Source organism: Xenopus laevis, chromosome 1L (genome assembly GCF_017654675.1).
Source record: "Xenopus laevis strain J_2021 chromosome 1L, Xenopus_laevis_v10.1, whole genome shotgun sequence".
In the NCBI taxonomy this organism is placed as follows: domain Eukaryota; kingdom Metazoa; phylum Chordata; class Amphibia; order Anura; family Pipidae; genus Xenopus; species Xenopus laevis.
The window spans coordinates 120,663,155-120,792,651 of record NC_054371.1 but is presented as its reverse complement, the minus strand read 5'-3'; the positions used below and the strand labels follow the sequence as shown (position 1 = coordinate 120,792,651).

At 37.9% G+C, this 129,497-nt stretch overlaps 2 protein-coding genes across 3 annotated transcripts in view; one reads left to right on the top strand and one right to left on the bottom strand.

The window, feature by feature from the left end:
• Positions 1-11,239: 11,239 nt before the first annotated feature.
• dgkq.L (diacylglycerol kinase theta L homeolog) lies at positions 11,240-118,644 on the top strand. Its single transcript, XM_018256662.2, has 23 exons — positions 11,240-12,238; positions 45,297-45,376; positions 57,830-57,932; positions 69,840-69,925; positions 77,139-77,264; positions 79,741-79,894; positions 83,485-83,553; positions 88,709-88,809; positions 92,000-92,223; positions 95,621-95,711; positions 96,872-96,926; positions 97,459-97,520; positions 97,830-97,980; positions 99,050-99,088; positions 99,487-99,602; positions 106,793-106,944; positions 108,856-109,004; positions 109,137-109,318; positions 111,389-111,489; positions 112,532-112,678; positions 113,087-113,198; positions 114,736-114,888; positions 115,751-118,644. Exons 1-23 carry the CDS (start codon positions 11,923-11,925, stop codon positions 115,850-115,852), a joined length of 2,871 nt encoding a protein of 956 aa, XP_018112151.1. The 5' UTR covers positions 11,240-11,922; the 3' UTR covers positions 115,853-118,644.
• A 6,723-nt stretch (positions 118,645-125,367) lies between these two features.
• The window catches only part of slc49a3.L (solute carrier family 49 member 3 L homeolog), a 22,953-nt gene continuing 18,823 nt past the window's right edge, over positions 125,368-129,497 (bottom strand). For both annotated transcript variants that reach the window (XM_018256655.2, XM_041562814.1), the window contains 3 exons: positions 128,393-128,478; positions 127,480-127,699; positions 125,368-125,773 (listed from right to left, as the gene is read on the bottom strand). In XM_018256655.2, the coding sequence (XP_018112144.1) occupies positions 127,638-127,699; positions 128,393-128,478 (148 nt within the window). In that variant the 3' untranslated portion in view covers positions 125,368-125,773; positions 127,480-127,637. The remainder of the gene's footprint in view (positions 125,774-127,479; positions 127,700-128,392; positions 128,479-129,497) is intronic.

Here is a 129,497-nt window from a genome sequence, read left to right as displayed (position 1 = left end):
TAAGCAACTATTTAATATACAAGAGTAATTAAGAGTGTAAAATGAATTGCAATTAAACGCAATATCAATTGTTTACTTGTTCTGCATTCCTGGCTCTGACTCTTCTAACAATGTTGCAAGCTATCTGATTAAAAGACAGGAAGAGAGACCTGACCCCTGTTACAATGTTTTAAGAGTCAGACCCAGAGGGACAGAAAAATACTGCTTTTGGCTGCAATTAAATGTACAAATAATGTTAACAAACCAAAATAAAACCTTCATTAGCTTATATTGGAAAGTTGCTTAAAATTATATTTTTTCATTAGGTAAAAAATAATATTTGGGTGGGGGACCTATAATTGGCATACTCCAATATTCATGGTGATGATTTAGGGTGTATCTATATCATTACCACCTTAAAGGAACAGTAACACCAACAATAAAAGTGTTAAAGTAAACAAAATATCATGTAGTGTTGCCCTGCACTGGTAAAACAGATATGTTTGCTTCTGAAACTATGGAAATTGAAAAAAGACTATATGGCACAGGTTAAATAATGAATAAAAGATAACACCATTATGTTCTACAGAGCATATCTGCAAACTGCTGTGTAACCTGAGCATTTTCTCCTTTGAATGGCTGCCCCCCATTGCTACAAAGCATCTTATTTATATAAACTATTGTAGTGTTTCTGAAGCAAACACACCAGTTTTACCAGTGTAGGTCAACACTGCATTATATTTTTATTACTTTAAAACAATTAAATGTTTTGATTTTTCTGTTCCTTTAAGTGTCACCCTTTTTAATTCAAGAGAAAAAAATACAAGTCCAGTTGATTTGACTTATTACTATAGATATTCACACCTTAAATTTCATTGCACCAAGGTAATTGGGTTATGGTTATTATATTGATCTTGGGGCTATGGCACACAGGACCCTGTTGGGGTTTAAATGCTGTAGAACAATGCTCTCCAACTGGCCCTATGCAACCTGCCCTATGCTCGCTGTGTGTGCCGTTCAATAAGTGATTAGTTCAGATACCCACAGGAAAAATACTGAAACTAAAAATGTTGATTGCTTGCCATGGATTGCTGCACTAGGGCAAAGCATCTACTGTTAGTAAACATGCTCCAAAATGTTGGGGGTTCTGGACTTTATTTCCCAAACCACTAACTGGGTACCTAGTTGCAAGCAATTATCAGTATGGAATATTATACAAGTATCTTTTTTACAGTTTTAAAATGCAGTTAAATATTATATATGTTTGTGCACTAGGGGGCAGACTCTAGCCATGTCCCTTCCGTTTGTGTACTGCTTCAAGCTGCAGATGCCAGCACCTCTTGGCCAGGCTCATTTTTTTACAGCTCAATGCTTTTAAGTTGGCAACCTTTGAATATTTATTATCTTTTATTTTATATAGTACTTTGCAGTGATTCGGATATATACATCTGAAGGGACACTTTCCATGACATTTAAAGTCCTGTGGAGGGCACTTTTTAAAAAACTTTTGAAGCATTATATCAACTGAAAGTTCTAACTGCTGTACTAGTTTTTTGTGGTGGAAGGCAGGCAGCTTCCTGTGCTTATGGGGTGACAAATGTGCTTCAGGCAGGGCCGGATGTAGGGGTAGGCAAAAGAGGCACGTGCCTAGGGTTCAATGGTACAGGATGCCAGGCACGGATATCTTCTGGCTATCTACCTCCTAGTTTGCAGCTCCTGGGTGATCTTCTGCCTCTTTGCAATCCACTAAGGCTCTTCTAGCTCCAGTGTGACAAACCTAACCCCCCCCCACTATGTGTCAACACGGGAGCTGACAAACGCTCAAGTACGGGGGGAGTGGCGTGAATGAGCACACTCTGCCTAGGTCACGTACACTCTGCCTAGGTCAGTTGTGTAACTGTATGTTACTGTTCCCCACAGCAAATTCAATTCAGGGCCCAAAATATTGGTACGTTGACTTTTTCTACTATAATATATTGAAATTGATCATTAATTAGGGCCTCCTGAGACCCCCTACAAATACAGAATCTTCTGAAGGTATGCCACTGCTTACTAACCTAACTAACTTACTAAGAATGCAGTTTAAAAAAAAAAACCAATTGTTTATTTTTATCCCGACCCTGGAAATAGCTCGAATCTGAAAATACACTAAAACCTGTCAAGATCATGTAGAAGTCAATGGCAGAGGTCCCTTGAACCATGTGAAGATGTTAATAGCCTTCATGATGTTTGAGTTTTTTCGGTGGGTTTCACTCGAAACTCAATTCATTCGAGCAATTTTAGTTTTTTTTCCACAGAAAACTCGACGAATTCGAGTTTATGGGTTGTTCACCTCAAATTCACTGATTCAAGTTTTTTCCATTCGAGTTTTTTCTTAAATTAGAAACAATTTGAGTTGTAGCTCTAAAATTCGACCTATGATAAATAACCCTCTTAGTAATAGACCTGCCAACCCTATCAGCTTTTAAGGCAGTGACCTATATTTATACCCCTGGGAAATGTAAGGAACACGTTGTGTCTGGGGTATCTCTGGAAATCCAAAGCTTTATTTTTTTTTTTTAATATGACACCTCACATTATCCCAGTAGCACTGAAACAAGAAATCCTCTTTTTCAAAATATGGTGCTTAGCATCCACTTGGCTATAAGATAATTGTATTATTTTGGCACATGCATAACCACACAACTAACTAGTGTGTAGGTTGAAGAGACTGGCATGTTGTTTAAAGTTAGAGCAATCACAAGTGTGTGATTATTAAATTGTTGGGCAGCCTGAAAAAAAAATGTTGGTGAAAAATGTGGACATAAGTTAACACATAGGAAAACAGCAAAACAAAGTTTAGTGATTCTTTATTATTCTGTCCCACAATTTTATGATGACGTGGTATAGCATAACACTGTATTTTTACCTTGTTAGATGTAACATATGGAAGCTGCTGCTTTGAAATCGCATTGACATCTGCCTGTTTATGCAGCATGTACTGGAGATTTAACTGGCTAAACAATGCAGGTACTTGTTAGTATTACTGTGCTGACAAGAGCTGCCATATTGATAATATCACTATGTGACCAAAATCATGACACACAATGGGGCTGTTCTACGTACATAAATGCTAAAGTAGAGATATTGATAGTAATCTATCAGGCATTCATTTTGAACAGTTTACTACGCAGAAATCTAAGACCTGCAGGGTCTGCCTGGACCAGCGGGACACCAGGAAAAAACCTGGTCGGGACCCACCAACCCAGACCCAATCCTGTCCTCCCCCTTCACTCCCCTGCTGCCCTCTCTCTTTCGATCCAGATCCGATCCTGGCTTCTCCCATCACTCCCCCGCTGCCCTCCCTCCCTGGATCCAGACCTAATCCTGACCTCCCCCATCACTCCACGCTAGGGTTGCCACCCAGCCGGTATTTTACCAGCCGGTAAAACACCTGCCAAGACTGGGGCCAGTATTACAAATTTACCCGCAAATGTAGTTGCCGGTAATTTGTAATACCATTAAAAAAAAGCCCTTGGCCTGCCCCCAATTCACTCAGAACGTACCTTTTTTTTCAGCCTCCTGTCCATCGCGTGTGTTACTCCAACCTCTTTTGCGTCACACTGCATGACTCCCCCCCTTTTGCATCACAGACCGCCCCATTTTGTTCCAGCCCACCACCAGCCAGTAAAGTTTTTCAGAAAAGGTGGCAACCCTACTCCATGCTGCCCTCCCTTGATGCAGATCCGATCCTGGCTTCTCCCATCTCTCCCCTGCTGCCCTCCCTACCTCAATCCAGATTAAATCATGGCTTCTCCCATCGCTCCCCGCTGCCCTCCCTCCCTCGATCCAGACCTAATCCTGACCTCCCCCATCACTCCACGCTGCCCTCCCTCAATCCAGACCTGATCCTGGCCTCTCCTTCGATCCAGACACGATCATGACCTCCTCCATCGATCCCCGCTGTCACCCTGGTGGGGGTGAGTGAACAGGCAGTAGCTGCCCTAGAGGGTGTGTGAGGGCCCCTGGGGTAGCAGCCCCAGTGGGCATTGCACACCCCAGTCTGACCCTGAAGACCTGATTGGTTGCTATTGGTAACTGCACTTGTTCTAGTTAGCACCAATGTCTGGAACAAATCTTACATTTAGTACAATCTTACTTTAGTACATAATCCAAATTTTTAAAAATGATTTCCTTTTTCTCTGTAATAATAAAACAGTACCTTGTACTTGATCCAAACTAAGATATCATTAATGCTTATTGGATGCAAAATCAACTTATTGGGTTTAATTAATGTTTATATGATTTTCTATTAGACTTAAAGGGGAAGGAAACCTAGTTGGGCAAAAACCCTCCCGTGTGTTGCCCACCCTCCCTCCTCCCCCCTGGCCTACCCGTCCCACTGGGCAAATGCCCCTAACTTGTTACTTACCCTTCTGCGCAGGTCCAGTCCAGGGAGTTCACAGATGACATCTTCTTCCACGCAATCTTCTTCCTGCTTTGAACGGCGTTTTGGCGCATGCGCAGTAGGAGCATTTCGCCGGTACGGATCTACTGCGCATGCGCCAAAAGTCACAAAGTACTTTTCGTCTGTGAACTCCCTGGACTGGACCTGCGCAGAAGGGTAAGTAACAAGTTAGGAGCATTTGCCCAGCCGGACAGGTAGGCCAGGGGGTGGGAGGGAGGGTGGAGGGTTTTTGCGCCAACTAGGTTTCCTTCCCCTTTAAGATTCAAATTACAGAAATATCAGTTTTATGGTAAACCCAAGGTCGCGATAATGCCTTTTAACAGAGCTGATACATGTTCTGTTACATTGCTCACTGTTATTTCCTAAGCAGTGTTTCCTTTGTGCTGTTATTTGGCATTTAGCATTGGCATAACCCCAAGAATCATCATATCTACTGTACACTGCAATAATGCGTTTTTGTTGAATTCAGAAGATAACTGCTATTCTGAGGAGACAATATCAGCTTCAACAATTCCCACACTATGGCAAATGCATCAGCTTTACTACAGAGTGACATTGTCTGTTGAAAAATACTTTAGGGTAAATGAGTTAGAAGTAAGGGATAAACAGCAACACAAATGGGATAAATAAAAATAGCAACAAAAGAAAATAGATCTGCGTTTTACTGAATAAAGTAAAGGGAACCAGATAAATTATTTATGTATACATCAGCGAGTAGCAGGGGCAGACTGTGCCAGTTTATAATAATGCTTTTACTGAGAAGGACAAGAGGAAAACAGAACAAGCTGAGATAGGCAGCTGTCAAATACCAGCTGCAAGAAGGGAATGCCTAAAGGCTTGTGCTGTAAAAAGACAAGCAGATAGAGCCACTGGAAATGTTAAAGGGACAATAACAAAGAAACAAATAAGCAGTTCTTTATAACATATTATTATTACAAAAACAGATAGATTTGTTACACAAAATCTTTTCTAATTAATTACAACATATTATTACAGATACAGAGAGATTTGTTATACAAAATAATTTTCTAATTAAAAATAGAAGGGTAAAAGAAAACCAAAAAATAAATAGGTGCGTAATAATTTACTGATGAAGGTGCTTATACGCAGGGTGACAAAAGCTGCAAGGCTTTTGCCAGTGTTTTAATGGCCAAAATGGGTATAGCTATCTTAAAGGGGTAGTTCACCTTTACATTAACTTTTACTGTATTATAGAAAGGTCAGTTCTTAGCAACTTTCCAATTGGTTTTCATTTTTTTATAGTTTTTGAATGATTTGCCCTCTAACTTTCTAATGGGGGTCACTGATCCCAGCAACCAAAACATTATTTCTGTATGAGACATCAATTTTATTACTTATCTTTCTATTCAAGCTGTCTCATTCAAAACTATTATACAAACCACTGCTTGGATACTAGGGTGATTCGGACCCTAGCAACCAAATAATAAATTCAAAACCCATAAATAAAAAAAATAAGATTGTCTCATGATATCACTCTACATTATACTAAAAGATAATTTTAAGGTGAACCACCCTTTACAGGGGTGGTTCACCTTTAAATGAACTTTTAGTATATTATAGAATGGCCGATTCTAAGTAACTTTTTAAAAGTTAAATTTTTAAATTATTTATTTTTTATAGTTTTTGAATTATTTGCTGCCTTCTTCCAAGTATATCTGGCTTTCAAATTAGGGTCACTGACCACATGTAAAAAAATAAATGCTCTGTAAGGCAACAAGTGTATTGTTATTGCTACTTTTTATTACCCATCTTTCTTACCTATCTTACATTTCTTTCAGGCCCTCGCATATTCATATTCCAGTCATTTATTCAAATGGTTGCTCGGGTAATTTGGACCCTAGCAACCAGATTGCTAAAATTGCAAACTGGAGAACTACTGAATAAAAAGCTAAATAACTCAAAAACCACAGATAATAAAAAATTAAAACTAATTGCAAATTATCTCAGAATATCACTCTCTACATCATATTAAAGTTAATTCAAAGGTAAACAACACCTTTAAATAAAGAGTAAAACTTTCCCTGACCCAAACTAGTCCCCAAAAGGCAAAGCAAGAAGTTCTATTCAGTTCTGGACTGACAGACAGGTTGTTTCTATAGGGAAGTTTTCCTAGCATAAAATAGGCATATGTTCCAGTGGAACTGGAATAAGGCGGGTTCCAGCATGATGTAGGCATATGTTCTGACAATTGTGGATTGAAAACTATATAAGAATATGTCCTTTATGTATTTTAATCCTTCTTTATAGTTCCATGAATATGATAAATCTACACTATCACAAATTCTGAACCATCTAGGAGAAAATTCCAAAACATACAGTATCTCTGTATGGGCCCCAGCTCCTGAGCCACCATCAGGGATGGGCAGACAGGAGTCCTGTCAAGGGCCCAGTCAGAGGGTGTTCTGGATGGTTGTAAAAGGAGAAAGAAATTAGTGGTGTATGGTGAAATATGTGGTAGGCACTGCAGGTGAGGGGCATGTCATAGGGGATACCATGTATCACTACAAAAACCCTGGCCAGACCCATAGAAGGAGAACCTATAATTTAACAATATGCAGTTAACTATATGACACGTCAGCCATATACAGTAAATACAGTACATAGTAGAAAAGAAATGATGTTCCTCCAGAACCCCCTGGTGCTATACAACAACTCTAGTACATGGTCATGCTGGGCAAAGTGGACATTTCAGTTCCTTATGAATATATTCAGTTCAGTCCTTGGGAGTTGAGATACCTGATGGCTTGTGGAAATAGACTGTTCTGCATTCTGGAAGTCATCGATCGAATACTGCGGTATCTTTTACAGGATGGCAGAAGGGTAAAGAGATCATGTGCAGGGTGGGTGCTATCCCTGACAATGCTGGTAGCCTTCTGGAGACAGCGGGTGGGGTACATTTCCATGATTGCAGGAAGCGAGACCCCAATGATCTTTTCCACTGTCCTCTCCACCCGCTGCAGGATCTTGCGATCTGATACAGAGCAGTTTCCATACCAGGTAGCGATGCAGCTGCATAAAATGCTTTCAATAGATCCTCTGTAGAAGATAGTGAGAATGGGTGGTGGAAGGTGGGCTTTTTTCAGCTTCATGTGAAGAACAAACCACCTGCCCTGCCTCTGTTATATATGTGGACTATTAAGGACCCTCCTCTCCCCTTTACATGACAAGAGGGGTTTTCCATACAGAAAAAGTAAGTATTAATTATGTATCCTAGATTTCTAGAATAGTGAGTTTACATCTGCAGGAAAATCCAAGCTCTTACACTCCACATGTTGAAAAAATCCAACAAATTTACTAGCACTAGGAAGCTGAGAATTGTTGCGCTTTATGGTACAGGGGAGTGAAAAAAGTGAAAAAAATCCTGAAATCCACTAAAACCACAAAAAAATAAATATTTTATAATCTGCAAATGACAGCTCCCAGTAAAATATACATGACCTCGGCAACTTTAAGATGGTGTCGTTTTTAATTAGTTTGTTGTGCTTTATTCTTGTATTAAATGTCAAATAGTTGTGGTTTTCATGTCATTTTTTAAAGGCATGTAAAAAATGATATGAAAGTTGATAAATCATCCCCCTTGTATAGCATCTTTGGAATGAAGAGTTTATAGGCATTTTTGTGTTACTGAACCTGACAAACAAAATCATATTAATCCAGAAGCTATATTTTTATTAATCACCTCCTAGTCATCTTTCAATCTATCTTTACCTGGTTGCTATGCTAAATGGACCCTTGTAACCACATAGCACAGATACATATTGGCGGGGCCCACTAGGGCCTGGTCTAATTAACCATAAAATTAACAGAAATATGTTTTAAAAGGGGATATTATGAAAGGATGGTGACCCTTTAGGAACATATTGATGGCTTGTCAGAGCAATGATTGTAGTGGAATACGGCACATGGATATATAGGGTGTTAGAGGAAAATGTAGACTTAGGAGCACATTTACTAAGCTTGAGTGAAGGATTTGAAGTAAAAAAACTTTCAAAGTTTTTTTTTTGGGTACTTCGACCATCGAATAGGCTACTTAGACCTTCGACTACGACTTTGAAGCGATTCGAACTAAAAAATCATTCGACTATTCGACCATTCGATAGTCGAAGTAGTGTCTCTTTAAAAAAAACTTTGACTACCTACTTCGCCACTTAAAACCTACCGAGCACCAATGTTAGCCTATGGGGACCTTCCCCATAAGCTTTCTAAGCAATTTCTGATCGAAGGAAAATCGTTCGATCGATGGATTAAAATCCTTCGAATCGTTCGATTAGAAGGATTTAATCGTTCGATCAAGCGATTTTTCCTTCGATCGTTCGATCAAAGTAAAAACGGTATAGCCTTCAACTACGATATTCGAAGTCGAAGGATTTTACTTCGATGTTCAAATATCGAGGGTTAATTAACCCTCGATATTCGACCCTTAGTAAATATGCCCCAGTATGTAAAACAGAGTTAGAGTCTATGGGGCATTGATAACTGAGGGACATTTATCAACTATACAACAGTTGAAACTTCTGCAAACAATCACTCTTGAACATAGGCCTAGAGATGTCACATTGCAGCCTAGAGTGGACAGTTAGCACCACGACAAGAAGCTATTCCACCACAAATACTAATAATAACACATTGCTTCAGGCTGCTGTGTGATATCACTCTGAGTAACATATTTACAGACTTCCAAGGATAGATTACCACAGTGCTCAAGACTGGGCAAGAGAATGACTGTAGAAAAAGTCTGTGAACCAGGAAGTGTCTTTGAAACTGGAAACAGCATAACCAGTAATCAATGTTAAATAAGTGAACACTCAATCCAGGTTGCTACATGTGTGCTATTTTTATATCGTTTTTGCATCTAAGCGTTAACCTTTAAATGACTGTGGTATCAATCAATTTAGAAGGTGCTGCCTCTTTTCACTTGGCTTATATATCTATGCATGCTGAAAGGATGCACTTGTGGAACTGCTGGACATAATTCCTTTTTGCGCCAAGATGTAGTAAGGATTTATTTAGTTATTTAGTATGACAATAAAAGGGTTACACTCAAAGTAAAATTAGTTACATTAGTGATGCCTAACTGGTGGCCCATTCCATGTTGCTCTGTGGCCCTATGCTATGGGACCAACTAGAAAACCTTTTTGTAAACTTAGGCACAGCACTGAAAACAGCATTAATGTGAGGTTGAATAAGTACAAGTTTGTTTCTGTTCAGATGCAACATTCAGAGGTCATCCGTACACTGATACCATCTTGAGGTAGCTTTTCATTTCAGGGCTCTCTCAAAATGTCAATTATGTGAATTGTTTAGAAAAACTGTACTCAAGGTATATTTTGTATAGGTAAATCTAAAAACAAGTGGACTTGCTGAGTACTCAGCAAGTCCAGTTGTTTTTAGATTTACCTATACTAGATATACCATGACCTGTCCTGGAAGAATGAAAATCTTCATAGTCATATGTATTCAAGATGTATCTCTAGTCTAGTGTTTGCCTTCCTCTGACCTGGATGTCATTTGCAAAAGGTTGAATCTGAATTTAATGTTACTTTGTTATTACATGAATACAAGTCCTTCAGATCAAAATAAAGGAACTGTACATTTGTGGAAAACAAATCCAGGTGATTGCTTTAGGCACTGCTATTTTTCAGGGGCCATGAACGTACAAATCCCACATATAAGGTTGGATACAATGAAGTCTTGCCTTTCTTAGACCTACATAAATTATTATTGGAAAAAGTTTAGAAGACAGAGCTTGAGTTTATGTCAGAATAATGAAAGTGATGTCATCTATTACTAATAGGTTGTAAAGAGCTGGGACTTTTTTTTGCACCAGAATTCAGATGTGTTTACCAGGCAGCCCCAGCACATTGGTCACTTCTCTGTTGATTTGATAATCATGGGTATAGCATAAAGATAAATGGAGTATATAACGTCAGCTGATTGCAAACAAAATAGACCAAAATAATGCTTTAGCTTAAACCCGTATGCATAATGGTCATATTGATACACATGTATCAGGTGAACTGCTCCCATTATGGATGTTTGTGACTGTTTTGTCCAGCATGTGTGCATCCAAACAATAATAGTGCCATAATATTTTATTACATAGTGAGAAAGTAAGTCAGGGAGTGTCAGTGCGTTAAAGTTTAAAGGCTGAGTAATTCCAGTGAGGCAATGGGATATTTTTCCACTATCCCTACAGACGTGCCAAATCAGACTTAAGTTGGCCATAGATGTTAAGATTTTTAAAAGATCCGATCGCCATCGTGAGACCATGATTATCTCGATGTCCATCAACTGAATAGACCATTTCAGGCGATATTGGCAGGAAAACAAAGGGTAGCTGCCTGCTTGGCCCTACAAACATAGATAGATTGCACTGGGACCGATCAATTTTCTGACAGATGTCGGCTGAAAAATCGTAAGATGTACGATCGTTCGAATCCCACTAACCTCATGATAATTTCGAAGGATTGGTCGGACTTCGCTAAAAACGGTCGTTCAGCAAGAAAAATCTTTGCATCTATGGGGACCTTAACTTAAATGTTCAGTTCTAAAGACTATCACTAAATCTCATGATTTCTAGGTAAATGATGGTGACCATGGACTGCAGGACAGGACTTTCAGCCTGGTGTAATCAGCATTTGAAGCAGCCTGGTTTCAGGTATTGATTACAATTGTTTGTTTTGATTCCTGGCAACTGGCTGCTAATTCAGCAATGAAAGACCAAATTGGTGCCCAATATCTGCCTATGTAGAAGCACATTCAGGAGTAATACAGTAGATAATGTGAGGGAAAAGCAGCAAATAAGTGACTGAGGTAAAGCTTGGATGGTTACTGGGTCTGTACATTAGTCACACTCATTTGTGTCAGTTCTGAAAGAGAAGAGTCAGTGAATGGACGAAGAAAGTGTTGGTGTGGTGTTTGAATGAGAGCAGGCAGAGACAGAGCTGGGAGTCAGTGACTGTCAAAGTGAGAGGAAACTTGGAGATGTTATGAGACACTCATGGACAACAGAGACAGCCTGAGCATGTGTGTGTGAAAGGGAAGTAGCGAGAGTGGAGTAGAGAGAGTGAAAGGGAAGAGACTGTCAGTGAAAGAGAGTGTCAGTACTATCCGCCCCCTGCCCCTGCACACTGACGGGATGGGCGGACTCTCCAGTCACAGCTCAGCTGGGTCAGCCCTGAGCACAGTCTCGCCTTGCGCTCTCTCTTGAGTCTCAGAGCTCCGTGGCTGCCGCCGGTGAGGAAGGAGATGCCTTCCCCATATCATTATTCTCTTTCTCTCCCCGTCCATCCGACCGCCGTGGGAACCCCGTAGGGATTTGGAACCTGTAGCGTCTGGCAGACATAACATTGTTTGGCGAAATCTCCTTCTTCTTGCACGTTTCCTCTTCAGCCTGGACTTTCTTTTTCCTGATTTAAGAAAAAAAAAAGCAGTCAACCTTGGGCCCTCCCCTGCTCTCTGTGCAAGAGGGAACGATGGCTGCAGACGGAGCTAGATCTCGGTTTGGCAATCTCGGCTATCGCGGAGGGGGAGGCAGCAGTAACAGCAGCCCATCTTCCAGCCCCAAGCTCGGAAGGGGAAAGAACAGGACCCCGCCGCAACAGCATAAGCGAACGGCATCCCCCCACTTCGGCTCCCCGTCCTCCTCTTCACCAGGAGCCAAACACCAGCAGCTCAAACAGGCGCCCCTGTCCCCAGCTCACAGCTTCAGGAAAGTCACCCTCACCAAGCCCACCTTCTGTCACCACTGCACGGATTTTATATGGGGGCTCGCCGGCTTCCAGTGTGAAGGTAAAGGGAAAAAAACCCATGGTGTCAGTGTGGCTGTCTGGCTACTGCCTGTGTTTGGCTTTCCACTTGGCTGCTTACACCCACTCTAATGAGAAAACCTTTGGTTTGTGTATTGAAAATGCAGTGCCAATCAGGGATATCCCACCCTGTCAGCTGAGCTGCTGCTCTTGTTAAACTACAATTCTCACAATTCATGGCTGCACATTTAGCCTGGACACTGTGAAGGAACTCTGGGGTAGGAAGCATAGCAGGGCAAAATGGCAATGCTAACACTATGCTCAATCTGCAGCCATTCAGGTGTTATTAAGGTTCTACCACTGACAGCAGAGAGGCCTTATTTCTAACAGGCGCCCTGTGACGGGGTAGATGTAGGGAATAGTACAACAGGTTGGGCTTCCCTCACTGTGGGCTGTTTACTGCTGCCTCCATTCTGCTGACAACATCCCTGTTGCTCAAGGCAACAGCCATTCATTCTAGAGAGTGCGTTTGGCCTTTCTCTATTTGTCATGGAAAGCCAGATTTAATAGTGTGGGAAAGCATCTAAATAAAATGCAACGAAGGTGACATTGTCCGTTATACGCATAGAATTAGTTCTAATTATCCAAAGCTGACAGTGCAGTGACAACAGAAGTGACTTGTCCTTAACCCCCACTCATGATATAGACAGAGGGATGTTTAAAATACAGCTGAGGCTTGGCAGCAATGTCATTAGAGAGCAACAGGTATGGGACCTATTATCCAGAATGCTCGGGACCTGGGGTTTTCCCGGATAACGGATCTTTCCGTAATTTGGATCTCCATATCTTAAGTCTACTAGAAAATCATGGAAACACGAAATAAAACCAATAGGCTGGTTTTGCTTCCAATAAAGATTCATTATATCTTAGTTTGGATCAAGTACAAGGTACTGTTTTCTTATTACACTAAAAAGGGAAATCATTTCAAAAAATTTGGATTATAATGGAGTCTATGGGAGACAGCTATTCTGTAATGATTTCTGGATAACGGGTTTCCCGATAACAGATCCCACACCTGTACAGGTTTAGGATCTATTATCTTCAATGTTGGGGGTTTTTTTTTTCTGATCAGGGATTTTTCTGTAAATGAATCTTCATTTCTTAAGTAGCTAAAAATGATTTCAACATTAAATAAACCCAGTAGGATTGGTTTGCCGGAAATATGGATTCACGAAGCGTAGTTACCATCAAGTCCAAGGTACTGTTTTATTATTACAAAGAAGAAAAAAAAAGGAAATCATTTATTGACAATTATTTTGTTATAAGGGGAGATGGCATTCTGTTAATTTGGAGCTTTCTGTATAACTGGATATTTCTGGATAAGGGATCAAATACCTTGTATAGTGTGCCTTTTTTTTTGTTTGTTTTGTTTCATTATTAGAAGGTGGAAATGTCTAGCAGTTTATGTTGGCTAGATGCATATGTGTTTTAATAACTAGCTGTATATGTTGCCTAGATGCATATGTGATTTAATAAGGTTACAGATGCATCTGGCTTAATTAATGACAGAATGTCACTGTAGCGCTTGAGCCCTATTAAAGATAAATAGATATTATTGCTCCAGCCATGCTGGAAAAGGGCTAATGTAGGTGAGAATTGGGGTTATAATCAAGGCCAAAGGCTTTTGAATAAGGCAGAGCTGAGCTTCAAAACAGGCCCTGGCATTTCATGTATAGAAAGTCCCCTACCCTACCTTGTCAATATAAAGCACCAGCCTGTGGCAATTTACAACAGTTCCTGATGTTTGCCAGTGTACCAGATTGAATATAATTGGATTAAGATATTGTGCAAATTGAAGCCCTCTGGGTATAATGTGTGGTCCATGTGCAGATGACCACAGAATTTGGCAAGAGACATAACGAGCAAACTTGTGGTATCCCGTTGGTCGGGTGTAATAGAAAAATATTTATTTACATTATGGTATGGTACAAAGGCTTATACAATGTTGGCCTTCTGTTGGGCTTGATCATAGGCTAGTGCAATGCCTGAAGCATTCTTTTTTATATTATGCCTGACTACATGGGATTTCATGAGTGCCAGCTCAACTTGTTTTCATAATATCCAGATGCCAGTCTAGGCATGCTATGACATCACTGTAGGCTTCCCAGAATACTAATTGCTCACCCAGCATCCATCAAGAAATACATTTCAATAGAAAATCTTTACAAAAAGGGTGTCATGGCAGTTCCCCTATGTCTTGTATGGTTAATAAATACTGAATTTATCAACATGGACATGTAATACAGGTATGGAATACGTTATCTGGAAGCCTGTTATCCAAAAAGCTCTGAATTACGAAATGGTCTCCCATAGACCCCATTTTATCCAAATAATGTTAGGTTTTTAAAATGATTTCTTTTTTCTCTGTAATCATAAAATTGTACCTTGCACTTGATCCCAACTAAGATATAATTAATTCTTATTGGAAATAAAACCAAAAACGATTTATTTAATGTTTACATGATTTTCTAGTAGATTAAAGTTATGAAGATCCAAATTATGAAAATATCCATTATCCGGAAAATCACAGGTCCCAAGCATTCTGGATAATGGATCCTATACCTGTACTATAAAGCATCAACTTAACCATTTAAAACCCATGCTGTAGAGTCTCTGGAATTCAACCTATGTTATAATTTTTAGCATGTGAATTTAAATTTCCCTGTCTAAAATTACAGGATATACTATAAAGAATAAAAAATAAGTGTTTGCACAGTAACTAGTATAAGGCATTTCCTACAACTGCCTTTAGACTTTTAACTTATCTACTTGAGCATCTCTGCTGCAATAAGCTCTCCTGGTTCTCTCCGCTTAGGATTTGTTTACTCTGTGATCAATGGCAGTAAAACAATGTAGTAAAACATATGGTGTTAAATCTGTTGTATCTCTGATTTTCTTATCTGTTTGACACACTTCTCGATGAGTTTTGAATTGCTTGTTTTATTGACTTTTTTTCCCCAACCAATTATTATACTTGTTCAACGACAAGTAAATGAGATGCAAAATGAGGTGTCGTATAGCTTTGAGCGATTTAGGTCTGGTTTAACTAACTTTTTAGTGCTTTAGTTTTGTTGGATGCCTGTATTGAGATTTGTATTTTTTTATTCCAGCCTTTGTTCATGATTGATAGCAGAAGAAAACAAAACATCAGAATAATTAAAGTTTCAATCAGCCCCAGTAGGCATTGCTTTTAATTGTATATGTATATTGTAGATTTTAGTATCACTATAGCCTTGGATATTATGTCTGTCCAAGAAATCATCCAAGCCACTCTTTAACAGAATCAGCCATCACAACATCACCCAGCAGTGCAGCCCACAACCTCACTGTCCTATCTATGAAGAAGCCCCCAACACAATGCCATTAAAGTGGTTATTTATAAAAGGTCGAGTTTTAGAGGTCTGAGGTTTTTTTATATCTTGAATTAACTCACAACTCTAATGTTTTCTAATTTTAAGAAAAAACTTGAATGTAAAAAAAACTCAAATCAGTGAATTTGAAGTTAAAAACCCATAAACTTGAATTAATTGCGTTTCTGGTTGGAAAAAAAACCCAAATTGTTCAAATTAAGCGAAACCCGCCAAAAGAAACCCAAACATCATGCAGGCTTTTAAAATCTTCAACTGGTTCAAGAGACCCCTGCCATTGACTCCTACATGACACTGACAGGTTTTAGCTGGAGTATTTTCTGATTCAAGCTATTTCCAGCTTCGGGGTATAAAACATATCGGAAAATTTGTTTTGTTTTTTAAACCTACAAAATGGACACTAATGGACCAAGCATCACATTGTATTGTTATTTAAAACAAGAAAACACACTCCCTATTTCAGCTGTCTACTTTGTATTATTTTTGTAATATCTGACTTGTAAACCTGTGGCTGGGTGTGGGTCCTCATGTGTAGTACACACAGTTGGCTCTTATTTGTTTTTCTGTTTTGCAGTCGGACCTAATGTTGCAAACTGCACAAGTGCCTTAGTCTGTTAGACAAATTTCAAAGTGATAGATACATTTCTTCAAAAAGCCTTTACTTTTATGTGTGAAGTAGGAGTCTTTAAAAGGTATGTAGAAAAGGGGAGTCTTAATAACTGCCGAAAAGTTTGCTCCATCAGTGCAACAAGTCAGATGTTTGTTTTTAAAGGGGAACGATTGCTATTACAAGAGCATCCAATAAACTGTAGTAGATGTTTATAATCTATTTCATAACCGGACCTATACTTTGTACCTTAATTAGCCACATGGATTTGATGAGATATAAGAAAACAACCAAACTCAAGCATTTTCATAGCAATGAAAACACGTTTTGGTGGGTTGAAAAGGAGATTTCTAGTCGCATAATTTCCTCTATTTGTTTTACAAAACTAGCAATGGCTTCATTTCTGTTACCTTCTCTTTAAAAATGTTAGCTATTATAAGTAGGCATTACAAAAAATATACGTAAACAACCACATATAAATGTATTTTGTTTAGTGATATATTTCACTTTTAATGCAATGATTAATTAAGCATGGGATTAGAGAAACATTGATTATATGCTTAAAAGAAGACATTTTCTTATTACTTTTTTGTAAAGACTAATCAAACTGAATAGAAATTAAAGGGGTGGTTTACCTTTGAGAAAACTTTTAGTGTGATGAAAAGAATGATATTCTGAGACAATTTGCAGTTATTTTCGAGTTATTTAGCTTTTTATTCAGTAGCTCTCCATTTTGCAATTTCAGCAATCTGGTCGCTAAGGTCCAAATTACCCGGCAACCATTCAGATAAGAGACTGTAAAATGAATAGGATATGGCCTGAATAGAGAGATAAGTAATAAAAAGTAGCAACAACAATAAATGTGTAGTCTTACAGCACATTTGTTTTCTTTTTTTAGATGGGGTCAATGACCACCATGTGAAAGCTGGAAAGAGTCAGAAGAATTAAAAAAACTATATAAAAAAAAAAAAATTAAAACTTATTGAAAAGTTACTTAGATTTGGCCATTCCATAACATACTAAAAGTTAACGTAAAGGTGAATAACCCCTTGAAAGTATAGAATACACTTTACGTTTTCCTTTAGATTGCTACCTTCTGGTGCAGTCATTAGGAATTTGGTTTTGTATACAATTCTGGTACATTGCCTTGTGTTTTTATTTCAAGGCTTTGTTACCTTTTTCTTGTATTTGCAATACAATGCATCAGTTGTGAAGATTGTTGATTTTTTCCAATATTGATTCCAGTAATTTATGCAGGTGCCAGGCACCTTTAACCCTTTAAATGCCACAGATCGTAGAATCTACGTTCTGTGGCAAAGGTACTTGAAATGCCACAGAACGTAGATTCTACGTTCTGCAGCACTTCCGGGTTCAGAAGCGGAGGAGCGGCTGTTAGAGCCGCTCGCTCCGTTCCTGCTCGATCCCCTGCCCCTAGGCAACGAGCAGAGCAGGGGATCGAGTGGCCCCTGGGGCGCGATCGCCCAGGGGCCCAAAAACAGCAGCAGGCACGTGTTACTTACGTGTCCTGCTGCTGCAGCCTGCACCGGATCGACGATCTCCGCCCCCACAGCACACAGACAGGAACCACGAGGCAGATGTCTTCCAGGGAGTCTTCCTGATCGCCTGCAACAGTCTCCAGCGATTTTTTCAGGTTAGTGCAACAATTACACACACAAACACACCAACACACACTTATTACAGTAATACACACTTAGATTCACACTTACACACACTTACACATACATTTTTGGGGATTGGGGGGGTCACTTACACTCACTGCACTTACACACATGTGCACACGCACACACGCGCACATAACGTAATTTACCATTTGTACACACGCACACGCACATACATGGCATTGTGGCTTTTTTTTTTTTTTCTTATCGCATCGTCTCTTTTTTTGGCTGAAAAAAATGTTTTATTGCCATTACGAATAGCGTATTCGCTAACCGTACTGTGCAATATCTTTTTTATGTTATTTCGGTGATTATATTGCAATTTTGGGTATTTTGGTGCATTTTTAGCCATTTTATTGAATTTTTAGCCATTTTATTGCATTTTCAGCTCTGCGTATGTTGTGTTCACTTGTTTCTAGCCGTATAACCTGTTTGGCCCAGCTAAAATATTCAAACTGTGATTCTGACGGCCGATAACACTAGTCTGGAAAAAAAACATTGATTTTTGTGGTTTTATTGGATTTTTTTGCATTTCACTCTTTACTGCCTTATTTTGTTTTGCCTTGTAAATTTTATCTACTTTATATCCATTTGGGGGTCTCTGTGCGCCACATAGTTTGGTATATCTATGCATATTGGGCATCAAAGTGTTCAGTAGACCCCTGGCGTTCATATTTAGGATGTTTTATGCTGATACGTTACGAAATGTGGGGCATATAATGGGGTAAAATTTAAGCTTTGTGACGATTTTCAGAAATTTGATAAAAACCGTTATGTTCAGCATTGCTTTGCAGTTTGGCAGTTTGCAGTAGAAACACTTATTTACCCATATTGGATTCGTCAGAATGTGTACTTTCTGAAAATATATGGTTTTCTGGGGTCTCTGTACTGTTAGGGGGGTCTAATGTCGCATAATACACACACCAGGTGCTCATATTGCAGCAGCCAGCGCGTCAGCCGTGAAAATGTATATACACTATTGTCATTTGGGGGTCTCTGTACACCACATAGTTTGGTATATCTATGCATACTGGGCATCAAAGTGTTCAGTAGACCCCTGGCGTTCATATTTAGGATGTTTTATGCTGATACGTTAAGAAATGTGGGGCATATAATGGGGTAAAATTCAAGCTTTGTGACGATTTTCAGAAATTTGATAAAAACCGTTATGTTCAGCATTGCTTTGCAGTTTGGCAGTTTGCAGTAGAAACACTTATTTACCCATATTGGATTCTTCAGAATGTGTACTTTCTGAAAATATCTGGTTTTCTGGGGTCTCTGTACTGTTAGGGGGGTCTAATGTCGCATAATACACACACCAGGTGCTCATATTGCAGCAGCCAGCGCGTCAGCCGTGAAAATGTATATACACTATTGTCATTTGGGGGTCTCTGTGCGCCACATAGTTTGGTATATCTATGCATATTGGGCATCAAAGTGTTCAGTAGACCCCTGGCGTTCATATTTAGGATGTTTTATGCTGATACGTTACGAAATGTGGGGCATATAATGGGGTAAAATTCAAGCTTTGTGACGATTTTCAGAAATTTGATAAAAACCGTTATGTTCAGCATTGCTTTGCAGTTTGGCAGTTTGCAGTAGAAACACTTATTTACCCATATTGGATTCGTCAGAATGTGTACTTTCTGAAAATATCTGGTTTTCTGGGGTCTCTGTACTGTTAGGGGGGTCTAATGTCGCATAATACACACACCAGGTGCTCATATTGCAGCAGCCAGCGCGTCAGCCGTGAAAATGTATATACACTATTGTCATTTGGGGGTCTCTGTACACCACATAGTTTGGTATATCTATGCATACTGGGCATCAAAGTGTTCAGTAGACCCCTGGCGTTCATATTTAGGATGTTTTATGCTGATACGTTAAGAAATGTGGGGCATATAATGGGGTAAAATTCAAGCTTTGTGACGATTTTCAGAAATTTGATAAAAACCGTTATGTTCAGCATTGCTTTGCAGTTTGGCAGTTTGCAGTAGAAACACTTATTTACCCATATTGGATTCTTCAGAATGTGTACTTTCTGAAAATATCTGGTTTTCTGGGGTCTCTGTACTGTTAGGGGGGTCTAATGTCGCATAATACACACACCAGGTGCTCATATTGCAGCAGCCAGCGCGTCAGCCGTGAAAATGTATATACACTATTGTCATTTGGGGGTCTCTGTGCGCCACATAGTTTGGTATATCTATGCATATTGGGCATCAAAGTGTTCAGTAGACCCCTGGCGTTCATATTTAGGATGTTTTATGCTGATACGTTACGAAATGTGGGGCATATAATGGGGTAAAATTCAAGCTTTGTGACGATTTTCAGAAATTTGATAAAAACCGTTATTTTCAGCATTGCTTTGCAGTTTGGCAGTTTGCAGTAGAAACACTTATTTACCCATATTGGATTCGTCAGAATGTGTACTTTCTGAAAATATATGGTTTTCTGGGGTCTCTGTACTGTTAGGGGGGTCTAATGTCGCATAATACACACACCAGGTGCTCATATTGCAGCAGCCAGCGTCAGCCGTGAAAATGTATATACACTATTGTCATTTGGGGGTCTCTGTACACCACATAGTTTGGTATATCTATGCATACTGGGCATCAAAGTGTTCAGTAGACCCCTGGCGTTCATATTTAGGATGTTTTATGCTGATACGTTACGAAATGTGTGGCATATAATGGGGTAGAATTCAAGCTTTGTGACGATTTTCAGAAATTTGATAAAAACCGTTATGTTCAGCATTGCTTTGCAGTTTGGCAGTTTGCAGTAGAAACACTTATTTACCCATATTGGATTCGTCAGAATGTGTACTTTCTGAAAATATATGGTTTTCTGGGGTCTCTGTACTGTTAGGGGGGTCTAATGTCGCATAATACACACTCCAGGTGCTCATATTGCAGCAGCCAGAGCGTCAGCCGTGAAAATGTATATACACTATTGTCATTTGGGGGTCTCTGTGCGCCACATAGTTTGGTATATCTATGCATATTGGGCATCAAAGTGTTCAGTAGACCCCTGGCGTTCATATTTAGGATGTTTTATGCTGATAAGTTATGAAATGTGGGGCATATAATGGGGTAAAATTCAAGCTTTGTGACGATTTTCAGAAATTTGATAAAAACCGTTATGTTCAGCATTGCTTTGCTGTTTGCCAGTTTGCAGTAGAAACACTTATTTACCCATATTGGATTCGTCAGAATGTGTACTTTCTGAAAATATATGGTTTTCTGGGGTCTCTGTACTGTTAGGGGGGTCTAATGTCGCATAATACGCACACCAGGTGCTCATATTGCAGCAGCCAGCGCGTCAGCCATGAAAATGTATATACACTATTGTCATTTGGGGGTCTCTGTGCGCCACATAGTTTGGTATATCTATGCATACTGGGCATCAAAGTGTTCAGTAGACCCCTGGCGTTCATATTTAGGATGTTTTATGCTGATACGTTACGAAATGTGTGGCATATAATGGGGTAGAATTCAAGCTTTGTGACGATTTTCAGAAATTTGATAAAAACCGTTATGTTCAGCATTGCTTTGCAGTTTGGCAGTTTGCAGTAGAAACACTTATTTACCCATATTGGATTCGTCAGAATGTGTACTTTCTGAAAATATATGGTTTTCTGGGGTCTCTGTACTGTTAGGGGGGTCTAATGTCGCATAATACACACTCCAGGTGCTCATATTGCAACAGCCAGAGCGTCAGCCGTGAAAATGTCTATACATATTGTCATTTGGGGGTCTCTGTGCGCCACATAGTTTGGTATATCTATGCACATTGGGCATCAAACTGTTTAGTAGACCCATATGTTTATATTTAGGATGCTTTATGCTGGTAATGATACATGGACAATACGATGCTGGAAAGTTGAAGCTTTGAGGCAATTTCCAGATATTTCACCAAAACCGCCAAATTTGGCAAAGCCTTGCGACTCAGTAGTTTGGAGCAGAAAGGCATGGGTACCCATTTTAGATTCTGTAGAATGTGTACTTTCCAAAAATATATGGGGTTGGGGGGTAAACATCTATTTCTGTGTTTTTACCCCACAAAAATGCAGTGAATGTGTTAATTTTTCATTAGCTGAAGTTACCCACCGGACAATTTGTATGTGCTAACTTCATTTTGGGGCCTCTAAATGCCATATACTTTGGTAAACTTATGAACGATGGCCACCAAATGTTCTGAGGAACCCTGGCAATCATATTTAGGGTGCTTTTTCTTAGTACGTAATGACACATGGGTGATATGGTGCTGGGAAGTTGAAGCTTTGAGGCAATTTTCAGATATTTCACCAAAACCGACAACTTTGGGAAAGCCTTGCGACTCAGTAGTTTGGAGCAATAAGGCATGGGTACCCATTTTAGATTCGGTAGAATGTGTACTTTCCAAAAATGTATGGGTTTGGGGGGTAAACATATATTTCTGTGTTTTTACCCCACAAAAATGCAGTCAATGTGTTGATTTTTCATTAGCTGAAGTTACCCACGGGACTGTTTGTATGCGCTAACTTCATTTTGGGGCCTCTAAATGCCAGATACTTTGGTAAACCTATGAACAATGGCCACCAAACTGTTCGGAGTAACCCTGGCAATCATATTTAGGGTGCTTTTTCTTAGTACGTAATGACACATGGGTGATATGGTGCTGGGAAGTTGAAGCTTTGAGGCAATTTTCAGATATTTCACCAAAACCGACAACTTTGGGAAAGCCTTGCGACTCAGTAGTTTGGAGCAATAAGGCATGGGTACCCATTTTAGATTCGGTAGAATGTGTACTTTCCAAAAATGTATGGGTTTGGGGGGTAAACATATATTTCTGTGTTTTTACCCCACAAAAATGCAGTCAATGTGTTGATTTTTCATTAGCTGAAGTTACCCACGGGACTGTTTGTATGCGCTAACTTCATTTTGGGGCCTCTAAATGCCAGATACTTTGGTAAACCTATGAACAATGGCCACCAAACTGTTCGGAGGAACCCTGGCAATCATATTTAGGGTGCTTTTTCTTAGTACGTAATGACACATGGGTGATATGGTGCTGGGAAGTTGAAGCTTTGAGGCAATTTTCAGATATTTCACCAAAACCGACAACTTTGGGAAAGCCTTGCGACTCAGTAGTTTGGAGCAGAAAGGCATGGGTACCCATTTTAGATTCAGTAGAATGTGTACTTTCCAAAAATATATGGGTTTGGGGGGTAAACATATATTTCTGTGTTTTTACCCCACAAAAATGCAGTCAATGTGTTGATTTTTCATTAGCTGAAGTTACCCACGGGACTGTTTGTATGCGCTAACTTCATTTTGGGGCCTCTAAATGCCAGATACTTTGGTAAACCTATGAACAATGGCCACCAAACTGTTCGGAGTAACCCTGGCAATCATATTTAGGGTGCTTTTTCTTAGTACGTAATGACACATGGGTGATATGGTGCTGGGAAGTTGAAGCTTTGAGGCAATTTTCAGATATTTCACCAAAACCGACAACTTTGGGAAAGCCTTGCGACTCAGTAGTTTGGAGCAATAAGGCATGGGTACCCATTTTAGATTCGGTAGAATGTGTACTTTCCAAAAATGTATGGGTTTGGGGGGTAAACATATATTTCTGTGTTTTTACCCCACAAAAATGCAGTCAATGTGTTGATTTTTCATTAGCTGAAGTTACCCACGGGACTGTTTGTATGCGCTAACTTCATTTTGGGGACTCTAAATGCCAGATACTTTGGTAAACTTATGAACAATGGCCACCAAAATGTTCAGAGGAACCCTGGCAATCATATTTAGGGTGCTTTTTCTTAGTACGTAATGACACATGGGTGATATGGTGCTGGGAAGTTGAAGCTTTGAGGCAATTTTCAGATATTTCACCAAAACCGACAACTTTGGGAAAGCCTTGCGACTCAGTAGTTTGGAGCAGAAAGGCATGGGTACCCATTTTAGATTCGGTAGAATGTGTACTTTCCAAAAATATATGGGTTTTGGGGGGTAAACATATATTTCTGTGTTTTTACCCCACAAAAATGCAGTCAATGTGTTGATCTTTCATTAGCTGAAGTTACCCACGGGACTGTTTGTATGCGCTAACTTCATTTTGGGGCCTCTAAATGCCAGATACTTTGGTAAACTTATGAACAATGACCACCAAAATGTTCAGAGGAACCCTGGCAATCATATTTAGGGTGCTTTTTCTTAGTACGTAATGATACATGGGTGATATGGTGCTGGGAAGTTGAAGGTTTGAGGAAATTTTCAGATATTTCACCAAAACCGACAAATTTGGGAAAGCCTTGCGACTCAGTAGTTTGGAGCAGAAAGGCATGGGTACCCATTTTAGATTCAGTAGAATGTGTACTTTCCAAAAATATATGGGTTTGGGGGGTAAACATATAATTCTGTGTTTTTACCCCACAAAAAATGCAGTCAATGTGTTGATTTCTCAGTAGCTGAAGTAAAGTCCTGAACAATTTGGATGTGCTAACTACATATTGGTGTCTCTAAATGCCAGATACTTTGGTAAACCTATGCATAATGGGTATCAAATTGTTCAGTGGACCCCTGGCAATCATATTTCAGGTGCTTTTTCTTGGTACCTAATATAGTTTGGGATATGCGGAGCAGCAAAATAAAACCTTTGAAATGATTTTTCAGAATTTTGAATTTTTTGTTGAAAAACCGCTATGTTCAGACAAGCTTTTATGTTTGGTAGTTGTGAGTAGAGAGACATAGTTACCCATTTTGTAATCGGCAGAATGTGTACTTTTCAAAAATGTATGGTTTTCTGGGGTAAACCTACGGTTTCAGGATTTTTTGCCTTGGAATCTAAAGCATGCCGTTTTCTGCCTTAGTGCTTTCAAAATTTGGTAATAGACTGCCGGGAGTTTTTGCTGTACAGAAATCCTAAATCTCCCTAAAACTATACATATCTGGTATTGGCACGTTCGAGAGACATAAGGCTTTCCAAATCAGTTGGATTTTCATCCGTAAAATGAAATATTTTTCTGGTATAAATTGATATACGATGAAAAATGGTAATTTTTCATTTTTTTTTGGTATTTAGCACTATAAATTTTTTTGCACAGGTGTAAATACATGAAAACTCAGGCAGATTTAGAAAGCTCAGTTTCTACCGAAAAAAACAATGTATAGTTTTCCTAGGTAAACTATAGGTTTCCCCTCAGAAAATGCCCCTAAAGTGAGAGAGCACAAAATGTTTCAAAAACGGCTGGCATTTCGCGTAACCAAAATGTGAAATTCTGCTGGCACTTAAAAGGTTAAGATAAGATAACTTTTAGCATGTTGTAGAATGGCCTATACTATTTCTAGCCACTTTTCAATTGGCCTTTATTTTTTATATGCTTCAATTCTGGGATTATTTGCCACCTTTGACTCTTTCCATCTTTTAAATGGGGGTCACTGACCCCACCAGCTGGAGAACTACAGGTATTGCTCTGTGAAGCTACCTTTTTGATACTTACCTTTCTATTCAGGCCCTTTTTCATCTTTCAAGTCAAGTCGATATATTGTCATTTTTTTCTGCATGAAAAGAATGAAAAAGAAAAGATTGTCTCTCATTCAATCCACCCTGTTTGCTAGAGTAACTTGGATCCTTGCAAGCAGAAAGCTGCTAAAATTACAAATAACAAACTGGAGAACTGCTGAACAAAAAGCTAAATGATTAAAAAAACACCAATTGCAAATTTTCTCAGAATATCACTGTCTACATCATACTTAAAGTAAATGTTAAAGTGAACTACCCCCTTTAAGGGAATGTGATGCAGTACACGACTTATGTCATTAATTTAGATCCAAGTCTGCTACATTCATTGACCCATTTTGGAAACCCCTGGATTAACCATAAAACTCAGGGTGGCAGCAGTTTGCCTCTATTTTAGCAAACATAATTTTGCATAAATTTATATCCAAAATCTGAATTCTGAGCTTTCAGATCTATTTTTAAACAAAAAGATTCAGCTGAATTTAGATGAGCATTCAAAGAAACTCTTTGATTTCTTGTGTGTATATTTAAGTAAAGTCTTGCAAAAAATATATATAAATATATATGTATGCCAGAAGACTGAATTTAGACTTTGGGGGAAATGTAATAAAATTCGCAAAGAGCAAAACTTTGCGAATAAAAATGTGCATGTTGCAAAGTATTATTCTTCATTGGGCTTTTATTGAATTGTTAATCTTAATTGTGCATTTTGAACCTTTAACAACTGCTCTGGAGCTTCATTAAATATGTTGTCGCAAAACGCAATTTGCAAAATTTTATTACATACACTGTGCACAATATAAAACTATAAAAATTTGCATTCGCTATCCTACTGTTGCATGAGGGGCAAAGTGTTTGCAAACATTTATCCACACTGCGAAAGAATTGCGAACGGTGTTTGCGTTAGTGTCTGATATTACATTCCCCCATTTGTCTTTTATTTGGGTAGCCCTGGCCACAAATAAATATTCTTTGAGTACTCATTAATGTGATGCGTACATTGTAAGACAGTTCATTGTTGCTTCCAGCTGCTAGGCTCTGTTTATGTAATAAACTAAAATAGCATCAACAAAGTGTATCAACAAAAAAAAGCTTTTGCCATTAGGTTGCACTGCTGGTTAGCATCTTCTTGACGGTTGGATGCCTGTGGTGTTTAATAGTTCCACCCTTAAGTAGATGCTGTGTTTTTGTTGTATAATATCTAGTATCTATGGTATCATGGTCTTTTACTGCTGATTATTTATGCTGTTTTATAATGGCATGAAAAGTAGGGTATGTGAAGCATAAACTGCTATTGCTTACTAAGGAAATAAAAATATACCCTATATATGATTCTTCATATGTGTTAATTTCTGCCATACATAGGCCTTCTTTACTTTCTTCTGTATAGTTCTTCTTATTAAAGGGGACCTGTCACGCTAGGAAGTAATTCCAAATTTTATTTTATTATGTCAGTCAAGCAAAATAAACTTTACTTACATTATCGATTATTTAAATGTTGTTTCCCTTAGTCTTGGAATTCACAATCACATCTAGCAGGCAGAGCCACCATTTTGTGGATAATGTTATTACAGCAACCTTTGCATCATGCTAAAATCTTGTTTATAGCTGGACTCAGAAGCAAATATAATGGCATACGCATTTTCGTTTCATACAATTTTGGGACCGTGTTTTGATCATTCTGTCATTTTTGGTGCCATGGGGATCGGTTGTTTAGTCAATCGTACAGGTTAGAAGATTTATTTTGGCTAACAATATTATCTCTGCATGTATTGCATGTCTGATGATATCAATAGGTGGCTGTCACTACTATTGTCATAACTTTCCTATGATTGCTGTCTAGGAAGTAGAGAATGGAACGTAAATGTAATTGCTTGGCCTGCCTCTAATGCTGGCCATAGACGCAAAGATCTGATCGTACAAATTGAGGATTCGTACGATTTTCGGACCGTGTGTGGAGAGTCCCGACATTTTTCGTCTGGAGGAGATCGGTCGTTTGGTCGATAGGACAGGTTAAAAGATTTCTGTCGGCTGCCGATAATATCTCTGCATGTATTGCCGATCGTACGATTTTCAGAGGGAGAATGTCACTAGCTGTGGTTGAACATAACTTTCGTACGATTGCTGTCAGGGGCAGAACATCGGCTGATCTGTTCTTTTGTACTTTATTTGATCAGAATGGATAGTGGCTGGTCGGGAGATGGGGAAGTCTGACCGTTCGTTGATTCGTACGATCGTATCTTTGCGTCTGTGGCTGAAACTGCACCGGCCCTGGTGCGGGTGGCCATATTGTGCACTGAGAATAGTGCCAGACATGCCAGGCACGGATTTGCGGCAAGGCCGCATAGGCCCGGGCCTAGGGCGGCAAAAAAATAGGGGCGGCATGCTGCCCAGCCACCGTTCAACTACACCAGCTGCGCCGGCGTTTTTTCGCCGGCGCGCTGGGAAGGCGGCGCTAGGATTTCACTTCTGGGCGCCCCTAGGCCGCGCGGTCCGACCAGGCGGCCGCGCGGCCTAGGGGCGCCCAGAAGTGAAATCCGGCGCTGCAGACAGCCAGAGCTTTTGCTCGTTATGCTCTTGTGTGTGACATTACTCATTATGTGCATGCACACAGCCAAACATGGCTGCCCACACCAGAGCTCCCTCCCAATGCGGATGGCATAACATGCGCATAGGGCAATTCTATTTATTTAAAAAAAAAAAAAAGAACTATTGTTTCCCTCGAAGTGCAGGCTCTATTGACTTACACCTTTGGTGGGTAAATTTTTGAGTGACAGGTACCTTTTATGTACTTATTTTTTGGTACCCTAGATTTATAGGCCAAAGACAATAGAGACTGAAGACTTGCGGGGGAATGTAATTATTAAAGTCGCAAAGAGAAAAACAATTCGCACCATGTAATATAATATGCAATGTAATATTGTTCCTTAAATGGTTATTGCATTGCGAATTTTAATTGCGCATTGCAAATTTTAATTGCGCACTCTTAAGAAGTGCTTGAAGGTGTCGTAATTTTTTGGAGCAAACATAACGACTTTTTCAGTAAGAAATTTTATTACATTTACTGTGTGCATTGTGCAAACTATGAAATTCGCAAACGGTCTCCCACTGTCGGAATTGGTTGCTAAACAGTTTCCAGGTTCGCAAAAAGCTATAGTAAAATTGCGCAAAGTAAAACTTTTTGCATTTCGAATAGTTTTTCTGTTAGTGACTTTTAATACATTCCTCCGTAAGAGTTTTACCTCCTCTACATCCTCCTCCTTTGTGCAAATTACAGTGCAGATAGTAAATCTCTGTTTGAAATGTGTATAGCTTTCAGTTAAATATCTCTTATGACATCATAACTATGTCTTGTGTCTCAAATAATGTAGAGAGATGCCACAGCTGCAGGGCTACATGTTAAACATTATGAAATCCAAATGAAGGCCTAGGTGGCCTTTCCACAAATCCGGGCCTGGACACGCGCCAGTGTGGAGCCAAAATTGTTCCAGGTTTGTGAAGTCCGTTGTCACGCACATGTTTAGAGGCTCTCCTGAAGCCATAGAAACCGCGCTGCACATGCACACTTCGCTCCTCTAACGTCACTGAAAGGTTCTGCACATGCGTAAATCAGATTTTTTGCCTGGAAATCATTGAAAAATTGTCAGAAATCGGGGGAATGCGTAAGAATGATGGGAGACAGGGGACAAATTGAAAAATCTGATAACTCTCGGAAAATAGGGGGGGTTGACAGCACTGCACCAGTGTCTTCTATCATTTAATATTAGTGTGATTTTGTTGCTAATATTCAGCAATTTTACAATTTTAAAATATTATGTTTAACTGAAAAATTATTTTGTCGCTATCAAAGATACAAACTTGAATGCACTCAATTGTTTGCTCATATCAGGTGTCAAAAACTCATTTTCACTTTGAGACCTGAAAGATTTACTGCATCTACCAATCAATGTTCATGATCCTAATTAGCATTAAAATATACAAAATTATTTTTAAGCTATTGGCATGGATTTGTGCGAATATTACCGTATCTTAGTTAGCATCAAGCACAAGGTACAGGTATGGGGCCTGTTATCCAGAATGCTCGGGACCTGGGATTTTCCAGATAATGGATCTTTTCAGAATTTGGATCTTATACCTTAAGTCTACTGGAAAATCATGTAAATATTAAACAAGCCCATTAGTCTGTTTTTGCCTCTAATAAGAAATAATTATATCCTAGTTTGGATCAAGTACAAGGTACTGTTTTATTATTACATGTAAATTGGAAATCATTTTTAAAAAGGTAGATTATTTGGATAAAATGGTGTCTACAGGAGACAGCCTTTTTGTAATTCAGAGCTTTCTGGCTAATGGGTTTCTGGATAACAGATTCCTTACCTGTACCATTTGTACTATTGCAGATCATTAAAACGTAAGATTTTCAACTGACTTTCCTATATTTTGAAGCTTTTTAGATTATGGGATTTCAGAGAAATAGACCAATTTATATATATATATATATATATATATATATATATATATATATATATATATATATATATATATATATATATATATATATATATATTAGAGAGAGAGACTTAAAAAAGTAAGGCAGCGGTGAAGATTAAAGAAATACGATTTAGAATCAAAAGTGGAGAGATTGCTATTTTATATACACAAAATTCTGTGACGTGTCTGTGCCAAAATTCAATATGCCATGAGTTTCCTTGCCTACACTAAGTGGGGTATATTTTTAGGTATTGATGTCCCACTAAGGTTGGAAGATATAAAGGAATATGTAATATACTCCTTGGAATGTAAACTTTATTGTTTGTTTCGGTGTATTAAGCGTCGTTCTGTCTCTATAGATAAACTGTAAGCATTGGATTCCAGAGGTTACAAAATTAGCATAACCTAGAAACATCAATAACAAGTGGTGAGTATCCTTTCCGCCATCAATTTGAAAAGTAGGCACATACAGTATGTCATGCATCACATCTTGTCAAGTTGCTAGCTTTTAGTGAATGTTTCTCTTGGAAGTTTCCAGTCAATTACTCTGCCTTAAAGCAAGCAACTTTTGCTTTTAAACTGTTCCATTCACTATAAGGCTATATTCTGATTCAGCTGGGAAACGGAAATACTAAGGAATGTTTAAAGATGAGAGTCGTGCATCATTTATTTATACAGTATGTGGTTTTGTTGCAGTTTTCACCTATTGTCAAGGGGGAAAATAAAGCAGAATAAACACACGGGGAGATTTAGTCGCCTGCTATAATTCTTCGCTAATGCGGCCAACTAATCTCCCTGACATGCTGTGTGCCACCCCCCTAAGATTTTTGGAGATATTTTGGATATTTTGCAAAAAAGTCCTGCTGCTATTGGTAAAAGGTATCAGAATAATAAATAGCTGTTCCTCAATACTATAGTGCTCTTCATCTGAAGGAAAATGGAGAATTTCTTCTAATTCTTCTTTTGGACAATTGCACATGCAACAAAATTTGATTTCATAAGTAAGCGGAGTGATAAAAAGATTATCATTTGGGGACACAACAATAAGCCCATTGGTTTGAATAGATCTAGGCTGGGTTGCGCTTTTGTTTTTTTCAAACTGAAAACAAAAATTCTGTCTAGGAGGCAAAAAGTGTTTTTTTTCAAAAACTAAAAATAAAGTTATTTTCAATAAATCAGCTCTTTAGTAAAAAAAATGCATTAAAGATGATGAGGGCAGATGCTTTCAAGTATCAGCATGCCAAATGCTTGTTTTGCCTAATTATTTAGCATTTGTAAAACTGCTCAGTATGCATAGAAGGAATCCAGAAAGGTCAGATAATCCAGGAAGGTCAAATAAATTCTGGGTCATGCAATGTATGCTGTTTAGATCCATCCTCTTGTCACAACAAAGACACAAGTCACAACAAGAGACCTGTAGCTTAAGGGTAAAAAGACACATGGAGCTACTAGTAGCAGCTACTAGTTGTGGCTACAAAATGCTGTTGTTGATAATTGGCTTTGCTAAGACACACTATTTCTATTTTGTAGCTGTGACAAGTAGCTGCTACTAGTAGTTCTGTTCTCTGTCATTTTTTACCCTTTTTATCTGCTACTGTGCAGCTGTAAATGTTTTTTCATCAGAACAGTACATTGCATCATATATTTGTGGTGAGCATGATCTTGCCATTTTTTTCTTCCTTTCTTCCTTCCATAGTGAGGATTTTCTATGAAGAGTGTTTGATGTAAAAAAAAAAAAACGATTGTATGTATAAAACACAGACATACTGCTACATTTCGAGCAGATGTACATGTTACTGCATCTAGATACAATCATTTATGTCAAAACAGCAATTTTTTAAAACCATTCTATATTCTTACTTTGCAAAACCTGCTAAATGACATTGTTTCCTTCCCTTTTTTTCATGCATCTTGTAATGCAAATAGTGCACTCGCAATTGCTTAGCTCAGAGAGGCTCTTTCTCATGTCACGTATCTAGATCTGCTTAATGGCTAGCTTAGGTACTGGGGGCAGCTACTGGAAGTGAGCACACATACATTTTGTGACTCTCTGAGGATTGTCAGCAATAACAATGATTGGCATCAAATCATGGTCTGTTTTATGTCCAGCCTAGATCTGTGCAGGGCAGTTTCATGTGACACTTGCCTATGAAAATCTGGTCATGGTCTATACAGCTGAACTCTTCTGTAGACCTTCATGCAGAGCATGAATGTCACCCCAGACACTCGGCATCTTTTGCCATGAAATTATACAGTAGATCAGCTATTTTAAGTTTTTCAGGGGACCAGAAGAATGTGGCACTGAGGAGATTGTGAAAAACCATTTTATGATTAGCTGATATTTAAAAAAAAAAATCGTGCCCTTGGCCATAATTATTTATGTCAAATATGCAAGATTGTATAAATATTTTATATTTTCAGTAATTATGGTACATAAAATTGTTTCACTAGTAATACCCTTTATTAAATCAAGGATTGTGTTCGGTCCTGTTAAAGTAATGCCTATATTATAGTTTCAAGATTGGCTGTTTTGAAGTAGTTTCACCATAATAGTAATAGTAATACCCTTTCTTAAATTCAAAATATTCTACAAAAATGCTTCATCAGTTCTTGCCTTTTGTGAATTTTGTGAGTCAAATAGGCTATGACTAAGTGTTTGTAACACAAAAAGTGTAAGGCTTTGGACATAATTTTTCTACTTGCTTTTATTCGCCTGGTGGAAGAATTCCTTTATTTTCAGTGCCTGCTCTACAAATTTCCCGGTTTTATCCGCTCCCCTTGTTGAAGACTCAGGGCAGTGCACCTGGGCCTCTTCCTTTATGGTCTTTTTTGAGATCTTTTACTTATTTATCCTAAGCAAAAAATATTACCTGTTATAATAATATACATGTAAAGCCGACATTTTCCTACCATGTATATTTTCCTACCATGGGCATATCTTCTCCAACCAAGCCACATCATTTGTACTTCATTTGCCAGCCCCATCACATTTTTCTAAAACAAATATCAGCTTTCACCTGGAGACCATTTTCTCTCTGACACAGCATCAGTAACATTGACATCTGCAAACAGGACACGTATACTGTAAAGTTTGTGCCATGCAGAATGCAGCTTTACACAGACACAACATACTTAGATTAAAAGTTCTGCTGGGGTTGAGCACTGTAATGGTTAAGCTGAGGTCACGAGAGGTGGTTAGGAGAAAAAAATAGTATCAGACAGCTAGAGTTTCTATGGGAACCAGCAATGCTATCTCTTCATTGGTTGTTAGACTGGAGGGCGGGTTTAGTAATCTGAGCTGAGAAGAACTGAGTATGCTCATTAGCCAACGGCCAAATTAAATTCCTGAGGGAGGGGGCAGAGTGAGTTAGAGGGTGCAAAAACTAGGGGTAGGCAGAGTAGGCACGTGCCGAGGTGCAAAGCTTGGGGGCAGTTGCAGTTATCTAAAGATTTCAAAGAGGCTGTTCACTGATAACATTTTTGTGTGTATGACCTTTAGTGGAATGTCATTTGTAAGGAATTACTACATCATTTTAGTGACAATCTTTTTTTAATGCACTTAACATTATCACTATGAGTTATGATACTGTATATGCAGGGATAAATTGGATAAGAAAATGAATCTCAGGCCTTAAGTTCTTCTCAGACCCTTAGTTACTCTGCAACATATAAATGCAGGGCAGAATATTAATAGCCTTACAAATTATTACAGATTCAACTCCTGACTTCCAAGATTACTTTTATAGAATTCCAGCATAAAAAATAGATTTTCATTAAGTTGAAGGTTGTAAAGTAAACCGTTAAGTGCAGGTTGCATGCATATTTAAAAAGAATGGAACACTTACAAGCTGTGGTTACTAGCCATATATCCAATCCAGGCTCTGTTTTGTGTCTTACCTTAGAACAGCTTGTATCGGACTATGCAAAGATCATTTTATCTCAAGGAAGGAATATGAGTTTTTGAATCGCAAATAGACATTACAATGCTAATTTTGCTTCAAAGCAGTGGCGGAACTACCAGGGGAGCAGAGGGTGCGAGTGGGCCAGGGCCCGCACCCCCTCAGGGCCCCCCAGCAGTTCGCGAACCGCTTATTCCCGGCCAGTTCCGGGTTTACGGAGGGGGGCGGGGGGCCCGGCTGCGCGTCTTGCGCCAGGGCCCGCCCCCCTCTAGTTGAGTTTCTGCTTCAAAGCATCCAGTGCTTATAACTGCAACTTTAATGCTGTCAGAGAGAGCTAATATTGCATGCATTTATTACATTCTCTTAGTTCTACAGTTTTTTTTAACAGATAATGCAGTTGCTGTTTTGATTACTGCCCTCTGCAGTATTTGCAAAGTAGTTTTAAATTGATACAGAATATCCATTTACTCTGTAAGAAAGAGTCCAAAAAAACAATGGCACTGCGGAGCAAAACTGTATGAAGTGTAATGACCTTGGGATTACTTTATGGTTCATTAGCTGGACCCCTGGGAAATGTTTAGGAGCCTTATTGTCTGCTTCAGTAGCATGATCCTTTAAAATCCTTTCTTTAGTTTCAGAATTGGAGCACTGACATTTTTTACTAGGCATGCTTCTTAAAAGAGAATAATTTTACAATCTGATGTTAGCATCTTAATGTTACCTTTTTGACAACATTTGATATTTTCAACAGAATTGAGCCTGTAGAGCAGTAGGAGCAGCGGCAAGGATTGCTTGCAATTCTAAATGCATTTTTTTGCAGTTTGCCCAGTGTTTCATATTCATCTCCAGTGCATGATTGTATAGAGCTCCCTCTAATGCAGGGCTGTCCAACTGGCAGCCTGCGGGCTGCATGCGGCCCGTGACTCCCCCCCCCTTCTGTGGCCCCCCACATGCTGTGTCTGCTTACCATATGTAAAATTTAAAAGGTATCACTACAGAGATTAACTAGCCCCTGCATTGTCTAAACCTCAAATTCAGACTCTAATCCCCAGTATTGTTCACACCTGTGATCTCCATGTATTGTCCACACTTGTGATACCTTTATTGTTTATATCCTAAAGGCCTGTACTGTTCACACCTGAGACCCAGACTGATACTGCCCACATTGTTCACCTGTTCACACTTTATTCAAAATGCTAATGGGCAACCAGCACTGTGTCACTGTATGTCTCCTGCTCTGTTCTGCCTTCCCTCCCTGTGTGTGTGCCATTCTCTGCTTGCCCAGTGCTGCTTGTGTGTGCCATTCTCTGCTTGCTCAGTGCTGCTTGTGTGTGTCATTCTCTGCTTGCCCAGTGCTGCTTGTGTGTGCCATTCTCTGCTTGCCCAGTGCTGCTTGTGTGTGCCATTCTCTGCTTGCCCAGTGCTGCTTGTGTGTGCCATTCTCTGCTTGCTCAGTGTTGCTTGTGTGTGTGTGTGTCATTCTCTGCTTGCCCAGTGTTGCTTGTGTGTGCCATTCTCTGCTTGCCCAGTGCTGCTTGTGTGTGCCATTCTCTGCTTGCCCAGTGCTTCTTGTGTGTGTGTCATTCTCTGCTTGCCCAGTGCTGCTTGTGTGTGCCATTCTCTGCTTGCCCAGTGCTGCTTGTATGTGTCATTCTCTGCTTGCCCCGTGCTGCTTGTGTGTGCCATTCTCTGCTTGCCCAGTGCTGCTTGCATGTGCTATTATCTGCTTGCCCAGTGCTACTTGTGCGTGCCATTCTTTGTTTGCCCATTGTTGCTTGTGCGTGCCATTCTCTGCTTGCCCAGTGCTGCTTGTGTGTCATTCTCTGCTTGCCCCGTGCTGCTTGTGTGTGCCATTCTCTGCTTGCCCCGTGCTGCTTGTATGTGCCATTCTCTGCTTGCCCAGTGCTGCTTTTGTGTGCCATTCTTTGTTTGCCCATTGCTGCTTGTGCGTGCCATTCTCTGCTTGCCCAGTGCTGCTTGTGTGTGCCATTCTCTGCTTGCCCAGTGCTGCTTGTGTGTGCCATTCTTTGCTTTGCTACCACCGTTACTGTGGATATGATCTTAAAAGGTCTTGTGGCAATATGGGTGTGGTTTACAGTGGGTGTGGTTTAAAAGGGGGAGTGGCCAACACTGACTTCCATTATCGGCCCTCCACCACATAGTCCAGTAAAATTTTGGCCCTCGGTACCACAGAAGCTGGACAGCTCTGCTCTAATGTATTGCAGTGTGGGTGCCCATTATGTTATGCATGCAATCCATGTATGGAGGTGCCACGTCGGTCAGAGATTATACTGAGTTATTTGTATGAGCAAGCAATGTTTTGTTTCACTATTTGTTGAGCCCGGACTTCCTAACCTGTTTACTGAAAAAGGCAAGATTTTGAACATTGCAGGGCTGGAACTAGAAGTAGGCAGAAGAGGCACATGCCTAGGGGTAGCGGCAGGGGGGCGCCAGGCACATACCTCTTCTACTGACCAACCCTATTCTGAACCCTTGTCTCTTTACTGATTGGCTGTTTTAATCTACGTCCTGGGTTGCAAGTGTGCTCTCTGACTCATATGTGCATACGCAGTGAGCAGGTCAGGTGCAAGTTCGTATGGTGTGTGTGCACGAGGCGCGGCAGAGAGCTAGTCGGTTGGGTTGCCCAGGGTGCCTGGATGGCTTGGCCCGTCCCTGGTACATTGCATACATGCATATATTTTCTGCGTTCTGTTATTAAAGTGATTGTGCCTTGGAAAATAATGTGTTTTTTAATATAATGTGTTTTTGAATATTGTGCTGCTACAGAAGAATTCTGCACTGAAATCTATTTTTCAAAAGAGCAAACTGGTATTTTCATATTTAATTTTGAAATCTGATGTGTTCGATTCCCAGGTAATATCTTATGCAGGTTGAGGACTTCACTGCATACAGCAGCATTCAGTGACAAAACTAACAAGGAGCTGTGTTAATATACAAATCCTTTTTACATTGTATGCCATTCTGGCTATAGCTAAAATGCACATTGAGAACATACAGTTTGTCTATTAATCCGTGAGTAATCCTGAGGAAATATTACCTTCACAGAGTGCCGTCAGGTGACACTTGTAGATAAAATGTCACCAAAAAGGGAAGTATTTTAGGTTCTTTCTGCTGTATTAACCTGAACTAGGTTTATTTGGCACTGGCATATTAATCAGTGCTTTACAGAGATTATTACCCATCTTCGTCACATTCAGACACATTTAGGGTCCATTTCATCAAAACTAACTTTAAAGCTCAAGTCAACCCCAAAATAGAATTTTGCCTATTAAAAAAAACAAAAAAAAAAACAACTCTAAGCAACTTTCCATAATATATTTATTAAAAATTTTCAGTGCTCTTCAAATTATTTATAAAAACAATTGTTATTGAATACAGTATTTGCTGAACTCCTAGTTGTTACATTTTAAACAATGTTGTTTAAAAGTCTTGGTTCCCCAGCAAAGTCAGGTCTGTTAATCCGTTGCATAGTCTTACATTGTATAATCAGTCTGAGCCAACAGGGCCGAGACTAAAAAGGGTGAGACAAACATTGCTTTCAGTAGCAATACATATACAGTATAAGTGTGTATATTGCAAAGTTTCTTAGAAAAGTGCATATATGCAAACACCTGATTTAGTTCCCAAGATTTAGTTTTAAATTTAGGTTTTGGCCAGCCCAATTTAAACCACTTAATATGTGATATGTGTTGCCTTAATAAGTAAAATAAGAGCTACTGTTACAGAGGTATTGGTAGAAAGCATACCTCTTTACACACCAGATTCAAAATCACTGAATTTTTAGCCTATCCTAATTAATAACAGCCCACCCCTTTTGGGTCCCTGATCTTGTTCAAGGTTGCCACCTTTCCTAGCCTTTTACCAGCCAGATTTGACTAGAGGTTGGGCTGTCAAATCTTTGTAGACCCTAAAGTGATTTTGTTATGGGACCAAAGAGTGACTTATACCACTGTATATGTGTTCCCAGCTTTAACAATATACTACTATACAGAGAAAGTATGCACTTCAAAAATATAAACATTTTTGTTTTCAGGAAATTCATGAAGTAGGAGTATAAAGCTTTAAATCTGCCAGATCTGCCAGAAATGACGTTTAGCTTGGAGGCAACGCTTCTAAACCATTGTTATTGAATTGTGTGCTACTACTTTATTAGCTGAACTAATACGACTTTCCTGCCAACGTCTTTCTACTTCCTTGATCACAGAATCTGCTCATAACTAATTGGAATTTGTTCTAATTTTGGAACAGCAAAAAAAAACAAATGTCATGGCCACTTTGTCATTATGCTTTTGTAGAAAAATGCTGCAGCATAAAGAGAAAGTACATCAGTTTTATAATTTACAGCCACATTTATAGTAACACTAGAAGGGCAAAATGGGTTTAAATTGTCTTCTTTAAATACACATTAGTGTTTTCATCCAGAACATGTTTCATGAGTGTTTTCGTATGTGGCATTCACTACTCCGTTCCAAAGAACCATAATTATAGTGACACCAGTTGTTGGAAGAACAACAACTACTCAAAGAATTCTTCTGTCATTGGTATATCATTGATATGGATGAGACCCCACCTTCGACCAGAACCCAGACCAATAGTGAGTTATAGGTGAGACAGAATCTGTAGATATATGCAAGTTAAGATTGACTTTCATGGAGTAGCTAAGGAGGACAGGACATGACTTATGTTCCCACTTAAGTGCAATATATCTTAACCTGCTCCTGTTTGCTTTATTATGTGGGCATATTTTTTCATTACAGCCAAGAAGAGGATCAGGAACCAAATACTGTCCATTAGTAAGGCACAGAGAAGGTAATGCAGAGCAACTCTTACTAATGGCAAGACCTTATTTGCTGAAAGGACATTCCTTATTGACATATTTTTAAATGCATGCCCATTCTAGCTGCATCTCACAAGATGGATTTAACAGGGACCTTGTAATAGTATTATTGTGAATGGTGTTGACTTCATCCTTTGGTTAAAGTCTCACTATTATAAGTGACCTGTTCTGGTTGCATATTTCTGTGCTGATGCTCCTTTGGAACTTAAGTGCTCTACAAAATAATGCATAATGAAATAGGAATGTGGTAGAACAAACAGTAACACAACGCTAATGTAGGTGTGGTTTTATCGGCTGGAGTAATGCTTTTACCTCCATTTGCTTTTTAACTTGTTTGGCTTTTTAATTGCTGGATGTATTTTCTGAAATTTCAGAGGTGTTGTTATATAGAGGTACCCAGCCAGTTCTGTATTATAAAATACAGAAAATCAAAACGGAAAACAGGTAATCATTACAGAATAATTGTCATTATATAATATGACCTACACATATTAACTAACATATGGTCTTCATCAGGGGAACTAAAAAATAAATAAAAAACTGTGCCCCTGATGAAGAACATATGCTGGTCAAAATGAGTAGGGGAGTGGGGTGTATTATTTGATGGCATTTTTTCTGTAATTCTTTCTGTTTTGATTTTTTGATATAATTCCCCTGGAGACTCTTAATGGGCATCCTCCCCAGGAAAAACTGATACTTAGGTGTGCGCCTTCCACTCTTGTGTATCTATAATATATACAGGTCTGTGGTGAAAGATTCACTGATGCCACTTAAAGGGCTGGTTTTACCAACTGTGGGCCTAATCTGGACCATTTTTGTTGGGACCCTTAATGAGTTACTGTTAGTTGAAAAAGGAGCCCAGATGATATATAAAAAATAGAAAATGTTTATTAGGACATATTCAAGCCTGACGCATTTCGTGCCAAAGATGGGCACTTACTCAAAGGCTAATGGTTTCCCCACCACAGAATCCTTTTAAAGGGGGGAATAAATGATAATTTACAATTTGCATACATGACATCATACAATTGTGATAGCCAATCAGTGTATAATTTAGTACAAGCATGTGAAACAAACAGTCAATAAATTGACCAATCCAAAGAAAATGAAGAGGGGGAAAGGAAAAGGCGTGTTCACAATTTTTATATCAGGGGAAGAATATCCTTTAAAAGTCAAGAATAAACATTAAATATGCAAAAAATCACATAAAAACTTTATCAACAGCTAATATGGCGTCTGTGTGTATAGTAGAGTGTAACTCCCTAACACATCAAGATTAAACTAGGTGCTTTAAAACAAAATATGTTCTATTTTAAAGTGGAAATACTGTGGCAAAATAAAATAAATAAGGATGACAATCAAGAAATACTAAAGTGTAAGAAAGTGAAAAGAATTACTTGAGTGTCGGTAAGGAAATAATGAAACCATTATATGCAATATTAGGACCAAAGGGTAAGTGGAACAAAACAATTTCTCCATTGTATCTCATAAAAAGGGGAATAAAAACTTATGAAAAGGTACTAATTTATTCACCATAAAGAGAGGTTCAATAACAAGGCATTAATCAAGCTTATTCCAATATGCTACTTAATATTCAATTATAGATTTAAATACGTTGGCCCTTGGACTGGGGGTGTGTCTGGGATTAGGCTACTGTGAATGACTTTGACTTTATGGAATAGAATTTTTGGTTTCTACACTGATTTTTGGTCTATGCTTTATTAGTAGAGGTACACACCACAGCCATATAGTTTAGTCCCTTAATGAGTGTTGTCTGCTGACATAACAGTCCCCTACACCAAATATCTGACAGTATAGATAGTGTTTGTAGCATGGTTTTTGGTGAACAAGATACTGTTCATTCTCCTAACACTGTTTAAAGGGCAAAACAATCCCAAAATAAAAATTTCCCTAATACAAGAAAACATAGTTCTAATGTTCCAATATACATTTATTTAAAAATGTCATTGCCTTTAAAAGTTATTGGTCAAAACAATTGCTATTGAAAGCAACATTTCCCTAGTTCCTGGTTGTTACTTTTTAGACAATGTTGCAAAAGTCTTTGTTCCCAGCATGTTTGTCTTACATTGTATCAACAGTCTGAGCCACCAGGGCAGAGAATAGAAAGGGACAACCATTGCTTTCAATAACAATATATACAAATAACTTAAAAGCCATACAAATTGTAATGAATGTATATTGCAGTGCTGCTTAGAATTATGTTTTCTTGTATTAGCAAAACATGATTTGTGGGTTGACATTGCTTTTAAGACCGGCTTGAGGTGAGGGTTTACCACATTAATATGGAAGGAATATTTTAGCTCATTGTTGCTCAGGAGTAACTCATGGACTATAAACAGCAGAGCAGCAATCTTGCAGTATTATTCACAGATAATAATAATACCTGACACAAGATGGATCTGAATTCTTATTTTTATTTAGTCCAGTATGTAATGACAAACCTTTTTTGTTTTCTTTATTTTATCCTGATAGTGTCTGAAACTTTAGCATTTTGCCTTTCAATCCTTCAGTGAGTTATTCCTCTAATTATTCTTAGATTTACTACCAGCCAGCAGTTTTGGAGCCTTATGTTCATTTTGTTCCTGTAAATAGTCTCTAAGGGCCCTATTGATGCTGGAATGTGGTAGCATCCTTCTCCTAACTAATGTCAAGGGGCCGCAGTAGCCCTGGTTATATTTTTTATTTATTACCCTTTATTTATAATATTAAAAGGGTTTATTTGTCAGTAAATGCTTTAGTTGCTTGTTATATTAATTATTGTGAACTGTACAAAGCAGTTACAAAAACAAAAATTAAGCTTTAGAGCACCAAGCATATTATTTGTTGCTGTTTTCAGCTGGTGGAAAAATAGCCTGAGCCACCTATCACTGGCTTTTCTAAATAAAAATGCAAATTCAAGCATTCAAGCATTTTATGGCCGAAATGATGGGTGCACTGGTATGTTTGGGCATGTTTGCTTTGGCTAATAAAGGCTAGGAGACCCCCATATACCGGTACGATGTTCGCCTGTGTTCCAATGTGGTGGATCTGTTATGAGCAGGGGAACGCAGGAAGAAACAAAGCCCAGAATATTCAGTTAGCTTGTACTCACTGGGGCACAAGCAAGTGACACAGGGGAATGCAGGTAAAACATCCATGTGCCCTAAGAAATGTTTGAGTGAGACAAAATATCATATATTTACATAATTTAGTGTGCTTTGCCCTGATATCACAGTGCTGATCTATGATGTCAAGGGGCAGGGTTATAATGCAGCAATATGTGGGATATGATGTATTCATCCAGTGGTTACATAGTAGGATTTTTTTCCCTTTTACATTCACAGCTTTGGGATGCTGCCTCTTGTCTGCTTAAAATAACCTTTACTAACTGCATTTTTGCATAAGATGATGACGGGTCTGATTAGTCAAAATAGTTTTCCCTTGAACTTTTATCCTTTTGAAATGTATGAATGATTAAGACCCGATTGTGAAATACTTTTCCTGATTGAGAGGCCTGATAAAATGGGTAAGGCGTGTTTGATTACTCACTTTGTGTAATGCAGTGATTGCTGCTCGTCATCACAAAGGCAGTTTAGTAAGAATTGTAAATGGATTTCCCATTCTCTTACTGCGTAGATCAGATGAAGCCATGTTTCCAAGACATGAGGTAGTATAATTAAAGTTGAACTAGACTAGTTTTCTGGACCTCTGGGCTTGCTCACAAGTTTGGCAGGTTATTGCTTTAAAATGCTGTAGCTAGTCCATTGTCCAAAGAGACCTGAAATCAGCAACTGGGTATGGTGTAATAGCTGCAGAGAGCAAAATCTGTATCCAAAAAAAGTAGTATGTGCCTAGCTACCACATCCACTTTAAAAGTCTGCATTCACTGCCACACTACCTATCCCACATTCCTTTGATAACCGTGTTGTTAACCATAGGGCATTTTAACTGTTATAACTGTTCCTTAAAAACACAAAGCAAAGGGCAGAAAAAAACTCAAAATCTGCACTGGATCATTAGTGTGAGAGGAAAGCGTATATCCAAACAGCAACCTGTTGGCTACAGCATTATCATTTAGTCCCACAGTTAGAGGTCTACCACATGAGTTATTTGCTTTTTAGATTTCCCCCTTCTGAAATCTTAAAAAAAACAAAATGACTAAGTGCTGACACATTTTGCCCATACGCTACCCAGGCTTTATCAAGCCTCTGTAAACCCAGGTTAGGATACAGACAAAACGCTCTTACTACTTTTTCTTTTATTCTATAGCCAATGTTTACCCCTGTGAGGCCAGGCCCAGACTGACAATTTGTTGATTTTGGCAAATTCCAGAGGGGCTGCTTTAAGATGCCAAAGACAGTCACTGTTTGTGGGCCTTTCAGGGGCTGCTTGGGCCCCTGCATACTTTCAGTGCCAGGGCCTTTTTTTAATGTCAGTCAGGACCTGGTCCAGACCATTGCCATTAGAATGAATAAGGGTCAATTCTGGTTGTTTTGTCACCGACTAGGTGAACAAAGCCTGATCAAGTTGATCAAAGCTTCTCTTGTTCTCTACCATTTCAGATTTGGTGTTACTGGTCCTCTAGGAGCAGTGCCACATTAGGCATATTTTATTGCTATTGTTTGTATCAAAAAAATGCATATTACTTACAGCAAAGTTGCTCTCTATTAAGTTGGAAGGGCTGGTGCTCATCTTCAGCCGATCATGTGACTACCTGTGTTTCATGTTTAGATGGCAATGGAAAGTGGCCTCTGTCTCTGATTTCTTCTCGGCTGTGTTTGCAGAAATTGTGTTTCATATAAACTTTTTTAAACTCTGGGAGCAGAGAAGTGGATGGGTCAGAATAAATAAAAAAATATATTTTTATACAAAGTTCTTTAGGTGCACCACAATTTGCAAGTCCATACTTTATATTTTAGGTGTACTAGTGTGCTAGTAATATTGTTTAATAGTTTTATTTGCTATGTGTGTAGCCAATGCTAAGTAATGAATATAAATTGACTGATTACATTTGGGGTTAAAACACTGTTACCTGTTTACTTCATTGCAGCTCCTCATGGGTGAGATAAGATCTAAGTTACACAACAGCAGGGAGCATTCCTAACCTTCATTTCCAAGGCACTTAGTACAATTTGTTGTGAGCTTTAGGGCTATTCCACACGGGGAGATAGCCTTGCGTTTGCGGTCGCGGCGACAAAGCGCCGCGCCAGTCGCCGCGACCGGCGCAGGCGACAGTTTTGTATGGGCGCCTATGTAAAAACGCCTGTGCTAACCACACGAGACGATGCGCTTTTCAACAGTCGCCTGAAAATGCCTCGCCAGGCTTTTTCAGGCGACTGTTGAAAAGCGCATCGCCTCGTGTGGTTAGCACAGGCGTTTTTACATAGGCGCCCATACAAAACTGTCGCCTGCGCCGGTCGCGGCGACTGGCGCGGCGCTTTGTCGCCGCGACCGCAAACGCAGGGCTATCTCCCCGTGTGGACTAGCCCTTAGCCTGACACAGCTTTGCCCTCACACAAGGAAAGATGCACTGCAGTTCCTTGTCATGTCTGCCAAGCGGGTGTCTGCTGCCTTTAAGGGTGAAGATTCGGGGAGATTTAGTTGCCCGGCGACAAATTGCCTCTTCTTCGTGCCACGAATGCCACGCGGGATGGCACTCAAAGCGCATGGTTTTCCAAAGTCCTCCCGAAGTTTCTTCGTAGGCAGTTCAAGGAGATTAGTCACCCAAAGAAGAGGCGATTTGTCGCCGGGCGACTAATCTCCCTGAATCTTCGCGTATGTCGCTGCCCTAAAATGACGATTGTCATCCTGCAATTTAAAGTGTTGAGTGCGACTGGCTCTATTGTACAACACTGAAAATAAAAATAAAAAAATAAAAAAGTCAGTGGAGGTCTTATGGCTGTATCTTGCTAGTATTATTTATTACCTCCCAACATTATGGAAACAGAAAGTGGGACAAAAAGAATTGCTGCGCGGAGCCTAGCAAATTTTTTGACCATGCCCATTTTGTGTACACACCCCCTAATTACCATATTAATTTTCCAAAATTTGCCAGGTTATGAAAGTTTGAACACATTTCTGTGTTTTTTATGTGTTATTACAGTTTTGCAAGTTAAGGTGAATTGCCTTTAAGCTGTGAGTCCAAGTTCTCCCAAGAGACTTTCTTATCTTAAACTGTTACAAAAGTATCTAAGTATCTATTCTGGGCTCTCTGCCAAAAGCCAATTAAGTTAGAAACTTTGTATCTTTTTCTGGCTGTTCAGTGCAGAAGATCAGAGAGAAAGTCGGGATAGTAACATACCCAGGACTACGGGCTGAGCTGGTTTCCCAGTTTTTTGCCTGCCTTGTATTTCCCATTCTTGGTTTTTTCTTCTTGTCTCTGCTCTTGTATTCTTTCCCTTGTGTAGACATGTACACACTGACTAATTCTGACTCAGATCCCATAAAAAATGCTAGTTGAAGTCCCCTTCAGGCCCTACCCTTTTTTCTGATATTGCTGAAACTGTAGTATGTTCTGAAAAAAAAAAATTGTTTAATCGTGTAGGAACTCAAGAAATTTTAACAAATATATATATATATAGTGTTATTATTTATTATTAACCATTTGCTTATATGTGCTTTCCTTTTTTACAGTTTGCAACTTCATGTCTCATGAAAAGTGTCTGAAACACGTGAAGACTGTTTGTTCGTGCATGGCCCCAAGTCTGGTGAGGGTAAGTTCTTGCCAAATAACTTCTGCAATGGGTGCCCTCCAGAATCAACCCTTCCCCTTTCAATAGCTGAATCCAATCTTGTGTTTGTTATCAAGTTTATATAATTATATAGAATTTTCACAATAACAGAAAACAGACCTAAAGTCCTGTTTTTTTTTCTTGTTGAGCTACAGTTCCCAGTATTACCTGATAGATATTGGGGATCCTAGCTGACCCAACAACATTTCATTGAAAGAACTCATTTGACTTTCCCATGCCTCAATGCTAAAAACAATAATAGAATGTGGTGCATAAGCAGCATCCAGCTTCTTTGTGAAAGTATCTAATTTACTGTATGTGCCCTTAAGACCCTTTTTGGCCTGTGAAAAACAGGCCACATTAAAATTGGCTTGTCAACAACAGGCCACATTAAAAGTTAAATAAAAACTAAAAATAAGTTTGTTTAACATTGAGTGATAATTGGTTCTGGAAACATTTCATGTCCATTAAAGGCATGTGGTTTTTCCAAGGACAGTGTTTATTCATCCTCTGTGCATTTCAGTGCTAAAATGGCATGACAGACCAAAGAGGATCTGAAAAAACTGTGATATTTTCAAAATATCTAATTGTCTTACATGTAGTCATATTCTGTATATATGGTAAGAACCCACATGTTCAAACAGCTTGGCTTTTCTATCAGAGGAAAAACCCAAGATTTGATCCAGGACGCGCAGATTAAATAAAATATTACGTTGGCAGAAAGTCAAAAGGATAAAAAAAAAAGAGATCTCCATAAATAATTTAAAGCAAAGGTAATTAAACTGGTTGTGGGATTTTTTGGGGTGCTTGCCAACAATCATACCAGCCTCAGAACTTAGGAGAACTTCCTGTTTGGCCAGTATATGTGTCAATCTGTTTAAGAAAATGAAGCCCAAAAACAGAGATCTTTATTTTACGGATTTGGCTACTGCTCATGTTCAATGATATCAAATAGCTCTTTTGGCAGTTTAAAGTGATGTTGTAAGAACACTGTAACACAGGAAGCTAGTTCCTAAATGCTTCTTGGAACAGAGCTGGTAACGCTCTTCAAGTACATGCCTTGACTGGGTAAGGTATGAATATGAGTATAGAGAGTGTAGCCGCATGCTTGAAAGGGAAGTGGTTAATATGACAAACAAGGGAAAGTTGAGTGACCAGCTCCATGTTGTAAGCTCCCACCCCTCCCAGCTATAGTCAGGTGATCCCACTGGTGTCTAATAAAAGGGCAGCCAAGTTTGGGAGTTTTACTTTGAAAGCAGCTAGTAAGTTGCAGGTAAAACTTAGTCCCTTTGTAAAATGTATAATTAAGCAATTGAATTCTTAATGAATCAGATGAAAATTAAGCGTAGGACTGGCCAGATATGGGATGACTTTGACGTAGTTGGCCAGCTTAAATATATTGCAATATATGGACAAACAATCCCTGTGTTGTTTAAAGGTTAAGGCATTTTTTAGTAGCAGTATGCACAAAATGTCTCTGTCTTAAATATATTGATAATGGGTTGAGTGCAGAGGACCTCTTGTAGTTGACTATAAGTGGTTAATATGGCCATCAATAAGATTTACCTTGCACTTGTGAAAGCACACAGAATACAGGCAGTCCCTGGTTTACATACGAGATAGGGTCTGTAGGTTTTTTTTAAGTTGAATCTGTATGTAAATTGAAACATATACATTTACTTATAAAATGCAACAAGACAGATCTCTGTCTTAACATAGTATTTATTTTTACCTTTCTGTACATGTGTATTTTTACTTTTCTGTGCTCTGCAGTAGACCACACACACCAAAGGGGATTGGGCAGGTGATGTATTAAAGCTAAATGCTAATAAAGGCTAAGCAAATCATAGTACATTACTGTAATAGCCTCTGTTTGTAGGTATGAGTTGGATGTAAGTCTGGTGTAAAGGTGGCCATGGACGCACAGATAATATTGTACAAAACAAATTTTCTTACAATATTAGGTGCGTGTATGGTGGGAAAAGAGCTGACCAATATCGGCAGAAGGCCTGGCTATCGGTCGGCTCATCGATCGGGCTGGATGGAAAATTTTGATCGGGTGCCTTTGAAGGCACCCAAACATCAGCTATTGTTTAGTGCTGAATCGTCAGTTACAGGTAGAATTCTATTGTTCCTATGGGTATATCTACCTATATATCTGACAATTCAGCTCTACACGTGTGTATTGAAACAAACAATCTTTCTTGGAAAGATATTTTCCAAGAAAGATTGTAATTGTTACGTCTATGGTCACCTTAACTCGAGGACTCCCTGTATAGTGATTACAGAACAGTTTTATTTATTGGCTAGCGCTGTTCAAGACAAATGTACATTAATATACACAGAGCTTTTTAAAAAGCTCTTTCTTTTACTTTGACTCGTTCTTGTATATTTTTTTTAATTCCTAATCACACGGCAAAGCAATTGTACAGCTAACAAAGATCAGTTAAGAACTGTCAGACAATAGAAAGTTTAGTTTCTCTTTCCCAGAGACATTACTGAGGTCTACATTTAAACTGGTGAACAATTGTTGGAAATAAAAATGAAAGCTACATGGTCACAAGGCCTCATTTTTCACTGGAAGTTACCCACAATAAACAGCCACATAGTGCTGATATTTCTACCTAGAGCTGACTTAAAAAACAAATGCAATGCTCCTGAGTGCAAATTTGCCCAGTGTTGATTAGCCCCAGAGACTGTTGATAAGCCCCACTGATCGTTTTCTTTTATCAGTGACCTCCTAAGGGTCCATCGACAAATCTTCTCTATTGCTGGCTACTAATCTCCCCAAAATGCCTTCCCGCTGGCAATTTCCCGGATTCCGGATTTTTGGATTTCCAAGGTCACCCAAAGTTTCCTTGTGAGGCAACTTCAGGCGACTTTGGAAATCCCAAGCAATTGTATGCCATCCCGCCGATGATTCGACTTATCTCCCCGTCTGCCCACCACCCTTAGGCTGATTCCTTAGAAATAAATTAGATTGTCATTCCTATCAATAGATTGCTATCTATGAAGCGTTCCTTCAGAGCAGCAAGCAAAATGGAAAATTCCACTCATCCATAAATGCAAATGCACAGATTAATGTTCATTGCACACAAAAAACCCACACATTTCTATTTGAAAGGAAATTAAATTCAAGGATAAATGTGACCTGCTTAAAAATTTAATGGGCCCTATTTTAAAGAACTACTGACAACATAACATGAACTTTTTAAAATATATTTATAGTCTGTATCTGGAAATACGGCACCTGTAAGTAAACTGTTCCTTGTCAACAAATGTTCTTTTATATGAGAAAATGTTTAATTTTGTAGTTCCATCAATGGCATTTGACCTCTTTAGTAACCTATAACAGCCATTTACCAGGGAGCTTTTACTGGTCACCTGTTTGAAACATCTGATTAGTTAGTAGACAAATCTCTAAAGTAGAAAAATTAGTTAGTAGAAAAATCTTTCTTTATATCTCTAAAGCTTTATCCCCTGTATTTGGCACCTATGATCTATAATCTCCTATGTAACTATTTCGATGCCTTTGCGCAAACAACTGTGGAAACTGTTTAGAGACCACTTCCGACAGTGGAAGACCGTTTATAGTTTGCGCCAATGCACAGTCAATGTAATAAAACTTCTTTATGAAAAAGTCGTTATGTATGCTCCAAAAGATTACGACACCTTCAAGCACTTCTTAAGCGTGCCTAATTAAAATTCGCAGTTCGCAATGTAATAACAGTTTAAGGAACAATATTGCATTGCGAAATGTGGATTTTTTGTCTTATTTGTGCAAATTGTTTTGCTCTTTGTGACTTTAATTACATTCCCCCGTTAGTGTCCTATAGCCCAATTTCAAACTGCATGACTCCACCAAGGTTACAGCTAAATTACACTTGGCAACCCTTTTGTATGTATGTTATTGTTTTGATGTGTGCTTATTATACACAGAAAGGAATAATACAATCGTTAAAACCTTTTTTTCCAGATGCAGAAAGCTTAGCAGTTCTGATCACAATGGGACACACCTACACCCGGGGTTTGTGTGTTTGATTATAGTATGTGGCAGCAGAATAAAATTCCATCCCAAGCAAAGGCACATGATTTTGTTTACCATATATAGTTGTTTTGCTAACTGCATTAGGTGGTTTCATTGACTGGAGGGAGAAACACGCATAAGCTTGCATGATCTACTAGAAATGTGCTTGCTTGACAGTTACAGTTAACTTCCTTTTTGACAGACTGGAAAGCTTTCTAATTAGCCATATAAACTGTGAAAATGTTGGGCATTTTTAGTACGAAATTGGTAGAAATTGTATTATTTTATTGTCCTTTACATGAAACTTTATGTTGAACAATTATTTTTAGATTATTATCCGTAGGATATTTTATTCATAGATACCATCTTCTTGGTATTAACCTTTTTTGTGGATCTCACCTTGGCAGAGGTACTCCTGTTTTGTATTCATTTATCAATCCCGGGCATTTGTGTTTTTTTTTTACCCCCTTCCTCCACTTTTTAAATTTAATTATTTTTGTATTTTCAGTTAGTCAGTGGTTTCTGCAAATATTCTCTCAGGAAGCCTGTTTATTTGCAATAACTGTTGTAAACTGTAGTAACCAAGCTGTGCTGTGTTTTAGATTTCATTGGTTAAGTTCATTATAGCTTCTAGCTTCCTGCTATCGTATAGGGCAGTCTAGGGCAATTGCTCGGAAATTTGTTGCAAGAAAGCAAGATAAAAATGAATACAATCCCCTGGCAGGCCTAAAAGCCAAGACACCAGCCAGCGAGAAACCACAAGGAATGTAGCCGTTAAATAGTGGTGTCAACAGATAAAAAACGATTCACGTTGTTGTGCCAGCCCACACTGTTTGACAGCACTCACTAAATGAAGTTATTTCTTAATTGGACAACTACTATTGCTTGTATTAAATATGTGTTAATGTAATATATTAAAATAGTGTAATTTAGAACAGAATATTACAGTTTGGTTCAGAAAAAGGTATTGTGACTGTCCCCTTGTATGGCATCCCACCTCTGGCACTTGTGACTATGTCTATTTCACTTCTGTCAAACAGCTGTAGCCTTGTCTTGCTTTATGGCAGTTATTCTAAATATACTCTCCAGATTAGAGCGAGCTTTGTAGAAAATAACGCAGGATCTATTACCCTTCATGTAGAGGATTTAGCTAAGATTAATCATACTTTATTAGCCCTAACAGTTGAGATGAATCCTTATTAAAACAAGGTTTTCTGTATAACATTAATTATAAAGATTGAAAAGTTTAACCAAACTATAATATACACTTTTTTTCCTCCCACCTCTTTTCCTTGCTTTGTACTTCTTTATTTACTTTGTTCACAGCAGAAACATTTTCTAATATAAATTCTTACTTTCATCAGAAGAAATCTCAAGATGGTTATATGAATCATTCTTGTTGCCTGAAGTGTTTTAATAAAAAAACTGCTGTTATATCTCGGGATTCCTTGGGTGTTTTAAAGGGGTTCACCTTTGAGTTAATGTATATCATGTTGTATGATGTAGAGTGTGATATTCTAAAGCAATTTGGGATTGGATTGTTCTTTTTTCATTATTTGTGGTTTTTGAATTTGTATTTAGCTTTTTATTCGTCAGCTTTCCAATTTTTGTTGCTAGGGTTGAAATTACCCTAGCAACTATGCATTAATTTAAAGAAGAGACTAGAATATGAATAGGAGAGGGCCTGAATAGAAAGATGTGTAATAAAATGTATCAATAGCAATAAATTTGCAGCTTTACAGAGCATTTGTTTCTTTTTAGATGGGTCATTGACCCCGATTTGAAATAGTCAAAAGAAAAAGGCATATCAAAAATTTAAAAAAAAAATGTAAAGATCGATTTAAAGTTACTGAGAATAGGCCATTCTATAACATACTAAAAGTTAACTTAAAGGAAACACCCCTTTAAGAAACACGGGTCTCCTCAAAGGCATTACTCTTTCAGTACCAAACTGACTTCAGTCATAAGATTTGCTGCTACATGCATACAAAGTTTTGTAGAAATTCTTGCCTTTTCCATAGGTACATCCCAATTTTCATACTCCGTATTTTTATATTATGGATGGAGTTAAAAGTAAGCTGGAAACTGTACTTTCAGCAGCTGTAGTACCTGTATTTTAGGTTTGACATATGTCTGACTGTCACCGTTAGTGATGCTAATGAGTGAAAAATGCCATTTTGGAACAATGAGGAACGGACCTTGAAAAAGTGTGCTTAATTATTTTTTCCTTGAGGTCCACTGTGGGCAGGGGGTGTATTGCTGGATGCAGTTTTCAAGAAGATGACAGTGATATATAGATGGCCTGTAAATTAAATGGAATGTGGTGTGTAAGGGATTCAAATAAATTACCAGAGAAGCCATTAGTGAAATGAGCTGGTCTATCGTAAAGCCTAAGAAAGGCTGCAGCTGTGGAATTGAGGAGTACAGCAGGGGGTATGCTGCCCCTTTAATCTATCCCTGGGGTAAGCTGTATGTTTGGTAGAATGCCAAACTAGGCATTTAGTTACTAGGCTTTTAGAGCATTTTATGAATGTTATTGTCTCATGTCTATATCATGGCCATGATCCTTCTGAATGAAAAGTTGTAGCTACTGACACTATAAGGGCATAGATTATACAAAAAAGGAAAGAGGAATTTACTTAATGTACCAACTGGAAACCATGGAGCCAAAAGTTATGAATAGAGAGCTTGATTTATGTATTTAAAGTGGTATTGACAGTGCTATAGCAGGTTACAATATTACCAACATAGATCATATATTGCTACAATTAAAGGGATACTGTCATCGGAAAACATGTTTTTTTCAAAACGCATCAGTTAATAGTACTACTCCAGCAGAATTCTGCACTGAAATCCATTTCTCAAAAGAGCAAACAGATTTTTTTATATTCAATTTTGAAATCTGACATAGGGCTAGACATTTTGTCAATTTCCCAGCTGCCCCTGGTCATGTGACTTGTGCCTGCACTTTAGGAGAGAAATGCTTTCTGGCAGGCTGCTGTTTTTCCTTCTCAATGTAACTGAATGTGTCTCAGTGGGACATGGGTTTTTACTATTGAGTGCTGTTCTTAGATCTACCAGGCAGCTGTTATCTTGTGTTAGGGAGCTGCTATCTGGTTACCTTCCCATTGTTCTTTTGTTTGGCTGCTGGGGGGGGGGGGAAGGGTGGGGGGTGATATCACTCTAACTTGCAGTACAGCAGTAAAGAGTGATTGAAGTTTATCAGAGCACAAGTCACATGACTTGGGGCAGCTGGGAAATTGACAATATGTCTAGCCTCATGTCAGATTTCAAAATTGAATATAAAACTGTTTGCTATTTTGAAAAATGGATTTCAGTGCAGAATTCTGCTGGAGCAGCACTATAAACTGATTCATTTTGAAAAAATTTTTTTTTCCCATGACCGTATCCCTTTAAGTGATAACACTTCTGATAGTGCCAACACAAATTTCTTAGAGAATGTAGCTTATTTCAGTGGCTTATAAGTTGGGGGACAAGATCCAGGGGCCTGGGCTAGGCAAGTTGAACTATACAGCTGTAGTCCACCCACACAGATATATATGGAGGGGGAGTGAATGGATGTCACGTGTAAGGTGGCCAGCAGACCCATAAATATTTTATGTTAAAGGAACAGTTCAGTGTGAAAACAAAAATGAGGTAAATGGATAGGCTGTGCAAAATAAAAAATATTTCTAATATAGTTAGTTAGCCAAAAATGTAATGTATAAAGGCTGGAGTGTCTGGATGTGTAACATAAAAGCCAGAACACTACTTCCTATAACTCTGAGTGAGTCAGCGGCTTGAAGGGAGGCCACATGGTACATTTCTGTTCAGTGAGTTTGTAATTGATCCTCAGCATTCAGCTCAGATTCAAAAGCAACAGATATGACCCATGTGCCCCCCCCTCAAGTCTCTGATTGGTTACTGCCTGGTAACCAGTCAGTGTAAACCAAGAGAGCTGAAAAGCAGGAAGTAGTGTTTTGGCTATTATGTTAGACATCCAGTCACTCCAGCCTTTATACATTACATTTTTGGCTAACTAACTATACTATCTAACTATATTAGAAACATTTTTTATTTTGAACAGCCTATCCATTTACCCAGTTTTTATTTTTATACTGAACAATTCCTTTAAGCCGTGCCTTATCTAATACTGTTACTGCTTCTTTTTCAATGAAAGGGCCTCTCATTTCTGATCATCATCACTGCTACTCAGTACCATTAAAGGGAATCTAAAACTTACACAAAATGTGCTGTTATTATTAAAGCGCTTTTTAAATTGCTTTATTTTTTCTTTACATTTTTAAAAATAATTCATTAGAATTTATAAAAATAAATTACAATCCTCGTTCCAGCTCAGTAAGTGTTGGTGTTAGGTATTCTCTCTGACTAGCCTGGAGCCAATGAGAATGCTGTACAGAGCAATAGTGCGCTTGTCACACCTATTATTTCACTAGAAAGTGCAGGCAATATCCATAATGACTGCATACAGTCAGGTTTATTATTTTTCATCAAAGTATATTGGAGATAGATTGCTTTTTCATTAAAGAAAGTAAAAATAGGATTTTATTTTTTTGCCTTTACATCCCCTTTAAGGTTCATTGCATAAAATAGTTAATGTGGGGCCTGAAGGAGATGACCGATCAAGTTTACTTATTTAATGAGGCACATTGGAGCTCTTATTTGGGTGCATGTGTGCCACATGTTATGAATTAAGTGTCTAACATTTCGTACTGTGGCAAACTTCCATCCCCCATAGACAAACACTATATAACCATAGGATTAATTTGCTTTGATCTACATCTGTTACAGTTTTGTAGTCCTGATGATCGTTGTTTATTTTTGGTATTTTTATCCTATTTTTTGCTATTTTTGTTTAATCCTTTATGTACTTGTACATTTAAGCTGCCATTTTTGCTGCATTTTGCTGATTTTGAATCTTTTATGGGTTCATGCAACAAAGGATGATGGCCATTAAGACTATGTAACAGCATTTAATTTTTCTGTAGCTCAACAGAGGCTATAAGAAATGTGTAATATGCAAGGCGTTAAGAAAAGAGTATTAGCATAGAGTAATTAGCAAGTTCGTCAGCCTTTTCCAGTACACTACAGTATTTTTTGAAGTTGTATTAGCATTTTTATCTCATTTGCATTTTAAAGGGGACCTGTCATCCTAAAAATAATTCTAAATACTGTTTTATGATGTTAGTCAAGCAAAATAAACTTCATTTATACTATATATATTATTGAAATCTTGTTTCTTTTTAGTCTTGGAATTCACAATCACGTGAAACAGGCAGCAGCCATTTTGTGGACACTGTTATTAAGGCAAGATTTAAATCATGCCAAAATCTTGTTTATGCACCAAAATGCTGTACCTGATGCCCATACACATCACCAGTATGGTTGTCTGAATAAAAAAAAAGTATTTGGGTTTCATGATTAATTTTAAAATTACTTTTCAGATTTTCAGGTATGGGTGACAGGTCCCCTTTAATATTAGAATTCTTTTAATGTATATTTGCATTTCTTGTGTCCAGATATTGTGAACTACTGTTTGAGTGTAAAGGTGGCCATACACGGGCCGATAAAAGCTGCCGACAGACCGTGTTGGCAGCTTATTGGCCCGTGTATGGGGCCCCCCGACGGGCTTCACCGCCGAGATCTGGCCGAAAGTCGGCCAGATCTCGATCGGATGGGATGAAAATCCCGTCGGATCGCGGCCGCATCTGTTCGTTGATGCAGGCCCGCGATCCGACCCCCGTTTCCCTTGCGTTAGGATCCGATCATTGGGCCCTAGGGCCCACGATCGGATCAGCCCGATATTGCCCACCTCAAGGTGGGCATATCGGGGAGAGATCCGCTCGTTTGGCGACATCACCAAACGAGCCGATCTCTCAGTGTATGGCCACCTTAAGAGTGTTGAGGTAACTACCCCTTTAATTTTACACAAAAAAGAGCAGAATTTTGTGTAAAGGTAAAAAAACGTTCATAAATATGTGAAGACTTATTTGTTAACTCAGACAAGGCATACAAAATACAAAAAAAGGCTGAAATAGACCATATTTTTTTTTTGCATGCTGCGTTTGGGTGTGCACAGCTGTATTTGTGAAAAGAGGATGGTTCAGGCATGTAGGGGTCCCCACTCCTGCTTCCTACCCATCAGTGCAGGCCACATAAATGACAAATAATGGCAAGGATTCCTTTTGGTGTAAATGCCACATTTAAATATTTTATTATTTACAGCAGAGTTACAGTGAAATTTATGCTTACATTTTACTTGCAGGTATTTCTGAGTTACATCTTAATTCCTGTGTTACATCTTAAAATTATTTTCAGAATCGTATACCCTTTAAGGAATAAAAGAATCACTGAAATGGCTGCATAAAGCCCACATGTGGGTTGCATTTAGGGATATATGGCCATTCAACTTGTGGGTCAGTTAGTTGCCATCTTTAAAATAATCAAGAGTGGGGTTGTAGACCCATGTGATTGGGGGTGTGTTCGATGACAATGCTATTGAGTTTATTTACTGTTTAACTAAAGTTTAAATAGATTTAATGTATGGAGATCCATATTATGAAAAGATCTGAATAATAGGTCCCATACCTGTAGGAGTGTTTGGAGATGAATAGGTAGCTAGTAAGACTTAAATACTGCAACATTGTGCTGTTAAGAATGGCGAACACCTAAGGAAAAGTTCTTTGCGTTGTAATATACTTACTAAAATGTTTTCATTTATTGTCTTTATGTATATCCTTGCTGATGGGGTTTAAAGGGGTTTTTCACCTCTGAGTTCAATTTTAGTATGATGTAGAGAGTGCGATTCTGATATTATTTGTGGATTTTGAGTTATTTAGCTTTTTATTCAGCAGCTCTACAATTTCAACAGTCTTATTGCTATGGTCCAAATTAACCTAGTAACCATGCATTAATATGAAGAAGAGACTAGTATTTGAATAGGTGAGTGCCTGAATAAAAAATTAGTTTAAAAAAAGTTGCATTAACAATAAATTTGTTGCCTTACAAAGTATTTGTTTGTTAGATGGGGTGAAAGAAAGCCAGAAAGAGTCAGATGAACATGGCAAATAATTATTAAACTATAAAAAATAAATAATAGCGACCAGTTGAAAAGTTGCATAGAATTGGCCACTCTGTAACATGCTAAAAGCTCATTTAAAAGTGAACCACCCGTTTAAAACAAACTGCTAATTAGTCAAGAATAGCGTGACCAAGGCCTGCACAACAGGGGGAGATAGATTAAAGTATTAAAACAAAAGTAGTGAAAAGTAAAAAGTGTCAACAAAGTATGTTACTTAATGCATGCCATGCCAAAGTGCACTCATGTCAATAAACTTTTATTCAATCATTAATGCATCCTTCCTGTAAACGTAAGAATGTGGGTATGTAGATGACAATTTCCCAAAGATCATTCACTTACAATATTCTTCCGGAGTATCATTTTAATCATTCAGCAGCACCGAATGACTTATTCATTTACCACTGCTACATTAGGGTTTCCCTTGTATTCAGAAGGGAAGCACTCTTGTTTTTCTGGGCAGCAGTGCTTTTTATCCTATTTATTTAACCATAGAGAGAGCATTTTTATATTCAGATATTGAAGAACTTTTTTCTTTTTTTTTTTATCCTATGCTCTCATGTCATCATGCTGGTGTTTTTTATTAACTCTTAAACCCAGATCTTTTATAGCGTTGATTTATTTTTCTTAAGCTTTGTATTTGTGACCAGATTATGGGACATATCAATGAAGCCATATAAAACATTTTTTTTAATACTTCTTTTACTAAAGAAATTATTATTGGCCCCCATTAACCTTTGGCAAATGTTACCAGCCCTGAAATGTGCAGCATTATAAAAACAAAAACCACATTTATTTATTTTTTGACTAGAGGTTAAGAACATAAACTGATCAAAATGTTTATTTTCTAGAGCCTTTTTTTTTGCACATGCTGTTACTAGGCAATACTTTTATTAAAAGCTATGAGTGATTTCTAATTTTAGCTTAACAGAGCATTACAGGAAAACTATACCCCCCAAACAACAGTCTCTATAAAAAGATATTGCATAAAACAGCTTATAAGTAAAACCCTGCTTCATCTAAATAAACCATTTTGATAATAATATACTTTTTAGTAGTATGTACTATTGGGTAAACTTAAATAGAAAATTGCCATTTTAATAAATAAGGGCCGTCCCCTAGCATCGTAGGATTCACGGTGCACACAAACAAACTATGCATGTTAGGTCACATGAGTCAATTAATCTATTGCTTAAGTATTAATTTTGGGGGTATAGTTTTCCTTTAACTGTAAATCGTGTAAATTTTTACTTGAAATATATATATATATAAATATATTTTGGCTTTCTTTTTTTCCTTTTTCTGGTAGGTTCCAGTAGCCCATTGCTTCCGACCACCTGGACATTATAAGAAAAAGTTCTGTACAGTGTGCCGAAAACATTTAGAAGATGCGTTGACATTAAGATGCGAAGGTAAATGTTAATTCTTAGTGCATGCTGATTATAATTTAGATTTTTAAGATTTGTCACATTTCTTAAAGTAGATCAAGGGAGCATTCATTGTAATTTTAATTTCATAAAGAACAGTTTTGGATTGTTTTTAACAACTATTCTACGGCTATATGCCAGGTTCAATTAATATATAAGTTGTTTTAGGTTTTCCAGTTGTTTTTGGTTTATGTAGTTTAACTTTGATTGTGGTTTAGAATCACCAAAGGATGTGGTTTATATTTTTGAGCTTTGGCAATGATAAAATGCTTATTCTTGAACTTTTTTAAATCAACATGGAAATGTTTGCCTCAGAAAGACTACTATAGCTTATATAAACAAGCTGCTGTTTAGTTATGGGGGAAGCCATAAAAGCTGCTAGAAAAAAGGAGAAAAGGCACAGGTTACATAGCACATAACTGATAAGTAAGAATGGGCGAATTTGACTCGGCGAAATTTCGCAGACGCACATTAAAGCCTATGGGCGTCAATGAAATGAAATTGTTTTGACGCGCGTCTTTTTTTTTTTTTGCCGCACGCCGACATACAAGTCTATGGGCGCCATTTTTTCGGCGAAACGAGGCGAAAAAATTCGCCCATCCCTACTGATAAGCCCTGTCCAATACAATGTTTTTTTATCTGTTATGTGCTAAGTAACCTGTGCTTTATCTCCTTTTCTTATGCAGCTTGAATGGCTCTGAGCCTATAATTAAGGGGTTTTCCCGAAATGCGTAATGGCTTTAGCATACCGGCAGATTCGCCTGGCGACTAATCGCCTCTTCTTCGGGGTCGTCAATCTCCCCCCCGAACTGCCTTCTACCTACCTTCCGCCTGGTAAAAAGAAAAATCGCCTGTGGCAATGCACTCCCGGCGCTTCAATCTCTGAAATTGCCCAAAGTTTCCTAGTGAGGCAACTTCGGAATTCGAAGCCCGCGAGTGCATTGCCGCAGGCGATTTTTCATTTTAGCAGGAGGAAGGCAGGGAGCAGGACCGTGCGACCAGGCGCTGGCAGGGAGAAGACAGTTTGGGGATATTGTCGCCCCGAAGAAGAGGTGATTAGTTGCCAGGCGACTAAATATTCCTGAATGTGCCCGTCTGCTAAAGCCCTTAGGTGTCCATTTAACAGCCGCCACCTATTTTTTAATGCTACGATAAACAGTGGTTTTTACTTTGAGGCAGTGTGCCCTCAATTTCTTTTTTGGTTTTAAGGTGGCCATAGACGTAACAATTACGATCTTTCTTGGAAAAGATCTTTCCAAGAAAGATCGTTTGTTTCAATACACACGTGTAGAGCTGAATCGGCAGATATACAGGTAGATCACAGGTACAAACAATAGAATTCTACCTGTATCTGCCGATTCAGCACTAACAATAGGCGATGTTTGGGTGCCTTCAAAGGCGCCCAATCAAAATTTTCCGTCCAGCCCGATCGACGAGCCAACAGATATCCAAGTCTTCTGCCGATACCGGTCGGCTCTTTTTCCACCATACACACAGTGAATATCGGACGAAAATTCGTTTTGGAAGGTAATATCTGTGCGTCTATGGTCACCTTTAGTTGCATCTGAAGCCAAATGAACTGCATGAGCAGTTGCTTAAAATTGTAAAAAATAGTGGGGATGGTATCACTTAATTGTTGATGTAGTCTTTGTGAGAAACCTGAAATTACCGCCATTTTCAGGGTGGCAGTAGCTCCAAGGTTCCTTTGCAGCAATTTACTCACTTGCACACTGTTCTTTGTCATATGAAATGGATGTGCAGTACAGGTATCTGGATCCATTATCCAGAAACCCATTATCTAGAAAGCTCCAAATTGCAGAAAGCCCATCAGCCAGACTCCATTTTATTCAAATAATTTTTGAAAAAGCTTTCCTTTTACACTGTATTAATAGAGCAGTATCTTGTACTTGATCCCAACTAAGATATTATCAATCCTTATTGGAGACAAAACCAGCCTATTGGGTTCATTTAATATTTACATGATTTTCTAGTAGAAGTAGGAAGTTATTTATCAGAGGTGGAGTTTTAGAGTTTTATATATACCTCGAATCAACTCACAACTCGAATGGTATCTAATTTAAAAAAAAAAACACTTGAAAGTGAAAAACTCAAATCAACGAGTTCAGGTTAACAAAGAATTTGTATTTTTTAACCCAAAAATGTGAATTTTGATTAAAAAAACAACTCGAATTTTCATGGAAAACACAGCTCAAACTTAATAAAACTGCCCCTTAAAGTATGAAGATCCAGATTATGGGAAGATCCATAATCCGGAAAACACCAGGTCCTGAGCATTCTCGATAACAGGTCCCGGGCATTCTTGATAACAGGTCTCGAGCATTGCATTCTTGATAAGAGGTCTTGTGCATTGTTGATCACAGGTTCCGAGCATTCCTGATAACAGGTCCCATATCTGTACAACATTGCAGAAGTACTTGGGCCCAAGTACCTTTAATTAGTAGCATCAATTTGTGCAACATTTGCATTTGTTTTAGTGTGATTGCACTTTGTGAATGAGCCCTGTTGTGAATGAGGTGCTAGATACAATACCCATGCAGTAAAGCTCATACCAGATGAAGAGGCTTCTTGCTACTTATCGTAGTTACAGAAAAAAGTGGTTGATTTGTGACTTTCAGTACAGAGGCAGATAAGATTATTATGGATACAAGTTTTATGGCCTTGCAGGATGTTGCAGTTACTGATTTCATTTGATTTATGGACTGAAGGTTGCAGAGAATTGATTATCCAGGAGAACTGGAATTAAAGAAGACAGAATCAAGTGGAGATGAAAAGAAATGTGTAGGAAACAACAAACGGGAAAAAGGAGAAACATTGAGAGAGAATTAAAGTTGAAGAGAATATTCTAAACTGTTCATATTTACCTAAATGTGTTGGCTTAATGTATTTATGTCGTTGAATATACAAAGCTTTTCTTGTGTTGCTTATTGCTCATTAAGGGTAAGATTTGAAAAGGAAAATTGTGTCTTAAATTGCTAATTTAAGTCTTTCATGCTTGATAATCCAGAAATCTTTAGTATGGAATCCATTATCTGGAAACCCGTTATCCAGAAAGCTTCAAAATACAGAATAGCAGCATCCCATAGACCCCATTTTATCCAAATAATCCAATTTTTAAAAAATGTGATTATTTCTCTGTAATAATAAAACAGTACCTTGTACTTGATCCGAACTTAGATATAATTAATCCTTATTGGAAGCAAAACCAGCCTATTGGGTTTATTTAATGTTTATATTCTACTATATTTAAGGTATGAAGAGCCAAATTATGGAAAGATATGTTATCCTGAAAAACCACAGGTCCCAAGCATTCTGGTTAATGGATCCTATACCTGTATTAACTTAATTCTCTTTTGAGAATTATTCCTATAGATGTTCTATGTGGCCTCCATATTGTGTTTTGATTTTAATCAAACTTTAAAATCACAAGTGAAAAGGTCTTAAAGGGGGTAGTTAACCTTCAAATTAACTTTTAGTATGTGATAGAATTGCCAATTCTTAGCAACGTTTCACTTGATCTTTTATTTGTTTATAGTTTTTGACTTATTTGCCTTCTTCTTATGACTCTTTCAACTTCCAAATGGGGGTCACTGACCCCAGCAGCCCATAAACTATTGTTCGATGAGGCTACTATTGTATTGTTATTGTAATTATTTGATTACTTCTCTTTATATTCAAGTGCTCTCCTATTCATATTCTAGTTCTCATTGATACCTAGGGTAATTTGGACCCTAGCAACTAGATAGCTACTGAAAATCCAAACTGGAGGCTGCTGATCAAAAAGCTAAATAATTCAAAAACTACAGATAATAAAAAATGAAGACCAATTGCAAACTGTCTCGGAATATCACCCTATACATCATACAAAAAGTTAATTCGAAACAACCCCTTTAATATCGATTTAAATATAATTCTCTCCACGTTTATAAAATCTGCCAGTTTAGATGTGGTTTTCTCCTGTCTACTACCCCATAGCAATCAGTAAGCAATTTACTTTGATCCATCTGAATTGGTTAGAATACACCCTTGCTAGACTTAGTAAAATATGTGATGTTTGAATGATCACAGCTGGTTGCTCTCTCTGGCCAATATCCACTTCTACCATAGTTCAAGTGTTTGCGATTGGCAAACACTTGAACAGCAGAATACAAAATGTTTTTAGAGGAGTTCCGGCAGCAGTGTTTCCAAGAGAATATCTCAGATGACGTTGGCTCAGCTCTCTGGAGCACAAGGGAGATACTCATGCATTTTTAAAGATTATTGAATGCAAATAGAAATCCACCCATTTATCCTTGAAGTTAGTAGGTTAATAAGAAGAGGGGTGAAAAGCAATTTCTCCCGTTTTTGACAGGTGTACTAGTTTTGGGGTAATTGACACCATCCTTTATGGAGAAAGTATGACACAATGCTGTGTGTTTTTCTAGCTATGTAGGGAAAAATGAGCAGCACAAAAAAGGTAGAGGAAGCAGCCAAGTCTCCTGGTGGAATATTAAGCCATGTAGTATAAACTCACTCTTGGCTAAACATGAAATAAACTGCTTTTGAATGCAGATGCGTTTTTTTTTTTTTTTTCATGGTTGGTGTTTTATATTACTGCATTTATAGATATAACTCGACCTCAAGTTTCCTAATAATTTGTCTTCTGCAAACTCCTGTTCATCACTCCAAGCCTCTCGAACTGTCTCCAAATCTCAAGTAGTTGTTGCATTGTTTTGACCCTGTGACTATGTTGTTGAAGAATCAAACATTTAATTGCAGTCATCTATCTGAAAGAGCACATTTGCCTGATGCATATTGATTTTGTTGTATTAACCCTCTTGTACAGTACTTTATAAATCATTTAGACACTTTAAGATCAATAGTATGTTCCCCCCCCCTGTTATTTATATGCAGTCTTTACAGGCAGAAGGGTAAATATCACCTAGGTATTCTGTTTGTGCTAGAAATTTATTTTATCTCTGGGCCCATGAGGACTGACTGAATTAAGGGGGTTATTTATTAAACCTCGATTTTTTTCTGGCCGAGGTTTTTCAGGCAAAAACTCTTTTTAGAGGAAAAAACTTTCAAGATTTTCAAGATTTATTAAACCTCAAAGCTGTAAAAAATCAGAATACAAAAATCTGCCGTATCAGACCTGTCGAGTTCATGTATATGTAGAAAATTCAGGATTTACGGTTGATAACCCAAAAGAATCGAGTGATTTGGGCGTCAAATCTGTAAAATTCATACAATTCGAGTTTTCTCCATTTTATTTTTTCCAGACCCAACTTTTTTGAGTTTTTTTTATTGATAAATAAAAGAAAATTGTGGATGGGAGTCTGGTGAGCTTGGTTTAATGAAAATATGAGATAAATTAGAGTTTCAGTAAATAACCCCTAAGTGTGTAGATCTTATAGTCCACTGAGTATAATAAAACATACAGAGTAAGCCTTTACAGTAAGAATGATTTAATAGGAGGTCTTTTTTGCAGTACAATACTTAAAAAAAAAATATCATAGACCCAAACATTTTGAGCATTGAAAAAAATTGCAGTTGCCACAAAGGGAAAGAGGCATAAAGTATAATCTTTCAAATTTTAGTTATTTATAATGTTTACCATTATCTAGTTCAGGGCTGTCCTATTAGAGTACTATGGGCTTGATGTGGCCCCTCAAGGGTTGTGTATAAGAAACATTCAGACCACTAACACAAAAAAAGTTAAACACTAGCCCAAGTACAGCGTGAACACATCACCATATTGATAATAGGTTTTGCTTTTCTTCCAAGCTAATCTAGATTTCTGGATTTTCACATTATGAATGAAACCACTAAAATATATAGTAGTTTATCATAAAAATGGCATCTTATATCAAAAGCAATATAACGAGTGCAGTAAAGAATTAACATAAACATGCTAGTTTTGAAAGTATAAATGTTTTGTATGGAATGTGTAAACCATGAGTAAGTGATGTAGTGTTTCATATACGTATTCCTTCAGATTTAAATGTGTAATTTACTAGAAATTTGTGTTTTTCTAGAAATTTGTACTGTGTACCTTCAGAATTTTTCATTATTAAAACAGGAAAGATAAAAAGTGCCAGAACCAGAGGAAGGACTTGTAAAACCGATGAACTAATATCAAATTTCTTCAATTCTGATCGCTTAAGAAAGATCTAGAATCAAGTTCAGTTTAAGAAATTATACTTGAATATTGATGATAATTTTCTCAAATCCATGCTAACCCCAGCCATTTTATGAGTAATATTACAAAAAAAAACTCAAAAAATTCAAATTTCAAGAAACAAAAATATTGTATGTCCAAATCCCAAAATTAATAATTACTGAGTCAATCGAACAGTATTTAGGTTGATCTGGCGAGAAAGTTGGTTAAATCACAAATTATCATCTCAAAAACTTGAATCACATGACATGATTGATATGATTGATAAGTCATTCATCAATCAAAGTCGGCTGGTTTGCATTCAATTTAAAAACACAAATCCAAGACCTGGATCTTTGATAAATATGCTCCTTTTAGCAGACGGGTGGCAGGAAAACAGACTGTGAGGAATAAAAAGAGAGTCAAGGGAAATAAGATGATAGGGAGAATAATGTGGCAAGAAAAGGGAGTTCAAGGGAAAAGGCAGCAAACAGATGTGGAAGTTTGAAATGGGGTGAGTATGGGGTAAGGAGTTGAATAAAAATGTATTAAGTGCTGTATGTGAGAAGCTTATAGCATGTAAGGCTAAAAAGCAAACTAGAGATTAAAGATAAACTGTACATATAAATTGTGTGTATATACATCATAACTATTAAGGTGTTAATTTGAAAATGTAATTTGTTCAATTTAGTTCACTAGAAGTAACATTTCACTTTGTGATAAAAGCTGTTGCTGTATTTTAAGTTTCTACATATTAACATCACAATTTTAGCATCTAGTGGTTTTAGCAGTTTTCTGGATCTTAACATCTCACATGTTGACACATTTTACAGCACTTCATGCCCTCAGACATTTTTCATTGACATGCCAGATTTACCACAGGTTTTTAATCAATGTTCCAAGCTATTCTCATCTTGTGAAAGCAATGCTATTGTTCATTGTGTCTAGAAAAAAATAAAATAAAGATGCCATTTTAAAGGGAAACAAGACCTTAAAAATAAACCATGCCATCTTCTGTCCTTTACTACTTGTGTAGATGCCTTGTATCCTCCTCTTATCTAATGTGTAAAACGCCCCTTTTGAATGTCACCTATGTTTTGTAGGGCTTTCATAATATAATTGGTGTTCTTGTGTTAGTGTATCAGCCGAGTTTCTTCATTATTGACATCTCGCATGTCATACAGATACAGATTTTTACACATCTGCAGTATTTACTTTTAGTATGTTCTAGAATGTCCCATTTTTAGCAACTTTTCCATTGGTTTCCATTTTTTAACTTAGATTTTGAATTATTTGCCTTTCTTTTATAACTTCAGCTTTCAGATGGGAGGTCGCTGACCCTTTTAACCAAAAAGCTATTGCAATATGTTTTTTTATTATTAAAACATATTGCTTATCTCTATTCAGGCCCTCTCCTTTTGATTTTCCAGTCTCTTATTTAATTTAGTACCTGGTTCCTAGGTTAACTTGATCCCTAGCAACCAGTTAGCTAAAAAATTTTATTGAGGTACACCTTTCCCTGCACTCTATTTTCCTTTTTTGTCATTTATTTGTTTCAGAACCCCAGGGGTGCTCTGCCAATGAGGCGAGTTGATTAACTCGCGTTAAGAGGCAGTGCCAGATAGGTTTCCAGGGGCGGCAAAAAGCCGCTCCTGGTGCCTTTAAGAGCTGAATTTCGGCTTTACTGGTTGCGCTCTCCGGACTAGCGTTGCTACCTCCCCCCAGAAAGGTAAGGGGGACGGCATTATAGGAGCCGCCTCAGACGGCTCTTTCCAAAGAAACAGCTCTGCAGACCCCAATCACACCTATAAATTAACATTACTTGCACAAACTAGGGATGCACTGAATCCAGTTTTTGGGATTTGGCCAAATCCCTGAATCCTTTGAGAAAGATTTGGCCAAATACCGAACCAAATCCTAATCCTAATTTGCAAATGTAAATTTCCCAGGAAAAGGTGGGAAACATGTTTTTAACTTCGTTGTTTTGTGACAAAAAGTCACGTAATTTCCCTTCCCATATGTAAATTAGGATTCGGATTCGGTTCTGCTATGCAGAAGGATTTGGGCGAATCCGAATCCAGCTTAAAAAGGCCAAATCATGGGCGAATCCTGGAATCGGTGCATCCCTAGCACAAACAGAACACTGGGAGGTGCATTTCAACCTTGTATAGTATCTTTGGTTAAATTGCACTGTAAAATGTAGTTTTTAGAAAACAGGGTGCTTCTGATTCAGGTCACTGTTGCTGTATTCTTTGTGGCTGTGGATTCAGGTGTCTGTGTTACACCCTTAGTAATCAATAAAGCATAAAAGTGAATCAATCACAGCTCCAAGCAGTAGTTTTAAACTGCTGCTTGGAGCTGTGATTGATTCACTTTTATGCTTTATTAAAATGTAGTTTTTATTTTGGTTTTAAAAATGATGCTGGATTTGTGTTCGTATTTACCTAATCAGAAGTAAAGAGAAGTGGATTGCTTTACATGTCTTAATATGTCTTAATATAGTAGAAATTGTCAGTCTCACATGTGATTATTTACTTTGTTATTGTCTTGTTCCAGTGTAAAATTGGTGTTGCGTGAAAATGCTATATATTTTGCTCTCATGGGCAGTTAATGACACATCAATCCACTGCTTAAATACAGACTGTGGCGGTAATGTGAGCAGCCTCCATTCTCTTAATTGCAGGTTTTCTCTTTTATGTGTAGTTAAAGATAATTATATGGAAGACATAAATACTGTGAGCAGATTTTCTGATGTATTTTGCTTAGTTAGCCTTTTTCATGAAGTCGTGATCTGAAATAACAGTACTATGTTGGGTTTTCATAAATCAGAAAAAAATGCAATTAATTTATTGTTAAAAATGGCCTTAAATATTGAATAGATGTCTTCAGATTAATATAGGCTTCAACTGTAAATCCAAGTAGATTATGAGCTGTTCTTTGTATTTAGGTGTGTTGTAGCCATTGCTATTTTTTTATATTAAAGGGATCCTGTCACCGGAAAGCATCAGTTAATAATGCTACTCCAGCAGACTTCTGCACTGAAATCCATTTTTCAAAAGAGCAAACAGATGTTTTTATATTCAATTTTGAAATCTGACATGGGGCTAGACATTTTGTCAATTTCCCAGCTGCCACTGGTCATGTGACTTGTGCCTGCACTTTAGGAGAGAAATGCTTTCTGGCAGGCTGCTGTTTTTCCTTCTCAATGTAACTGAATGTGTCTCAGTGAGACATGGGTTTTACTATTGAGTGTTGTTCTTAGATCTACCAGGCAGCTGTTATATTGTGTTAGGGAGCTGCTATCTGGTTACCTTCCCATTGTTCTGTTGTTAGGCTGCTGGGGGGGGGGAAGGGAGGGGGGAGATATCACTCCAACTTGCAGGACAGCAGTAAAGAGTGATTGAAGTTTATCAGAGCACAAGTCACATGACTTGGGGCAGCTGGGAAATTGACAATATGTCTAGCCCCATGTCAGATTTCAAAATTGAATATAAAAAAATCTGTTTGCTCTTTTGAGAAATGGATTTCAGTGCAGAATTCTGCTGGAGCAGCACTATTATCTGATTAATTTAAAAAAATAAAAAATAAATTCCCATGACAGTATCCCTTTAAAAATTGCTTTTAAAATGTTGTAATGGGAATGGGCGGAGTTTATCTGTTAATGAATACACAGGGGCTTATTTATCTTGTCATAGCAACCAATCAGATCTTCCAGAGGTATTTCTAGCTGTTAAATAATTTTCCACTAGTTAAAAAAAAAATTTTGTCAGGAAAATGTTAAATAAATTGGCACGTTTGTCAAAGCTTTTAATGCATTGATCTATGTCTGTATATTCAACTGTTTAAAGGAAACCTAAAGCTTAACAAATGAAGTAGGGCAGAAATGTTGTACATTATGTGTTGGGCTTCTGTACCAGCCCAAGGCAAACATAGCCCTTTTGCAGGGAAGAGCTGTGTCTCTGAAGGTGCCCCAGAATTTCCCCACCTTCTTTTCTGCTGATCCACTGCACATGCTCTGTGCTGCTGTCTCTTACCGAGTTTAGGAACTGACAATATACAGTAAATATATACAGTAAACTTCAGGGTCGGACTGGGCTGGTGGGACACCGGAATAAAACCTGGTCGGCCCCACCAGCCCAGATCCACACCCTGCTGTTCTTCCTGCCAATTGGTCACGGCAAAAAAAATGTGCATGACCGCATGCATGCACCCCCGCGGGGGGTTTGCTGGACTGGGCGCTTTGAGGCAGAAACCTCGGTGGGCCCTGGGCCCCAGTCCAACCCTGGTAAACATAGAATATAAATGTCACAATATAAGGATGGTTAGTAATTAGGACTGATAATTACTACATTAGCATCAGAATTTAATAATCAGCCTTGTAGCATCAGCTTTTATTACAGGTCAACCTTATTTTCTGCTTGATAATTTGCAACAACCCCTAATCTTAGCTTCTCAACAGCTGCTCGGAGCTCACTGAGCATGTGAGTATTGCAGACACTTTCCAAGATGGTTGACCCCCTGGGACAAGTTTAAAGTCCTGAATTATTATTGCTATTGAGAAGCTGAAACTTAAGGCTAGTGCAATAAGTTCAGTATATAAAATATGGCATTTTGTAGCCATATTCATCTTTAGGATTTAGTTCTCCTTTAAAACTCTGACAGTCAAAACTGTGAAATGGGGTACTGATCTCCAAACATACCGCCTAAATGGTAATCCACAGGAATTTAACAACTTGGTAGAATCCCTCTCCTTTGATACTACAAATCCACTACAAGTAGACAAGGTGGTCAAGTGAGGTATTGTATCTCTTAGTATAAGGCATGATGAGTTTGTACCATATGGAGAAAACACTACATTTAGTACACCTTCCAAAACACCATTTATTTTTTTCAGATATATATACTCCGGACTCAATGTAACATTGCAAAGGGAACAAATGTGGCACTTGTGAAAACTTTGTATTTAGAAACTAAAGTTGCCCAGGTGCAGTAATATATAGCAACCAACCAGCAGGTAGTATTTACTGGTCACCTGTTAAAAAGCAAATGGTATTTATTTCTATGGATTACTGCACTGGTGCCTTTTATTAATTGCATTTATATTGGTGTATTTTGATTAAGAAATTTTCAGTAGATGTTGTTTAGAGGAAATTAAACTGGATAACAATAGATGAAATTTGACTAGCCAACCACTTGACAGACATAATATATTCTATGAAATCCAGCCATGGATCCTTTACAGGCATCTTTGGGATGGGAGGGGATGAAGGAAAATTTGGAGTTAATTCTAGAATTTTCTTTTACATTATCCATACCTTATTATTCCATATGGTCAGCATGGGTTCATATCATTTTAAACAATTGTTTATGTAGTAAAAAGCATGAAAGTATTGAGACCTAAGTACATTACATTTTTTTTGTGAACCGAGAATGGACTTTATATGCACTCACAAACTCAGATCAGTCTCATCCGCACTTATAATAAACAGTTTTTTGACTCTGCATTGTTAGCTTTATAAGGCTTGAAAAATTGGTGCTATGCATGTCAATGTTTCATCTTTTAAGAATTAGACACGAGACTGCACTTATAAACGGGATGGCCTTATTTGAAGCAACTATGTAAAGTTTACTTGATGCATGTCTAACTTGGGATTTTAATTGATATAAACCAGTCATATTTATTATTAAACAAATAACAGAGTATTACATCTGCTATCAATCCTTTTGTCTTGCAGTTTGTGAACTTCATGTGCACACAGACTGTGCCCAGTTTGCATGCAGCGATTGTCGTCAGTGCCACCATGATGGACAACAGAATCACGTAAGTGTATCTGGTACAGATTTTAATTGAAACATTTATCCAACTTGGTGTCTTACGTGTACTATTAACTGTTCACCAATGAGCAACAGTTCTTGGAGATTTTAGAAAGGTCCCTCATAACAATACTTCATCCTTTTTTTCTCAAGCTACCATGATGGTTTGGGAAGAATTGAGCAGAATTAAAATAGTTGATTATTGTTCAGCATTGCTTTATTTATTGAGACATTTTCTCAAAGGGGTTCTCGTTTAAGTTAACTTTAGTATGTTATAGAATGGCTAATTCTAAGCGACTTTTAAATTAGTCTTCACTTTTTCATATTTATAGTTTTTGAATTATTTGCCTTTCTCTTCTTAAGGTTTCCAGTTTTCAAATGGCAGGCACTGACCCCATTTAAACTATAAATGTAAAGCTACAAATGTATTGTTATTGCTTTTTATTACTCATCTTACTCATCTTTCTATTCTGGCCTCTCTTTTTCATATTCAAGTCTCTCATTTAAATGAATGCATGGTGGCTAGGGTAATTTGGACCCTAGCAACCAGATTGCTGAAATTGCAAAGTTGCAAACTGTAGAGCTGCTGAATAAAAAAGCGAAATCACTCAAAAACCACAAATAAAAAAATTAAAACCAATTTTAAATAGGGATGCACCGAATCCACTATTTTGCATATGCAAATTAGGGGTGGGAAGGGGAAATTTTTTTTACTTCCTTATTTTGTGACAAAAAGTCACGCGATTTCCCTCCCCACCGCTAATTTACATATGCAAATTAGGGTTCAGCCGAATCCTGTTGAAAAAGGCAGAATCCTGGTCGAATCCCGAACCGATTCCTGGATTCCGTGCATCCCTAATTTCAAATTGTTTTAAGTATCACTTTCTACATCATACTAAAAGTTAATGTAAAGGTGAGCAACCCCTTTAAAAATAGTTTGAACTGTACTTTTCAGTATCGGATTTATTCATCAATCATTTGTTACTTTTCTAATCTCAAGATCTAAGGTTACTACTTTACTTACTATTACCTGTTCTGCAACTATTTGCAAGTTAGTGAAACAAATATACCATACATAGACGGAGGGGAATGTTATATTTGGAGAGGCTACGGTTTATGTCACACGCAACAATTTCTCCACGTGCATTTTTTTAAATCATTGCCGAAATAGCTGCTTTGGCCCCCCTACCTTTCTGATTCTGTGGCAGACACTTGAGAAAAGTGTAATTCCCTTGTCAATTTCCCTCTGTATAAGGGGTGGACATTGCACATACCAGTAAGATCACTGTTTAAGATGGTTAATCAGCAGTACATTAACCCCAGACATGACAGTAAGATCATGGGCAAAATTATTTCAGAGCACTGAATTAACCCCATATATGCCAATAAGTTTTTTTGCAGAAAATGGATAATGAACATTGTATTAAGCCCAGATAAACCTAGAAATTAGGCGCAGTTAGTAAAACACTCCTAAGATCACCATTTCTGTATGAAATTACTGTATAAATTGGCTAAATTTATAATTTTTTAGTTTTGCCATTTTTTTTCAAAGCAAAAGCGTTACTGTCAAAGCACATATAGTGCTATATGTTTGGTTCACTGCAGCTTTCTGGCCTCGTAAATATGCAGTAAGCCATTCAACAACTTGAAGGTCTCTTGTTATCATTTAAAGGAGAATGAAAGGCATGTTATACTTGAGGGTACCAAAAGTTAGGCACCCCTAAATGATTGTATCTACTTACCTGACACCCCAGGCCAATGCTCCTCTCAGCAGAAAACTGCACCAGCCTGGGGTTATACTAGCGAGCACCACGGAGTGATCGGATTCAGGCTTCTCCTTTCTTCTCGCACACGGAGTAGGCTATTTCATTCTACTGCGCATGCGTCTGCACATGCGTACGCCCAAGGATACCAATTGAGCAGCAACAAATTTAAAGGTTTTGATCTTTAAATTTCTTTACATGCAAAATACCGCAAACTTAATGGCTTGATAAGGATCAACATTTAGCTGAATAATATAATTTAACATTAAATAACAAAGCCAGTAGATACTGTTTATCCATGCTGTATTTTGTTTTTCGTGCACCAGTGTAATTGCCTGTGTGTATTTCTGTACAGACTAAAGAAAACCTAGCAACACACACGAGTTTGAAAAATATTGTGCCCTGTCCATGGAAAAGTTGACTGCATTATGTTTACACAGAAGCTGAAAGACAATGAACAGATATCCATGTAATATAAATCAACTGCGGATTAAGACAAAAGATTGTTTAATCTCAAGAATTTGCCTTACTATTAGAGTGACAAATTATTGCAATGGCTCAGAGACATCAAACAACCACCTTAAAAATCCTTTATTCCAAGCCAGATACATTCTCTGGTCGCTTGATACCCTTACAGTACCTTGATTTATTATCATATTTGCAAACATTTAAAATGGCATAGCCGGATTAAAAAGCAGGCTTCCTTCTTGCAATTATTATTTCTTGCTGACAATTTGTACAAGTCTTGGGGTTCATTACCTAAGTTATATTGTTGGTCACAATCAGAGATTTTTTTTTTTATAAATGTAACTGTGAAATTACATAGGTGTTTGGTTTAAACCATGCCATCCATGCCCTAGCAGTAATGTACAAGTATGGGACCTGTAATCCAGAATGCTTGGAACCTGGGGATCATTCTGTAATTTATATCTCTATACCTTAAAGGAATTGTTCAGTGTAAAAATAAACTGGGTAAATAGATTGGCTGTGCAAAATAAAACATGCTTCTAATATCGTTAGTTAGCCAAAAATGTAATGTAGAAAGGCTGGCGTGAGTGGATGCCTAACATAATAACCAGAACCCTGATTTACATCTTTTTGATTTTTTTTTCATTTTGCACAGCCAAATTACCCAGTTTTTATTTTAACACTGAACTCTTCCTTTAAGTCTTCTTAAAAATAATAAGGAGAAGGAAAGTCAAAACAGTAATAGCCTTCTAAACAAAGTCTTGTGGACATAGAAATCACTGACCGTTTTTTGTGTTTTGCTAATGAAGGTGCCCTTTAAACCTAAGTCTCAGTTCTCCCAAGAGACTTGCTTATCTTAAATAGTTACAGTGTATCTAAAGGCAGACGACGAGTATTCTGGGCTTTCTGCCAGAAAGCCTCTTCTTTAATTAAGTTTTAGAAGCTTTGAATCTTTTTCTAGTGTCAGTGCAGGGGATCAAACAGAAACTCAGGACATTTCAGTAACAATCCGGGACTGCGGGCTGACCTATTAAAATTGGGACTGTCCTGTAAAAAACTGGACAGTTGAAAGGTATGTCCTGACCTTGCTTGCTTAGACTTCCTCTGGTTTTCTTCCACACTCCAAAAACATATAGGGTGGTCAACTGGCTCATCATAATTTTTTACTGTAATATGTATGTAATAGGGACCTTTTGTTCTAAGTTCTCCTGGGGCATGGACTGATGCAAATGATGTATAATAGCTGTAAAGCATTACAAAATATGTTGGCACTATATGTATAACTGGTGGTGATAATACTGGCATAAATGTTTACTTAGCCTAGAAACTGAAGAAGCATTACAAAAGCCATAGAAAGCAATAATATTTGCTTTCTATGGCAATAGAGCCAGCATGAAGGCCTCCTGCTTTTCAGTCAAAATGCCAATAGAACTATACAAAATACATAAAGGAAGAGAAATCTTCATATTAAACTGTCAATCTGGCTTAATCAAGCAGAAACACATGGCATGTTTAGAGCTTTAAGCAGTTTTAAGACATGAAGGATATATTTGGTTCATGTCTGTTTGCCAGTAATATCTTTTAAATACCCTGTAGTTATTTATATATAATTATTTTGGCTTAACCATTTGACTGTTGCCTATGCATATTAGCAAAAGCTCGTTTTGGTTTACCGTGTATTTTTAGGAAATAAGGAGACATCTGCAAAGTTATTTATGCTCTTCTGCATTTAGTTTCTGTCTATGGCAGGGCTTTCAAATTGGAGGCCCTTCAACATAGTTCACAGCAAAATTATTGTTCTGCTCCTAACCTGTGACGTAGCAGCTTTGCCAGAGGCTAATGGCAGTCATATAGAGGTCTGGTGTCACAGCTGATACACAACATTCTGCTAATCTATGAATGCTCATTATCAGTAATGAAATGTATGATATTGATCACTATCCACTGTCCCAAATTTGGTCCATTGACCTGCTTCTCTCTGGGGGGTGGACTATATACAGAGGACTGTGTCATTTGCTTATATGTTTCCTCTGTCTGTTAGTAGCCATATAGTGGAGGCCCATATATACTGTGTTTGTAAATTCATCAGATACTTGTTTGTGTTTTTTTCTGGCTGGTTACTTCTCTAATATAATGACCCACCCTGTGCTTACACCACAAAGCACATTTAATGTTTGGCTGAGACCAGCCTTGATTTGTTTCGGAATTTAGTGTTCCTTGGCTGTGATGTACCCCATATTTTAGATGTATGATCTTCATATGTTCCTGGTTTGTATTGATATTATGTCTATTAATTATCTGCTTCATATTACAGCTAAACACATAATTTGGCCAGTGGTCATGGTCAATACAGGTACTCTGCAACTAACCTCTCACCAGTGATTAACCCATGACTATTCTATGCAGCTACATTGTTATTGATCTCACACATAACAGATGCATCAGGGCTCTTATATGCAGCAGTCGCTTCCTGACTCTCAGGACTGATTAAAGCCTCCAAACACACTAATTGCTTTAAGACTAAGGGCATTTTAGGCAGGAAGTCTGCACTACTTTGAGGGTTTACTGGTATATTAAGGTGGACCTTTCTGATAAGGCTTTCTTAGTTTTAACCTTTCCTTCTCCTTTAAACGACACTACTGTTGGTACTTGAATTACAAGTCCCAATTACAAAGAAAGGGCGTTAATATTATTTATAGCACTACTTCTTTCAGATAGTTTGCTTCTTTCTCATTGCAAACCCTACATATAATGTTATACTGCTGGGATAATATTTATTCATACAGCTTAGCAACCACTCTTCCTCTGCCATGCCATTCTGCCAGTCTCTGCACTTGCTTCTGCTATCTTTCAGAAAAGCATTTAAACTAATGACCCCGACATTCTAAGCCGTTAATAACTCCTCCACCCTCCATGCCTCCACCCTCCATGCCTCCACCCTCATCTCTTACTAACCTATATCTAGAAACTACTCACCTAACAACTTGTTATGCTCCTCTACTCACCTGCTTCTCAGCTCCTCACTCGTGACCTTCTCACATACCTGCATTCAAGACTTTGCAAAAACTGCACCCTTCTTTGGAATTCACTCCCAACCCTAACCCTATATTTTTGCCTTCAAAAGATCTTTTAATACACTTTACTTTAGAGAAGCTTACCCTCATCTAGTATAGCATAACCAGTATGCTGCTAAATGCAATGCCCAGTGCCACATTTTTCACTTTGCCAACTTCTGACCTTCCCCATTGTCAGGGAGCCGGGAGGTCCCTCCAGGGAGGTAGTCAGGATCGAGGAGGAAGCCCTCTTGAGGGAGCAAGGTCGCGGTGTCCAAAGGGTTAATCAAAAGAGTAGTCAGAATCCAGGCAAGAGTTCACGGGCAGGCAGATAACAGCAAAGTCCAAAGTCCAGGCAAAGGGTCAGGATAATAATCAGGAACAGATTTAACAATAGTAGCTCACAAGGAACCCAGGATACACACAGGAAATGTTTCCTATACTTGGGCGCCATTCTGGCGTCTAGGTAGCGTTTTTATATTCGAATTTGGCACCATAGTGACGTCATTGGCGTCCTTGCGCCGACGACGCGCTGACGTCATCGCGCCAGCGCCTCTACCCACGTGGCGGCCATGGGCGCCGCCATTTTGGGAGCGACGCCGGCAGGGAAGGACGCGCCGCCCGGAGCTCCTGGACCTGCTCCGGGCGGCGATCGTGACACCCATGTCCACACCTTGGGGTATATTTATTATGTAGTGTAAAAAAACAGATATACCACACCACAGGCTTCTCAGTGTAAAAAACGGTGTAAATTTTTTCAGTTTTTTTTCTTAGTGACTTCCGCCGAAAGCAATGTAACATAACAGAGGTAAATCTGGCTTTCGCATGGCGTAAAATAAAATACACCTTGATAAATTCGCTGTTTGTTGTCAGTGAATTTCATTTTACAAAACATAATAAACATTCCCCTTGTGTCTCGACCTCTTTTTCTTTTAGATTATAAACTATTTTGGGCAGGGCCCCCTTTGCCTCTTGTATTATTTATTGTTTGCTTTTTCTATACACCCATTTTTTGTGCAACATTACAATAAATGTTAGCACTTTATAAATACAGGTATGGGATCTGTTATCCAGAATGCTCAGGACCTGGGGTTTTCCCAGATAACATATCTTTCTGTAATTTGGATGTTCATACCTTAAGTCTGCTAGAAAATCACTTAAACATGAAACCAAATAAACCAAATTGGCTGTTTTTACCCCCAATAAGGATTAATTATATCTTAGTTTGGGTCAAGTACAAGGTACTGTTTTATTATTACAGCGAAAAAGGAAATCATGTTGAAAAGTTTGGATTATTTGGATAAAATGGAGTCTATGGGAGACAGCCATTCCGTAATTTGGAGCTTTCTGGATAACAGGTTTCCGGATTACGAATCCCATACCTATACACATTAATAATAATTATTATTATAACATAATACATCATTTTTAAGGTTTTTATGTTCTGTTTTCCTTTTTCATTTGGGACATTTATTTTATTATTGTACATTATTGGTTGAGCGTTGTCTCTGTTCGCTGATGCCACACATATGCTTTCTTGACATTTTTCGACCATACACTGTTATTAGCAGTTTGTGTGTTGAGTTTTGTGCATGTTGAAAAAGGCCAGGGACTCAAATGAAACGTCATTTTTCACTTCAGTAAACGTAACTGTTTTTCCTTCACTGTTCTTCCCCTGGTGCCAAAAATAGTGCCAATACAAGAGTCCACTTGTTACTATAGTAACCAGAAGTGAGTATATGGTAAATGTTATCACTTCCAAAAAGTGAGTGCTAAGCTGAAGAAGAAGTGGTGCTAGCATAGCGACACACATGAAACCTAGACTCCCCTAGGAAACTTGACAGAAGTGCTGTCTTAGTGATAAGGTATAATGACATAGCCACTGATATTAATTTTATGCATTAGTGTTCTAATGTACACTTGTCTTTTATTTCAGGACACATACCATCATCACTGGCGAGAAGGAAATATGTCTTCCAGTGCTCGTTGCGAAGTCTGCAAAAAAACCTGTGGTTCTTCAGAAGTTCTCTCTGGCATGAAATGCGAATGGTGTGGGATTCAGGTACATAAATTAAAATAATAAATCTGAGATATTAGGGTCTCAGAGTCTGAAGTGATAACTCGTCACGAGAAGGAAGAGGCCCAGGTGCACCGCCCTGAGCCCTCAGCACGGGGAGCGGACAAACCGAAAAAGCTTTTTGGAGCAGGCACTTAATGAAGGCAAACTTCCACCAGGCAAATAATTCTAAGTGAACAAAGTTTAGTGTGTCCACAGCCGTACACGTTTCGTGTCATAAACACTTAATCACAGTGTTTATGACACCAAAAAAAGGTTTTTACAGAAATTGAAATGTCTATTCATGGGACCTATCCTAACACCTTTACTCCCCTAGTGTAATGTACAGACTGTATTTGGATGGAAAGGTTGGACAAGCAGTACTTGACAGTCATTTACAGTAACCTTATAGGCCAATTTACTTGACAATTACTTGGCCAATCACTGGTTACTAGCAGAAATCAGGAAATAGATTTTCTGCTGTCTCAATATGAAGTAAGTGTGAGTGTGAATATCAGAGCCTGTGTGTCCTGAATATAAATTACTATTCTACATAACTTGTTTGTATAGTGATCAAAGCTATTATCACAACATGGACAAGTAAAGTCAAATTCACTGTGGGGAAGGCAAATTTTTAGATCTCTCCTAGTAAATCTAATTGCTAATCTGGGACAACCCAGGGCGCTTTCCATCTCATTGCTGCATGGCCCTATTTTTTCTTATATCGAGTTCAAAAATGAACAATTGTTTAAATAAGGCACTATTGTATCAAATACTCCTAAGAGATCTTTTTAATAAAATACAGGTATCTTTAGTGGAGATATTTTGTTATAGGTTTATTGCTCCAGTTTTAGAAGTTTTAACCAAGTGGAAAATGATTTTGGGTTTATGGTGCTGTGTTTGTAGTAAAGCAAAAAAGCAACAGGCAAAATGCCAGTATTGCCTGCCCTGAGTGCCCATCATTGGTTATAATAGTAATTAAAAATGTTTTCAGATACCTTTAATAAGAAAGTATGAGGACATTTTTAAATTATGTGGTTCATGCAACATGTGTATGTATTACCCTTAAGGTAGTCCCTGTCTTAAGGTGGCCATAGATGTAACAATTACGATATTTCTTGGAAAAGATTTTTTCAAGAAAGATCGTTCTTTTCAATACACACGTGTAGAGCTGAATCGTCAGATATACAGGTAGATATACGGGAAGAAACAATAGAATTCTACCTGTATCTGACGATTCAGCACTAAAGGTGGCCATACACGGGCAGATAAAGCTTCGGTCGTTTGGACCGATTTGACAGCTTATCTGCCCGTGTATGGGGGCTTCCGTCGGGTCTTCCCGATCAATATCTGGCTACGATATCGATCGGGAAGGTTGGATTTTTACCCGACCGACCCGTCGGAGCCGCTTAGCGCATCGTAATTCGATCGTTCGGCCATACGGCCGAACGTTCGAATTACCCCCGATATAGCCATGCCGTTAGTGGCATAGCGGGGAAAGATCCGCTCGTGTGGCGATGTCGCCAAACAAGCGGATCTTGGAGTCTATGGCCAGCTTAACAATGGCCGATGTTTGGGTCCCTTCAAAGGCACCCGATGAAAATTTTCCGTCCAGCCCGATCGATGAGCCGACCGATATCCAAGTCTTCTGCCGACATCGGTCGGCTCTTTTCCACCATACACGCAACGAATATCGGACGAAAATTCGTTTCGTACGATATTATCTGTGCGTTTATGGCCACCTTAAGGCTGGCTCTCAACAACATTCTTAATGATCTCACTTTTTGCATTAAAATATCCATACAAAGCTAAAAAGCAGCCAAGCGTATTGGCTTAAAGGAGAACTAAAGTAACTAAAGAAGTAGGCTAGAAATGTTGTCCATTAAGTTTTGGGCTACTGTGCCAGCCCAAGGCAACCACATATTTTTAGCAGGGAAGATCGGTGCTTCTTAAGATCCCCCAGTAGATCCCCATCTTCTTTTCTGCTAATTCACTGTACATGCTCTGTGCTGCTGTCAGCTACTGAGCTTAGGGATTGTCTCAAAATATACAGTACACATAGAATATAAATGTCACAATATAAGGCTGATTAGTAATTAGGACAGATAATTACTACATGGCAGCACAGAAACCAGTGCAACTAGCATCAGAATTTCATAATCTGCCTTGTAGCATCAGTTTATATTACAGACCAGTCTCATTTTCTGCTTGATAATTTGCGACAACCCCTAAACTGCTTAGAGCCCACTGAGCATGTGAGTGTCACAGACACTTTCCAAGATGGTGACCCCCTGTGACAAGTTTGAAGTCCTGGATTATTGCTGACATTGACAAGCTGAAACTTTAGGCTGGTGCAAAAAGTTCAGTATATAAAATATTAGTTTTACTTTAAAAGGGTATAGTGGCTCTTGATTAAAGAACAATATTTTCACTAGCAATAATTGTAATTAGAAGTAACATGAATGCTAAATTATTTTTTCAGGCTCATGCTGCTTGTTACATAATCCTAAATCATGAATGTACTTTTGGAAGACTTAGAAGTATGGTGCTCCCGCCAAACTGTGTTCATTTGCAAGCTCGTAATTTCAGCAAAATGCACTGCTTTCGAATATCAGAGAGCATTCAAGCTGAGCAAGGTTTGTACTGTCTTTATCATCTATTATAAGCACTTTGTATATTTCTATACCTAAAGTAACTGTAAATGAAGTAGTGCAGGCATATTTTTGCCTGTACATTGATATTTTACTTGTGATTTTGTTAGAACTACTCATCCCTTGTTGACAAACTGAATGCCAGCTGTTTAGAACCCTTACACATTGACGTTTATTAAAAATGCATGCATGCTGCATAAAGCACAGTGTGCTGCTTTTAGAAAACTAATTTAAATGCATCTGTCCTAAAACACAAATGTGAATGAGGGTGCGTACCAGGCAGAATAAAGTTGAATCAGTTTGCTGATGTGTTAATGTGGGTCTCAAATGCATGTCAAATTAATGTAAAAATAGCATAACCTTTATTTAGAAATGCATTGGCCTTTTAGTTGTTTATAATAATTATTGATAATATCTGTTTAGGAGATGCTACAAGCTTGAATACCTTAATATGTAACAAGAATATTACCCATTTATGAAATCAGTTAAAGGGGACCCGTCACCCAAAAAAATTATTCAAAATCCTATTTTATCACATTAGTCAAGAAAAATAAACTTTAATTACACTATATAAAATTATTTGAATCTTGTTTCCTTCGGTCTGGTAATTCATAATTATAGCAAGCAGGCAGGAGCCATTTTGTGGACACTGTTATTAAGACAAGCCTTTCTATCATTTCAGAATCTTGTTTGTTCACCAGAATAGGGGAACCAATGTCCATCCCCATGCCCTACACAATTAAACGGTGAAAAGAACTGGGGGAATGTGTGGAGGGCAGTGACATCTAGGAAGTGGTGAATGGAAAGTGAAAGCAATTGTCTGCCCCGCCTCTATGCCTAGGCATAGAGGAGGGGCAGACAATATTTGATTGACAGCTGAGATTTTTAAATGAGTTTACAACAGCTATGAATGCTTTAATAAAAAATAGAAATTGGATTTTATGTTTAATTTGAAAAGGACTTTTATTATACAGAGTTTTGCGTCTGGGTGACAGGTCCACTTTAATGAAAGTAGAATGTAAAAAATGTATATATTTGCACCTATTTTAACCTAAAATAACTAAAGATTATGTCATTCATGCTTAGAAATACAAAGAAAAAAAACTATAATTTTCACACATTTTGCCTTGCAAAAAGTCAATTACAGGTATGGGATCTATTATCTAGAATGCTTGGAACATTGTTTTCCAGATAAGGGGTATTTCCAAAATTTTGATCACCATACCTTAAGTCTGCTAAAATCACTTAAATATAAAATAAACCAAAAAGGATTGTTTTCCCACGTATATGGATTTAGTTGTGGTCAAGTTCACGGTACTGTTTTATTATTACAGAAAAAAGAAAAAATTATTATTTCCTTAGAATGGGCTTTATGGGAGATAGCCTTTCTGTTATTCAGAGCTTTCTGGAAAACAGACTTCCAAATAAGGGTTCCCAAACCTGTGTACGTGGTACATTTCAAGGAATAAAGTCTATATTGTGAAAAATAGTCATATGCATCAGTTTGGACCCCAAAAGGATCTTTTGTACTTCTAGGCCCCCTTTTCAGCCACTGGGCCTGCTATGTGTATTGTTTTTACTTGCATATTAATCCTGGTCTTCAGCCAACAGGAACAATTGTGCTCAGTCTGAGGGACCCATGTGCAAGGGACCCTTAAAGGGGTGGTTCACCTTTAAAGGAACAGTTCAGTGTAAAAATAAAAACTGTGCAAATAGGCTGTGCAAAATAAAAAAATGTTTCTAATATAATGTATAAAGGCTGGAGTGACTGGATGTCTAATATAATAGCCAGCATCCTACTTCCTGCTTTTCAGCTCTCTAACTCTAAGTTAGTCAGTGACTTGAAGGGGGGGCACATGGGACATAACTGTTAAGTCAGTTTGCAATTGATCCTCAGATTGCTCAGATTCTAAAGCAACAGTTTTGACCTATGTGCCCCCCTTTAAGTCACTGATTGGTTACTGCTTGGTCACCAGGGTAACCAGTCAATGGAAACCAAGAAAGAGCTGAAAAGCAGGAAGTAGTGTTCTGTTCTGTTCTGTTAGACATCCAGTCACTCCAGCCTTTATACATTTCATTTTTGGCTAACTAACTATATTAGAAACATTTTTTATTTTGCACTGCCTATCTATTTACCCAGTTTTTATTTTTATACTGAACAATTCCTTTAATTTAACTTTTAGTATTTATAGAATGGCAAATTCTAAGCAACTTTTCAATTGGTCTTCATTATTAATTGCTTCCATCTGACCCTCTCCAGGTTTCAAATGGAGGTTGCTGACCCCATTTAAACAACAAATGCTCTGAAAGGCTACACATATATTGTTACGGCAGCTTTTTATTACTCATATTTCTATTCGGGCCCTTCCTATTTATATTCCAGTTTCTCATTTAAGTCAGTGCAAGGTTGCTAGAATTATTTGGATCCTAGCAACCAACTATATGAAATTGAAAATTGGAGAGCTGCTGAATAAAAAGCTAAATAACTCAAAAGCCACAAATAAAAAATGAAAACTAATTGCAAATTGTCTCTGAATATCATTCTGCATCACATTAAAAGATAATTTAAAGGTGAACAACCCATTTTAAGACCTTAGGCGTCAGTCTTAAAGCCACTGGATGCAAAAGCATTAAGGAGTGCCGGATCAAAAATCTGGCACTCCATGTTAAGAGCGGAGCTAAAGGTGCAAAGGACATGGCATTGGTGCACCTGCTTCTCCTGCTGGATGGGTCAGTAGAATGCCTATGTGCCTCCTCCTGGCCATCCCTTTTGAATCTAACACAGTCTAATGCAGACCACAGTAAATTCAATAAGCAGTATGCCAATTACAGACTTTTTTTTTCATTTTGCACACTGTGGGGCACATTTACCTAGGGTCGAATATCGAGGGTTAATTAACCCTCGATATTCGACCGTCGAAGTAAAATCTTTCGACTTCGAATATCGAAGTCAAAGGATTTACCGATATTCCTACGATCGAGCGGTTCGAAGGATTTTAATACATCAATCGAAGGATATTCCTTCGATCAGGAAATTGTTAGGAAGCCTATGGGGACCTTCCCCATAGGCTAACATTGGCCTCGGTAGGTTTTAGGTGCGAACTAGGGGGTCGAAGAATTTTTTAAAGAGACAGTACTTAGACTATTGAATGGTCGAATAGTCGAACAATTTTTAGTTTGAATCGTTCGATTCGAAGGTCGTAGTTGAAAAGAGTATTTCTAAACTGCATTTTGCGTGCAGGACCCTATTTAATTGAGAAAGGTAGCACTGCTACTAACAGACCATTGCTTGTGTTTTTCAATACACCTACTTGAAAGTCTACCCTTTTTCATTTGGCATCTATATGCATCCATCAGACACCTTCAGCCCTTAACGTTTCCATTTTCCTGGCATACTGCTGAGATGAACGGGAAGAGTCTTAAACTCATTGCTTTTGTAATCCTGGGGGTATAAGGGAGAATGAACACACAGTGGATGGCAGATGACTTGAATGGTCAGAGAATGAGAAATGATTTTGCTGCAGGGCCCAGTGCATGGTTGTCCTATGCTCACATCTACACTTTTTTTTCTGCAGATGAAGATAACGAAAATGATGGAATAACTCAAGGATCTGTAAAAGAAACACCCACATCTGCTGATTCAAGTATGTGTTATTTTGAATGCTGGCTGTTGCCTACATTTTTGCTATATGAGCAAATGTTTTCCCACCTCTGCAGTGTTACTCCTCATAACTAGCTGATTAGTTTAGGTGTCCAGAAGAGTGATAGTGACCCTTTAAAGCTTAGCTTCATACTGTCACAGTTTTTCGTTTTTTAATATCGAGGCAAATCTCGGCTTATTCAACAAAGTTTGTAGTCCTCACTAAGCAGATCGGTATTGTCTTTGAGAACATAAAATTGGTCATATCTGCTCAAAGCCATCAGACGGGTGGACATTTGTTTTTAAACAGCTATTAGATATTTGCATTTTATGTTATGCCCAATACATTTGCGGCACTTGGGCATTCATCGGATTTGTGCATCTCAGCCTAATATAAAAACAAAAATGTATATTATTATTAGAATGTTTGGAAATGTAAAACCATGCATTTTCACACCATTTCTAACTAGATCCCAGAATTAACATGCCTTTCATTATTGTTTGGGTGGAGTAATTTTCCTAGTGTACGTCCTTTAAATATAGCAACGGTCACATTGATTGTTTGTTCTTGTTTATGTGGCAATGACATTCAGGATTTTATTTTTTCATAGACACACACTAATTTGTTTTCAGAAAGTATCTATATCTAGTATCTATATTTAGATCATACCTTAATCCCTAGGTCTTTGAAACAATGTACTATAAACCATGTTCTTTAGGAATCTAACTTGTGTTAGCTTTGTTCTCACCTAACCAGTTTTGTGCTATTCATTTCCTTAAGCAATTGAGCAAGGAAGCATTCTCACCTTTTAAATGCAACCAGTAATTATATTCACACTCCTAAACTGTGCACTATTATAATCAAAATAACAGATTTTGCTGAATTCCTAGAATACCTCTGTGTTATTATTGAAACATCATATAGAGATATGCTAATATTTTTTGGGTGCAATAAAAATGAATCTTTTTAAGAGAGTGACTAATATAAAGTACACATTTGTGACTTACTCTAACACTGCTTACCTTACCCCATGTTGCTTTTTAACCATGCCCACACATAAAGATTCAGATTAAAGGAGAAGTAAAGCTACTGAAGCAGTTTATTGTTAATAGATTAGGCACAATAGTGCAAGCTATAACAATATATTTATTATGTTGAATGCTTTACCATACCTAAGTAAACAGCTCTAGAAGCTATCTCTGTTTGTTCAAGAAACAGCTGCCATGTTAGCTTGGTGTGACATCACTTTCCCTGCTCAGTCATAGTTCTGGGCTCAGATTACAGCAGGGATGGGAGGAGGGAGGGAGAGAGGAGCAAACTGAGCATGCTCAAGCCCTAGCCCAGAAGGTTTATGCTGAAAACGGGAAGTCTGATACAGAAGCCCATGTGTACACAATAGAAGGAAAGAAATGCAATGTTTTTTTTTTACTTAGAGCAGCATTACTTTGAGGGTATACTGGTGTATTTATATAGACCTTTCTCATAAAGCTTAATATTAGCTTTTCTTACAGATGTGAAATGTACTTGTCCCATCTTTTTCCATCTCTTTTCCATTTCCTTTAGATTGCTGTATTTTTTTATTTTTTTTCCCAATTTAGAGGTATCCAGACAACCCTTCTGCAGACAGCTAGCATGTGCTAGGCAGCCAATCCCTGTCCAGAGAAGAGGGAGATCCTGATATAAGAAATAAAGGGTGTGAAACTCAACACACAGAACCATAACTAGAGTGCTTTGTAACTAATATGAGTTGTTAGTGTTATATAATATGTTGTTACAGATCTAGTTATTTTTCTTACTGAAAGAAACTTATCCATCACTCAAGCACAAACAAATTCTCTGAAACGATTAACAACACATAACTAATGCTGCAAAAGTGGAACTGTTTTTATTTGAATTCACAATGTGTTTATTATGAAAAATAATGCACTGTCTCTTCCAAAATTTAAGAATAGTCATTGATAATTTCTATGACCAGTATAAAAACTATTAGCCTATAGTCTTAAAATCTAAAATGCCCATTCTTTACTTAATTTATAATCTCCTGGCCTGTGTGTGGGATCAAATCAATAACCTTTGCAACAATAGTTCCAAAAGAAAAAAACACTTGGTCCAGGACTGTGTAAGACTCTATATGAAGTCTTTGGTTAGCTGCATTTTACTGACTCCAGTGGAGATTCAACAAAATGTGATGCCCGTGGGCTTTGGGTTCACCCACTGTTCATGGTTTAAGGGGAGTACAATATAAGGTATTTTGATCACCACAGCGGGGGTCATTTATAAACAGTGGACAAATTTGCTCCTGGTATGTAACTTATGGCAACCAATCAGATTGCTTTCAGTGCTTAACCTGCAGCTGGCTGAAAAAAATTACTGATTGGTTGCTATGGGTTACTGCCCAGGAGCAAAATTGCATAAATAAACCCCAGTATGGCTTACACCTGTTTTAAAGAGTTGTGAAGTAATGTCACATCTACTGTAGTGTATGCAGAGTCTCAATGGGCCTGCGGAACACCGGGAAAAAACCCGGTGGGCCGCGCCAGCCCAGACCCACTCCAAGCACCACCCCCTGACCTCCCCTCCTGGCCCTGATCGCTTTGCATCTTCAAGGAAAAAAGGTACATGCAGGGTGGGGGGCCAAGGCTACACGTGTTTTGTGCCCCTTAATCTATCCAGTGATGATTATGATTTGCATTTGGCATGGGGGACTCTCTCCATTTTGTGGCAGTACATAAGTGTAATGTATTTAAATGTAAGCGATACAGACCAAGTAAGTGTTTGCATTAATTCATCTGCATAAATTTGGAATTTGTAAAAGACGATATAGTCTTGGTGGTCCATACTACTTTGAAGTAGGAACTTGGCACCTGCCAAAATGCATTCACAAAGGAGCAGAAGATGTGGAGGCTTGACTTTGGTTACCCTTTGGCTTCCCAATTAAAATGCCCTATATCAGCTGAAATATGGAGTGCAGGCTTGAACTGTATTAAAGAGAAAACTACACAGCAAATAATTTTGTTCCTTTCTTGTAATTATTTTTGTTAATTGATTTATTTCTTAAAACAAAATCAAATGTACATTGGGAGGTGGCCTATAGTTTTATATTCCACAGTAAAGATGAAGTGTTATAGCAGAGCTTTTGCTGGCTGCAGATCTTTATTTGAGCATTGTCTCTTTCCAAATTTTACTGGAAAAAAGATGTTCATAACTACTATAGGTCTTGCAAGTTCAGGTTCAGAAATAGAGCAGGATATCCTACAGTTACACTGACATCAGTTTCAAGAAAAGGGAACACATAAAACAATATTTATGGATTTGTGTATCTATTAATGTAGACAGTACGGGAAGGAAGCTTTGTAATTTGGAAATAGTTTAACACAGGAAAGCCAATAACAACAATATGTGTAGTCTATGGAATTAATTTCCTAGGACACACCTCCTCATTTGTGTGCCCGGAAATCCTTTTAAGCAGGGTAAATGGTCTTGGGAGAAATCGTATCTATTTATATCCATGGAGCAAGTAAGACAATGTGTGCTTTCATTTCACCTAAATTCATTCATTATATTGTTTAGGATTCAAACTGGGTTAGTGATCTCTATTGCCACAGTAAAAAGTATTTTTTGGTGTACATGCACAACAGTAGGGACTCTGTCATAAAGGTAGATACTGTACTAATGTCAGAGAATGCAGTTTATACAGACATAATTTACAGGATGGGGCGTGGGAAAATCACCATATTGTAGGTTATATGCCAGTTAAATAGTATAGAACATTTGCAGTATAAACTTTGTTGTAAACATACATTATAAAGGGTAAAACACCCTTTAAATGGCTTTCTAAGGATGTGCATTTATTACTTAGGATGACCCACAATAAACTGCTTTAATAGCTGAATGCTTTTCTAATAACTGTGGCAATAGCAATTCTAGCAAGCAAACTTTATACGTTGATTTTATTTCCTTTGGGACCCTCTCCTTCATTTGCTAAATTCTCTCCCTGTCAAAATGCAGTCTTTTTCCTTCAGGCAGCATCACGAGAATATGACATTGTGGAATTCTAAATGAGGCACTCATTTACTTCTGTATCCCATCTTTATTATTTCAACCCACAGATTTCAAGAAAGATATGTCTGTAGTGAAGGCTGCTGTCAGGCTTATCCACCTCATCAGATTTTCTTTATTCTTTTTTTTAATTCACCACCCCCACTTTGTAATAAAAAATCCATAACCAAATCCATAACTCCAGCTGTGGCACCCTCTGCTGAAATAAGCAAATGTAATCTGGTACTATTGCTGCTTCTTCTTCTTCTTCTTCTTATAAACTCAGACAAACGCTTGCATTCCCCCATCTGTGTATCTGTGCAGCCTGTGTATTTGGATTACAGATAGAGGTTATTTTACAGGGGTTTATATACGGACTGGGTATTGCATTATCTACCTACTCCAACTCCCTCAATTACTCTAAAAACAGTACTTTCAATTTCAGCTTTTCCCCCTGTCAATTACAAGAAACAACACCATATATATTCCTAATTAAGACAATGGGTATATATTAGATATTATTTTTCTCACAGACCCTATTAACTGCCACTTTAAAGTGGTAGTGACACATTTCACATTTATCAGGAATGTGTCACTAAACATTAATAAGCTCTTTAGTGAGAAAATTAATAAGTTATTGAAATTTGTGAGCTACATTTTCCCCCTTCTTCTCCACAGACCTCCATTAGTGCTCCTCTTTCTGCGCCTTTGAAGTTGATGTCAGGCTTGGGGAGGTGGGCGAAATTTCAGATAGGCTATGGAAAAATATAACCAATACTTAAGACCATTGGGAGTTTGGTTTAGTCCGCCCTCGAAATGTAAAGGTGATTGCCGGGGAAAAGAGCTGAGTCAGACTCAGGCATTAACAGGGGTCTGCGGGGAGACAGAGGGGCACAGAGGTCGGTCATGAGGCAGTTGAGAGTTTTTTACAGTAGTAGTGACACATTTCTGATAAGTGTTCCTGTCCCTTTAAGTCCTGTAAAACACAATGCTGTCACATATGGGGTTGGGTTTTTATTGTTATTTTAAGGTGGGTTTATGCCAACACTAAGATCTTAACTTTTTATTTTTTTATTGGTTTGAATTTATTTGTATGTTATTGTATTTCCTTTCATTTTAGGCAAACAAAGTTTAAAGATTTATGATGGTCATGATGCTGTGAAGCGCAACCAGCCCAGAATAATCTCAGTACCAAGGATTTCAAAGAGTGAAGAAGTAGTGGTAATGTGACTTTTTTCAATTAGCATGAGCTTCCAACTCTGTCATGATTTTTATGATGTCGTTTTTATTTCTAAATTACACTGTTTACACTGCAAATAATTCACTCTACAATATAAAATTGCATTCCTGAACCAGCAAGTGTATTTTTTTTAGTTGTAATATTGGTGTGTAGGCAGCCATCTCAGGTCATTTTGCCTGGTCACGTGCTTTCAGAAAGTGCCAGCACTTTAGGATGGAACTGCTCTCTGGCAGTCTGTAGTTTCTCAATGTAATTGAATGTGTCGCAGTGGGACCTGGATTTTACTATTGAGTGTTGTTCTTAGATTAACCAGGCAACTGTTATCTTGTGTTAGGGAGCTGTTATCTGGTTACCTTCCAATTGTTCTGTTGTTAGGCTGTTGGGGGGGGGGGGTGATATCACTCCAACTTGCAGTACAGCAGTAAAGAGTGACTCCAGTTTACCAGAGCACAAATCACATGAATGGGGGCAGCTGGGAAACGGTCAATATATCAAGCCCCATGTCAGATTTCAAAATTAAATATAAAAAAAATCTGTTTGCTCTTTTGAGAAACGGATTTCAGTGCAGAATTCTGCTGGAGCATCACTATTAACTGATGCATTCTAAAAATGTTTTTGTTCCCATGACAGTATCCCTTTAAAGCCAGCTAAAATGCTAAAAAAGGTAAGCACTGTTACGGGATCTGTTATCCAGAATGTTTTGTACCTGGACCTTTGGGGATAAGAATTTCTTAAGACCATTAAAACACAATTAAACATTAAATAAACGAAACAGAATTATGTTGCCACCAATTATGATTGTTACCATCAAATACAAGGTCTTCCTGTAATTGAGAGCTTTCTGCATATTGGGTTTCTAGATAAGCGATCCCATACATATACAACTTTACCCACGTGATATTCAGGGTGCTGTCAGAAGAGTGGTTATTAAAGGGATACTGTCATGGGAAAAAATTTTTTTATCAAAATGAATCAGTTAATAGTGCTGCTCCAGCAGAATTCTGCACTGAAATTTCTCAAAAGAACAAACAGATTTTTTTATATTCAATTTAAAAATCTGACATGGGGCTAGACATTTTGTCAATTTCCCAGCTGCCCCCAGTCATGTGATTTGTGCCTGCACTTCAGGAGAGAAATGCTTTCTGTCAGGCTGCTGTTTTTCCTTCTCAATGTAACTGAATGTGTCTCAGTGGGACATGGGTCTTTACTATTGAGTGCTGCTCTTAGATCTACCAGGCAGCTGTTATCTTGTGTTAGGCTAGGGGCACACGGCGCGATTTCGCCGCGATTCTGCGCTGGGCGAGTTGTCGCTGCGTTTTTTAAGCCGAAATAGCTTTGCTAACTTTGGCGCTGGCGTCAATGCAAATCGGGACGAAATCGCTGCGCTAATTCACACGCGGCGATTCTTTTTCTACTGTCGCCCGGAAACGCCCAGCGAGGCAACTTCGGACGACAATAGAAAACGAATCGCCGCGTGTGAATTAGCGCAGCGATTTCGCCGCGATTTGCATTGACGCCAGCGCCAAAGTTAGCAAAGCTATTTCGGCTTAAAAAACGCAGCGACAACTCGCTTAGCGCAGAATCGCGGCGAAATCGCGCCGTGTGCCCCTACCCTTAGGGAGCTGTTATCTGGTTACCTTACATTGTTCCTTTGTTTGGCTGCTGGGGGGAAAAAGGGAGGGGGTGAAATCACTCTAACTTGCAGTACAGCAGTAAAGAGTGATTGAAGTGTATCAGAGCACAAGTCACATGACTTGGGGCAGCTGGGAAATTGATATGTCTAGCCCCATGTCAGATTTCAAAATTGAATATAAAAAAATCTGTTTGCTCTTTTGAGAAACGGATTTCAGTGCAGAATTCTGCTTGAGCATCACTTTTAACTGATGCATTCTAAAAATGTTTTTGTTCCCATGACAGTATCCCTATAAAGCCAGCTAAAACGCATTCTGTTTGTCAAAGGTAAGCACTGTTATGGGATCTGTTATCCAGAATGTTTTGTACCTGGACCTTTGGGGATAAGAATTTCTTAAGACCATTAAAACACAATTAAACATTAAATAAACGAAACAGAATTATTTTGCCACCAATTATGATTGTTACCATCAAGTACAAGGTCTTCCTGTAATTCAGAGCTTTCTGCATATTGGGTTTCTAGATAAGCAATCCCATACATATACAACTTTACCCACGTGATATTCAAGGTGCTGTCAGAAGAGTGGTTATTAAAGGGATACTGTCATGGGAAAAAAATTTTTTATCAAAATGAATCAGTTAATAGTGCTGCTCCAGCAGAATTCTGCACTGAAATCCATTTCTCAAAAGAACAAACAGATTTTTTTTTATATTCAATTTTAAAATCTGACATGGGGCTAGACATTTTGTCAATTTCCCAGCTGCCCCCAGTCATGTGACTTGTGCCTGCACTTTAGGAGAGAAATGCTTTCTGGCAGGCTGCTGTTTTTCCTTCTCAATGTAACTGAATGTGTCTCAGTGGGACATGGGTCTTTACTATTGAGTGCTGCTCTTAGATCTACCAGGCAGCTGTTATCTTGTGTTAGGGAGCTGTTATCTGGTTACTTTCCCATTGTTCCTTTGTTTGGCTGCTGGGGGGAAAAAGGGAGGGGGTGAAATCACTCTAACTTGCAGTACAGCAGTAAAGAGTGATTGAAGTGTATCAGAGCACAAGTCACATGACTTGGGGCAGCTGGGAAATTGACAATATGTCTAGCCCCATGTCAGATTTCAAAATTGAATATAAAAAAAATCTGTTTGCTCTTTTGAGAAATGGATTTAAGTGCAGAATTCTTCTGGAGCAGCACTATTAACTGATTCATTTTGAAAAAAAATTTTTTTCCCATGACAGTATCCCTTTAAGTACATTATGTGCACTCATGGTGCCCAGAGCCACATCAATGTATACTGTAGGTAAGAAACAGGCCAATAATATATTGGATTTTAATATGAGGGGTTTACATGTCCTTTAACCGCATAATTGTGGCTTGAAATACAAATAAATTGGTCAGTCTCTCTGAAACCCTTGCAACCTTTTCTCTTACCTTTTTTAACTATACATATGCCATCAGGGGTCTAGTCAGAAGTGTAACACAAGGCTTTAATGTAAACAGAAGAAATTAAACATTGCCTCTTCCACCCTATTCTCCCTGTTTACAGGAAGCTGCCCTGAGAGCTTACTACATTCCAGATGACCCCCAGGAATATGAACTTCAGACATTGACACAGCAGTCTTTAGTCAGTGATGACATTATAAACAGAAATGGTGCAATGGAGGATGGCAAAGTTGGATCTGTGTTCAAGGAGGCCACCCCTGAAGCTTGGATCATAAGAGAGAAACCAAAGGAGCGTGAAATTCTAAAAATATACCCTGGATGGATGAAGTACGTGAAATGTATTGCTATCAGTACACAATTTGAGAGTAGTAGATGATCTCATTTAGTTATAAAGTTGTGTACCTTTCCTGAAATAATGAAGTCACTATTCACAATCTTTAAGCAGTCTCTCTCTCTCTCTCTCTCTCTCTCCTCACACACTCACACTCTCACACACACATATACATTTGGACAGCAATTTACCTGCCTAGCTGGAAATGTGTTGCCCGTGAGACAAACTATAGATGACAAATCTCCCACAAAAGTTTTCCCCACCAGCATCAATTGGTTTTAAAATCTAAGTGCTGCAAAGCCTCCCAGTTTCCTTGTACGGCAACTTAGGGAGACTTGGGTAGAACGAAGCAGCACATAGGTTTTACCACAGGTGATTTCAGTTATTGCCTGTGGAGAAGCATTTGCCCTTACATTATCACGCAGAACCACTTCAAGAGTTGGTTATTTTAAAGGATAGTTAGCTTTAATTCATAAAGGGAATATACATCAATGGACTCCTGTTTGAAGAGATCATTATTTCTGAGAGGGGGATACTTAAGAGTAACAGAACAGAATTCTTAATTGATTATATTGAGATGACTGACTCAATATAATATACAATCAATATAAGACTGACTTCAATTTTCATGGTTTGTAGTTAACCTTTAAAGAGGATGTTTACTGTATATTATGTGAAATTCAATACCAACTGCAAATTGCCTTGATACTACTGTCTACATCATGCTAAAAGTAAATTTTAATCTGAATAACCCCATCCTTTTAATCTGTAGAAGTACAATAACTTCCTGTTGAAATCACTTTTTCAGATATAGTCCAATGCTTTTATGCAATTATGCATCTGTGTTTGCTCTTTACTTTTTACATTGAAAAACAGGAAGATGCTGGTAGTTTGACATTATGGTATTTAACCATTTGAATGAGGATGTGGTGATGGCAGATAAGTATTCTTGTGGTTTAAAAAAAAGAGTTAACGCAGCTTTGTTTTCAGAATAGTGAATGGGGTGTATAAGCATTATAAAGAAATACCATAGTAAAAGGGCCTAATTCATAACTGGCACGAATGTTTAAGAAGTTTTCATACAGGTACGGCACCTGTTATAGAGAATGTTTGGGTGCTGGGGTTTTCATTTGGATTTAAAGGGCTTGTTCGCCTTAATTAACGAACTTTTAGTATGATGTAGAGAGTGATACTCTGAGACAATTTGCAATTGGATTGTTGGTTGTTGTCTTAACCCTTTAAGTGCCAGCAGAACTTCCCAGCTGTTTTCTTTTAACATTTTGTGCTTACTCTCAATTTAGGGGCATTTCCTGCGGTGGGGGGGGGGGGTTAGGAGAACTATGCATCGTTTCTTTTCAGGAGAGACTAAGATTTATAGATCTTCCTGAGATTTTATGTATCCACTTCTTTACCAAGATTTAGAGCTCTAAATACCAAAAAATAAACAAAAAACAGTTTTTCATGATTCAGGGGTTAATACCATAAAAATATTTGATTTTATGCACAAAAATTGAACTGATTTGGAAAGCCTCAAGTGTCTTGAATGTGCCAATACTGGGTATGTATAGTTTTAAGGAGATTTCTGACTTCAAGAGAGCAGTAATTCCCAGCAGTAAATAACCGAATTTTCAAAGCAGAATATGGCATACTTTTACATTACAAAGCCAAAAAATCCTGGAACAGTAGGTTTACCCCAGGAAACCATGTATTTTTGAAAAGTACATATTCTTACGAATCTATGGGTAATAGGGTCTTTCTACCCTGAAGTACCAAACATCAAAGCTTTTCTGAACTTAGCGATTGCTATGAAAATTCTAAAAAATCACCTCAAAATTTTCACTTTGCAAGTGTGTATTTCCCACATAGCATTAGATACCAAGAAAAACACCCTAAATATGAATCCCAGAGGTCCACTGAACAGTTTGATTCCCATTGTGCATAGGATCACGAAAGTATCTGGCATATAGACACACCAAAATGAAGTTAGTTCATACAAATTAAATTCAGCCACATTTACTGCATTTTTTTGTGGGATAAAAACACAAAAAGATCAGTTGACCCCACAAAACCATATATTTTTGGAAAGTACACATCCAAAATTGGTAACCATGTCTTTCTATTCCAAACTACCAGGGCTGTGGAGTCAGTACATAAATGCTTCGACTGATTCCTCAGTTTATGGTACCTCCAACTTTTTACTCCTCAAACTGTTCATTGGACCTCTGCCATTCATATTTAGGATGGTTTCACTTGGTTCCTTATGCTTTGTGGGACACAAGATGCCATAACTCCAGCATAACAACAACAAAAACAGAAAAGAGGAACAAAATTTTTTTTTGACCATGCGGATTTTATGGCCACACCCCCTAATGAAGGTGAATTGCCTGTGAGTTTCAGTTCTCCCAAGAGACCTGCTTATCTTAAATTGTTACAAAGTATCCATGTACACTCGCTTGAGCTCTGCCAAAAAGTCTCTTATTTTAATTAAGTTTCAGAAACTTTGTACCTATTTCGGGCATCAGTGCAGGTGATCAAAGCCAAACTTGGGACGTTTCAGTAAGAAACCCGGGACTGTGAGCTGAGCTGTCAAAATCTGGACTGTCCTGAATAAAACGGGACAGTTGGGAGGTATGAGATGCTGGAAAGTGAAAGCTTTAAGGCGAGTTTTAGGTATTTCATCAAAACCAACAATTTTGGAAAAGCATTGCAACTCGTTTGGATTAGTAAGGAATTGTTGCCCATTTTGGATTCGGCTGATTGTGTACTTTGCAAAAATATATGGTTTTGGGGGGTCAATTTATCTTTTTGTGTTTTATCCCACAAAAAAATGCAGTAAATGTGTTGATTATTCACTAGCTGAGTGACCTCCAGGACATTTTGTATGCGCTAACTTCATTTTGGGGTCTCTTAAGTGTTAGGTACTTTGGTAATCCTATGCACAATGGGTGTCAAACAGTTCAGTGCACCCCTGGCATTCATATTTAGGATGTTTTTAAAGGAACAGTAACACCAAAAACTGAAAGTGTATCAAAGTAATTAAAATATCATGTACTGTTGCTCTCCACTGGTAAAAGCTGTGTGTTTGATTCAGAAAGACTACTATAGTTTATTTATACAAGGTGCTGTGTAGCCATGGGGGGCAGCCATTCAAGCTGGAAAAAGGAGAAAAGGCACAGGTTACATAGCAGATAGATAAAAAACACATTGTATTGTTATGTGCTATGTAACTTGTGCCTTTTCTCTTTTTTTCCAGCAGCTTGAATGGCTGCTCCCATGGCTACACAGCAGCTTATTTATATAAACTATAGTAGTATATATACACTCACACACAATTTTACATATATGTGTATATTGTATTGACAAATGTTTTGACTTGTCAACATTGCATCATAGGGTCGGTGTGGCATACATTTCTATTCCAGTAAATAAAGAACATACAGTTCAAGCAGTAATTCAGGAGGTTCTCATACAGCTTGGACGTCAGGTAAATCTTCAAATCATTTTGTATTTAGCTAGCTATATGGTTGGCTTAGTAAGTAGAATATACTTATTCACATTTGTATTTACTTTTCCAGTATATATTTTATCGGTTTATAATTTTATGGAAATAAACCTTAAAAAGGGTCTTACTGGTCAAGAGGTTTTTTTGACTACCGCCTACTTTCGTTTTGTTTTCATTAAACTCTTAACAACTAAAAATATGCTCAAGCTGAGCCCTGGATTTAACATGGCAAATTATAAACAATCATCTTTGTTAACACAACCCCTAAGCAAGAACATATACCAACCATGGCTTTGATCATGAATTAATAGCATCCATGTACCCAGGAGCCTTTTGAAGCTGGAGCTAAGCCATACAATGAAAGAAAATACCAGCTTATCATAACAACATACTATATATAAAAATCAATACCTTTGAAGCGGGAGGCATTGCAATTTGGAGAGGGAGTGCAATTTGGCTACTGACAGTAAATGCATTGTTACCTAGCAACTAGCTATAACAGTAGCAAATCTTGCCTTTAACATGATGGTTAAAGCATAAAACCCAACAGACAAGCCCCTTGACTTACTGGCTCAGGTAGCCATGGCCCATCTCCTTCTCTTTCCATGGGGCTGCAGGATTGCTTTAATTTACCTTATTTGCCCTATAGACTTGTGTACCATAGTGACCGTTGTAAAGTGTTTCCTAATAATGACTGTAAGCTTGTTTCTTTTTCCATGATGTGTAACTTTCATGTGGCTATATATCTTGCCCTCTTTTTACCAGGTTGCTATTGGTAAACTTGATGTAAGCGTATTGCAGCATTTATAATTTAATTAGCATTAACTCTGCCTGTAGGGAGCTGTGTTTAGTTCTGCCATCCCCATCAATTTTCAGGGGCTGAAAAGCCAAATGTGATGTCGTGCTTGTGTTTTATCTCACATGTTACTTCTATGTTCATTATTTTAAGTAAATACGTCATATCATAAAATTGCAGTTACTAATTGCTGCAAAACTGATACAATGTATTTCTCTTCATCTTTTTTATTTTTATCTTTTTTAATCTCTCTGGTTGCTTACTTATAAAGCAGGAAAAGATGGCAAGAATTTTTTTATGCAATGCACCATGCTTATTTAGAAAATGTTTGCTTTTGTTTTTCTAGAAAGAAAATCTGGAAAATTTCAGGCTGGTGGAAGTCCTTATGAGTAGCAAGCAAGGTAAGAAAATTATATCTAAAGCATGTATAACAATGAAGTTACTTCCCTGTTCCCTTTGTAAAATGAAAAGGTAAGGTATGACTTGTCATTGCTTCCTTCCACATCAAACTTTAATATGGAATACACAGTTTCATTGATCTGCTGGGAAAGCATTAAATCCATAAATATTAGTATAGGAATTGGGGAAAAAACTAGCATGGGATTTGACATCCCAGTCCAGTCTCTGGCTATTTTGTGATAACAAGCCCCGATGGATTCCTTATAGTTCCTGTCAATCGCGGATCTCTTGGGAAAAAAGCTGCAGCATTACCAGATCAAAATTTGATCAGTCTGCCCCATGTAAAGTAATATAACCCTCTCTACATATATTTAGTAATTTTTTTCATTGGGTTTGGTATGCTTGGCTGCTAACATTATCAGCATGAAGGTAAAGCTATTTTAAAACAAATGTTTCACTTTAAGCTACATCTCTGAAGGGTCTCCTTCTTCAGCATAATTTTAGAAATGTTCCTTTTTCTTCCCAATGTTCTAGTACAGAGGATGGTTTTGCCATTTGAACAAATCATTTTTGACAGACTTAATGAAGTACAAAAGGTTAGTATTAAGACTTTGAAATAAGTGTGCTTTATTTAATCCTGTTTAGAATTCTTATGCCTAACTCTCCTTTTCATCTTAGGTGACTCTTGCAAGTTGGATTCTCCTATCTTGATTTGTTTTGTAGTGTGTGTGTGTGTCTGAATTGATATAATGTACTAGTTCTTACAGTGTTGTGCACCCCTTACTCCTCACAGTGCTACAGGATGTGGTGGAACTACATAAATAAATTCTGTAGTTAAAATACTGTCGTCTGTCTAAATAAAGTAAAATGTTAATGTAAATAGTTTCTTTCTTTTTTTTCTTCAGACTTCCATTCGCCAGATGAACCAAACAAGATTTTATATTGAAGAAAATGAGAAACCTGAAATAAAAATACATATATTAGTCAGTGGTTTACCTCCTTTGCTTTCTAGCAAAGAGTATACTGATATCTTAAAAGAACATCTAGCTATAAAAGGTGAATGTCCATTAACTGATTGAGTTGAACACTGAAAAGCTTTTCAGCATGTGCACTGATGTTATTGATCATATTTGATGACATGATTCATCATGCTCAATGGACTAAGCTAGAGTGACATTACCGAAATACAAGAGATCACTTGACTCTATAGTACTACTGAAAATTGCAGTCTGCTTCAGCTTGACTGATTACTATTGCACTTAAAGACAGGTTGTTGTCATATTACACATTAGGATTAACCAAAGTAACAGAAATGTAACCAATTTTCTGGCCACTATGTTACTGTAGTTAAAGATATAGATATTCCGATTTACAACTTATACTTTCACCCAGCATTTATCGATATATGAATTAATATAAGACTCTCCATATTTTATCATAATGTTTTTGACCTGTCACATGTGCACACAGCACTGACCTTGTGTGTGTTCAGCAACATTCCCAGGAGTGAAATGAGTCCATTTTTCACCCTCCGTGTGGCACAAATCCTTTAGCAAATAAAAGAATGCGAAGACCAGGAAGATAGTGTTGTATAAAATATGAAACTAAAGATATAGAATGGAAGTATATAACTATAAATGAAATACTAGAGATTGCAAGACTGCCAATTTAAAATACAGTTACAAAAACTGTTGTGTTCTAATTGCTACTTCCTTTCCTGTATATTTATTTTTATACATATTCACAAAATCTAACATATGGCTTGCCCCATGTAGAGTGGTCTTTCAAACCTCTGTGGTTGTAGCCCCTCACATATAACTGATGTAGTTTCTGTTGGTATTTTAAGCTGTTACCCAGACAGCTATCCCTCCTATGTGTAATTTGTACAGTAGATACTGAGAGTAAATGCTGTTGCAGATGGCTTAACTCATGTTACCTTGAAAGAACAGACCCATGGATTGGATTTTTGAAGAAGCAATAGTGCCTCTATGGGAGATACTCAGGTTCTACACACGGAAGCTCAGGAAGATGACTAGTCTTGCACTAGATTAGAAAAGCATAACATGGCATTTCTGAACCAGCCAAGTGTAACCATTTTTTTTGTTTTGTGTTTTTTTTTTTACAGATAAATTGGTTTCAGTGATACCAGCTTACTCTCCACAAGGTACACATTTATTAAAAACAAGAACAAATATATGACATCTATATCATATAAGCATGTCAGATCAGGCCCAGATAAGGATGTCAGATCAGGCCCAGGGCCGGTACTGACAGAGTAGATTATGTGGGGAAATGTTTGATTGTTCAGCCGTTGGTTGTTTAAACACAGAAATGCCTATCATCTGCCAAACAGGGATACCAGCATGTCATATTTAAACCTGCTTGTCTCTAAGCATATGCAGATAAGAAATGACTTATTTTGAAAGTAGGGGTAGTTGTCGGTCAGGTGGAAAATGGGCCAGACTGGCTGACATTCTATCTGCTAATGTGTAGTGGTAGTGTGTAGTGGTAGTACTGAAATCTGTGCTTTGTTTTATTTGTTTGTTTTTTTCCCTCTTTTAGGTGCTGTTGTCCTGGAAATTGTATGTTTTTCTGAAGCAGAAAGAATATTTATGCTAGTAAAAGACACATCTATTAACAACAAGCAGCTTCATGGTGTTGTTATCCCTCATATTATGGTAAATTCAAATGTATTTATTCTATTTTGATATTCTAATCCCTGACAAATCTTACATTGAGCAATCCTAAAATGAAGGTGTTAATTACGTATTATAAATATCTGCAAATTTTGGGTCAGTTAGTAGTATTGTAACAAATCTTATTTCTGTATATTTCATGTTGCTTGGAGCTACTAAACAAAATAGTCTACGCTAGTGTTACGACTGTACTATTTCCTGACATTATTTTTAATTTTAAATATCCCTTGATTTTAATGTGACTTTTGTTGTACACGTTAATGGTGCATGATCTGTTCTATATTGTAAGCATTGTTAAAAGTGCAAAAAACTCAAATTCTATTTAAAATAGACATAAAATGTGTACTTCTCTGTTTTTCTGCAGCTGTTGGATTTTCCCAACCCTGACTGTGTAGCTTGCCTATATTTGCTTGCATCCCTTGTAAAGAGCTCTTGTTTGTATTTGCATCTTACATTGATACACTTTTTTACATGTTAAAGCAAATGGTACAAAAGGGTAGTGCATATCATTTCAAGCCCAGAGAAATTGCTGAATACAAACATCTAAGGTTCATGGCACACAGAAGGGTTTGTCGTCCATGGGGAAATCTGCTCTACCTGTGGCAAATGGCCAGAAAATAGCTTTGCATCAGAAAAACGAAAATTGCAGCCGGTAAAATACATACTTTGGGTGATCAATCTAAGGTACAGTATGTGTCTTACTGGAAGCGATTTTCTTTACTCCAGGTGTGTTTAGGGCGATTTGCTGCTCGTGGGTAGCATGTGCCACCATCACCCTAACCAGCATATTTATAAAGCTGTGGAATTGGATTAAGAATACAGTTTACATTGTCATGGTATGCTTTGTGAAGCCATGACTATTTATAAAGCTGTAAAATACAGTTGTGGGTCTGTTATATGGATGTTGTTATGCCATTTGCCATAGTGTCCTATTTAAACAAATAATTGTTCATCTTCGACTGATTTACTTTTTCTCTGTAATACGAAGACAATGCCTACTACTTGACGTTCTCTAAGTGAGCATATATTTATGTTGACGGCAAAACAATTCTTTTGTCTTTTTTTAAATGTTGAAACATTTTAAGTATCCTTAAGTCATTATCTTAAACCTCCAGATCCCAACTATTCTGTATAACAGAACCCATACCTGGTACACTGATGAGCTATTTCTGTGATTACACTGCATGCTGTTAATTCACCTATGAGGACAGCAATAGAGCTTTATAAATACACCATATATTTGGCATAAAATATATATTATCTTGTAAGTATGGCCATAATATTTGCTCTTTCAGTACTGCATCATGTTTGCTTGCATCCAAAAATGCTGCATATAGTGGATTACATGGGCCGGCTATTGAGTAATTTGTGTGATTTATTTGTTCTGATGTGTAACATTAATCTAGTGGTTCCCAAGCTATGTGGGCCTGCTACCCTCAAAACACTGGAAGGTGTGGGGGGTCACAGGAGGACCAGTAACAGGAAACTAGGAGGTGAATTTATATTTATCACCTTGGGCTATCTTTTTTTTCTATATTTGTGTAACTATTTTTTAGCTTGAGAGGGCTCAACCAAAATGTGGTTTGTGAATGATAGTGTTTCTCCTTGTAGGAACAAAACAGACTCTTTTGTTAAAATAATAAAAAAAAATATATATATATTAATTTACATATATAATTATATAATAATTTACTCCACTTTCAACAAAAAAGATAACAGTGGTATGTCTTTCATTTCCCAGGAACATCCGAGTACTCGGGTGTTTTCTGAACAAAGATTTTTAGTGTAGCAGTATTCACTTGTATGAAATAAAATCAAATGTGAAAAACTGGCTGTGCAAAAATGTGGATACCCTTGTAATTTTGCTAATTTGAATGCATGTAACTGCTCAGTACTGATTACTGGCAACACCAAATTGGTTGGATTAGCTCATTAATCCTTGAACTTCATAGGCAAGTTTGTCCAATTATGAGAAAAGGTATTTAAGGCCAATTGCAAGTTGTGCTTCTGCTTGACTCTCCTCTGAAGAGTGACAGCTTGGCATCCTCAAAGCAACTCTAAAAAGATCTGAAAACAAAGATTGATCAGTATCATGGTTTAGGGGAAGGCTACAAAAAGCTATCTCAGAGGTTTAAACTGTCAGTTTCAATTGTAAGGAATGTAATCAGGAAATGGAAGGCCACAGGCACAGTTGCTGTAAAACCCATGTCTGGCAGGCCAAGAAAAATACAGGAGCCGCATATGCAGAGGATTGTGAGAATGGTTACAGACAACCCAAAGATCACCTCCAAAGACCTGCAAGAACATCTTGCTGCAGATGGTGTATCTGTACATTGTTGTGCAATTCAGCGCAATTTGCACAAAGAATATCTGAATGGCAGGGTGATAAGAAAGAAGCCTTGTTGTATACAAAAGCTCATTTAGACAAGCCACAGTCATTTTGGAACAAAGTGCTTTGGACTGATGAGACAAAAATGTAGTTATATGGTCATAACAAAAAAGCGCTTTGCATGGCAGAAGAAGAACACCGCATTCCAAGAAAAACACCTGCTACCGACTGTCAAATTTGATGGAGGTTTCATCATGCTGTGGGGCTGTGTGGCTAGTTCAGAGACTGGGGCCCTTGTTAAAGTTGAGGGTCGGATGAATTCAAACTAATATCAACAATTTCTTCAGGATAATGTTCAAGCATCAGTCACATAGTTGAAGTTACGCAGGGGTTGGATATTCCAACAAGACAATGACCCTAAACACACTTCAAAATCTACAAAGGCATTTATGCAGAGAGAGAAGTGCAATATTCTGGAATGGCCGTCACAGTCCCCCGACTTGAATATAATGGAAAATCTATGGGATGATTTGAAGCAGGATGTCCATGCTCGGCAGCCATCAAATTTAACTGAACTGGAGAGATTCTGTATGGACGAATGGTCAAAAATACCGGAATCCACAATCCAGACACTCATCAAAGGCTATAGGAGGTGTCTAGAGGCTGTTACATTTGCAAAAGGAGGGTCAACTAAGTATTGATGTAATATCTCTGTTGAGGTGCCCAAATGTATGCACCTGTCTAGTTTTGTTATGATGCATATTGCATCTTTTTTGTTAATCCAGTAAACTTTATGTCACTGTTGAAATACTACTGTTTCCATAAGGCATGTTCTATATTAAAAGGAAGTTGCTATTTTGAAAGCTCAGCCAATGATAAACAAAACTCCAAAGAATGTAGAGGGGCTCCCAAACTTTTTCATATGACTATATATATATATATATATATATATATATATATATATATATATATATATATATATATATATATATATATATATATATATATATATATATATAAACAACATGGGGTCGGTGCACCCAGAGCACAAAATGGATGCCTCGGTGCTGGAACAAAGAAAACAATCATATACAGCTATCAAAAAAGGTCCGCACACACAGGACTTAGATGAAAAAGAAAAATGTAGTTTATACATTTTTCTTTTTCATCTAAGTCCTGTGTGTGCGGACCTTTTTTGATAGCTATATATATATATATATATAAACGTTTTGGTTCCGTTCTGGGCCTTTCTCAAGACATTACTTGAGAAAGGCCCAGAACGGGACCGAAACTTTGACAATAAATTTTCTTTTCTAAACTGCATTATGAAGCCCTGGAATGCGTCAATCTTGGGGAACTGCTATCTACAATATATTTGTCAGCACCCAGGCATGAAGAGAACGCTTGACTGAAGTGCACCACAGCTGTAACTATATATATATATATATATATATATATATATATATATATATATATATATATATATATATATATATATATATATATATTCGATCTAATAGCTGTTTATTTGCATTTATTAGTCTAGTAACATAACAAGCGCCTTACAACAGCTCTTCCCCCCCTTGCAGCATAGAAATATGCTGGTATTACTGTCACTGTTCTGTAACATTATCCTTTTTCAACATTTCAAGTACATATTGATATATTCTTCATAATTAAAGACCTGAAACAGCCCCAAAATGTAATTTATATTGACCTGTTTATGCTGAAAGCTCAGTTACTGTAAACTTATTATAGGAGTTTCTTTATGAAACTCCTTCCTTCTTGACCAATAGCTGTTTTTATCCTTTAGCACAGAGTGAAGATTAGTTTAGAAATAAATATTAATATAAACATGGAAATAATTTTTTATAGAAAATATTATGCCAAAAATTGTAAAAGGTACTTCTAGTGCAAATAGGTTCAGTAATATGCGTCATTGCTTTATTGGGCTTCTTGTGGTGCTGCACAAAGAGGCTAACTGATCTTTAAATTGGATTAATTCGTTAATTGGTTTTAAATCTTATCTGTTTAAAAGATCCACAGCCTGTGGTGAATTGATTTGCATGATATCCTTTATAGGCCATACATTGTTAGCTCTAAATGGTTTTATGATTTTAGGGAGGTACTTTATGGATAAGGAATGGGGTATCAAGTGGGAGTCTCAAGTAGGATTTGTGAAGCTGAAACTAAAAGGCCAGGGACCAAATATTTAGAGAAACAGTTTTCTTTATGATGTCTAAAGAAGGCTAGCTTCCCTAACCCATAAGCATGTTTCCTTTTACATTTTAGTTAAAGTTATATGTAACAAAAGTTTCACCAATCTTGGTGATGTAAGCTAACTGAAGACCTGTAAAATATATAGCATGGAGTATTATACAGGTGTCCTATTTTCTTGGGAAAACTGTGGCCTATATCACATTTTGCTGTGGCTTCTGTGTCATAAAACCATGGGGTCATTGTGTCCTATTGCTGGGCAGCTGTGTTATAAAAAATTACTGCAAGATGCTAAAAAGTTTTGGAATTGTTCACATCACTTTAAAAGAGGGTGTGGCTAAAAAAATTGCGGTGGTGCAATTTGCACATTGCATACCAATTCTCCAAAAAGAAAGAAAAGAATGTATGAAAACGGACCTAGCACAATGACATTCCTATATACACATATAATACACAAGATCCATGAATATCCTCTAAATTATATCTTTATAAACGGTGCGTAGTGATGTCATCAGTTATAATCCGAGCTTAGTGATGTCACATGACTGAGGATATTAGAAGTCACCTCGCAGTTCCATGACCTTTTTTATAAAAACACTCAGCCTAGAAACTCCTCTGTAACTTATAATATCCTTATATATTACAAGAGGGGGTTATTTGTTCACTATATACATTTCTTTTCAGACCATTACTGTACAAGGTTTAGCTCTTCCTGGCAGTGGTACAATACCCATTTGCTACAGAAACAAAGAGCGTGTTGTGACATTGACTATGGGCGACGTTTCCTTTGTGGGAAGATATAAACGTAGATAAAATGTGCCCCACCCCCAACATAACCTATTGTAAAGCATGACAGACTGGTAGTCATTTTAACAATTGTGAAACTAGAGCAAGCCCGTACTTATGCACTTTTACACATATATAGATACAAATTGTGATCTATAAAAAAAACACATGCATAAATAATGTCTGAAGTACATTCTATAATGAGTTACACTCCACTACATGATCAATACGTGTTAATGTCACAAGAATGCTTGCAAAGGCATTTAAAGCTGATTCATTTCCTGTTTGCATTTGCACATATGAGATCTGTATATGCATCATGCGCATTGCAAAGAAATTCCAATGCCTATCCATTTTTTGTTTGTTCTAGTTATCTGCTTCAGAGCCAGCGGGGTAAGACATTCACTGCATATGGTCTCACCATGCAGATAAAAGTGATAGTTTGTCCCCTTAGTTGTGTAATAGAAATGCTGTGTATTAATAACCCTTGTGTTATAGTTAGGCATCTTCCTTTTTTGTTTGTGATATCTGTATCATAAGTAACAAAACAAGTGTGAATGGTTAATTGTTTAACCCTCCGCTGTATTAATTAAACAGTACTGGACTCAACCTGTAGGTAAGTCATTTGTCCGTACCCTTTACATACCCCAGTCTCTTCCTTACTCTTAAAATAAGTGTGGATGCATAACTTTTAAGTATATTCATACCCACCTTTTTGGTATAATTATGTTTTGTTGCATTTATAGCAATGGGGTTTCCAGTATATAATTGATTGCTGGTTCCATATAAACATCACATTTAGGTGGCCATACACCACAAGCCTCACCAAATGAGTGCTCAATAGACATTTACAAGTTACACCAAATTGGGGTGATTTGGTTGTTGGTCCTGGGACCAAAGATCAGATCATCCAGTGTGGCCTAGGGCACTACATCAACAACCGATGTGCTCCTTGTCCAATAGGATTTACAAATCTGTTTGATGTTTGACTAGATATCGATTTGGCAGGTCTGTCAGTGGGCTTCATACTGTAGATGGGCCAATGAGTTGTCAACTCGGTCTGGATGGACCAAGTCAGCTGCTTTTATTTTCCTATACAGTGTATATGGCCACATTTCCAAAAACATGAAATCTTGGTAGACCCAAGCAGTTTAGAATGTAATGAAACCCCGTAATGTAAATTCCCTAACCACAACAGCTTAAAGGAGTAATATTCTGTAACTGTTTCTGGGAAAACGTGAAACTGAAAGGGTGATGTACACTTACTTTCTGCATTAGTGCACAGTACATAATAATGTTAAGTAAGTATGTAACTTTAGTTAGTTACCAGAAGCAACTTTTTAATTGGTCTTCAGTACTTCTTTTCCAGGTTTTTTTTTTTTTTTTTTAACTCTTCTGCCTCGTTTCAGTCTATAACTGAAAATGCTTTCTGGCTGTCATTCTGGCAACCTCCCCAGCTACATTAAATGGCACATACAGCTGATGTTGTGTATAATTTACAGATAACCCAATGGATTTTAATGAAAAACATAGGAATTAGAAAGACATATAAGAGAGACACATAAGATTTGAGTGCTGTAGACTTCTAAATCATACATTTTTATAAACTGTGATATGTAGGATTGAGTATGTGGAAATCCACTGCAACAAATTTAAAAGTGAGAAGTGAGGAGAACCATTTCTCTCATACACCTGACTAATGTGGCAAATTATACATCAGTCACACGTTCTCTCTTCCTCAAAACTTTATTTTGTATGAGGATATTCTGTGGCATGTATTTTAAAAAAAAAAAAAAAAAAAAGAAAAAATCTCACCTTGTTTTGTTGATCTAATTTGCAGCATGAAAAACTGCCTCAAGAAACCTGCCCCTTGCTTGTATTTGTGAATCCCAAGAGTGGAGGCCTTAAAGGTCGCGAACTTCTCTACAGTTTACGTAAACTGTTGAACCCACATCAAGTTTTTGAGCTAACCAATGGAGGTCCACTCCCTGGGTATGTTATCTTTTTATCTGAATGATCACAGATGAAATCTATTACAAAAAAAATTATTTTAAGGATAAAACACAAAGGATAATCATAAGGTATTATATTTGTCCCTCAGCAAGAAAATGACTGATTGTGGTGAAAATTTAAATTATTTTTGTTTTTATAGCTTTCTTTATATAGCGCTGACATATTCCACAGAGTTTAACACAGTTTCTACATCATTTACATCATCATCCTGTCCATGTGGAGCTTACAATCTAAGATCCCCATCACATTCATACAAACTATAGCTAATTTTATTAGGATCCAATTAAACTGCCTGTATGTTTTACAGTGTGGGGGGAAATCACAGAAGGAAAAAAAAATACATACACAGGGAGAACATAACAGTAGATTAGTTTTGCTGAAAGATTACTTTTGATCAGAGCACCTCACATTTTGCCTTTAAGGGGTCCTCCACCCAAAAAGTGTTTTCTGTAATTCTAAGCAACTTTCCAAAATACAATAATTCAGGCCCACAAGCAGAAATTAACATACAACAAGTTTTCTTGGCCTCGCCCACCCCAGGCCCCACTCTAGACCCCACTCACCCAGGTCTGGACTGAGAGTCAAAATAGGCCCTGGCATGTCAAGTACACAGAGGCCCAAAGAGCCCCCACCAGCTCACTAAATATTGAGTGTCTATGGCAACTTACAGCAGCTCCTCTGGCATTTGCCAGAACCCACAAATTGCCAGTCCAGGCCTGCACTCCCCACACCATAGTAAAAAGTGCACACAGACATGAGCGCTAAAACAGTTAAAACACTTTTAACAAAAGATTATTATGCCTCCTGCTTCAATGTGACCCTTTAAGCAGGTACCTACTGTAATCTAAATTGCATGTATTTGTCTCTATTTCTAATGTACAAATAAGATACATTTGGTTTATCCCTTAGTAAAAAAAACAGTACTAGTGGCAAGGACCCCCTATACAAGTTACAAAAAAAACACGCCCCCCCCCACGAATTCAAAAAACATTGGTGGCCAGGGCTGTGGAGTCTATACATAAATCCTTCAACTCTGACTCCTCAGTTTATTGTACCTCTGACTTATCTGGTTTTAAAGAAACAGTAACACCAAAAACTGAAAGTGTATTAAAGTAATTAACATATAAAATACTGTTAGCATGCAATGGTAAAAGCTGTGTGTTTGCTTCAGAAAGACTACTATAGTTATATAAACAAGCTGCTGTGTAGCCATGGGGGCAGTCATTCAAGCTGGAAAAGAGGAGAAAATGCACAGGTTACATAGTACATATCAGATAAAACACCATTGGACAGAGCTTATCGGTTATGTGCTATATAACCTGTGCCTTTTCTCCTTTTTACCAGCTTGAATGGCTTGCTGTATTTTCTTTTTCCTTGAAGACAATTCGCTAGTCATATGACTGGCTTTCTCAACTTAAGGTGGCCATAGATGTAACAATTACGATCTTTCCAAGAAAGATCTTTAGTTTTAATACACATGTGTAGAGCTGAATCGTCAGATATACAGGTAGATATACAGGTAGAAACAATAGAATTTTACATGTATCTGACGATTCAGCATTAACAATGGACGATGCATTTGATCAAAATTTTCCATCCAGCCCGATCTACGAGCCGACCAAGATCCAAGTCTTCTGGCAATATCGGTCGGATTTTTTCCCACCATACACACACTGAATATCGTACAAAAATTAGTTTTGTACATTATCTGTGCGTCTATGGCCACCTTTAGTCAGATGACTAGCAAAACGTCTTCAAAGAAAAAGAAAATACAGCAAGTCCAGTTGATTTGACTTAATACTATAAATTTACCATGACCTGGTGAATGAGAACCTTCACAGACATTATTAGTTTTGACATCCCATCAAGGCCTAATTTCTTTTTTTCCAGGTTTCATACTTTTTCGCAGGTTCCCTATTTTCGTGTACTTGTTTGCGGTGGTGATGGTACTGTTGGCTGGGTGCTCGGAGCCCTTGAAGAAATACGATACAAGTTGGCTTGTACAGAGCCTTCTATAGCTGTTCTGCCACTGGGAACTGGTAAGGGCAAGAGCAAACATCACGATCCTATGCAGTAACAAATGATTAGCATGTGTGCGTACATGGCTTTTCTGTGAATGTTCAATATTGTAAGTGTGTAACAGTCTATGAACAGTATTCCTATTGTTTCAGGCAATGATTTGGGAAGAGTGCTACGATGGGGAGCTGGCTATAGCGGGGAAGACCCTTATTCTGTTCTGATCTCTGTGAATGAAGCTGAAAATGTTCTAATGGACCGCTGGACAATACTGCTGGATGCTCAGGAGGCAGTCGACTCAATGGAAAATGGCATTTCAGAACCTGACCCACCAAAGGTAATTATATTTACAGATTAACATCAATACAGTTATAATTCTAATTTACATGATTTGTATTCTTTTATATACATTTATAACAAATGTGATATTAAAGGAAACCTATACCCCCAAAATGAATACTTGAGCAACAGATAGTTAAATCAAATTAAGGGCATATTAAAGAATGTTATCATACCGATATATATTTAAGTAAATATTGACCTTTTACATCTCTTGCCTTGAACCACCATTTTGTGATGGTCTGTGTGCTGCCTCAGATATCAGCTGACCAGAAATACTACAACTCTAACTGTAACGGGAAGAAGTGTGGAAAACAGGGCTTTTCCGGCAATAAAAAATGATATGACTCATTAGTAGGTATCTGGGCAGCTTAGAGAGTAGCATGGTCCCCTAACCAAGCGTAGAACATAAAGTAGCGCAAAGGGTTGGCCTCCATGTCTGACATTGTCATGTCAGATGTGCAGTCTTCCGGCATGGATCATAGACATTGAACATGTGCACAAGAAACTATGGGCTGTTTGGCTACCAGTGCATATGCACCTTCTAAAGATCATCTCCTCATATAGAATGAGACACTCAGCATGGCATGGTTTTCACACACACATACACCAGCACAGAATTTATCACTTACAGAAAAGAATCTTGTGTGGTGTTCAGCATGATCTATATCTTGGTAGATTAGCACAACTTTAATTTTTTTTGGGGATGATTAATAGTTCTTTGCAATGCCTGTGCTTCAGTGAAACAGAAAATGGATTAAATAATTTGCAGACTCGCGTTTAAAGATCTCAACTAATTAGGCAAAAAATCCTTTTCATATCTGTCATACCAGAAGAGTATCAAAAATGCCGTTTAAAGGCAACCTTTTAGTAGTAATTCAAAGAGAAAATCATTTTGCAATTGGATTCTGCTGCCCTTTATTATAGATCAATGCCCATGTTTAATGTAATTGTCATAAATTACAAGCCTTCATCTCTCCATCTTGTATCATGCTGTCCTATTCATAATTCCAGAATCATTAGTAGTATGACACTGATTCTTGCTTGTTTTTCTCAGGTACTGACATTCTGCATTTGTCTATGCCAAACTAGATATGTGACCAGGGAAAAAAAACTTTTTTTAAATAGTTATTTTTAATCTATTTTTAAAGGAGAAGCAAAGGCTAAAGTTAAATAAGCTTTATCAGAAAGGTCTATATAAATACACCAGAAAACCCTCAAAGTAATGTTGCTCTGAGTCCTCTGTTAAAGGGAACACAGCATTTCTTTTCTTCTATTGTGTACACATCTGTATCACACTTTTGTTGTCTCTATAAAGTACAAATAGTTACTGTACACTGGTGGCATCTTGTGGCCCAAGTTATTATTCTGTTTTATCCTATTGTCAGATTTTAAATACTTTTTGATGTTCTTAATATAAAGGAGTTGTTCACTTTTGAGTTAACTAGTAGTATGATGTAGAGAGTGATATTCTGAGACAACTTGCAATTGGTCTTTATTTTTTGTATTATTATTTGTAACTTTTGAGTTATTTAGCTTTGTAGTCAGCAGTTTGCAATGTCAGTCTGGTTGCTAGGATCCAAATTACCCTAGCAACTGATTTGACAAAGAGACTGGAATGTGAATAGGAGAGGGACTGAATAGAAAGATGAGTAATAAAAAGTAGCAAAAATATCTAATTTTTTTCTTTACAGAGCATTTGTTTTTCAGATGGGTCTGTGACACCGATCTGAAAGCTGGAAAGAGCCAGAAGAAAAAACAATAATTACAAAAACTATAAATAAATAATGAATACCAAAAGTTGCTTAGAATTGGCCATTCCATAACATTCTAAAAGTTAAAGGTGAACCACCCCCTTTAAAGGGACACTAATCTCAACTTACACCTCCTCCCCAACTTAATTTTACATTGTCCCCTGCACTTTAGCCATTCCACTCTTGTGAATGTTTTTTGTACATGTTGAAGACTGCAGTATACGTTTGTTGTCCTTCACCTTGAACTTTTGGAAATATTATACTATATACTCACACAAATAACTGCTCCCCCATAAACATATTTTTATCCTCAGATTGTACAGATGAACAACTATTGTGGAATTGGTATTGATGCAGAGCTGAGTTTGGACTTTCACCATGCCAGAGAGATTGAGCCGGGAAAATTTAATAGCAGGTAAATCAACTTCTGCCTTTTTCATGTCTTTTTAAAATGTTGTTATATCAGAAAACCCAGGTAAAGATCTTCTGCCTGTTGCTGTAAGTGACCCAGTAAGTGAACATTGTAACTGTATTACAGAGCTCAATAGTTACAGGTCACTGGGATTCTGAACTCCAGAGTAGCATAAACACAAGTTGGTTCTGCTCTGGAGCGGTGGTGGGAACAATGCGTTTTTTTGTATAATGGGATAGGGGGGCTGCAATCCCACACTGGTACTAGTATATGAAGTTTGTGCATGGTAAAATAATTGTTGAGCAAATATTACATGACATTAGGTTGGATCAGGCAAGCAGTGCAAAAGCAGGGATGGTAGCAGTGCTTAAAATTTACTGGCAATAGTCATAATGAATTTATCGTGCATTGTTGGTTTATTATTATTACAGATTATTATTTTTATGTACCTTAGCTAAAAGTACTAGACAAGAAGCACTATAGCTGCAGGGCCACAGGCTGGATATCACTTATACTGTAAAAGAACTTGTTTCTGAATCTAATAATCATGATCACACAGGCCAGCTAGTTCTTTAATCACATACTGATTAAACTGAGCAAACTGCTCCCTCGAATGCATCATGTGCTCATTTGCTCACATGACTTGTATGTATTTTCCAAAGTCATATGTACCCTTTATCTGAATGGCCCTTTATCTCTCTTTATTTCAATTGGCCATCACGGGGGTACCTAATTGACAACCCATGTGACAAAATACTGGCAAATATTTTTCTTTCTTTCTTTCTTTCTTTCTTTCTTTCTTTCTTTCTTTCTTTCTTTCTTTCTTTCTTTCTTTCTTTCTTTCTTTCTTTCTTTCTTTCTTTCTTTCTTTCTTTCTTTCTCTCTCTCTCTCTCTCTCTCTCTCTCTCTCTCTCTCTCTCTCTTTCTTTCTTTCTCTCTTTCTCTCTTTCTTTCTTTCTTTCTTTCTTTCTTTCTTTCTTTCTCTCTTTCTTTCTTTTTCTTCATCAAAGACATATCCATATGTCTAATCTTTTGTCTCTGGAAGGTTCCACAATAAAGGAGTGTATGTAAAAGCTGGTCTGCAGAAGTTAAGCCATAACAAAAATTTACACAGAATCCTGAAACTCCAGGTTGACCAACAGGAAGTGGAATTACCAAACATTGAAGGTCTTATTTTTCTCAACATACCCAGGTACTTGCTGTGTAGTCAAATAAGTATCCTTCAACTTTTCTATGCTATTTATTACTTCAATTCCAGTGAATGATTTATATTTTTATACATTAATAAGGAGTATTTGAGCATTTTTCATACTCTCCATGCATAAATCTCCATTGCTCTCTATGTTTGTGTGCCATCTTGTGGTTTCTTTTTGCAATGTGATAGTGCCTGGTGCAATAGAGTTGCTTCTCCAGTTTGAATAAGGACAATGCACGTTCTTTTCCCATTAAAAAAAATAAAAAAATCTTTGTTTGTATAAGCCACTAGCTTTTCTGAGAAATAATAATACATATGATTTAATGTCTTAAGTGGTTACAAAGGTAACTGTAAGGCAAACTGTAAGTAGTGATTTGTATGTGAAGAAAATGTTGCTTCTTCTAGCTGGGGCTCAGGAGCTGATCTTTGGGGCTCTGATAATGATAACCGATATGGAAAGCCAAGAATCGATGACGGATTGCTTGAAGTTGTTGGTGTAACTGGCGTTGTTCACATGGTGAGTAGAAATTTAGTGGAGCTCTTTGACAAACACCGTGCAAATTTGCACCTGGCCAGTAACTTATAGCAACCAGTCAGTGATTAGCTTTTTTTCAGGCAGCTGCAGGTTGAACAGTGAAAGCAATCATCTGATTGAGTGCTATGCATTACTCCCCAGGTGCACATTTGCTCAGTGTTTATAAATGACCATCCCATCCTCAAAAAGACTTACTACCACATTTAAGTCACTTGACATGCCACTGCTTCAGCTTTGTATTAGGCATTTTACAGTAAGTGGCTATCCTTCCCAACCACTGAAACATTTCAGTTGTGTATCTCAACTAGACATTGTCATGATTGTGCCAAATCCTTAAAGGGGATGTATTGTCTAAAACTTAAATCAACCTTTGCCTTTGGGGAACGGATATAAGCCTTTTCTAATTGCAATCCATTATTTTTTAAAAAAATTCTAAGTTTAATTTTAGACAATACATCCCCTTTAAAGTTGAGCACAATCTGTTCCCCCATATACCTGATCTTTCAGCTGCGAGCAAAACCTTCACGGCCCGTGGCCGTCTCTGCTGTTCGACCCGCCCATCTCTTCTGCTGTTCACGCCCACCTACCAATGAAAAACGAGTAAGTGGTCTTGTTTGCAGACCGTCACTCCTACCGTTGCTTAACTGCCTACTCGTTTTTCATTGGAACAGCAGAACAGATGGGCGGGTCGAACAGCAGAGACAGCCATGGGCCGTGAAGGTTTTGCTCGCAGCTTAAAAAACAGGTATGTGGGGGAACGGATTGCGCTCAACTTTAAACTGAAGCGCAATGAAAAATTGCAATTAGAAAAAGGCTTATATCAGTTCCCCAAAAGCAAAGGGGGATTTTAGTTCTAGACAATACATCCCCTTTAATGGCTATAGCTGTGGTTTTACATGTTTTGCTGTTTCCAGATGGTCACACTCTCTTTAGGTTTCTTGTAGGGGAATTGTTACAACAGAGCATTGAGAATGGAAGAAAGAAATGGATGATAGTTACCAGCATGATTTCTATAATAAAAGGGGTTTGTTCAAGGTCCATAAGTATGGAAGAACTCTACAACATATTTTTACTTATTTTTCTCTTCTAGTGTCCAATGCCCAGGTGGGTTGCAGGGTCCTGCTTGTTCATTTTTCGACATTGGTCAAGTCTGTTTTCAAAATAAGTTGCCCATTTAAATTGGTGGCAGAGTGAACCCCACTACTCTTTATACTAAGTATACTAATACTGATTCTAAAAAGAAAGATAGATTTTCCATTTAGTACTTATTAGTTCCAACCATTTCCAACAGTACCTGGACACTTATTTTTCATGCCAGAATGGTGAAGTTTTAACTATTGCTAGGGAGTCTTCATAAAACAGCCACTTAGTTTTACTATAGGCCATGCCTATGCTAATATGATACACATGGCTTAGTACACGATGCACATGGTTCAGATGAGATTTCACTTCACATGTAGGAAGTCTCTAATATAACTTTAGTTCAAAGTATAATCCAACTTTCCAATTGTTTTCCTAGGGTCAAGTACAAGGAGGCCTGCGTTCAGGAATCCGTATAGCCCAGGGATCTTACTTCCGTGTTACCCTTCTTAAGCCTATCCCAGTTCAAGTTGATGGTGAACCCTGGATCCAGCCACCTGGACAGATTATTATTTCTGCAGCTGGTCCAAAGGTACAAAATTACCACAGAGTGATCCTCTCATTCTGCTCCTTCATTTTTCAATTACCCCCGTATTTCACTCTAAAGCACATGTGCACCCCCGAGAACAAGCAGGAAGTATATTACTCTGTGTTGATGGCTGAGAAGTACCTTAGGCCTGTGCAACAGGAGCACTGACCCAATGGTATAGGGTAAACGATTATATTCATTTGGGGTGCCTAATATTTGGCATCCCCCATTGATTTCACGTTCTCCTTGAAACATTAGCAACCATATTCTATTGACTTGTTAAGATGAATACACATATGAAAGGAAATCACTGTTTGCTTCAAAGATGTAACACCCTATAAACAGATGACCGCCCCTAGGTTTTCAGAAATGTGAAAGATGGCAACTACAGATGGAGCAAACATAGCACACACCATGGTACAACATGCCTGAGCATTGACTTCAATGTATAAATGTGTGATAATGATCAATTTAAATGGAGTCATATGGAGAGACATCTGATCCAAATTTTTTGATAAAGGTTGTTGTAGAAAATGTAAATCTTGGAGCAAAATATGACATTTCCCAGAATATGTGGCAATTAAAGGGGAACAAAGGAGTTAATTTTTGCGCACCACAGTGATTATAATCACTTACCTGATACCATGGGCTGGTGCTCCTGTTAGTAGAAAACTGCACCAGTTTGGGCTATTTTTCAGGAGTACCACAGAGGGATCCTTTTCTTTACACAAGTGTGCATGGTGCTTGCTAAGAAGTGATACGTGATTACAATAACTGGGGGGTAAATTAATTTACATTTGTCCAACTGCCTCTCAATGGCTTGTACTGACAGGCTGGTGCTGATATATGTTATGCTCCCTTTAAGGTTCACATGCTAAAGAAGTCTAAACAGAAGCAGAAGAAAACATCTGCCAGCTCGAAGGACACCAAAGCTGATTCTGTCATACTGAATGACAATGGAAGTTAAAGAAAGAAGATTCTGGAGGGAGAATCACAGACTTCACAGTAGAACACTGCAGATCTCATGCCGATTCGCTCACTCAGAGAGAAAATATCTTCCAAAGTGTCACTGTTGTCCCTTTGCTCGTGTCCCTGCAGCTTCCAACAATACCGACACTTTCCTAATGTAATAAGTAATGACAAACTGACCTTGATCTGTGTCCATGGAACGTGTTCAATGTATCATAGTTTTATTTTTGTGTGTGTGATAGAGATTACACCCAGTGCCCATTGGCCAGTTTGGTTGTAACTAAATCAAATGGAAGTCCCTTTGTTTCCAGCTTCGGAACGTTTAGTGCATTTATTTATTTTAAACGTCCTTTTTATTTTATAACAAGCTACTGTGTAGTAAATCTAACGTCAGCAATAAAAACTGACTTTCAGGCAAAATGACAAAATGAAAAGTAATCACACACTTAGTACAACACTATAATCTCTTTTTTTAAATACCGTTAATAGTCAATAACATGATATTTATTTCTGACTCCTGAACAATATGAATGTGGTTTGTATTTTTTATTCAAAAATGTCCTTATGGTTTATGAATATTGTCAGACCAAATGTTACGGGAAAAGATACCAAAAAAGAAAAAAAAATGCCAAGGATGGAGTGTAGGAAATTACATTATTATGGAATAGCGATAAGGGTAAAGCAGATGCCATTTTGTTCCTTTCACCCCCCAACTGCCCCTCTCTGTGATGCCAGTTTAACATTGCCACATGGTTCCAGAACTGAACTTGGCAACATTTATAAATAACAAAGAATTGAATTGACATTGTGGCATTAAGATATTTAATATTATTAGAATGAAGTAATCAAACTCTGGGAGGCAGATTTATCAATTTTCGAGCTTAATAGAGGAAAGAAATTCTCAACCACCAGGTCTTTGTCACTTTTTTACCCCACAGATGAGAATTGGCAGAAAATCTCGAATGTTTTTATGAACTGGGACAATAAAGTTGCTTGAGACAATTCATATTGATTCCTTTACAAACTTGACAGCTTTTACTTGCTGGGTTTATCTGGCTATTTTAAAGAGGTTTTACAACTCATAGATAAATCGCGACTATTCCTAGTTTGTAAGAATATTCTTGTGTATATTCTCATTCGAGTTTTTTTGCAACTTTTTTTTTTGATTGAGGAAAGAACTGCAAGCTTTAATTCTGAGAAATCTGCCTCTTAGAATATTAACATGCATTTTAGGTGTATTAAATGACGATGAGATAGGGGCAGAATGCAGGCACTCCTGTTTCAGAATCACTGCGCCTAAGTGAGCTCTCCACATAATAAAAGATATCCATGTATTGAAGGTAACCCACTCTCACATGTCCTATCTTGGTCAAATCAATAATCTAATGCAAAGCCAACCTATCTGAATTTATAGCAGCCCAAACATTGGCTTTGCATCCATTTCAACTTTTTGACCAAGATAAGACCCATGAGTGAGAATTTCCTCCAACACATGGATAAACGACTGATCATTAGCTATGAGAAATATACTTATTTGAAAGGTCTGTATCAGTGGTATAACAAGCTTCAAAGAGATTCTCTGCGCACCTGGTCCTTCAGAAGATTTTTTGGGTGAGGGCAAGGACGCTCAGAAGCTCCTACCTTTGGCTTAGTGATGTGTTGGTCAGTCTTGCAACCAGCAGGACCCATGGGTTTAATGTCCGTTCCCTACCCGAGACCTTATTCCGCTAGCCTATGCTTCTGGCACCCTCTGTTTAGAGGCATGCCCGTCCCATTTCATGACATCTCAAATGGCTGGGTCAGGCATGGGTCCATAAATAGAGCAACCATGCCGGGTAGGGTAGAGGACTTGGGATAGGGTTGGGAGCTGCTAGTTTTTTTTTTTTTGTCGACCCGCACATCACTACCGGCCCTTCTACCCAACCCCATTCCCCGCTCTTGTGGGTGTAGGTACTGGGATAGGGGGAAAGAGCTGGGATAGGGGGTGTAAGAGCTGGGATAGGGGGAATTCAAACCACTATAGAGGAAGCAGACCCTGATTTTGGGTCTGCTTCCTCTATAATTATGCCAATGATTTATATGCTATAATTCAAAAATAAAATAAAAATAATGGTAAGCTCTTTGTTGATACTTTCCATATGACCCCAAATACTTTCCACAGAAGTGGAAAAATAACCCACACTTAGGGGGTTATTTGCTTAAATCTGAATTTATCTCATTATTTAAATGAAAAAATTGTAATTAAAAATTTTCAGAATTTCCCCCCCCCCCCGAATTGCTAGATTTTTGGGTGTTTTTCCCTGAAAACTTTTCCAGATTACCCAGCGCAGATCACACGATCTTCAAATTGTAAAAGGGACATCTCCCATTGACTTATACAAGACCTCAACAGTTCTGAAACGGCAGATTTTCTGAATCAGGCTTTTTGCAGCATTGGGGCATAATAAATCGTGAAAAAATTGAGTTTTTGCCCCAAAAAGCCCAACCAGATAAATTTGAGGTTTAGTAAATACCTCCCAAGTAGTTGATTATTTCAGATTTTTTTTTAAGGCTGGTTAAAAAAACGCATTTGGCAAGGGAGAGAGACGTCTAATAGAAGAGAGAGTGGTTCCAGCCCTGTCATTGTTGCAAATGTCGTTGGCGCTTACTGGAAGCACAGAAACTTTCATTTTTTGGAATTGCTGTTTATATAGGGTCAATATATGAAATAATTGTCTTGTTCGTGTCAAAATCAACCATGCAACGTGCACTTTATCCGATCTGAAGCAAATTATTTTTATTTATTTTTTTTAAAAAGTCTAGTTACCCAGTCAGGATTAGATTATAGTTTTAATCTATGACCAACTATGCTCAACAATGATGGATTCATTGTTTAATCTCTCATATATATCCACTCAGATTTGTAGTACCAATTTGGTAGGATCAGAACATCTACATGATTGGTGTATTTCCATAAATGACTATGTAATGCCAGAGTAAAATCCCTACAGACGGTCAATTACTCTTTGGCACAAACACAATTGGCTATTGGTGGGCCTCTGCTAAACCAATGTAATACAGCATGTATTTACTATAACAGAAACATAAAGGAGATTTTATTTAAAGAGGCAGTCGTCTCTTCACTGAACTTTTCTGACTGTGTGCAGAATTTGTTTATACTGACAGCCTTGCACAGTAACCATTCTGTATAATGGAATTACGGAATAAGCTACGGAACAATATGACATTCTGTCCAGTAACTGATATGTCATGTTGTCTTCTCTCACTTGTGTTACATATCACATATTTAAGCATCTTCATACAAATGCAATGAGGTTTTTGAGATTGTCATTTTTCTATTTATTTGTAAAACAAGAGTCGAGAGAACTAGTTTGTTATATGAAAGAGAAATCTTTTCTACAGCTCTTCTTTTCTGGCCACATATTCACAATCACAATGTATATTCACCGTCTGAACTACTGACAGTTTCCTTAATGGTTGTTAAATGTCTTATAGGTGGATAAGTAGGTGAATGTTTTAATTTCTAGTATATGAAAGCTTAGGCCCTTATTGAATGAGAGTGGTAAATAACTGTGATGGTAAATTTGTCGTGCTTTCACATGCTTAACATTTTTAACATTTAGGGGCCTATTTAAGATTGCTTGTGTTTTACGGCAGGAACAATCTTCAAGGGAGCCCAGCATCAGTTTCCTACCTCACGCTGGGTTTCGAGCCTAAAAACCGCAACAATTTCCAGCATTTTACCCAACCTGGCATTTGGAATGGAGCTCTTGGGTGCCAAAGTTTTTTTTCATTTGGATCAAATTGTCTTGAAACCCAGGGGAGTTAGGAAACTCATGCAGGGTTCCCTTAAAGGGGGTTGTTTAACTTAACTTAAATTAACTTTTAGTATGATGCAGAGTGATAGGCTGAGAAAAATTGCAACTGGTTTTCATTTTTTATGATGTAGGATTTTTCAGTTATTTAGCTTTTTATTCAGCAACTCTCCAGTTTGCAGTTTCAGCAATCTGGTTGCTAGGGTCCAAGTTACCCTAGCAGCCATGTATTGATTTGAATGACCGGAATAGGAGAGGCCAGAATAGAAAGATGTATTAAAAGTAAAAGTGTATTCTTACAAAGGATTTGTGTTGTACATGGGGTTAGTGGCCCCCTTTGAAATAGAAGAAGAAAAGTTGCTTAGAAATGGTATAACATACTAAAATTTAACTTAAAGGTGAACCACCCCTTTAACGATTGTATATGCCGAAAAGCACAAGCACTTAAATAGGCCCCTTAGGTTTCTGTTTAGCTTAAGGGCAGGGACAAACGCTGCTATTTCAGGAGATTAGTTGCCCAGCGACAAATCGCTTCTTCTTCAGGCGACTCATCTCCCCGAACTGCCTTCCCGCCAGCTAGAATGAAAATCACCGGCGAAATGGCACTTTGAACGCTTCGTTTTCCAAAGTCGCCCCACGAAGAAATTTCAGGGGACTTCGGAAAGCTGAAGCCATCCCGCTGACAATTTAGATTGTAACTGGTGGGAAGGCTTTTTGGGGAGATTAGTTGCCCAAAGAAGAAGCGATTTGTCGATGGGTGACTAATTTCCCGAAATAGCAGCGTGTCTCTGCCCTAACAGTTTGGTTGTACATCCCATTATTGTTTTGTGTTGGCATCTCCTTACTTATTATAACGGATTAATTAACTCCGTTACCTACTATTTAAAGACCATTTACGATGCAAAAGGGAATTTAGAATGTAGCAATTTGTTTTGATGTGTAATTTCCAGTTTTTTCCTCTTCCAGTTGAATTGTGCATGATTCCAAGAAAATCCCTAGGAATGTATTTAATGTTTTGATATATATGTGTATATATATATGTGTATATATGGAGTGCAATGCTGATTCATTCCAATACAATGTACTGTACTAGTGTCTCTTGGAATCAGGTGAGGCAGCCGCTCATTCCTTCTCGATTATTAAGGGTACAGTTACTCATCCAATGCCATTATATGGTCAGGAATCTAATACATGGTTGTAGATCTAAGTGTTAGACTGTACATATTAGAGAAACGATGTCTAAAGTATCTATGTGATATGGAGTACTATGGTAGGACCAAAACTGTTAAATATTCTATTAAACATCAGCTATAAGCCGGGTCTTATTCACAACATTTACCACTTAACATTTCTTTTATTGTGCCAGCAGCGTTTATTTCCCTATTTAATACAGAGTGCCTCAAAATGCACCTCACTCTTATGTTTACTTGTTTTTTCATCTTGAACACAGGGTTATTCTAGTCGTTGTCTAACTTGCAAACCACTGTATTAGTGAGACATCTGATTTCCGATTGTATATTTTTTTTTTGTTTTTGTATTTAAATGCCCTTTGTGCTATAGTCCTCTGAAAACCAGATGTATATATTTTGCCTCATAGCTGTGGATTTTAATCGTTTGTTGAATTGCACTGATTTCAGTTCTGTATTTTGAGTGTAAATGTTGTGGAATTCAGAGATCTATATTGAGATTGTGTCAAATATAATAATTTCTGCTACACCGTCTCCACTTTTTCTTTTTTGCTTTTGATTAGTATAGTTAAAATGATGCACTTGCTATTATATCATATAAATCAGTGCTGTCCAACTTCTGTAGTACCGAGGGCTGGCAATTAAAATTCCAAGCAATTATGGTTTCTGGTAAGACTTGTGTTAAAGCAAGGCAACTTTTTTTGTGAGGTAAAAACACATAAAATATGTTTACCACCCCCACCCCCCAAAACCATATATTTTTGTAAGGTACACATTCTACAGAATCTAAAATAGGTACCCGTGCCTTTCTGCTCCAAACTACGGAGTCGCAAGGCTTTCCCGAAATTGGTGATTTTGGTGAAATCTGACGATTGGCTCAAAGCTTCAACTTTCCAGCATCATATCGCCCATGTATCATTACGTACCAAGAAAAAGCACCTAAATTGCAATATAATCCCCAAAATAACATACAAACGGTATTGCCCAGTATGGTTAGCGAATTTACTATTTGGAATGGCAATAAAACCTTTTTTTCCAAAAAAAATAGACTGGAGGGGGTCCCACGAAGAGGAGGCAGAAGTCTTTGCTGAAGATCCGGTGAGTGGGCAGCGATGCCGGTGTAGGAAGTGTAGACGGCAGCAGAACATGTAGAATTCACGTGCCTGCTGCTACCTTGGGGCCCATGGGCGACCGTGCCCCAGAGTCCACTCAAACCCTCACTCTGCTAATTGCCTAGGGGTGGGGGCACGAGCAGGGATAGAGCAATCAGCTTGAGAAGCCAGAAGTGCTTCAGAACGTAGAATCTATGTTCTGTGGCACTTAGGTACTTTTATCCACAGAACGTAGATTCTACGTTCTGTGGCACTTAAAAGGGTAATAATGGCTTCTGGTTCCTGTTCTAGATCCATACCTGCTTTCCCTCCTGCCTGTCCAGTGCATTTTTATTTGGAACTGACTCAGGCTGCTGACAGTTCTCCTGTTTTATTGTCTATAAAACCCCACCTATCCCTATTCCCCATATCAGTGTCTATTACTATTTCCTGCCATTGATGGCTACTTTGGAACTTAAAGGAGAACTAAAGTTTAACAAAAGAAGAAGCTAGAAATGTTGTACATTATGTTTTGGACTTCTGTACCAGCTCAAGGCAACCACTGACAATATACAGTACACATAGAATATTTTTAGGCTGATGCAATAAGGTCATTATATAAAATGGCATTTTTAGCCATATTCATTTTTAGGGTTTAGTTCTCCTTCAAGTTCCAAGACCTGGTAGATGAAGGTTTCCTGTAGGGGGCTCTTATAGGCAGAAAAGCACAATGAGCCTGCATTTCGTATGCCGTATGTATCTTGCTGGCAGGCCCGGACTGGCAATCTGTGGGTTCTGGCAAATGCCAGAGGTGCTGCTATAAGGTGCCATAGAAAGTCAGTATTTCGTGGGCTGGTGGGGGCTGTTTGGGCCTCTATGTACCTGAAATGCCAGGGCCTATTTTAATTCTCAGTCCGGACCTGCCTGCTGGTGCTATATCGGTACATAATGACGATGACACTTGTCCCCGCTTTCTTTGTTCCTGTGATTGGAACTTAAATCAATAAACAGCACTAGGTTTGCCCTTCTGATGTCCGATTACAGTATCATCTCTGTACAATGACTAAGCAAGGTGACTGGCAGAGTGCTGGTGGGAAGTCATTTGTACCTCTTATTACACGCAGGGGAGTAGTGGATGAGTATTGTCTTCTTTAAATCAACACTTTGCAGTAAAATGTACCTCTAGGTCCTGAGAGTCATCCAATGAGAATTCTTGCAGCTGTGTGTGCCCAGGTTTCTGCTCTTCTTTCATATGACTGGCACTGAAGACAAAAAAAACATTTTTTTCCAGAAACAAAAAATAACAGCCTATTATCACCATACTTTGATTCCTAGATGAATGCTTGGCATCCCATACACATTGTAATAAGAGAAGGGACACCACCCACTAGCTAAAAAGATGGTTAAAGAGATACTGTCATGGGAAAAAAAGATTTTTTTTTTTCAAAACACAATAGTTAATATCACTGCTCCAGCAGAATTCTGCACTGAAATCAGTTTCTCAAAATAGCAAACAGATTTTTTTTATATTTAATTTTGAAAGCTGACATGGGACTAGACATATTGTCAGTGTCCTAGGAGCCCCCAGTCATGTGACTTGTGCTAAACTTCAGTCACTCTTTACTGCTGTACTGCAAGTTGGAGTGATATCACCCCCTCTCTTCCCCCCCCCCCAGGAGCCTAACAACAGAACAATGGGAAGGTAACCAGATAACAGCTCCCTAACACAAGATAGCTGCCTAGTAGATCTAAAGGTGGCCATACACGTAGAGATCCACTTGTTTGGCGATTTCTCTCCCCGATATGCCCACATTGAGCTGGGCGATATCGGACTGATCCGATCGTGGGCCCTACATACAGATGCGGCATGGCTTGGAAGGTGGGGGCTCCCCCTGCTGTTCATAAGTAGGATTGTTTCCCTGCTCAGCAGTTAGGGACCATCTGACAATTCCTATCCACAGCACTAATTGTTTTGTTGGGCAAACTCAATGGAAATGTGCTGTTTTTTTGGGTTTTTTTATGCCAATCTGATTAAGGCAAAAGTATGTCATTAAACATAGGGTGGTTATAAAAGTTTTGAGCACTGAGGACTGCCTGGACATGCCTCTACTGTCTGCCCTGGTCTTACAGCTAAAATAGGAAAATATGAGAGAGAGAAAGAGACAGAGAGATAAGCCTTCCTCTGTAGTTTGTTTTTTTATTAAAACCGGGAGATTAATAGGGTTAAATTATATAGGGCATATAATAAAGAACAAGCACAGAAGAGCTAAAACCCTTTGGTTGTCTGGCTTATGTTTGCCGCACCTAATTAGAAGTAAATAAATGGTGCCAATCAGTCTTTGAAAAAACAAAATACATTGAAGGTCCTGATTGGTGGATCTGTAGGAAAATTTGATGGTTTTTCTTTATTTTATTTTTACATGGGACTGGTGTGGATGGATCTGCAGTTGTGAGAAATTGTTCCCCAAGTGCCAATGTAGATTGGCAGGAAATGGGTAAAGTGAGATCTTTACCCATTGATTTTGGGGGTGCAAGGATAATGAACAACTCGGTGTACTTTGTAGGTGAGCTAAGAAGGACACTGATTGGTTGCTTTATCATAGAGGACATGGGGGTTATTATAACTTGATCATTCAAGCTTTCTATCAATTCAACTGAGCCATCTGCAATTCATTATCTCTGAGCCCCAAAATACTGACAGACTGATAGCAAGTGGTCTGACATCTCGAATTCTGTAGAAAGCTATGGAGACTGTCCAATTTAAAGCCTATTCCGGTACAGTAAATCTGGATTGATATTGACTGCATCAACTTGTCGAGGTGATTGCTAACATTCTCTTAATAGCTTTGGTTTTGCAATGAGATGTTGGACAATGGAGTGAACCTCAATTGAGGTGTCCACTTTACCTGTTCCTGGGGTACATTGTGTTTCCTGACTTCTGAGAATGTTTTTTTTCTGTACATTTGTTCTGCTACACACCACAAAGATTTTGCTACTGTATTCCAAATGCTCAAAATCTATATTCTTTATGGCTAGATTTAAGAGCTAGTTTAACGTTAAATGAACTTTTAGTTGAAGGTAGACTGAGATCACTTGCAATTGGTCTTCGTTGTTCATTCATTCTTTATTTTAATTATTTAGCTTTTTGCTCAGCAGCTCTCCAGCTTAGAATTTCAGTAGCTATCTAGTTGCTAGGGTCCAATTTAACTTAGCAACCTGGCAGTGGTTTGAAAGAGGGCCTAAAATAGAATATGGAATAAATATAGCGGAATTGTCCACTGTTATGAAGAGCTCGATACCTCTAAAAAAAAAAAACCTTTGTTGTGGTGTCAGGTGCTCTACTGGAGGACCCACACCTGCCACTGGGCCATATCCATATGTACAAAAAAGAGCTAGCAGCAGCACACTGTGTGAGTTGTAGTTGTGCAGAAAAGATTTATTCAGCCCCGAAAACATACAAAATAAGACAAGACATTTTATCTAGCCTAATGTAACTATGTCTAAAAACAACCTTTAAAGTGATTGGAAGAAGTGTGGACTCAAGCACCGCCCCTTCCTTGCAGCGACATCACAAACAAATATATACAATCCTATTAACATAGTGAAATATAACCAGCGAGGTAAAAAGTTTTGTAAATGATAAGTCAAGTCCATATGCTGCAAAAGGAGTTGTAGAATAATTTTGACAGTTCGTGGTTTAACACCAGTAATATGCTTTTATTAACGATGATCCCGCATTCCTGGCGCCTGTGAAGTAGGATCCAATCTGCATACCGCATAGAGCAACTGTTTATGGCTGAAGAAGTCATTGACCTCCATTTGAAAGCTGGAAAGAGGTAGACAATAGGAAAAAGTAACAAAATTAAAAAAGACCATTTGAAAGGTTGCTAAGAATAGGACATTCAACACCAGAACAGTCATATGAAAGGTGCAGCACCCCTCACTGGCATATACTGTCATCACAAGCACCTTGTGTATTTGAATAAATGCTCCTTCGGGTGAGCAAGCATTTCCTTTAAGGGAACGCATAACACAATGTTAATGGTCTATACTTAATTACAAAAATATAATATAGATCAGCACTTGCAACAGTTCATTTGAATAACAAATTGACCAAGCAGAAGAGAAACGTACACTGAAATGAGGTGAGCAAGACAGAGGCTCCCGCTCCTTATTCATTTGGATATGCATTCAAAAGTGGAATCTTTCTACTCTAGACATAGGGTATATGTATATACTTGCTATTAAGCACCTGCTCGGTTTCATCACCTGCTCCCTCACAGTTGCTTGTTTTGGAGGCATTATAAATGATAAGAGATTATACTAGATGCCAGTTAATCAGCAAATCCGTATAGTGTGATTCAAAGGGGTGTTTATTTAAATAATGATTATGTTTTCATATAATCATTAAGGGGCAGATTTATAAATTCAAATTTTCGAGTTGGATTTTTGGTCAAAACTCACATATTGGAGTTAGGAATAATCCAAACTTGAATTTGAATTCGAGATTTATCATACCTTGACCCTGGGAACAACTCGAATTCGACTATTGGCCACCGAAAACCTGCAGAGTTCATGTAGAAGTCAATGGCAGAGGTCCAGTGACCCATTTGAAGAGTTTAATAGCCTTCCTGACATTCAAGTTCTTTTTCATGGATAGACAAAAATAAATAAATAGATTTGAGTTTAGTCGAATTCGTATTGAATTCGATTTGAGTTTTTGGGTCGGGAATATCCGTTCGAATTTTAGACGTTCCAGATTTTTTTCTTAAATAACATCCCATTTGAGTTGTGAGTGTATTACAATTTATGAGAGTTTAAAAATAAATAAAATAAAAAAATCACATGAATTTGAAATTTGACCTTTGATAAATCTGCCCCATTATCTTTCATTTTAAATTTTTTCAATATTGTTTTTGAATTAACAACATTCTTCTTCTGACCATAACCAAGAATGAAATTGGCATCCGGCCCCAGTCAACCGAAACATAATCACGGTGAGGCTTCAGTTTTATTGCTAGTCTTATTTTCTCCTACTTTTATTTTTGTTCCATCCCTATACCAGTCTGACTTACAAACTGTTGTGTTGTTGAGAAAATTAGAAGTCACAAAGGAGTTCCATGACCATAGGGACAAGGCTGCAGGTTGGCTGCTTTTATACAGGTCATGGGACTCACTCATTTTATACATTTTTTTTTTTATATACACACAATACACAACATGTCATACTAATTACATCACAAAGCAACAACAACAACTAACATCACTAAGGATGTTATTTACAAATTATTCATGGCTCTTATAAAGTATCTTCCCCATAATCATGGGTAAAATTACAGCATTCATAATTAATTCTATATTCCATTCTTAATTTGCTCTGCTCATTTCTGAGCCAATTGGATGAGCCTTATGACATTAGGAGGGGGAGAGTCTTCTTTAAAATGACAGTTACATATCAGTGGAGTATTATGTGATTAGTATCGGTTTGGATAAAGGTAATTCAGCAGTAAGAGTATGGTAATATTGCTGTACCTGCTCTTGTATCCTGGACGATTCACACCACTGTATCAGTAGTCAGCTCTCCTCCAGCCAACACTCCAGTTCCACACGTCTGTCATTCTGATACATGGGGCTTAATTCAGTGTTACATATTCTAATTCAATTCCAAATTTCCCCATAGACTTATGTTTTTATGCGATAAACCAGAGGAAACATTTTTTATGGAACTGAATCTGGCCATTGTTTCTGTAGTCTGAAAAACGGAGAAAGCATTAGCAACCAGCAGAAATTAACTGCTTCAATTGCAATTACACTAAAGTCAACCAAAAGTTGTAATTTAAAAGAAGCTGCATTAGGCAAAGTAAAAAACATGCTTGTTAACAGTTTCTGTTAATGTAGCCTAGTATATACACATGTACAGGTATGAGATAAGTTATCTGGAAACCCGTTTTCAAGAAAGCTCTAAATTACGGAATGCCCATCTCCCTTAGACTCTATTTAATCCAAATAATGCAAATTTTTAAAAGGGATTTCCTTTTTCTCTGTAATAATAAAACAGTACCTTGTACTTGATCCAAATGAAGATATAATTAATCCTTACTGGAAGCAAAAGCAGCATATTGGGTTTATTTAATGATTACATGATTTTCTAGAAGACTTAAGGTATAAAGATCCAAATTATGGAAAGATCCATTATCCGGAAATCCCCAGATCCTGAGCATTCTGGATAACAGGTCCCATACCTGTAGTTGCCTTCAACTCAGAGCAACAGGAAAGGCTATTTTAGCTACTTCAGTTGGGAGGGAATAGTTGTGTTGCAAACATGCTATTAATCAGTTCTAAAGGTATCCAGTGTGAGCCATGTGTATTCGATTAGCATGGCTGTGGCATGTTATGCTGCATTTCCATTCAATTCTTCTTTGGATAAATTAAAATCCCCTTCTACCTGAAGCTGCTTGTACTCCATATGAAAGAAGATGATAAAGATGCAGGAGCCAAAGGAGCACAAAGCAGCCATCACCAACATGGAAACTGAAAGAAATAAATAGACAATATAACACAGTTAGTGTGGGATTTAGCTGAATACAAGCAAGGTGTGTTACGATGCAGATCAGCAGATTCTAGTGCCTTAATATACTTTTCATTAGAACAGATCTACAAGTACGGCTGCAACAAATCTCAGGTCAGCATTTGTATCCTGTAATTACCCATCGTTGCAGAGCAAGCACAGCGGAGCTCACGGGCGCCATCTTCTTCTCTTTGGTAATCTTTGGGTATTCTACCTTCCCTTCAGCTATTTCTGTATCGGCGCTTACATTCCGGAGATTACTGGAGAGAAGAAGATGGCGCCCGTGAGCTCTGCTGCACTTACTCTGCATTGAGGGGTAATTACAGGATATGGGGCAATTACTGGAATTATCACCTGTGTGGGGTGGGGGGGGGACTATATAGGGTAGGCGATAGTGGGTTTTATTAAATGGGGGGGTTGAATTCTCCTTTAACCTATTTTGGCTTTATAATGAGAATGCCAAGAAGTCAACTGACTTATACCCAGCCACATGGAATGCAAATTGGACAAATCCTACATGAGAAATAAAGAAAATCAGTTTAACAACAGTGTAGCTAGATACTACTGAAACAGATGAACTTAGAACTGCTCATTAAATGGACAACCTGGATTGGTTTATTGCAGAAGCGATCCTAGAGGGGGACGGGCCCTGGTGCGTGATGCGCAGCCGGGCCCTGCCCCCCTCAGTACGGCCGCATTTGGCCGCATTTTTAGCGGCAAACGGACTGCCCTGGCCCGCTCGCACCCCCTGCTCCCCCGGTAGTTCCGCCACTGGTTTATTGATAACCCATGCTACCCACTGTCAAGCAATAGATATCAGCAAGTGACTCAACCCATTATCAATATATTTAAGACTTGGGGAATATTGCCTGCAGCCTTCACTAGAGGGTAACTCATCTGACATCTGCTACAGATACTTGGAAACATTAAAGCACCACAATATAAAGTGTTAAAGAAAGGCCACATTAGAGAGTTTTATTAA

What these genes read in the sequence shown, in the direction of transcription:
- dgkq.L (XM_018256662.2), top strand. Translation starts at nt 11,923, where the DNA reads ATGGCTGCAGACGGAGCTAGATCTCGGTTTGGCAATCTCGGCTATCGC. An exon ending in ACCAGCTTACTCTCCACAAG is followed by an intron (nt 99,089 to 99,486) that starts GTACACATTTAT and finishes TCCCTCTTTTAG; the next exon opens with GTGCTGTTGTCCTGGAAATT. An exon ending in CCGGGAAAATTTAATAGCAG is followed by an intron (nt 111,490 to 112,531) that starts GTAAATCAACTT and finishes TGTCTCTGGAAG; the next exon opens with GTTCCACAATAAAGGAGTGT.